The sequence below is a fragment of the Pygocentrus nattereri genome, chromosome 5 (genome assembly GCF_015220715.1).
Source record: "Pygocentrus nattereri isolate fPygNat1 chromosome 5, fPygNat1.pri, whole genome shotgun sequence".
In the NCBI taxonomy this organism is placed as follows: domain Eukaryota; kingdom Metazoa; phylum Chordata; class Actinopteri; order Characiformes; family Serrasalmidae; genus Pygocentrus; species Pygocentrus nattereri.
The window spans coordinates 11,264,223-11,386,118 of NC_051215.1; the positions used below are offsets into that span (position 1 = coordinate 11,264,223).

General features: G+C 38.4%; 6 protein-coding genes and 1 long non-coding RNA gene across 10 annotated transcripts in view; 5 read left to right on the forward strand and 2 right to left on the reverse strand.

Moving 5' to 3' along the window:
* Positions 1–18,963, forward strand: part of tmem176 (transmembrane protein 176) — a 20,350-nt gene extending 1,387 nt beyond the window's left edge. For 2 of the 4 annotated variants that reach the window (XM_017695392.2, XM_017695389.2), the window contains exons 2-7: positions 10,008–10,146; positions 14,631–14,741; positions 14,878–14,934; positions 16,019–16,165; positions 17,312–17,428; positions 18,169–18,963. In XM_017695392.2, coding sequence (XP_017550881.1) covers positions 10,021–10,146; positions 14,631–14,741; positions 14,878–14,934; positions 16,019–16,165; positions 17,312–17,428; positions 18,169–18,180 — 570 coding nt within the window. In that variant the 5' untranslated portion in view covers positions 10,008–10,020 and the 3' untranslated portion in view covers positions 18,181–18,963. Of the gene's footprint in view, positions 1–5,725; positions 6,079–10,007; positions 10,147–14,630; positions 14,742–14,877; positions 14,935–16,018; positions 16,166–17,311; positions 17,429–18,168 lie in introns of those variants that run through there. The other 2 variants (XM_017695391.2, XM_017695390.2) reach the window with 2 other exon arrangements.
* Positions 18,964–22,346: 3,383 nt separating this feature from the next.
* Positions 22,347–25,594, forward strand: LOC119263473. The gene is made up of 2 exons (XR_005130292.1): positions 22,347–24,535; positions 25,246–25,594. It is a non-coding gene; the product is annotated as an uncharacterized LOC119263473 (long non-coding RNA).
* A 4,441-nt stretch (positions 25,595–30,035) lies between these two features.
* Positions 30,036–33,135, forward strand: tmem109 (transmembrane protein 109). The gene is made up of 3 exons (XM_017695361.2): positions 30,036–30,639; positions 30,954–31,056; positions 32,647–33,135. The coding sequence occupies exons 1-3, from the start codon at positions 30,442–30,444 to the stop codon at positions 33,009–33,011; spliced, it is 666 nt and encodes a 221-aa protein (XP_017550850.1). The 5' UTR covers positions 30,036–30,441; the 3' UTR covers positions 33,012–33,135.
* Positions 33,136–46,421: 13,286 nt separating this feature from the next.
* LOC108426118 (GTPase IMAP family member 8-like) lies at positions 46,422–70,983 on the reverse strand. The gene is made up of 8 exons (XM_017695386.2): positions 70,593–70,983; positions 67,831–67,955; positions 67,596–67,702; positions 63,084–63,120; positions 62,118–63,006; positions 52,755–53,017; positions 50,686–50,823; positions 46,422–47,233 (listed from the first exon to the last, which is right to left on the reverse strand). Exons 2-8 carry the CDS (start codon positions 67,853–67,855, stop codon positions 46,437–46,439), a joined length of 2,256 nt encoding a protein of 751 aa, XP_017550875.2. The 5' UTR covers positions 67,856–67,955; positions 70,593–70,983; the 3' UTR covers positions 46,422–46,436.
* A 733-nt stretch (positions 70,984–71,716) lies between these two features.
* Positions 71,717–93,197, reverse strand: LOC108426099 (GTPase IMAP family member 8-like). Its single transcript, XM_017695360.2, has 7 exons — positions 92,708–93,197; positions 92,480–92,610; positions 91,997–92,033; positions 91,309–91,919; positions 88,183–88,197; positions 81,742–82,335; positions 71,717–73,078 (listed from the first exon to the last, which is right to left on the reverse strand). Exons 1-7 carry the CDS (start codon positions 92,730–92,732, stop codon positions 72,251–72,253), a joined length of 2,241 nt encoding a protein of 746 aa, XP_017550849.2. The 5' UTR covers positions 92,733–93,197; the 3' UTR covers positions 71,717–72,250.
* An 11,385-nt stretch (positions 93,198–104,582) lies between these two features.
* On the forward strand, positions 104,583–111,471 carry LOC108426116 (caspase-6-like). The gene is made up of 6 exons (XM_017695384.1): positions 104,583–104,659; positions 105,366–105,501; positions 106,705–106,781; positions 106,877–107,052; positions 109,098–109,239; positions 111,094–111,471. The coding sequence occupies exons 1-6, from the start codon at positions 104,632–104,634 to the stop codon at positions 111,306–111,308; spliced, it is 774 nt and encodes a 257-aa protein (XP_017550873.1). The 5' UTR covers positions 104,583–104,631; the 3' UTR covers positions 111,309–111,471.
* Positions 111,349–120,056, forward strand: LOC108426115 (caspase-6-like). The gene is made up of 7 exons (XM_017695383.1): positions 111,349–111,420; positions 113,863–113,906; positions 114,096–114,231; positions 115,732–115,808; positions 115,919–116,094; positions 116,294–116,441; positions 119,481–120,056. Exons 2-7 carry the CDS (start codon positions 113,882–113,884, stop codon positions 119,756–119,758), a joined length of 840 nt encoding a protein of 279 aa, XP_017550872.1. The 5' UTR covers positions 111,349–111,420; positions 113,863–113,881; the 3' UTR covers positions 119,759–120,056.
* Positions 120,057–121,896: the final 1,840 nt, after the last annotated feature.

Genomic DNA, 121,896 nt, shown 5'->3' on the forward strand with positions numbered 1-121,896 from the left:
TACACGTTGTGTATACACAGTTGTGGCCTCTATATATCAATTTGTGGCCTACAACGTAATTCGAAAATGTTACCAGTGTTAAAAGAATAATGAGGATATCTCATGATAATATTAAGCTGAGCCTGTACTGAATTAAAACGTTATGACGCGAAACTAATGCTCTGCGCATGCTCAGTAGGACCGCTTAAAGGGCTGTTAGAACACCGGTGCTGTCAAGCAGCAGCATCATTAGCCTAAGCTTCACGTTATGGTAGTCCAGTAGTGTAGGCTAATCTGTGGACAAGATTTCTTCATGAAAGTTCTGTCAATTAAAAAACAACAGTCCAGTCTTTTCTCCATAGCTCGTCACTTCTAAAAATTCTCCAACAACATTGCTTATAACGCTGTTTGTTGATAAATTAGGTTACCCACAAAGGTGGCTAATGTTATGTATGCATCAGTGGGAAATAACAGACGTAAATGAGCAATTAAAGGAGCAATATGTAAGATGTGCTAACTTGTTGAATTCCTACTCCACACTCCAAAGAAATACGGGACAACATATCACCAGAAAGTTTTGGTGTCCAACCTTATTGTAGGAAACAAGGGAATGCACTGTCCTTCCTCTAACTTACCAAATGGAAAATTTACACATAACACGTAACTTAAAAAAAAGAAGGTACGCTTATAAGCCATAGCCAATCAGTCTATGTTAGCATTAACAGCTGTTTACTTACCAGTCTAGAAGAAAAGTTAAGCGTCAAACTTCATCCTGCTGTTCTCTGAGAGCTGTCTCCAGTGGTGGAAAGCAATGTTAACTCTGTTTTGTTCAGTGGTGATATAGTTTGCTTGCCAAGAGCTTTGGTGATCATTGTATTAATTGCTCCTTTCATTGGCCTCCTGTCCTTAAATGGTCTATAGTTGGTTACTATAATTGACCAGAGGTTAGAAAACGCCAGGGGTCTTTAATTAAAATTCAATAAGGTCCAGTTAGAGAGTCCTCAAGCAAAGGTCCGGAACATCATAATGTCTAACTTGTATTATGATTCAGTGCCATTTACTGTTTACTGAAGCAGCGTAGTAGGTATATCAACATCTTATGCAATCAACAACTGAATGTCAAATCAAATGAAGTACAATTCAGTCATATTTCAACAACATTTTTTATCAGTTTTCTCTTTTTAGAGCACGTCATGTGAAATAAGTTCCCTCTGACTCACTTTCTTCTCCAACTGCTGTTTCTCGCCTCATCCCTCCCCTGTGTGTGCATCACTCACTCGAGTCTCAGAGCTCATCAGAATGCACAGATGTGATTGGCTGAGGAGCATCACATGTGATATGTACAACACATGCGATTGGTCTGTGAGTGTCTCGGCCACTAAACCGGTACTGTAAAGGTTAGAAAACTTACGCTGATTAAAATAGGACCACCCTGTCAAAATTAAATAATTCTCCCTAGTTTATTGGTTATAGGTCAAGGTCCGCATTGGACAGCATCTGGGCCTGGACTTAGACCACAGTCCGCCTGTTAGTGACCTCTGGATATGCCTTTGGGGCAGTGCTACTTTCTCATCCTCTCAAGTTGGAGTGATGGCTGATCTGATAGTGGTAGCTGGGGCTAGCAGGTCTGCATACTAACTTCAGTAGATATCGTTGCAACACCACATTGATGATTTTGAGATAAAGTCAAAACTGCTTCTTCTTCACATTCTGTTAATAATTTTAGTTAATCATTTTTACTATGTGCATAGTAATACATTTCTGTATATTTTTGTGTTGTACATACTATTAACAGTCATGATTCAGATTTATAGTTTGCAGAGGTGGACAGTAACTAAGTAAATGTAATTCGTTACTGTACTTAAGTAGTTTTTTTCTGTATCTGTACTTTACTTAAGTATTTCCATTTTGCTTTCACTCCACTACATTTCAAAGTCAAATATCTGATTTTTTACTCCACTACATTTTGAGAAATCTGTCGTTCCTTTTGGTTTTTGTGTGTATAAAAATGTAACATGTCAAAACAAAGAAGTGCAAAGCAAGAACACCAATAAATGGAACTAATCTAACCTGTAAATAGACCACAATATGGAATTATGTCCACATATGCAGTCGTGACTGGCATGTTTCTTTTTTTCTGATTTCATACAAACACTTTCATTTTATAGTAAATTAGTTTTGGTTAGTTTATGTTTATGAACAGAGACCAAGATCAGGACAGTAAAGGAAAACTTATTTGTGATCCTGAGTTTAAAGTAAGTTTTTATTCAACTGGTAACTAAGTTACAAAGTAATCTTAAACTGAAACTTTGCTTTGTTTGTAAAAGTGATTTCAGAGCCACTCGGTTCTGCCTGATGGAAACTGTTTACCTTCAGTGTTTTGTGCTTATGATCATTTTAATAGACGTCAGCATCACTAATTAATGACGTTCTATTAAAAGACTGGTTTACCAAGAGAGACACTGGAGGATTTTCCCCTAAACTGAGTTCATGAAGCGAGTCTTGTTATAAAAATGATAACAGGACATCAGAGCCATAATTAATCTTTTAGTACTTTTACTTTTGATTAAGTAAAGTACATTTGAAGCCAACTACTTTTGTACTTTTACTCAAGTTGAGGTCTAGAGTAAGGACTTCTACTTTTACTGGAGTAATATTTGACCTTGGGTATCTCTACTTTAACTCAAGTACATGATTTGTGTACTTCGTCCACCTCTGATAGTTTGTGTTAGCTACCACAGAAAAATTCCGATGGGATAAAACAGTCCATTTGTATGAATCATGACATGAGTAAGCAGTTAAAAATGGGGGGCACGTCAAGCCCCTTTTGTTGCAGTATCATCCCCTGCTCTTCTGGGAAGGCTTCACATTGGGGGCTGATTTCCCAGACATGAATTCTTGGACTTAATTCCAGTGAAAGTGAAATTAATGGTGCAGTGATTAATTAAAATATAAAAAAATGTGCTTAGGCTGGGTCTGGAAAACTATCCCAACATGTTGGAACATGGCTGTTGGAATTTGATTGCATTCAGACACAAGCACATTAATGAGGTCAGGTACCTTTGGATGACTAGTTCTGGATCACAAACTCCAATTCAGCTCATACCAGAAGTATTGAATTGGAGCTTCATCATTCCAGAGAACACAGTTCTGCTGCTCCTTAGCCCAATAATGTGTTCCCTCTAGAAGGTGTATGGCACTGGACATGGTGACCTTAGGCTCACATGCTGAATCTCCAGAGCATTTCATTCTATTGGCAGCACTTATTTTTGGAGATAATACAAGCTTAGTGTACACAATAAAGCAGCTGTATCGGTCACAAAGGTGAGTAGAGTGGCCTATCAGTACCCAAATAAAAGTATTGATTCTTGAGTAAACTGATGGCAGATGTAAAGGTACAAGTACCTTCTCAAACAAACAACTTGGGTAGAAGTACAAAAGTAAAAACTTAGAAATTCTGAGTAACTCACAGAACTGCAGTGGGGCAGCTTAGTACACAAAACATCTGTTGCTGAATTTACTAATTAGAAGGCCTGTCCTGTCTGGATATAGTGTGTTTGTGTTCTGTTTAATTCCTTCTGACTTCCACAGGCAGTATGAGGCACATGAAATACTTCAAGCATATTAAGATGTAATTTCTCTTCATTGTGAAAAGAGATCTCTTCTTACAGTAACATGGGGAAACAGCTTGGATCGCTGTTGTACTGCTGGCATAACTAGTACTGGTTGCTACCATTAGTTACCCCAGACTAGCATCCCTTGACTACAAAATGACTACTAGCTTGGGCTGCTACTACTATCCCTCAGCCTCAGTGAAAGCTACAAAAGCATGGACAGCCTAGCAGAGGTACGATTGGTATCTCACACTATAACTCAGTCAGTACCCACTGTGCTTGATGCCCTATGACAGCCATGACCTCTGCTCTCCATGTAAAATGATCATCTGAAGCCATTTCTGACTGACCAATGCATCAATTAAATTAAAGCATGATATCAGTGTTCCAGAAGTAGGAGTGCTTTAGGCCCAAGCTTGCACACTGCTTGTAATAGTTACCACCTCAGCAGGACAAAACCTTAGCATGGAAGCTAGCACCATGACTCAGCTTTAGCAGGCTGCCACAACTATTTGGGGCAGTCGCGGGCTGGAGGTTAGGGATCTGGCCCTGTGACCAGAAGGTTGCCGGTTCAGTCCCCAGGGCCGACAGTCCATGACTGAGGTGTCCTTGAGCAAGATACCTAACCCCCAACTGCTCCCCAGGTGCTGTGGATAGGGCTGCCCACTGCTCCAGGCAAGTGTGTGCTCACTAGTGTGTATGTGGTGTTTCACTTCACGGATGGGTTAAATGCAGAGGTGGAATTTCCCCATTTGTGGGATCAAAAAAGTATCACTTAATCACTTATCTATACCTCATAGAGCTACAGCTGGTAGCCTAGAAGATAATTGGCATGATTGTGTTTGGCTCTGACTTTGTCTTGCAGGGCTACCGCTAGTTTTCCCTCAGATAAATAGCACTGAAATCACAATGTATAACAAGACGGGGAAACTAGCCATGTTGTTTGGTGCACAGTGGTACCACCATATACTTATAAGGTCAGCCAACATGGCTATAGTTTTGCTTGTCAAATGCATCTGGCCCTTGGGATTGGATGCACTGGGGCAGACCTACTGCTTTATGTCTTCCTGTCTGAATTCCATCATCTTATAACACTAATTCAGCATGGCAACCACTGCATTTTACCCCATAACGGGCTGTCAGACCACCATAAAGAGTCACCAGAACGATATCATGTAACTGTAGTGCCTGGAATGACATATATTAGAAGTTAACCTTGCTACTCTTGGCCTTAAGGTTGCATAAGATTGATTATGACCACAACCACCACACAACCACCACATCTGTGGATGGTGCCATTTAATATGCTTTGAGCACTTCAACATCTGGAGAAGAAAAATTACAAATGCCTGAATGTGGTTTGTTGACCACAACTTTGCTTTCAGTACCATTTTTCTACCCAAGCTAGTGTTAAAGCATAGCTTTGATCTGTGTAACTTCAGATTTATAGCTGGACATTTAAGTTTTTGACTACCAAGCCACAAACAAGAAATAAGTTCAGGAATTGAAAATGAACAATATTTTTCACAGAACATCATCACTTTCAACTTCTAGAGAAGAACTTTTATTTTATTTCACAGTGAACCTGATTAAATACATTTCTGGTTAAACTTCTATTGAACAAATTCAACACTGACAGACTTAGTCTTATTATTATTAGGCCTAATGTATCATCATTGTCCTAACAAATCCACGTATCTCCAAAATGGTAACTTTCTAAACGTTATTGACTTTCAATTTAAGTTAATATAATAAGATTTAATTCTAAGTAATTTGCACAATTCCTATTGGTCCATTCATCATGGTCACAGGCTAAAAAGGGCAGCTACTGCACTTAAATGGCATAGAAAGGTAAAAATATAAAGAGACACGGTTCTGTTATGTCCATTGTTAATTTCCTTGATCTACTAATGAAACTTAACTGGAAAGAAATAATAACATTATGAAGTATTTAAACACATTTTAAAATAGCTTAACTTTTCACTAGGTTTTCACCAGACTTTTTTCTGTTTTTGATTATGTTTTGTGAGTAGTTTTCATTTTCATGCGTGTACTGTTTCTAATCCCTGCAATCCCTTTCTAATCTACTTTAATTCTGAACACTGGGGCTCCACAGTGCTGCAGCCTCAGCTCCTGCTGTGCAAACTCTGCAGGCATGACTGTGTAGCCAAGCACAGAAATAATTGCATCATTAAGTTGGCAGTTGATAGCACTATGATGTGTCTCATAAACAATGATAAGAGTGCCAACAGGAGTGAGATACATGATCTGTCTTGTGTCTCAGGAACTGATTGTTGACTTCATGAAGAACAGAGGTGATCCAAAAAACATGGATGGTTCTCCTATGGAAATCTTCTGCACCTTCAGAAGTCAGGGCATTCTCTTATGGTCCCTCCACACCCTCAAGAGAGACTGCACTTTCTGAGGAGACTCAAGAGCTTTGGGATTAGCCCAGTAATCTTGGTAAACCTTTAACCTTGCATCAGTGAGTGTGTTTACACGCACTTAATAATCCAGTAACTACAGAACAATTTACATTTAGTGTGATGACATGCAATTAGCTCATGCAATGTTTTTAAAAAAGCCACAGCATGAAGTTCGAGTTTTACTTTATGTTTACAGCACTTCTTCTTCTGTGAGTTTATTGGCTGGTTGAAAGGCAGAAATCTGATTGTCTGACTAATTTAGACCTGGAGTTTTCCCATTATCTGATTACCCAAGTGCATGTAAATGTGTTGATTGGTTTAGTCTTTAGTCTGCAGCTGCTTTATGATGTGGTTTGGTAACATGACTGCACATGGTCTCTTCACCTGGTGTGGGAAGAAGATATAGTCCATTATTATGCATACCTCACATCTAGCCTATGCCCATCTCATCCTCATACTCTCTCTTCCACAACATCATATTACACACCTAGTTCCCAACATCTGTTGGTGCATGTTGGAGAAAGTTGGGTGTTATGCAAGCCAGTTTCAGAGCAAACTCTTTACATTATAACTAGCATTCGTTAGTTATTGGTTAGCAAATGAGATACATGAGCTTGGGGGCAGTCGTGGGCTGGAGGTTAGTGGACCAGCCTTGTGGCCGGAAGTTTGCCAGTTCAATCCCCTTGGCTGAAAGTCCATGACTGAAGTACCCTAGAACAAGGCACCTAACCCCCAGTTGCTCCCCGGGCGCTGTGGATAAGGCTGCCCACTGCTCCGGGCAAGTGTGCTCACTGCCCCCTAGTGTGTGTGTTCACTAGCGTGCATGCCTGTGGGTGTTTCACTGCACGGATGGGTTAAATGCAGAGGTCTAATTTCACAGTGTGCAAAAACACAGTGACAAATGGTTGTAAATTATAATTCTAATATATTTCTATTTTTGCAGACACATACCATGCAGGAGAAGAAAAATGACAAATGTCTAAATGTGGTTTGTTGACCACAACTTTGCATTCAATACCATTGTTCTACCCAAGCTAGTGTTAAAGCATAGCTTTGATCTGTGTAACTTCAGATTTATTGCTGGACATTTAAGTTTTTGTCTACCAAACCACAGACAAGAAATAAATTCATGAATTTAAAATAAATAATACTTTTCACAGAAAGTAATGGAAAACAGTAACATCATCAATTTCAACTTCTAGAGCATAACTTTTATTTTGCAGTGAACCTGATTTCTGGTTAAACGTCTATTGAACAAATTCAATACTGACAGACTTAGTCTTATTGTTATTAGGCCTAATATATCATCACTGTTCTAACAAATCCACATATCTCCAAAATGGTAACTGGACACATACCATGCATATCATGTGGTTGTAGTACCACGTTGAATGGCTTTCTTTAAGGATGAGCACAATACTTGACATTCAGCTGAGGCTTGGGGGCATTATGTGGTTTTGAGTGCTGACATTCATCCATCGGATTATTTATTTGTCCCAACAAATTCTTCTGGTTGTACAGCATCATTCTCACACAGTGTACTCAGTGATGCTACTTAGGACTAACTCAGCCTCTCCATAAGTGAGCCTTATTTTCCATGTCTTTGTTGGTTTCACCATCCAACATCACCCCTAGCAGTAAGTAGAAATGAAATAGAATGTTGGTCACCAGTATACAACCCCATTCCCAAAAAAGTATGAAATGTAAATAAAAACAGAATGCAACAATATGCAAATCATGTAGACCAAATTTTTAAAGGAAAATACTACGAAAACAAAATATCAAATGTTGAAACTGAGAAATTTGATTGTTTTTTTAAAAAATATATGCCCATTTTGAATTTTATGCTGACAACCAGTTCCAAAAAAGTTGGGAAAGTGGCATGTTTACCTTTGTGTTTCATCACCTCTTCTTTTAACAATGTTTGGGAACTGAGGAGACCAATTTCTATAATTTTAAAAGTGAAAGATCTTCCCATTCTTGTTTGATATAGGATTTCAGCTCAGGGTCTCCTTTGTGTTTTTTCGTTTCATAATGTGCCAATTGTTATCGGTGGGTGACAGGTCTGGACTGCAGGCAATGTAAAAATGGAGCACTGCTGTTGTAATACATGCAGAATGTGGTATCGTCGTGCTGAAATAAGTAAAGCCATCCCTGAAAAAGACATTAATAAACATTAATGGTGTCTTCACAGATGTGCACGTCACCCATGCCATGTGCACTAATGTACCCCTATACCATCATGAATACTGGCTTTTGAACTGTGCACAGTTCTATGATTTCCAAAAAGAGTTTCAAATGTTGACTTGTTGGACTACAGGGCACTTTTCCACTTTCCCTCAGTCTATTTTAAATGAGCTCAGGCCCAGAGAACGCGGCAGCGTTTCTGGATTCTGTTTATATGTTTTTAGAGTTAGAGTTAGAGTTAGAATTAGAGTTTTAACATGCATTTGTGGATGCAATGACTAACTGTTTTCACAGACACTGGATTTCAGAGGTGTTTCTGAGCCCATGCAGTGATTTCCACTACAGAATTATGTCTGTTTTTAATGCAGTGCTGCCTGAGGGCCAGCAAATACTGGTTTTTGGCTTAGTTGCTTACATACAGAGATTTCTGTGAATCTTTTAATGTTCTTATGTACCAAAGATGATGAAAAGCAAAAGTTGCTATTTTATGCTGAGAAATGTTATTTTTGAATTGTTGCACTATTTGCCTGTGCAATCTTTCACAGAGTGGTGAACCCCTCCTCATCTTAAAGTTAAATTATACTTTTTCAATCCCACAAACTGGGAAATTCCACCTCTGCATTTAACCCATCCATGAAGTGAAACACCACATACACACTAGTGAGTACACACAGCTCTATTCACGGCACCTGGGGAGCAATTGGGGGTTAGGTGTCTTGCTCAAGGACACCTCAGTCCTGGACTGTCGGTCACAGGGCCAGTTCCCTAACCTCCAGCCCACGACTGCCCTGAGCTTTTTTATACCCAATCATGTTACTGACCTGTTGCCACTCAACCGCCAGGTGTTTTCTTTTAGCATTACACAACTTTACCAGCCTTTTGTTGCCCCATCCCAAAGTTTTTGGAACATGTTGTTGCCATCAAATTCTAAATGGGCATATATTTTTCAAAAACAGTAAAATTTCTCTGTTTCAACATTTGATATGTTGTCTTTGAAGCATTTTCAAATAAATTTAGGGTTTACATGATTTGCACATCATTTCATTTTGTTTTTATTTGCATTTTGCATAGCATTCCAACTTTTTTGGAAATGGGGTTGTAAAGGTTTTACATAATTAATATAAATATTAATATTCATAAATGTCTGTTCTGACACAAATCCTTCTTTCGGAATTTAGTTACGGAAATGGAAGTACTGGCAATAAAAGGAGAACACTGGAGATAGATCAGCACAAAACACTTTCACTGAAAGATGACCTAATGCTATAAAACAGTCTCAGCTGCAGCAAACTTTAGGGCAGAGGTGCCAAAAAAGCCACCTCCCTCTTCCTGTCTGTTTATAAGAAAGCGCATCTGCAAATGCACTTTCCCTGGACTGTACGTTGGCAGTGTTCCAATTCAAATAAAATGTGCTTAATCATCTGTCCTGCTTCCTTGCAGGTTCTCATGATGGTAGAAACTAGAATATGTCAACATACATTTGGGGAAGATCAACATTGTAATTAATTCTGAATGGAGTAATTGGAAGTACAAGCATACATTATAGCCTGAGCTCTGTGTTTTAAATGAATGGCAACTATGTATGAACAGACCTTTCAGATAAGTTTTGTTTGGGAGTCTTTCATTCTTAGCCTTAAAAGCTGTTGGGCAGAAAATAAGTTCATCTTTACTACTTTTTAAATATGCCTGCTTTTTCACCCACTCACTGCTATGCTGCACTATAATGCTGCTTTGTTCAATTAGAAACTTGTCTAATGAAGCTGGCTATGATTCTGCTCCTCTCTTTGTTGAATGTCTCTAGGCCCTGAAAGAGAATGGCAGTGACAGTGTCCAGTGACTTGTCTGTTAGTGTAAGTGAAGACCACGTCGTGAAAAAGTTAACGGACAAACAGGAGATCTTGAGAGAGAGCTTACGGAAAGGGGAACCCAAGGCAATGGGGGTAAGTGATTGTACTAAGTGGAGATCAAAAATCATTTGAGCCTTGTCTTGGTTTTTATTCACTTTTTCAAAAAATCCCCTAACAATCACTGGGTCGTTCCAGAGTCACCTAGGGCCTGTCACTTGATCACCTTTTAGATTTTCATAAAAAATTTAAGAGAGACTTTAATTCATAGGAGCATGCAAAATTTCAAAACTGTGCTCCACTTAGTTTTTAACCTATGAATTTAAAGTTCTAAATCAAGTTCTAAATCATAGTCAATGTTGAGTAAAACTGCTTAAACCAAACTGAACCAAAAGATTATATTAACGTCAGATTGTGCCGCATTTCATCCCTGAAAGTTGTCAGTTTTTAAAATAGTCTTTGTAAGAATAATTTTATGTATCAGGTTTTATGCAGTTTTCCTACATTTCTAGCAAATCTTGTAATTCTATATGTAACACATGAAGCTACACCATAAGTTCAAATTGGTTTCACAAGTAAAAATACATTTCCTTCCATTTGTTTCTAAAAAGTGATTTTATGTTAAGATAAAATTTACTCTTTTATTGTTTAAAGTTTTGTACATGATGTATTGTGCACCTCAGTAAAATATATCATGTACAAAACATTAAATAGTAAAGGAGTTATTGTACATCTGTAAATTTTACATTATGATAACATTAATTTTTATTTAGAAAAAAATTGGAAGACATTTTTACTTTTGAAACCATTTTGAACTGATGGTGTCACTTCATATGTTACATTTAGATTAGCTAGAAATGTAGAAACAAAGTATAAAAGCTGATATATTATGCATGGTGACTCTTGCCGAGGCACCCAATATGCATCCTGTTTTACTGGACATCAAAAACTACTTTCCTACTTTCCAGCTGCAGCAAAGTATGAGATCTCCTAGGTCTTAAAAATGTCATTGACACGTAACAGGATATTAGAAATAGCTTTAGGGTGTAAATAACTCGAGGATGTTTATTCTGAGGAAGCAGTATGAGTTTTTTTTCACTGTTTGAGCAATAAGGTACAATAGAGAAAGCAGAATGCAACTGAAACTGTTATTAAACAAAAGAATTTGCAGGGAAAGTGAGCCCAGAACAGGCTTATACAAAGTACTTTCCCTCAGAGAAAGAAAAAAATATATAATTAATCTCAATGAAATAAAAGCACATTAAACCAGTTGCAACAATTGCAGAACGTATTTTACGTTTGGGTTTATAAGAGTAAAAGTAGATTAATTTTAATCTGTTTTTTTAAGCTTATATGACTTTATTAGATGAGGTGGTGTTTTGCAAAAGTGGATGAGACTTTACATAATAATAAGGTGAAGTGACCATTCAACATTAACATTTCTGATAGATATATAGACAATTGATGTTACTTTTGAAAGTGCTGGTCCTGATAACTTTGCAATAAGCGATAAATCTAGGTGTAATACAAGTTAAGAAGTATCTTTTGTGGCCGTATGAATTTGATTCTTCTGACGACACATATTTTTTGCTATTTTGTTTGAAATGAAGAAAAAATACTCTTGCTGGCACAAATTCTCATCAGTGAGTATTGACAAGTTGAGTACAGTGGACCCGAGTTAATGTGTGACTAGACAAACACACTGTTGGAAGACTGTCAATGTTTTTTTTTTGTTTTTAGGGCTGTAAAGTATGTATGAACTTTTTAATGTTGAGGAATAATTTATTAGCTTTAAACCAACGACTGATACTTGATATCAGATGGGAATAGATGAGATTAATTTATAACCATCTTTATCAGATAGAAAAAACATTCTTTGCTTCCAAATAAAGATCATTAACATATATTAAAAACAATAGGGGCCCCAATATTGAGCCTTGAGGAATTCCACATCTATGTGAACAAGAGATCTGACATGAAACACACTGTTTTCTATGTGGTAAATAGCTTTTGAACCATTCTCCAAATTCTCAATGCCTTAATATTGTAACTTCTGTAGCAAGATACAATTACTGTTATTAGTTATTAGACACCTATGGGTTTTTCATTATTATCAAGTGCACTAGAAATTTTCTCAAATAGCTGGACCAGGGCTATGGAGGGGGAATGTTATTCCCATAAACCATACTGGTGGCGATATATTATTTTGTATTTACCAAGATGACAAATGATTTTGTTGTAAACATGTTTTTCATAATATTAGAGAAAGCTGTGGGGTTGTCTGATTTATATAAGGGGATAACTTTTGCTCATTTTGGGAAATACACCACCCATTTAATTGGGCTACATTCTTGCTTTTATTATGGCCCAGCATATGGCAAGGTCCTCGGCCTAGATCTTAATTTAGATCTGATCTAACTGATAGGATGTGGCCCAAATCTGGCTCAAGAACATTGTTGGTCAATAACATTCATGCCAACATTTGTCCACAAAACTGTATGAAGTTATCCAGGATCTGGCCCTAAATTTGGCCCACATGCCTAACATCTGGCCTGTAGTCAAGCAACACTCGTGTAGGAAAGCCAGAATTGGCCCAGAACTGTCTGCTATCTGAGCAGTAGGGATTGGTTGATAAGGTGAAGTAATGGTTTTGATAATGATGGGAGATTTATTTTAATACATTGGCTTGAAATCATTCATTCTAGCAGCATTGTTCTTGAGTTTGTTCATAAAATTATTCAGTTCCATAAAAGTTACAGGCCAAAATTTAAAAGCATTACATGCTGGTGGAAAGTATGGTATTGACATCTGTGTATGAGGGATTTTGTTAGCTAACGGAATGATAAATGGCTCCATTAGGATTTAGGATCCATTCTAGGAACTTAAAAAAATAGATGAGGATGTTTTTTGTGGTTTGTTTGCATTTTCATGGTCAGTAAATTTATATAGGACAGAATATGTATTGGGTTCTAGGTTTGAGTGGTATCCCCTTTTTAATACCTTCCTTTATCTGGTTACCAAATAAGTGAACATATTACATGGTTTTAAAGGCATCATTCAATAAATGTCAAACCATCTGTCTGAGAATTGCTAAATGTTAAGGAGTGCTGCAAACTATGAAAGAGGAGTTGGTTAGCATTAGCTTAGCTATCAGGATAACAGCTCTGCTCACCAAAGAACGTTTTTGATTTTGGCTAATTAATGCACTGACAGGAGGTTAGATGATAATGATCTAGATCTGAGGGAATGACTTTGAGCAACTGGTTTTCAAGGGACAGAAAGGCAAAACTAAACTTGTTCTGTGGTTCTTAGGATTTGTAGCCTGATTAGCTAAGTTAAAGTTATCTTAGCCAAACAGTGCCACACACATCACAGTACAGGTTCAGTAGTGTAGATGATAAAATGTCTAAGAGAACACATCAGGAAGATGAAATTGAACCTGTTATGTGGTGTTTGGGACCTTCACAGTTATCAGCAGTAATGTTCCACACTCATTAGACAGTTATATTATGCCGCAGCAAGCAAAGTGTGAATTGGGATCGTTGAGTTGAGGCAAATAAATGTAATATATAAGAAAGAAATTTACTGCGACAGACCGTGGGACTTATAAAAACAAGAAATGTTCCAACTTTTAACTTGGTGCTTTAACAAGTTTATAGGGCAGTGCAAGAACTAAACATGTATGCTAGCAGGAGTGTTTTTTGCTTGTATTTTCACTCTTTAGAAAGTATGTGTTAGCTAACAAGATGGCTGATCTGCTAATTTGGTCATTTTAAGCTTGCCCTTTAATAGTTTCAGTAAGAAAGACAATTAAATCGTTAATCACAGTCAATTATATGACAATTAATCGTCAGCTGAACTTCATGACCGTGACAGCCTTATTTGGTACTGAAGCATTTGACTAAGCTAGCAGGCCAAACATGCCACCCCACAGCACAGGCTCAGTTCCAGCTAACTGGTACTAAAATGACACCTGTTTAGGGAATATCTGAGAGACTAGTGTCAGAGTGAAATTTACCACACCACCAGTCAGTGAGCCCTTCTATGACATAAATGGCTTTTCAGACAAGAAACAGAAATCTTTTTATAAACATTGACATCATTTTTGTATATTGCAATATACATTATTACTGTTATACAACCCAAACTTATCAGATGTTTCTATTTTAGAAGTGTTTTTATTTCCATAGTGTTATAGTTTGTTTATATTCTTCTTCTTAGACAAATACATAATGTTTAAAGAATACTGAACACTGTTGGATTCATAGTTATAACTGTTTTTAACAGAAAAGTTTGAAGGAAATAATATTATTATCTTGTGAGAAAACACAGGATTAAAAAGGCCTGTAAAGTATAACCAAAAATTAACATTTGAGCCAATTTAGTGTAGCTTTAAATATAATTCATAGTTTATATAAATGTAGGAAAACTACATGCAACCTACAATTTGCAAACATTATTTTGAAAAACTAAAGAAAGATTAACTATGTGGAACACAGATTAAATTTTTGCATGGTTTGATGAATGAATATCATGTTTTTGCTTACTGTTGAAGGTTAAACTGGTGCTCTGTCTCTTAGGTTTCTCAAGTGACGCTGGGATTTCTGGTCATCACTTATTCTATTCCACTGCTCTCCAGCGAGTTCACAGAAGTTGTCAGGTTTGGTGTGCCGTGGTGGAGTGGCATATCAGTAAGACACATTGATTTGAATCTGATCACTTGTGCTATTTAATTGAAAGCTAGTATAGTGGCCCAGAGAAATCTTGATATCAGTTGCAATGAACTTAGTGGTACTTAAAAGCACTATCACTATCCTCTCTTTCCAGTTTGTTATTGCAGGTGCTTTTGCCTTAGTAACGGAAAAACACAACAGCATAAAACTGGTGAGTTAAAATAATCATTATTTCAGTTAAAACAGACGGACACACACACACACACACACACACAAACAGGCATAACATTATGACCACCTCCTTGTTTCTATGCTCACTGTCCATTTTATCAGCTACAGTTACTATATAGGTGCACTGTAGTTTTACAGTTACAGTCTGTAGTCCATCTGTTTCTCTGTATACTTTTTAGCCCCCTTTAATTCTGTTCTTCAGCGGTCAGGACCACCATGGACCCTCACAGAGCAGATACTATTTGGGTAGTGAATCATTCTCGGCACTGCAGTAACACTGACATGGTGGTGGTGTGTTAGTGTGTGTTGCGCTAGTCTGAGTGGATCAGACACAGCAGTCCTGCTTGAGTTTTAAACACCTCAGTGTTGCTGCTGGACTGAGAATAGTCAACCAACCAGAAATATCCAGCCAACAGAGTCCTATGACCACTAATGAAGGACTAGAGGATGATTAGCTCACACTGTACAGCAAGAGATGAGCTCTTGTCTCTGGCTTTACATCTACAGGGTGGACCAACAATGCAGGCACATCTAATAAGAGTGGACAATGAGTGGAAACAGTGTTTAAAAACTCCAGCAGCACTGCTGTGTCTGATCCACTCGTACCAGCACAACACACACTAACACACCACCACCACGTCAGTGTTACTGCAGTGTTGAGAATAATCCACTACCCAAATAGTACCTGCTCTGTCATGTCTTTCTCTCCGAATTACCATTGAACAAAGCCTCAGACATCTCTGAATGACTTTTTTACATCTTAATCATTTAATTATGCAGAAATGGAAAATAAATATGTGACATTTCCCAATGGGTGTCCAACAATTTTTCCAATAGCAGAAAAAAGGGAAAGTAAAAGGTTGCAGAAGGTAAACTGTGTGATTTCTCGTTACTTTCCTGGTCATCATGTTTGCTCTGTTCCTTTGCAGCAGATGTTAAACTTCATCAGTTCATTTCCCCTCACTGTTTTCACAAGAGTCAAATTTTGTCAACATGTTGTCAAGTGAAATGGAGAAAGTAAGTAAACGATTGTAAGCTTTTGTCTGTCTGTTTTCTGTCTCTAGGTCCTTACATGCTTGGCAGTCACAGTGCTGGCTGCTTTCATCTCAGTCATCGCACTTATCTTCTACATTGTTGACATTTTTAAGAACTCGGAAACAGCTTGCCATTCAGACGTCGAACACTTGTGCGATGACCTGTATTATGCTGCTGTATGTTTAAGAATATTACGTAATATTACATTTCAGTTCAGTTACCTTTAGATCTTTAAGCCTGCCTTAAATATAGGGCTGTGCAATATGGCAAAAATATAACATTTTCATGATACACAATATCTAAGATTTGATAAGTTGAAACAATACTGCCACAGTTTAAAATACTATACTAAACCTATGAAGACAATCACCTTTTTGAACATTTTACATACTGTGCTGCAGTCTAAAATCTAATTAAAATCTAATTAAACAGACTTAATCATTTTATAATGATTATAATACAGTTGGTCAGTTTTCTTTGGGGTCTAAGGACATTTTTTGCATATCTTCTTAAATTCACCTTCAAGGTCACTTGCACATAACATGAAACCCATATCGCCACTGTCCAAAGAAAACCATGTATCTGCGTTTTTGTCAATTTTTATTTTTCTACATTATTTCAACACACAAGCTCTTCTTTAGGCTGTATGAAAATTTCATGATAAATGAGCCAATTGAAATGCTCTAAAAACACTTTACATTTCTTTATATTAACTTAGATCAAAAGGTAAGAGTGTTTTGCCTTTTTTCCTGTAAAGTTAGCATTTTGGATATACGTGTTTTTCTTTGGACAACACATTAAAATGCTCCACCACTGTTTTCCAAAACTATAAGCCGCAAATTCTTTGCATGCCATTTCATGTGTCTCCTATGGCTACTGAATGAAGAACGAAGGGTTTCCAATGTGATTTCCTAAGGGTCCATTGGTAGGTGTCCAACAAAATGCCCACAAAATGTAGACAGAATCCACCAATTATACATGGTGAGTGGTAGATGACATGTATCTCAGCCCCTCTTCATAGCCTCATAACTCCAGATGTCTTTCACAAATGATTTTGAGACACGATGGAATGGAAAGGATGACTCTACAGATTTAGGAAATGTTTAAACAAATTTCTGCGCCGTATTATCGCAAAGATAGAGTAACATATATAGAAACATTAAATGTGACGTAACTTCGTGGACCCCTGAGGGTTAAATACTGATACTATCCATGATGTGTGTCATGAAAATGTTTTCTATTGTTGGTACTTTTTTAACAATGTACACTAATCAGCAAGGACACACTGATATTTTGAGAGTTATTCTTTTTATTGTCCTCAGATGTTCAACAGAGAAATGAAGTCAATTCTCACCTGCCTCAACATAGTTCAGACTGTCATCTCCTCTGCTTTCTCATTCATGCTGTACAATGAGAGGAAACGGTTTATAAACTACACGGTAAGAGCAGTACATCAAAATTCACAGCTTCTTTCCACTCTTTTCTGTTATGAATGCACTTCTCCATTGTAGTTAATAAAGGGTTAAAAACAAAGTTCTGCTTGAAACCCAATATTACCGGAACTCTCCGATGTTCAGCTTGTTCAAAGGTTCATGCAGTGCTGATACAGTCTGGTGTTGGTCAATCTGTAACCTAATCTGACTCCAGCAATGGGCAAATTCCAGAATCCAAATGCATTCTCCATTTCCCCAAACATCTGCAATGTTCAGTACTTTTTCGCTTACATTTGAATTCTTAAATGACAGGGCCTTTGTCTTCTGGCTCTTAACAGATGCCTAAAAATGAAAAACCCAGAATGTAGTTAATGGGTTAAATGTTGTCAGTGCTGGGAGTGAAAAACAAACATTTAGTCATGATTGGTTTTGTTTACAAAAGTGCTTAGACTCCATTCGTTCTCTGAGTGTGAGAGTGAGCACGGATGCCTTAATTCTTTACGGCTGTTCTTTATCAAATATTACAACTGCAGAGTGTTGGCTACAGCTGTGCATGCCTAATTTGGAACAGCGGAAGAATAAAGCCCAAAATATTGGGCTTTGTAATGTATTTGAATAAATGAAAATAGATAGAAACGTACTTTATAAAGCATTCCAATATTTAGTCTCCTTTTACATACATATGATGCTGTCTAATCCCTATGCTGAAGGTCAGAACTCATAACCCTTTTCTCTCTCTTTTAAAGTTTGTGAATTGAAGATTTGTTCATCAAAAAAATGGACTTCAATCAACAGATGCCACACATCAAGTTTATTATACTTATTCTTAAATATATTACTTTACATTATGGTATGTTGTGACTTATATTTTTGATTCTTTCAACATTTTATAAAATACATACATTAAACGTTTGAAATTGTAGTACAGTTACATTAAACAGTGTTGTGAAAGAGTCCAATCTAAAGAGAGTGCTGGTTCTGAGAGGCCTGTTGTTTTTCACGTTTCCTTGAATGGACAGTGAGAGCTGTGTTGTGCTGGATCTTGCAGCTGGTGGCCTTTAACCTTCTGAAATTCTTCCAATTGTCCCTAGAGTATTTCTGTTTCATGGCAACATGAGCACTAAGTTTTTCTGCCTTTGTAAGAGAAAACAAGCCGCTAGTTTCTGTTGTATTTCTTTTTCTGTGTGATCCACATTCAGGGGTGATAAGAAGCACTGTGCAGCCTAATGTTAACCACATATTACACAATCTTCGTTTCAACCTACCTAGAAGAATTGCTTCCATGAACATTTTGTGGATGTTTTTAAGACTTGTACTGAATAAACATTTGCATGGGGGAAAAATAACATTATAGGTCATTATTATGTTTCTATATTATGTTTCTAAAATGTTGTATGATTGTTGCAAAACTAGTATTATAGTGCATTTATATATTTACTGAATGTCACTGAATGGACATTTACTGCAGGATGTCTGCAGTTTGTTGCGTAAATGTTTGTATAAAAATACATTTATTTGTTTATAAAGTCATTTAAATCTAAGTTTGTTGGCGTTTTCCATAATAGAATTATGAGCAATATGAATACCCAGAAAAAAGGTATTCTGCATTTTAGAGTTACAACAAAGACCCTTCCCCTGGAAGTAGACCTTGCTTGCCTACTGTTACACAAATTGATTTTATTCCGCAAAATCTTATTGTCTAGACAGGTAATACTAGAGTGTTCCTAGTGAGGAGAATTGCCATACAGTAATGTGTTCTGGGTTTGTCAAACATTAGAGGGGACTAGTGAGCAAGTAAATTTATATATATATATATATATATATATATATATATTAAATATATAAATTCAGCATTTACAAACCATGATTTAGCTCAAATGCTCCATATTAACCTATTAATTTTTCACTTGCTCACTATATATATATATATATATATATATATATATATATATATATAAAATAGCTATAATTTTGAGCACTTCTAAACTTGCTCGTGACATCAGTGAGTGCCAAAAGCTTTGCTCCACCAATGGGCTGCTTTGCTCACCAGCCAGTCAACATTCAGTAGCAGTAGCTAGAATCCAGAGAGTAGAGAGAGAGTAGCGTCAACTCCATTCACTCCAACGGACCATTTTTTTTCCAGCAATAGCAGATCATGGAGCCTCTCAATAGTTCCCGGAAGTTAGCAGCAAATACTAGCAGCACAGCCGTGTTGCAGCAAAATAGACCTGTTGTGATGCACTTTCAAGGGATAAAACAATTAAAGAATCAGCTTGTATATGATAAGCACATCTGAATTAAATTAACATGTACATTAAAATATGTCAGTGGATTATCCCCGATTAAAATAGTAGATTTAAGGAGCATTAACAGATAGATTAGATTAGGCTAAGATACTGAGTTAGCAGCCTATAATGTTAACCATAAACAGCCTAGTAATTGTAAAATCCCTGCTCTTAATTTCATCCACCGTTGTTGAATTTTAGGAAAACGCTTACAAAGGTGATTTTTCACAGGGTGGGTGGGAGTTAAATATTAGTTAAATATAACATTGGGGCACAAGCTTGTAGAGTGGTGGTGGTGAAGGAGGTAAAATGAGAATATCGTTGTCCATTTTGAAATACAAGTTACTGTAAGTTACAGAATAAAAAGAAAGCTATTTTCATGATACGTCACTACTGATATGGATTTATAGCGCATACTGGAGACATTAAAGAGTAAATATAAGACAGATTGAGTGTTTGCAGGCTGTGTGAGTCTGTTGACTATTGTCTGTGCATCATGTTGCAATTTAGTTGGCTTTGGATTGATGGCAAGAACCACGGGGGGATTCAACTCGGCCTAAAGACTCCCTACAATAAGACAACACCCCACCCTGCACCCTGGGTTTTGCAATTCTTTACCTGTTCCTTATATATTATCCAAAACATTAAGCTTCCCAGTGGTGTGGCTTTTGTTTGTGAAACGTATGCAACCTCACACTGTTGTAGTAATCTTTAGTGATGGTATGTAATTTAGTAATTGCTCCTGCTCACTTGAGCCAGGAGTTTTATTCTTCTCTGGGTCAGTGGAGCAGCCAAACATTTTCACTCCTTTCTCCAAGCGATTGAAGCATCTCCATGCAGCAGAGCAAACCATGCTGGGGCTATATGCAAGGACAACATGGAGAAAAGGGCACAGACAAACTGCCAGGCTATTCATGCTTGAGTTTGTTAGCTTTATTTAATGAATCCATTGCAGTACATATGTGCATAGTAAAAAGACAAGATAGATAAAATATGTTTATGTGTGTACAAACAAATATAAACAGATGTGTTTATTTTGTCCTGTCCTGTCTGGATGTGTCTTAAAGTACACTTTTTAATAGCAGATTTTTTTCATATGCAAGCCAAACAAATTTTTTTGGGCTCCTTCTGTCCTTTCTGGAAGTCATAGAGTTTACAATAGTCATTAAGAAGACCCCCCGCCCCCCCGCCCCCGATCTTAACTAACATACAAGTTTAAGATCATAATATCTATAATATTGAAAAGTCAAAGCAATGAAACAACAACACACTTTGAAACCATGTTAACATTAACCCAACATGCCAACCAAGTACCGATAGCTGTTTACAAATTTGACTTTATCCATCCATCCATCCATTATGTAAGCCGCTTCTCCGTCAGGGTTGCGGTTGACTTTATCAATATATCATATTGTTGTAACTACACACACGTGTTGGTTTTCTATACAAATATTGCAAATCAATACATTTATTGACTGCTAAGTATCAAAAGACGCAGTTCTGTCGCTGTGTTTATGGATTTAAATTGTCCACAAAGGAGATTCTGGAACTATCTGAAGTCTACACGAATCACAGGACCGTCTCTCTCTCTCTCTCTCTCTCTCTCTCTCTCTCTCTCTCTCTCTCTCTCTATGGCTCTGCTAGAACCCTACTACCTAAAACCTGTTTGCTATAGAAAAACGGAAAAAAAATATTTTGTTGCTTCTTTGTAAAATTCGTTCTTCTAGTCTCTTATCTTTTCTCTAGGCTCTTATCCAGAGCGATTTGCAATTTGATCATTATACACAAGTAGGTGAAGGTTGTGTTAGGAATCTTGCCCAAGGACTCTTATTGGTATAGTGTAGGGCGCTTACCCAGGTGGGGGATTGAACCCTAGTCTATAGCGTAGAAGGCAGAGGTGTTACCCACTACACTACACCAACCACTAAGGCAACTGAGGCCATTCTTAGAGTTCCTTGTGGAACTGTCTGGATAATGGGCACCTACTTTAGATCACTGCCACATTCATCAAACCATTAGTCTAAAGTCTGGAATATCTGGAACATGCCTTCAGGTGTACAATAGAGAAAAAACTGTTTTATAATAAATGACTGACACATGAGAAATAAACCTCAAATACAGCAAAAAAAGTACATGGTCATGGTTCTTCTGAAAAGCCAGCGAAAGGAAATCCAACTATGGGTGTCAACAAAAACTGAGAGTCCGGATTCACAGAAGGTTTCTAAAAAGGATCCTAAAACAATGCTAAGGGGTTCATAAGAATGTCTTTTCTGAACGTAAGAACGTTCTCAAGTTTGTTTTTAAGAAAATGTAAATGTTTTCTTAACAAAATGTATTTTTCTTTGAATTTTGAATATTTTAATGAAATATTCAGTTATTCAGCTGATATACAGTACTTGTTCAGAAAAGCATATATATATAAATATGATATATATCTGATATACATATATAATACACACATCTGCGTGGGTTTCCTCCAGGTTCTCCGGTTTCCTCCCACAGTCCAAGGACATGCAGTCAGGCCAATTGGATATGCTAAATTGCCCCTGGATGTGAGTGTGTGAGTGACTGTCTGTGTCTGTCTGTCTGCCCTGCGATGGAAACACCCTGGACAGCTTGCCAGTCCATCGCAGGGCATATTTCAGAACACTTTAAAATAAAAAAATTATAATAATAATAATTTTCCACCATGGCTCTTCACTGCTCATTCTTGGAAATGATATTCATGAGAACCACTGCCTGGTCATTTCTGCTCATTTTCTTTTTCCCTGCGCTGCTCAGATGTATATTAATTATAACAACTATAATGGCACCAAGCCCTTACATATAGTCTATATGGTAAGTTTGGTCATATAGACATGGTAAAGTACCTGTTGGCGAATGGAGCCTCCTTTCAGGTGGAGGAACCATTTTTGAAACATCCCATTGCAGCTGGTCATCAAAAACAGGTACAGTTCTGGGATTTGCAAGGAGTCACAGTCAGGTATAAGATATGTGAAGAAAACGTTGGCCTTCTCCTTCTCCTTGCATTTAACATTCAGTTCAGTTATGTTTGGTGGACTGCAGTGTTAAGCATTTTCTTCTGTCTTGGCAAGTAGTGCAGTGCTTTCACTGGTTACTTTCCTTATTCTGTCAAGCGCTCAGCTCATTAGTGAAATCAATTGTTATTGTGCTGTGGTGCAAATACTTGTAGTCACATTGCCTCCTTTGATGGCTTAGTTGAGCACACCAGAGGAGGGGTGAGTGTGCAAGTGTAGAGCAACATGACTGCTCAGTTCTGTGATTTCATTGCTTTAGTATTTTCTGATTCAGGTCATTAAGAGCTTACAAATTAGCCAATGGGTGAAATCATGCATGTTACTCCAGGGGAAAAAGCCAGATTCTGCAGCTTTAAAGTTATTAGACATGTATGAATGAAAAAAAGAAGAACAAAAATCCAGTGCAGTGTAACTATAACTGGATTGGGCTTTTACAACACATTGTCCATCCACACAAAATTCACATAAACGGACCATGGCTATTGCTTGACTTAATATTATTATTATTATTATTATTATTATCGAAAATCTATCAAACCACATTCAGATTGAAGCACATTCATAGTCTCGTTGTTTAGGTAGAGAAGGTTTTCTATGACAGGGAATCTTCCCAGAGGACTTTAGTTCTGCTAGTTTTTCCAAATGCAAGCTGTAACATTATCCATGAGGAAGAAAGACTTCCCCACAGGATCTGCAGGCCTATCTAATCTAACATTCATGACTCCACCATCAGAAAGATGAAGGGGAAAAACAGAATTCTTGGCAGAGTCACCAGACGGAAACCTGGGTCATGCAGCAAGACACTGATATTAGGGAGAAAGAGATACCAATTAAAAGCTATGAAAGGCCATTCCTGCCAAGTTCCTGATAGTAGTCTTGAAAAGTTTGAAATAGCCTCTCGGAATGACGGCATACGATGGTCTAAGTAAAAACGTATTAACTTAATGTGTCAAAACAATGACTTATTTCTTCTCCAGCTATTCACTATTGACATTTAGAGAACAAAAAAGTAATTAGTTCAATGCATTACATTTTTTTTTTATGCACTGTCATGGTTTTGACATAGTAAATCATTGTTTTGAGATACTGTATTGAAATATTGAACTATTGCTAGAAACGAAGTATAGTAAACTATTCCTCCAGTACCCAACGAATCAGAATTGGTCAAGGAGCAAAACATTTACTTGTAAAGGCTGTTCAGTTATTCTGCTTTAGATTAGAGTAGAATGAACGGATTGTTTACACGAACATGAAAAAAACAGAAAATCCGACATGGCACACAGCAGTAAGAGATTTTAAGAGATTAGAAAGTCCACAGTCCAGTAGGATGCTTTAATCCCTTTAAACTGCTTGAATCAGGGAACTGTGTTTTTGTCAAGGAAAATGTTGCAGTCTAAAGTGACCTTTTAAAAAAAATGGAAATATTATCACTTATCAAGTCAGATAACTTATGACTCCCTCTCTGACTGTGTAAAACTTTTGACCGTTACTGTCAAGGGGAACTAAGAGGAACTTTTTTTAACACACCAGCCACTGTGATGGTGTGAAGGTGCGGTGCATGAAAGGCAGCTGTGTGAAAATGCGGTGCGAGTTGCCATGGAGATGATCCAGTAAGCATTTCTTCTCTTCTGTTTAGGACAGTGTCTTTGCTGGGCAGTGAATTTTCCTTCAGACTGTTGTATGTCATTGCTGAATTGGTGTTTTCTTCTCTCCTCTAACCCACAGGGCAGTTGCAAACAAGGATTCTGAAATGCTACATGTCTGGTTCTTGTCAGGGGTGGACATGTACAGTAAGCACTACAATGACCGCACTGCTATGCACTAAGCAGTCACAATGAAAGATAAAGACATGATTTGCAGGCTGCCGCAGTATGAGGCAAAACCTCTGAGGAGACAGACTGTCTTTTACTGATCGAGATTCCAAGAGTTTAACCTAGCAACCTTGAGCTTTTAGTCAGCACAGCCTATATTAATGGCTGCAACTCACAACTAATGTAATCATTGTAACTGTAGGTTTTAAATTTCAGCATATCTGTCTGCCCCTAACAGTAAAGGCACTGGATATCTTTGGAATTTTATGGCCTTAAGTAGATGGTAAATTCTCAGATCTCAGATATTCCCTGGAAGCCTCCTGAAGTACCTTTTATTTTTTCTGCATAAACATATTAAGTGACTCATATTAGTCCCACAATGTGGAAATTTCACCTCTGCATTTAACCCATCCAGTTCAATGAAACACCACATACACACCTAGTCAGCAAACACACTCAGGGAAAGTGAGCACACTTGCCCAGGGTGGTGGGCAGCCCTATCCACAGCGGCTGGGGAGCAGTTAGGAGTTAGGTGCCTTGCTCAAGGACACTTCAGTCACGTACTGTGGGCTCAGGAGATCAAGCCAGTGACCTTCTGGTCACAGGGCTGATTCCCTTACCTCCAGCCCATGACTGCCCCCCCACTTATATATTAATATTTATATACCATTTTTATTTATTTTTTCCAGGAAAAAGATGTGTTTTGGCTGCTGAACCCTCTCTTCAGCTTGTCCATCCACAGAAGAAGAAATAAGGAATCAACTCCCTCTCATACTGTTTCTCTCATCTCTCTAATCTTCCAGTTCTACAGTGTGAATCTGTGCTATTCTTTCTCAGCTCCATGTTCATATTGTTCCCTGTTGACTCTTCATTTGTACATTGATTGATTAGCTCATACTGATTTATTGTGTTGTGGGTTTTATTGTCAGACCAAAGTGGTTTTCAAAGTAAATGTTTAAAAAATACACAAAAATACAACCGTCCAGTTAGTGTAAGCTTGAATGGGATTCATTAATAACACTTCATGAATGAAAAACATTGCTTGGTTTGTAGACACTTTGTCATCCAACGTTTCTTCTGACATCTAACATTACAAGAAATTTTATTAGCTGAAATTCTTTGCGGTAGAAACGTTAGTCTCACTGGTCTGAAAACTGCATTATTATCACAAATCCACAGAATCCTAGGTGTAGTATAAGGGTCAATGGTATATGAATAGGAATATAAAGAGTCTAGAGGTAATTACACATTTCCTCTACAGGGAATAGACTCTAATAATTTGATTACCCACAGATCAATTGGATGGTACGGATATCTTTGACGACACATTCATTTTCTTGCTGATTGATTTTTTTTACTGTTACAGACAAAAAAATCAACTGAATAGACAAAATCAACTGTGTCCAAGAACAGTGACAACATATTGACAATTAGAATTAGATGTATATCCATTTGGAAGAAAAACATAGGTACATACAGTTAAGCCTAGTGAAAGGAGCAGTCAAAGGAGCACTCAATGGAAGTGAAATAGAATATAGAAAATAGAAATCCATCAGAGAGATAGGAGAAATCCATCAGAGAGAAATGTTAGGAGTGGTCAAATCAACAGTTTGGTACATTCTGGGGAGAAAAGAGTGCACTGGTGAGCTCAGGAACTTAAAAAGGCCTGGATGTCTACAGAAGACAACAGTGGTGGATGATAGCAGAATCCTTTCTATAGTGAAGAGAAACTCTTCACAACTTCCACCCAAGCTAAGAAAACTCCCCAGGAAGTAGGTGTAACAGTATCCAAGTCTACTATAAAGAGAAGACTTCATGAGAGCAAATACAGAGGGTTCACCACAAGGTGCAAACCATTAATCAAGCTCAAAAATAGAAAGGCCAGATTAGACATAAAAAAAACATATAAAGAAGCCTGAAACAGCATTCTTTGGACAGATGAAACTAAGATCAATCTGTACCAGAATGATGGGAAGACGATAGTATGGAGAAGGCTTGGAACGGCTCATGATCCAAAGCACGCCACGTCGTCTGTAAAACATGGTGGAGGCAGTGTGATGGCATGGGCATGCATGGCGTCCAATGGCACTGGGTCAGTAGTGTTTACTGATGTGACAGAAGCAGCCAGACAAATCCTGACATGTACAGGGATCAGTTCTGCTCAGATTTAACCAAATGCAGCAAGGTTGATTGGACGTCACTTCACAGTACAGATGGACAATGAGCCAAAACTTACTGTGAAAGCATCCCAGGAGTTTTTAAGGCAAAGAAGTGGAATATTCTGCAATGGCTGAGCCAGTCACCAGATCTCAACCCATTCGACCATGTATTTCACTAGCTTAAGACAAAACACAAGGCAGAAAGACCCACAAATAAGCAACAACTGAAGACAGCTGCAGTAAAGGCCTGGCAAAGCATCACAAAGGAGGAAATCCAGCGTTTGGTGATGTCCATGAGTTCCAGACATCAGGCAGTCATTGTCTGCAAAGAATTCTCAACAAAGTATTAAAAATGAACATTTTATTTATGGTAAAGTTAATTTGCCCAATTACTTTTGAACCCCTGAAATGAGGAGGCTGTGTAGAAAAATGGTTTCAATTCCTAAACATTTCATAGGATAATTTTGTGCAACCCCTTGATCCATCCATCCCATCCATCCATCCATTTTCTAAGCCGCTTCTCCATCAGGGTCACGGGGAGGTGCTCGAGCCTATCCCAGCGGTCATTGGGCGGAAGGCAGGATACACCCTGAACAGGTCACCAGTCCATCGCAGGGCAGACAGACAGACACAGACAGTCACTCACACACAGGGGCAATTTAGCATGTCCAATTGGCCTGACTGCATGTTTTTGGACTGTGGGAGGAAACCGGAGAACCCGGAGGAAACCCACGCAGACACGGGGAGAACATGCTCCACACAGAGAGGTCACCCGGCAGGGGAATCGAACCCAGGCCCTCCTCGCTGTGAGGCGCCACCGTGCTGCCCCTTGAATTAAACCTAAAAGTCTACACTTCAATTGCATCTCAGTTGTTTCATTTCAAATCCAATGTGGTTGCATGCAGAGCCCAAATCATGAAGATTGTGTCACTGTCCAAATATTTCTGGGCCTAGCTGTATATTGTCAGTGTCCCAAATGAGCTTAATTTTGCTTTGAAAGGTGACATAGAAATAGTATAAAATCTTGCATATTTCTTCTAAAATTTAATACGTATTACATTTAATTGCGACAAAGCAAACTCTGGAATTTGAAAAGGATCCATATGCAGATCTATTGACAAAAAACAGAATCCAAAACTCGATGTCTAAAGGCACAGCAAAAAGGGTCGTAACAGAGAAAACAAGCTGGGCAGACAGAGCAAAAGGGGCAAAAGGCAAAAGCAGAATCCAATAAATCAGGCAGAGGTTCAAGATACTAGCAATACAGACAAAACAAACAGCCAGTAGTCAGACACAAAGGGACTGGCAATAAGTCACACTGACTGGCTGAATGGGAGGAGTATTTAAGGTGTGACCAATTAGGAGATTAAGTACAGGTGGTTTGATTTGGGAACAGGGCTAATACTTGGGAGAGTGGTGGCCAAATAGTGAATTGCTGACATTAATAAAATCTTTGTTTTATATAAAAAAAAGTCCCAGATGATCTCAAACTTTTGAAATCCCACTGTTTCTGCTAAATATATTGATTTGTGCTATTTTTAATATTTAGGTATATGTCAATATGACAATATGCACTACTACTAATACTAATACTAATACTAATACTACTAATACTACTACTACTACTACTACTAATAATAATAATAATAATAATAATAATTCCGTTGATAGAGCACTTTTTATACCTGTGGAAGCTCAAAGGGCTTTACAGACAGGTGATAAGGCTTACCAGCAATAGAGGGAATTATGAGTGTTAATATAATAAAACAATGACCCAGATCAAATTAAAAAGAAGAATACAAAAAATCAGCAATAATTTAATTGAATGCTAAATTAAAGAGCTACATTTTCAGATATTTCTTAGTGTGCACTGAGCTTGACCGTCTAATTATAAAGATATTAGATATTTCCCTTCCAATAAAATACTGAATTGAGTTCCACAGTTTAGAAGTGTAATAACAGAAAGAGTCCATTTTTTCTGTATTTTACACAAGACATTTTCAGAAGGTGTGCAGATCTAACATAACATGCTGGAACATAAACAGACTAAGTGCTTTAAAGTCATCCTGAGCTTTAAAAAGTAGTTGCAGAACTTTAAATCTATCCTAAAAGATACTGGCAGCCAGTGCAGTTCTTTCAAACCCGGGGTGATATGAGCTCGCTGATGTTTTTGCTATGTACTGCTCTATGTAGATGAAATACATGTGACAGTTTTCATTTTTAGTATTTACATATGTCAAACTTTACACATACTTAGAAGTGGAACTATGTTTCCTTTGTATATGGGGAAAATAAAACAGCTTGTCGTTTAAAATAAGTCATTTACTGTTAACCAGTTTACACGTGCAGAAAGAACAGACAGAAGCTTTACTGACTGAGTCAATACGGGAAACTCCATTCCCTGTGTGAAACACACAAAACGCCGAAAACAATCTCTGCTGGTCAAATCCTGTAAGTGCACTGACAAAACAACAACAACTGCAACAACAGAAAAACACCTAAAAACTCAGGGCTCTTGGGATTCCATAACTTGATGAACTGAGACTGAAAATGGCTTTTCCTTACCTTTCTTCAACCTGCTGGTATTTCAGTGCAAAGACATTAAAGGGCAAACCCATTGATTTTTCAAAACTTGTGCTTAATTCAGTAGTTTAGATGTACGCACGCACATTTTGGCTGTTAGGCAAAGGAAATAATAGGGCTTATGTAAAGGTAAAAGTGAATGGGACTCTATGGGAGGAACGAGGGAGGAAAAACGACACATAGAGGAGTGAGGGTCAGCATGGAGGTGGAATAGAACCTGGAGACCTGCCCTGAATGAGTACATGCTGTTTAGTGTCTGTCAGTCAAAGGCGGAGGGATTCGTGGAGGGCATTAAAAGGCAAAATAGTCCCCAAAGAAAACTTTTTTTTCCCTTCAGATTTATGACTATTTTACCATCATCATCATCATCATTCCATATGTAAACTTCACTGGTGGTTTTGGATAGTAAATAAAATGTGTGTACCCCTGGTTCCCATCACCACCACTGTATAGAAATCTGTACAATGAACTGTTACACGTCAGGACACTCTGACTCTGTTCACATCTCAAGTACTGAATTACTCAGACATTCTGAAACACTGGTGGAATTCCCTTTAAGCCTAACATGCTGTTAGGGAACGGGGCCCAGCACAGCTCAGACCCAGCTGTATGGGGTTCTGTACGTTTGGAGCGGGTTCACGTTGGGGTGTCGCCCTCTAGCGGTCAAACACCAGAAACTTAAAAAAAAAAACAAAAAAACGACAGCATATGACGTAACAGCGTGTCACGTGACTCGGACACGTTGATACAGTTTTTAACACAGAAGTGTGCGTTTAAGTGCTCGAGCTCGCGTCACCGCCTCTGAACTGAACCCGCGCTTTAGTCTGTTTCTGAACAGGCTGACTGACCGAGCCGGAGAGCGGAGCTAACAGAGCTAAAGACCCACAGCCCTAAAGCCCTGCCCCAAACTCCACACTGACCACACCTCGCCTCGCCCGCTTTTCCATGCTCTCTCCGAGTTCCTGTTTCCTCTCCTGGCGGTAAAACACTGTCTGCAAAATCATTCATCTCCTCAGCCAAACTGGAGCTGTTTTAGATGTCCTAGCTAGGCGAGCAACTACTCTATAACTCAGGCTGTTCGCCTGGAGAGCGGAAAACCTGCCCGTTTGTGTGTCCAGCAGTTGAAGTGGCTGGTGTTTTAAAATGGAGGTGGCTGTAGTCGCGGTAATGCTGCTTCTGTCCGTACCGACATGTGTGACTCACTTCTCTGGGTCTGAAAATCAGCCAACGGCTTCGACAGTGTGGCAAACTTTGAACTCGGCTTTCACAGGTTTGTGTGAGGATGGACACGGTTTTCTGGTCTCTCTGGTCGGACGGCAGCTGGTGGACTCGGGGCTTAAGGTAGGTAGACCTCAGGTTTTGCCATGAAGAGGGCACAAAGTTACGGAGCCCCTGAGGTGACACGGTGGTAGTTTTCAATAAGGAGTGGCCACGAATGAATATATTAAGGCCAAGTTCAACGACAGATTGCTATATTAATGTGAAACGTACCTTGTGGCTTCAATGTAATAATTTGTGGCCTCAGTTTAGTCATTTATGGCTCAAATATTTCAGTTGTTGCCTTATTAAGAATAATGGCAATGTCACCTTAGGGTCTGTACATTTTATTAACAGTGAATGTTTAATGATTATTTTGTGTTTATGTCTTTGAACAGAAAGTAAATGAGGTCACAACATTGACCTCAAAGGCTGTAGCTGATGGGCTGAACATACTGGCTACATATGGAGCAGAAATGCTGGGGGCATCTGGAATGAATGGTGAATTATTATTATTATTATTATTATTATTATTATTATTATTATGTAACGCTTTATGTTCATAGTCCACTTCAGATGCTTAATTTACTTTAAAGTTACATTCAGCTCAATATCTACTAAATTGACCATCATTAAACCTGGCCCTAATCTTAAACCTGACCTTAACCTCAGCCCAAGACCTAATCCCAAGCCTCACCCTGATTCTAACCCTGGTCCAAACCCCACCATTGTTTAGAGTCAGCAGATAGTTGGTTACCCATTTTAACATCGGTAGATAATCTATAGGGCTCTATCCAAATAAAGTGAGACTTGAGTTGTGAGTTCTATATAGAATTATTTCATGCTTAATTGGTTCTTCAGATTGATGGAGAATGTGTTGTATATGGTTCTAAATAGAGCCATTTTGAAAATGGTTCTATATAGCACTAATAAGGGTTCTGCTATTATGACATCAAGCTTGTAACAAGAGAATAACACTTTTTACTGCTATATAGAACCACATACAGCAGTTTCTCCATCAATCAGGAGGTTAACACCTTGCAGAGAACCATTTAAGCATGAAATGATTCTATGTAGAACACTTGGTTCTATTAAAGATGCATTTTCCTTTCTAAATATCCCTCAAAGAATCATCTTTTTAAGTGTATAAAGATACTTTGAACTTCCGCTGGGTTGTTTGTAAGTGTTCTGTTGGGTGAAGTATGTAGTAGATTGATTGATTGTAGTAAATTGATTATTTATTAGTCTAAACGGGTTCTTAATATCAGAGATACTGATCAGTAATGACAAACTGTTCCATTAAAGTCAAATCTCAATTCATTTTGAGTTTCTTCTCAGCTTACTACAGATATTCTGGTATATTTGTTCCAAACTGTAAAGAGAAGATGACCAGAAAGGTTTGGAAAAAACAAAACTTTCACAGACACACAACAGAACACATGACAAAAAAACTGCACTCAGTGAGAAATGCCTTATTTGGAGAAATTTACCTTACATTAAGAGAGGAGTGGTGATATAAAGCCTAGTCTAACATGTGTCAGTGACTGTTTGGAAAGCAAGCTAGGTTAGCTGTGTAGTTTTCTGTGTTGTTATTGTGTCATCTTCACTAAACCAGTGCTACGCAAAACCATAGCACTGTGGAAGTAACCCAACAAAGTCATAGTGATGGGGAGGTGATGTTTGGTAGTGAAGGTCGCGATGACTAAATATCAAATTGTTCAGTCAACTCTTAACAGCACATAACCTAGCACACAACAGTCGTCTCCAGCCAATAACTATTAGAGCTTGAATTTGTCTGACACAAGTTTAAAAGATTAGAAATTTATATCTCTATGATCTGTAGCTGTAAGTTGTCACTCTAACACGGTGAAAAACAGGGCAAACTACATTTAGGATAGTTTAATATTTGCTATATCCCCATTATCATTGTCCTTGGTTGAAATTGTTCAAGCTCAAAACAGCATTTGGCCAAAATAAACATCAGTTTTTTTAGTGCATTTTAATGAATGCTATCTGTTAGTTTGTATAAGGTAAACATTGAAAGCAGGATTTAGAGAACTGTTGCTGATATGAATTTTTCTTTTTGTTAAGCCAATCTTCCTGTGAAGCGCGTCACCCCTGAAGGTGTGATCTTTGTCACTAAGTGGGCCCTGCTAGCAGTGCTTGGATACTGGATTTTGTCCTTGGCAGTGCACTTGTTTGCTGGGCTTGTGCGGCGCACTCTGTGGCTGCTGAAGATCGCCTTTGCCGTTGCCTTGTTTGGCTTGATTCTGAGTGATTCTGGAGCCAGTGCAGAAACCACAGCAATGAGACTAGCTGGGCTGGTGCTTGCCTGTGTCCTGCTGGGCATTGGACCGTCACCTTTCGGGGGAGGTGCCACCACTCACTTGGAGGCAAAAGTCAAAGTGCTGGAGAGACGGCTGAGAGAGGTGGAAAAGAAGCGCAAGGAAGAATGATGGATGCAAAAAAATCGAAGGGGTTCTGCTAAAAACCAGCCATGATCATATTATAAGAGGCACTGACTTTGATTGACTTTGTGGTGTGTGGGTCATGTTCATATAAATGTTTCTCAGTCCCTGACTCTGACTGCAAACCTTAGTGTTTTGGCAGCTCTAACTCAATTAATTCAACACAAACACTAATCTTCAAGATCTTCAGGTGTGAATCAGTTGTGTTGAGTCAGGAAAACACAACTGTGTTAGTCCAGCACTGAGACTGGGAAGCGTTGATACAGGGAGAGGCGTTGTGGTAGTTCCACACAGTTGCCAGTTTCTAGTTACATTCAGAAACTGTGTACTTGAATGGCGTTGAGTTTTTTCTAGTTTTATTTACATCCTCTGTGTCTGTAAGAGCGTGAAAAGTTGCTTTTTATTTTTCAATATTTTTTTGTTTTAGTTTACAAACCTAAAATGTTACAGAAACATTCTCATTTCATGATGTACTTGATGAATACGGCTGTGGAAATTTAATTCCAATTTAATTGGAATTCCACTGATTTTTTTCACATTTCCAGCACCATATTCTACCATACATTTCTGTCCTTTCTGCATAATGCAGTTGATGAAAAGTGAACAAAGTCAGTTAGAGTGGTTTCATGTGAAGTGGTGGATTACAGGTAAACCTATCTCTCAAAAAAGGGTATGAAACTGTCACTGGGGCACTACCCCTCTTGTCACTGGGGTGGTACCCTACATCTCAGTACCTTTAGTCAGGGAACATAATTGTACAACCCCAATTCCAATGAAGTTGGGATGTTGTGTGAAACATAAATAAAAACAGAATACGATGATTTGCAAATCCTTTTCAACCTATATTCAATTGAATACACTACAAAGACAAGATATTTAATGTTCAAATGGATAAACTTTGTTGCTTTTTGCAAATATTCACTCATTTTGAATTTGATGTCCACAACACGTTCCAAAGAAGTTGGGACAGGGGCATGTTTACCACTGTGTTACATCACCTTTCCTTTTAAAAACACTCAATAAGCATTTGGGAACTGAGGACACTAATTGTTGAACCTTTGTAGGTGGAATTCTTTCCCATTCTTGCTTGATGTACAACTTCAGTTGCTCAAAAGTCCGGGGTCTCCGTTGTCGTATTTTGCGCTTCATAATGCGCCACACATTTTCAATGGGAAACAGGTCTGGACTGCAGGCAGGCCGGTCTAGTACCCACACTCTTTTACTACGAAGCCACGCTGTTGTAACACGTGCAGAATGTGGCTTGGCATTGTCTTGCTGAAATAAGCTGGGAAGTCCCTGAAAAAGTTGTTGCTTGGATGGCAGCAAACAGTGGGGAGAACAAGTATTTGATACACTGCTGATTTTTCAGGTTTTCCCACTTGCAAAGCATGTAGAAGACTGTAATTTTTATCATAGGTACTCTTCAACTGTGAGTGATGGAATCTAAAACAAAAATCCAGAAAAATACATTGTATGATTTTTAAATAATTTCCATTTTATTGTGTGAAATAAGTATTTGATCATCTATCAACCAGTAAGAATTTTGGCTCTCACAGACATGTTACTTCTTCTTTAAGAAGCCCTCCTGTTCTCCACTCATTACCTGTATTAACTGCACCTGTTTGAACTCGTTACCTGTATAAAAGACACCTGTCCACACACTCAATCAGTCAGACTCCAGCATCTCCACAATGCCCAAGACCAGAGAGCTGTGTAAGGACATCAGGGATAAAATTGTAGACCTGCACAAGGCTGGGATGGGCTACAGGACAATAGGCAAGCAGCTTGGTGAGAAGGCAACAACTGTTGGTGCAATTATTAGAAAATGGAAGAAATGCAAAATAACATCTCCCTCGGTCTGGGGCGCCATGCAAGATCTCACCTCGTGGAGCATCAATGATCTTGAGGAAGGTGAGGAATGAGCCCAGAACTACACGGCAGGACCTGGTCAATGACCTGAATAGAGCTGGGACCACAGTCTCAAAGAAAACAATCAGTAACACTCTACGCCGTCAAGGATTAAAATCCTGCAGTGCACGCAAGGTGCCCTTCCTCAAGCCAACGCATGTCAAAGCCCGTCTGAAGTTTGCAAATGACCATCTGAATGATCCAGAGGAGGAATGGGAGAAGGTCATGTGGTCTGATGAGACAAAAATAGAACCTTTTGGTTTAAACTCCACTCGTCATGTTTGGAGGAAGAAGAATGATGAGTACAACCCCAAGAACACCATCCCAACCGTGAAGCATGGCGGTGGAAACATCATTCTTTGGGGATGCTTTTCTGCAAAGGGGACAGGACGACTGCACCGTATTGTGGGAAGGATGGATGGGGCCATGTATCGTGAGATTTTGGCCAACAACCTCCTTCCCTCAGTAAGAGCACTGAAGATGGGTCGTGGCTGGGTCTTCCAGCATGATAACGACCCAAAACACACAGCCAGGGCAACTAAAGAGTGGCTCCGTAGGAAACATCTTAAGGTCCTGGAGTGGCCTAGCCAGTCTCCAGACCTGAATCAAATAGAAAATCTTTGGAGGGAGCTTAAAGTCCGTGTGGCCCAGCGACAGCCACGAAACCTGAAGGCTCTGGAGGAGATCTGTATGGAGGAGTGGGCCAAAATCCCTGCTGCAGTGTGTGCAAACCTTGTCAAGAACTACAGGAAACGTCTCATCTCTGTAATTGCAAACAAAGGTTTCTGTACCAAATATTAAGTTTCTTTTTCTGGTGTATCAAATACTTATTTCACACAATAAAATGGAAATTAATTATTTAAAAATCATACAATGTATTTTTCTGGATTTTTGTTTTAGATTCCATCACTCACAGTTGAAGAGTACCTATGATAAAAATTACAGTCTTCTACATGCTTTGCAAGTGGGAAAACCTGAAAAATCAGCAGTGTATCAAATGCTTGTTCTCCCCACTGTATGTTGCTCCAAAACCTGTATGTACATTTCAGCATTAATGGTGCCTTCACAGATTTGCAAGTTACATGAGCACTAACACACCCCCATACCATCAGAGATGCTGGCTTTTGAACTTTGCGCTGATAACAATCCGGACAGTCCTTTTCCTCTTCAGCCCGGAGGACACGACATCCATGATTTCCAAAAACAATTCGTCAGACCACAGGACACTTTTCCACTTTGCGTCAGTCCATCTCAGATGAGCTTAGGCCCAGAGAAGCCGGCGGCGTTTCTGGGTGGTGTTGATATCTGGCTTTCACTTTGCATGGCAGAGTTTTAACTTGTAGATGGAGCGACGAACTGTGTTCACTGACAATGGTTTTCTGAAGTGTTCCTGAACCCATGTGGTAATATCCGTTACAGAATGATGTCGGTTTTTAATGCAGTGCCGCCTGCGAGATCGAAAGTCACGGGCATTCAATGTTGGTTTTCTGCCTTGCTGCTTACTTGCAGAGATTTCTCCAGATTCTCTGAATCTTCAGTCTTCAGTCTTTTGTTGCCCCTGTCCCAACTTCTTTGGAACGTGTTGCAGGCATCAAATTAAAAATAAGTGAATATTTGCAAAAAAACAATAAAGTTTATCCGTTTGAACATTAAATATCTTGTCTTTGTAGTGTATTCAGTTGAAAAGGATTTGCAAATAATCGTGTTCTGTTTTTATTTATGTTTTACACAGTGTCCCAACTTCATTGGAATCGTGGTTGTACCAAAATCCAATGAAATTATATTTTCTAAGTTCTATTGACTCCACACACCCTGTCTCGTCTCCAGGCTTTTTATTTAATTGTTCTGTTTTATAACATTAAGATATGAAAAGGTACAAATTTATACTTTTCCAGTGGGAAAAACCTATATAAGGTACACAGTTGGACCTTAAAACCACGGTTGTACCTTTGAGATTACATTTACATTATTTGTGCCTTATTGAATGAGAAACCAGGGACTGCAATATGTGCACCAAAATATCCAAAATGGGCAGTTATCCTCTATAATGGTAAACAGTGGAAAATAAATAAGTAAATAAATGAATACATATTTGGGGGACTGTTTTGTCTTAGGATGCCCAACATTTACCTGCCATGAATGGATACATTCTTAAAAATATTTTTTAGGCCAAAACCTTTCAAAGCTATCATCTCAGGAAACTTGTTTTTTTATTCATGTAATGCATTTCTGTGAAATAGCTTTAATTTCTTTACAAGTCTGGCTCCCATTACCATCACTGTGAGCAGTCTTGACTCCATGTGTTTCATGATGATGAACCTCAAACCACTCTGAACTTTGCTTACATCTTAACCATTTAACTGTGGATCATTTGTGAAAATAGTAGTAATTCCTCTTTAAGCAGAGGAGATGCACAGTTGCAGCAGAGTGTGACAGCAAGGGTGTGTTTACACAGCACTCATTACTTGTGCTGAGCTGATGTTCTCTAAAGCATCACCACAGCACTAAATAGACTTTTACTTTTTTTGTTACTTTGGCTAGAATCTACATTTCTTTTAGATTACATTTAAAAGAGTAAGGAAAGTGCTGTTCCACAGATTTGAAACAGGAATAGTACAGAGATTCTGTTGTCTTGAAGCTCCAGGTTGCCTGCACGTTGTTATGATTCTTCTAGTTATATATTACATATTGTGTAGAGATTATTAAATATTCTAATCAAAAAATTCTTTGCAGTGATAAATTTGTGGCCTGTTGAGCTGAATTTTGGCCCAACTTTCAGTATGAACCGCAGCTACTCTCCGAATCTTTTTGATGGTGGTGGAGGTTCCTGTCTCACATCTTGGTCCTCTGTACTGGGCACGGTCATCCTGGAGGAGACCCATCCCATCATGATATAAACATTTCATCGTAGGATGAAGTCGATCAATCGGAATAACTCCGTATGGATTTGCAGTGAAACTGTCCTGCACAAGTGAACACATTCACTTTGTGCACCAGCTTCTTCAGTGATTTTTTCCCCCCAAACCGTGCTAATGGGTCTCCATGAGTCAAGAGGAATATGATAGTCTCTGCGTCTCTTTACAAAAACCTCTTCCAGTTTTTACCATCAGAAACATAGAAAGCACCAGAGTGCACCAGTCCCTCAACAGTTCTTCAGAACAGGTCAAAAGTATAACGTTCCTGGGACCACAACTCTCCAGTAATCTGAACTGGGTGCCAAACATCCAGAGACAATGTTAAGATCAATGTTAACATCTGTACTTCTTAAGGTGCCACACAGAGAATGAATTCCACAAAAGAGCACACACAAAGTTCTGAGTGATCACTGAGAGTCTTATTATTCAAAGAATTCACTGGCTGATTTGGTAAAACTCACTTAAAAAGAATTAAAGGTTCTTTAATAAAGACAGTGGTTCTATGTAGAACCATAATCACTCAAAGAGCCCTTTGCATGCTTACATTTTTTGCATGGTGAAATGGTTCCCCAGATTGATGGAAAATGTGTAATATATGGTTTTGTATAGAATCTTTTTGAAAATGGTTCTATAAAGCCCCAAAAGGTTCTTCTGTTGTAACAAACTTGACATTATAACAATGGCAGAACCCTTTTTGGTGCTATATAGAACCATTTTCGAAAATATAAAACACATTCTCCATCTATCTGAAGAGCCATCTCACCATGCAAAGAATTATTTAAGCATGCAGATGGTTCTTTTAGTGTTCACGGTTCTATGTAGAACCTGTGTCTCAAAGAACCCTTAAAGATCTGTCTTTAAGAATGATATCACATAAAAGACAAGCAAGTCCTTCAGAAAATAAGCAAATAGACACAGGATCGTCTGAGTAGATCAATAGAGTCACTGTCTACAGAGCACTGTAGGAGATGAGCCTGTGCCATGCCATTCTCAGCAACCCATCCTGTATGAAGCACAGTCTGTTTAACTGGAATGATGAATTTCCAGTGTCTGTATTTCTTAAGGAATATGCAGATGTATTTGAAGCTATTCCACTCAAATAATTTGGTGGTGAAGGTTGTTTTTGGCCATGGCCATTTCATCATACTGTTGTTTTATTGGATATTTTTGTTAGTAGTGTGAGTTTTTCTACAGTGCCACGATATAATAACATAATAAAAGTCTGAGCCTTATTTCAAAATATTATAATTTCTCATATAATTCCCTCCTGGAATTCCATTAAATTAAACCACAGATTCTATGCAACAAAGGCTTTTCTTTTAGGGGTAAAAGCTTGATTAAAACTGGCTGCATATTTTCTAAAAATGTAACCAAATGCAGCCAAAGATGCTCATCTGTTCTGGCAATGTCTGATCTCTTGGTGATCTCTTTATTAAATACTCTTATTCTGCATTTTATTTTCAATGTCAGGTGGTTCTCACTAGCATTGTTTGTTCTAGATAAGTCTCTTTAAAAATTCTTTTTATCTAATTGCCACTGGTCCTGTGCAAACTATCAGTTTGCTTTCACACTGTAAGTGTAAGAAAAGTGTATTCAGTGAAGAAAGGACAAACAGAAATGTTTTATGTCCTGCATACATTTTTGACAGTGTTGTAAATTATATAATATTATTTGGAACTCTGTTACTTTACAGTTTATACACCATGAGGAACTACACACAGTAAAAGGCTATAAGTTGCACAGAAATTGTTCTCCTTTCTTATTTAGACCTCATTTTCAATGAAGCTGAGACCTAGCAAATAAAAAAAACAAATAAACCAAGTACAGTTAGCATTAAACTATTAAAATAACAATAAAGAAATTAAAAATAATATATAAGAGGCAGTTGGGAATAATAACAAAAGAATGTAATACATTGTGTCTAACCATTAGAAAATGACAACCCACTTTAGCAGTTGCTTAAGAATACTGACTTTAACATGCTTATAGGTCACATCTCCATTGTCCAGCACAGTCATAAAAGTCACTTCCACAATCATCGTTCTACTGTACAATGAGAAACATGATTATTTCTCTGTAGAAGTTTTTTCCTCAGTTTATTTTCCACACAAATGTCTTAATATTCATTTATCATTTTAATAGAGAAACCATTTAGGAAAGTTCAGGTCTTAGTTTTATTAATGTTCAGTAAAAGTCTATGAATATAGAATACAACTTAAATGGCATTAAAAGACTTTTATATATTAACCACAGACTGTACAGTCTGCTGAACAGTGTAAAATAGTGTTATCAACTTACAGAAGAACCTTAATTATTGATATACGTTGAAAAGAATATTGGTCCCAGAATTGAACCCTGAGGAACATTTTGAGTAACTGATTTGAGTAACTTTAGACTAAATGTGGTGTATTATTAAGCTCAAAATACAAAACAAAGGTCCCATATCGTTTTGTTCTGAAGATTAAAAAAACAACACGTTTTCAAAACTAGGATCAGTTTGTGTCTTCAGTCCCCAAATGATTATTAGGTGTTGATAAATGGAAGTGTGATGTAACACAGTAGTAAGCATGCTCCTGTCCCAACTTTTTTTCAAAAGTGTTGCAGGCATCAAATTTTGAATGAGTGTATATTTACAAACAATTTAGTTAATAGGGTAAATAATCACATACTGTGTATTTGTATTGTCTTCAATTGAATACAAGTCAAACAGAATTTACTAATTACTGCTTTCTGCTTTTATTACTAACATTTCACACACTATCCCAATATGTATGCATACGCAAGTTTTGGGGATTTGGAGACCTCTAAGGTGTACATGTATAGTTGCAAACATTGTATGAAAACATCTTGGAAAGTTGCTTGTACTTCAGATATCATTTCCAAGCAGATGGATCTGATGTCAGCAAGCGAATGAATGAGAGAGAATTCAAAGGGAACTTTTCTGAGGATATAAGTGAACAATCTGCTATTGTCATCATACACTCACTGGCCACTTTATTAGGTTTAATTGCTTGTTAACACAAATGGCTCATCAGCCAATCACATGGCTGCAACTAAAACTCAACAGTCCCCATTATAATGTCATTGAATGTGCAGAGCAACAAGTGTGTTTAGTCTGTTTACCATGGTTAATGTCTCAGAAGGCAGGATTTCTTGCTTAACCAGCTAACTTGAAGCTTAATTTGATCTAAGGATGCTCATATGGTGTGTCCTAGTGGGAAAACAGATTTTGGACCAAAAAACTGCTAGTAAATATCCATGTCAATTTCAATGGTAAAAATTGTTATATATGTACATTTGCAACATTTATCTACTCAGGTAATGTATACTTAACTAGTTCTGATACTTTGATAGAAACACACATCATATTGAACTGAGGCATTTCAAATACAGCATAGTTTAATAACTGCAAGATGAATGTTCATAAATAATTCATAGATAGTATGGATAGATAATGTTTTTCCTTAAATGCTTTTCAACAAGATGGGTCTTCAGTCAGCATTTGAAGACAGCAAGGACTTCTGTTCAGACAGCCAGTGGATGTTCTACCACTTGGGTGCCAGGACATAGAGGAGTCTTGTTGCTCATGTTCTTTGGTGGGTCAAAGGCCTTTAGGTATGGATAAATTCAAAATTCCTTATGTTGACCCTGAACAAATTATTATAGTGGTGCCTGGCTAGTTATGAGAGTTTTAGCAATCAGCATAGATCTAAGAGGGGTGAAAATCAATAAATAAACTAATATAGCTGCAAGCAGCAATTAAGGGGTCCAAGCACAGTTTCACAACAATACACAACATAAGATTCTAGCTGAGTAGTGCAATTATTTTGAACGCTAATTACTTTAAAGTGCTACAGTAAAATGATTTAATCTTTGGTACGTGCATAGTATGACAGACCTTGAACTGATAACTGTTGGTTTTTGGACTACATATTATTTCATAATATCATTAAGTTGTATTAAGTTACAATATCTTTTGAACATTTAGAAATATTGTTTTATCACCCCTATTAACATATGTACTCCACACTTGCACACTGCACACTATTTCAACATTTGACAGTGAGGAGGTAAATCAAGTTGGGTGTCAATTGTACAATGTATTCTTGTTGTTTTACTACTGTGCTAAAAAATCATTCATAATTTGTTGGCGTTAAAACAGGAACATAGAGCTGACGGTGAAAAATTAAGCATGAGCTGTAAAGACCCAAGCAATGCTTTATTTGGAAAAACACACAGCTTAATGTACTTGAAGTCACTGAATAACTGAACAGCATTCTGTATACAGAGGAGAATAGCAGAGGAGGCGTTGCGACAACAGCATTACTGTGAAAGATTGGATAGATTTTATGAAAAATTATTCTCAGAAATATGTTATTCAAAAATAAGCTTCATGAAGTTGAGAACTGCCATGTGGCCACATCACATACAGCAAGATAGATAGTTATGAATGGTTTGAGTGACTTTCACTTTTAAACATTTTAAGGAAGCTAGAAAGATATTGGGTTAGTATAATGGCTCAACTGGAGAAAAGTTAATGCTTACAGTAAAAGACGTGTATACACAGTACAAGCAAAGTATGTCCTTATTACTTCTTTTTGAAGTATTTCTCAAGGATATCACACAACATTTGTGTAATTATGCTTATATATTTGTTATTCTTCTCTGCTAGCTCTCTTGCCTCTTTCTCTCGTCTTTCCCACAGCTCCTTCCTAACTTCATGGACTTCCTGCTTCAGTGCCTCCAACTGTCTGCTCACTTCATTTTCCTTCAGGATGTGTCTTTTCTCTTCTTCAATCACTCGCTCTGCCCTCTGGAGCATTTCATTGGTATAATAGCTTCCTCCATTCTCAGACAGCATGTTTTCAATCTTCTCCAGGAGCTGGTCTGTCTGAGCAGAATCCTTCAGTTCATTGTTGAGAACATGGTGTCGTTGGTTACTTTTGTTGAAGAATGTCTCCAGGTCTGGGCTGCGACTAACAAATTCATGAATGCTTCTCTCCCTAAGCTTGTCTCCATGGGTGAAGAGAACCAAAGTGTGTCTGCTGGCCTCTTTCCCAAAGATCTTCAAAAAGATCTCCATGGTCTTGCAATCTTCCTGAGTGAACCTGCCAGGCTGAACCACCATCAGGAAGGCATGGGGACCAGGGGCAGAGAGAGGGATGCAAAGCTTGATCCTATTGACCGTCTCCTCTAAGGTAAAACTTGGGTCAAAAAGACCTGGCGTGTCAATAACAGTAACTTTCCTCCCATTCACATACTTGGTGACCTTGCAGCAAGTGCCTGTCACGGCTAATGGTGATATGTCACATTTAAAGGCTTCTTCTCCCAGGATGGTGTTTCCAGCAGCACTTTTCCCAACTCCAGTCTTTCCCAAAAGAACTATCCTGAGTTCTTCATATGGATTCTGTTTGTCATACACTGTTCAAAGAAAACAGAGACTTTATCAGCACAATTTTAGTGAAGCATATTAAATGTGTTAAAGTTGGGACAAAGTATTCATGTTGTGAACATGATGTCAGCAGATTTACTGGGGTTACAATGGGTCTTTGGTGCCCTACAACAATTAAGAACTTTGCTTTATATAAGCCTTTAAGTGCATTGTTCTTAAAGAGTTAACTTCATCTCAGAAAAAGTATTGTCCTTGAATTGTCCTGGCAAAAATTTCCCAGTATAGCCCTGATTTATCAAATAGTCCTTTGAAAAATGGAAATGACTGTGCTTGATTTATAAACTAGCATGTGAAATGTGAAATGTGAAAAATATTTCAATTAGAAGAAGTATAGTAAAACAACTCTTGAACAATTGTGTTTTTATTTCATGGTAGTCAGTTCAAATGAATTATATTTAGTCATATTTTACACAAAGGAAATGTAAAAAAAATGTTACAGTGGCATAACAAGACTACTCACCAAAAAGTATTTGATTCTATTGCATATGATGACTACATATTCAAACCTTTATACAGACACATTTTTGGGACATATGTCACATATAACAGCCATCTGAATAAAAACAGACAACACAAATTGTTAGTGTCTGTTTTCTCCTCACCACCATTAAGATTTGTGCTAAGTGACCATTTCATCGATTTTTGGTATCACTCAGTGCAGATCTACTACAGGAACTACTTTTTCAGGAACTTCCTCAAAATCCATAAGCCTGCTCCAAATCCCACCACAGCTGTGGTGATCAGCTCTGCCTTGTTGTTCATTATCCTTTGTGGTAGCAAGTCCCAAAGCTTTGCACTTTTTCCCAAATCCCTTTCATCAAGAAAATTATCTAAAGCCTTCTCCGGCTGCTCAAGAACTGACTCCAAAGCCTTCTCAGGCTGCTCAAGAACTGACTCCAAAGCCTTCTCAGGCTGCTCAAGAACTGACTCCAAAGCCTTCTGAGGCTGCTCAAGAACTGATTCCAAAGCCTTCTCAGGCTGCTCAAGAACTGACTCCAAAGCCTTCTCGGGCTGCTCAAGAACTGACTTCAAAGCCTTCTCGGGCTGCTCAACAATCTGATTTAAACCCTTTTCAGTCACCTCATTAGTAATAAAATTCTCCACTGGTTCTGCTGGTTCACTGATAAATTTAATCGTAGCTAAAATTGCCAACAAAATTACAATAGGTGCAGCAATGTAGATGATAGTTTTCCATGTGCTCTGTATTTTTGCAATATTCTTTGCATAAACTGGTTGTTTTCTCTTTGTCATCTGATTGTGGATCTTGTCCAAAAGCTCACCAACCTGTTCTTTATTTTCAATATCAGTATTACTGAACACATGGTACTGCCCCCCGCATTTACTTATTAGTGTCATCAAGTTCTTGTCTTCTTTGACAAACTGATCTATTGTTTTATTCTTAAGCCTGTCTCCATAAGTGAAGAGCACCATAGAGTACAAAGGCACATTTGAGCCCAACATTTCATTCAGTTTGTCCATAACAGCCCTCTCTTGCTCTGTGAAGCGTCCCAACTGGATGACGATGAGAAAGGTGTGGGGTCCAGGAGCACAGAGGCTCAAGGCTCTCTCTAGTTCTTGCTTCACCTCTGCATCTGAGAGCTTGCAGTTGAACAGACCTGGAGTGTCCACCACTTGCACATGCTGCCCACAGACCAGGCCTTCACTGCTTTCACTCCGCAGCGTCAGGCAGGTGGAACTGATATCTGATTGGAACTCCTCTCTCCCCAGGATGGTGTTTCCTGTGGCGCTTTTGCCCACTCCCTGAAGGCCGACCAAGACCAGTCTCAGGTGCTCCTTTGCTCCTGGAAAGAATTGTTCTGAATAGCTCATTTGTTCCAGATAATTCCCTTTGAAACAGTTTTTCATATTTAAGTAGAACCCATTTACAATTAATATGAAATAATTTTAAAAGTTCAAATGAAACAAATGTTATACATGTATTTTTTATTAGATACAAAGAACTGCATGGACCTGGCTTGTCAAGTCAGTCACTCATCACTCACAGAGGCTAGAGATGCTTCACAAGGGGGCTTACAACAGCATTTTGCATCACAGAAATTATGTCCCTGTTTAACAATCATATTCTCCTTCAGTCTGCATGTGAGACTGCACACAATAGTGTATATGTGACTGTTTATTTGTGGTCTCACACATGCATAATGGTTATTATAAAATGCTTCTGTTTCTGTTTATTTGTAATTTACCTGCCATATACCTCCAATCTTATCTGTTATCAACGATTCAGTTCCCAAACAAATTCTCATTTGCTTTAACAAATCAAGTCCTTGACATGAGGACATCTGAGAGGCATCTGAATCAGATGCAACACCAGAACCACAGGTGTGTGAGTGTAATAACTTTTGACTCTGCTCATTTCAAACTACTGGGATGATTCTACACCTCTTTTTGATTCAGCTTATGGTGCTTATGCTGCTTTCAAGTGAAATTTCCGAGTGATGGGAATCTATGGAATTAATTCCAAGAGTAGATTCCATGCAATTTCATGGGAAAGTGTTCCAGCAAAATAAGAAGTACAGTATTAATTAAGTTCTTAAATAATCTACCACTATGATTAAAAGTATGAATGACATTAGATCTTGACATATAGTTAGTTTGGTAATTACTGGCAGTCTTGGTAAAGATGAGTAAAAAATATCGTTGTTGTTAGTTAGCTCTATCACACTCAAAATATGAGAGAAAGCAGACCTTTTACTGAAGTAAATTTATTCTCTTATTATGAACTTTGCATTATAACATTGGGATGCAAATAATGGTGAGGTTATTCTGTCTCTTAAAATTGTTATTATTATTATTATTATTATTATTATTATTATTATACAAATATAGAGAGCATCTAATAAATGTTTTGGCATTCATGAATGAAATGAAATAAACACACATTTACCAGTAGAATTACATGGGACTATTATTATAGCATTGGCATATCTGCTGAATGTGAGTAAAGTTATAAGTAAAATGCTGTGAGGGGAGGGCAGTTCATTCTGTAGTTCTGAGTGGATTCATTTGATCATTTTGTTACATTTTTAATTCCTGCACTCGAGAACAAAACACTTCTACATTCTACATTCATTTCTATCCTCAGTCTACATAGAAATTCAGTAAACCTTGTTTCATGAATCACTGTATTGAGCATTTCTTTTGGATCATGAGAGTGGCGATTGTAGCACTAGCTAAGCCACCTGCCCACAGTGCATTCCTCAGAAATGAATTGTCTCGTTCTGCTGTTTCTCTTGTTGTCCTGTCATCCAACATTGGATTTTTTTGTTGAATTTTTAGCTGCTCCTCTTGAATTGCTCTCTCAGCCATCTGCAGCATTTCATTTGTGTAGTGCTCTCCACTGTTTTTAAGAATTAGATCATCTATCGTCTCAAGCAGAGCTGTAACCTGCATTTGATCCGGGTTTTCATTGTTAAAGACATGGTATAGTCCGCAGGTGGACTGGATAAATTTCAGCAGATCAGGACTTTCATGAACAAATTCCTGGATTGTCTTGTTCTTCAGCTTGTCTCCATTGGTAAAAAGGACCATAGTATATTTTGAGGAATCTTCACCAAAAATCTTCTGGATGATCTCCACTGTTTCTTGCTCTTCCTCAGTGAATCTGCCCAGCTGGAAAATCACCAAGAACACATGAGGTCCTGGTGCAGACAGGGATATGCACAGTTTGATCTTTTTCTCAGTTTCTTCATGTGTACATCTGGTGTCAAATATGCCTGGTGTGTCAATGATGGCGACATCTCTGCCACTGATGCATGCTTTGGCCTTTTCACAGTCTGAGGTCACAGATGAGGAAGATATTTCAGATTTAAATGCTTTTTTTCCCAGGAAAGTGTTTCCTGCAGCACTCTTTCCCACTCCAGTCTTTCCAACTAGCACAATCCTCAGTTCATCATTATTATTCAGTTTCCTCCACACTGTTAAAGAATAAGTAAATAAAAAAATTACGCAAGTATGCCAAAAAACTGTTTATAACACATTTATGGGTCATTTACTGTCCATATGGTGAAGTGAAATGCAAAGCAATGGTCATAGGGGATTCGTACAATATTTACAGAATTGTCACAGTGATATATAGCAGGGTTGTTCACTTCTGGCCCTGGAAGACTGGAGTGCTGCACAGCAATTCTGCTGCTGTTACGTATCTAGCGATTTACCCTTTAAAAGGTCTGTATGTGGGCTCACACTTTAGTCAGTCACTCTCATAACTAAAACAGCTTAATATTAGTTTAATAGTAGATACCATTAGAGTAATTGATAATAATTACTAAATAACAAAACCTCATTAGGCCTTAATTGACTTGTTAGGAAAAGTTAGGCAGGTCAAGTATTTTCAGTAGGAATTGCCAACCGATAAGAATTCTAGAGCTCCAGACATAACAACTGTGGGCTCCTCTGAGCAACTAGCTGATTTAAATTAAGAAATGGTAGTCAAAAATAAGCTGATTAGTGTTGATGACAGTTTTGGATTTTAGTGTAGTCTCATTTTCTGAGTCTGACCAAATTGGCTGTCGGTCAAATGTGATCTTAAAAGTATCCATTTTCTGTTTGTGACAAAGTAACAAGTAAAAATGTTCAAACGGCTTGATTGTCTCCTACAGCTATCAAAGTCATTGCTTAGCAACGGCATCTCAGCAGAGTGAAACGGTGTTTGTGAAAAAACCATGATCTTATGGTGAAGTAACAGCATGGTTAGAACACTTCTCAACCAATCAGCTTGTTTGGCTGGCACTAACTGTTGTATAATTTACTATAACAATCAAATGTGACTTATGTTAGTTAAATATTAAGTTGTCGTATTGCATAGTGTACTGATAACACTCTACAGTGGGATTAAGAGTTCATTAACTAGCGTTTTGATGATAAAGAGTCATGCAAAGTAATTCAGAGATCAAAAGGCACAAGGCACATGTTATGTGTGAATGCCAAATGGCCTTCATGCCTTTAGCTAGGACTAATTAGAAACCATCTTTATTTTATGTTCCCATAGTTGACTAAAAGTGCTTTCACACCTGCTTTGTTTGGTCTGTTTTGACATGTGTTAATGCTCCACCCATATTCAGTCTGCACAAATGAACTAAACTAGTCTGGCAAGTAAATACAGACCTGTTTTAAAAGGAACCCTTGTTTAGTTTGCTGCTGGTGGGACCACATTTTTATGATGGTCCACATCAAATGAGGGAATTCCATGTCAGAGCATGCTGTTACGTCCTGTGTCTGGATGTTTCCTTTTCTCTCTCTCTTTCTGTCCGAGTGTTCTCAGGTGGACGTTGCTGCATGACTGACGTCTTTTTTTTGACGGCTTTTTTCTTATTCGGCCTCACACGGTTCTGCTCCCCTGGCTGCCTGCCAGTCGACAGACCAGTTATTGTGAATGATTTGCTGGCCTACAGGTACAATTTAGTAATTTTTTTTTTTTTTTTAGAAAGGAAAAGTAGGAGTCGCTTGCCCTTTTTGTTTGGTTTGTTGGACTTTGTTTGTTACTTTATTTGTTATTTTGGGCCTTGGGCCTCCCTGAAGTTTTATTTTTCAAGTTTAAGTTTTTGGTTTCCTTGCTTCAGTTGAATGCTGAAAATAATTTAGGTGACTGGGTGAAAGTGCAAAGTATCAAATAAATTGTAAAATCCGTATTTGATGTGTTTATTATCATTAGTGTTTATTAATTGGATTTTTTTGTTCTGATCTGGTATCTGGGCAGTCAGTCTTGCTTTCTCTTTGTGTGTCTTACCCCTAGAAGACGTAACAATGCTTGTGATGCTTGTAACAATGTGAGTAATAAAACACTAAACAATAAGTTTTATTATATTTTTAACGTCCTTTTTAGTAATCAGAACTAAGTAATGAGGCAAAAGAAAAAAGAACGAGAGACAGAGGTACAGAGTTACAATACATAATAAATAAATAGTTCTTTGTATAAACGACTATGTGAAATAAGTCAGCCTAAAGGGGCTGAGTCTTACAAGGTTCCTGGTGAACTACTAACTGATGTTGCGTATTTCAACACTTCAAAAAGTACTAAAATACACTACACAGTGTGCAGTCTCTTAAATATAAAAAATTATATCCTCTGTTATTATTTACAGAAACGGGTATCTTCAGGGGAGGTGAGGGACATCACACCACACTGTACTGACTGGTGTCCCTCATGTGTTTGTTTTGTGCAGCAACCTTAAAAGGATAATGCACATCTTCATATTTGGGGAATGTGATGAACTGAGATTCAGACATGCAAATTTTGACCCAGATTGGCCTTCGGATGAGGCTACAGTGTAGAGTGAGACTTAAAATCATTAAAAATCCATGTACCTTTATTTTCTATTTCCTTCAGATAAATAAGTTGTCTCTTTTGATTCAGTTGATTAACTGAACAACTGCAATTATAACTTATGTCAGAAATTGGACTGGCTATGCAGCATTTTAACATCGTACAAAGTCTGCAGCTAAGTATACCAATGTCAAAAGGTCAAACTGTAAAAACTTTAAAAATATTGTTGAAGGTCTCTGATCAATAATTTCTACATATAAATGAGCTCCCTATTATTTATCTTCTTCTACGAAAAGGCCCACCTTACTCCACATTACTTCTCTCATATTGCAGCCTCTTGCTTCTTTTCTCTTCCATGTTCATTGTTCCTCTGTGTTTGGTTTTCTGTGATTGCCTTTTCCAAAGTTCATGTTTGTGGTTTAGCTTGCTTGTCTATGCGTTCATGTGCTTTCTGGTAAATATTTAAGTGTGTCCCATTTCTCAAATATGCAAAAACACAGTTTACAAGAACACGCTATAAACTTAAGCATGTATATATCCCCAAATTCAATGTAAGATCGGCAGCTGCCTGTCCCACAAAGATATCTGCACACTCATGATCTTGATGAGTGCTTGCATTTTTTTTGATACATTTAGAAACATGGTATGTTAGGATAGTATGTTCTTAAGCAAAACCACAAACTGCAATTGTGGACTTCGGGACACACTGAATGTGTTCCAGGTTCTCACTTTTAGCATGTTTAACATCAATATTTGACTCAGAAAAGGATTTTCTCAGGAAAAGAATTTTGTAGAACAATAATTAATTTGTAGAATTTATATATGTTAATTGATATGATTCCTTTACAGTTGCTTACACTTGTATTTATTAGATTTTTTTACTTACCTGTTTAACAAAGCTAATTTTAAAACAATGTGAAAATCTGTGAAATCTGTGAAACAATTGCATAAATATTCTTTTGATAAAAAAGATGTCTCTTAGTAATCATTTCATGAATGACTTTCATGATCACTCTGTTGCAACGTGCAGTTGTATAAAATGTTTTTTTAAACGTTTTATTGCAGTGTTTTTATCTGAACTTCTAGTTGCAAAAATGCACTTACCATTGTTTGATTCTTCATTGCTCATTTTCAGCGTTGAGCAGGACATTTTCTCTCCACAAAAGTTGGTGCTGTGTGTGATACAGTCACAGAATGTAGTTTTGAAATTTTCTGGCTCCACTCTAGCAGTTCCAGAACTTTCTGTATCCAATCTGGCAAGCTGATAGTTTTGTCTTCACCCAGCTCCTCCTGCATGCATCAGTGATTTACATATGTATCTGTACCTTATTACATTATGACTGATAAAATCAGAATGTGTCTTGAAGATAACCACTCCCTTTAAAGCCAGAGTGTTATTCAAACACTGCCTTGAAATCTGGTTAGCATCTCTGGGTGCTCATATGGTGTGTCCTAGTGGGAAAACAGATTTTGGACCAAAAAACTGCTAGTAAATATCCATGTCAATTTCAATGGTAAAAATTGTTATATATGTACATTTGCAACATTTATCTACTCAGGTAATGTGTACTTAACTAGTTCTGATACTTTGATAGAAACATACAGCATATTGAACTGAGGCATTTCAAATACAGCATAGTTTAATAACTGCAAGATTAATGTTCATAAATAATTCATAGATAGTATGGATAGATAATGTTTTTCCTTAAATGCTTTTCAACAAGATGGGTCTTCAGTCAGCATTTGAAGACAGCAAGGACTACTGTTCAGACAGCCGGTGGATGTTCTACCACTTGAGTGCCAGGACATAGAGGAGTCTTGAGGCGTATGTTCTTTGGTGGGTCAAAGGCCTTTAGGTATGGATAAATTCAAAATTCCTTATGTTGACCCTGAACAAATTATCATAGTGGTGCCTGGCTAGTTATGAGAGTTTCAGCAATCAGCATAGATCTAAGAGGGTTGAAAATCAATAAACAAATATAGCTGCAAGCAGCAATTAAGGGGTCCAAGCACAGTTTCACAACAATACACAACATAAGATTCTAGCTGAGTAGTGCAATTATTTTGAACGCTAATTACTTTAAAGTGCTACAGTAAAATGATTTAATCTTTGGTACGTGCATAGTATGACAGACTTTGAACTGATAACTGTTGGTTTTTGGACTACATATTATTTCATAATATCATTAAGTTGTATTAAGTTACAATATCTTTTGAACATTTAGAAATATTGTTTTATCACCCCTATTAACATATGTACTCCACACTTGCACACTGCACACTATTTCAACATTTGACAGTGAGGAGGTAAATCAAGTTGGGTGTCAATTGTACAATGTATTCTTGTTGTTTTACTACTGTGCTAAAAAATCATTCATAATTTGTTGGCATTAAAACAGGAACATAGAGCTGACGGTGAAAAATGAAGCATGAGCTGTAAAGACCCAAGCAATGCTTTATTTGGAAAAACACACAGCTTAATGTACTTGAAGTCACTGAATAACTGAACAGCATTCTGTATACAGAGGAGAATAGCAGAGGAGGCGCTGCGACAACAGCATTACCGTGAAAGATTGGATAGATTTTATGAAAAATGATTCTCAGAAATATATTATCCAAAAAAAAAGCTTCATGAAGTTGAGTACTGCCATGTGGCCACATCACATACAGCAAGATGGATAGTTATGAATGGTTTGAGTCACTTTCACTTTTAAACCTTTTAAAGAAGCTAGAAAAATATTGGGTTAGTATAATGGCTCAAATGGTGAAAAGTTAATGCTTACAGTAAAAGACGTGTATACACAGTACAAGCAAAGTATGTCCTTATTACTTCTTTTTGAAGTATTTCTCAAGGATATCACACAACATTTGTGTAATTATGCTTATATATTTGTTATTCTTCTCTGCTAGCTCTCTTGCCTCTTTCTCTCGTCTTTCCCACAGCTCCTTCCTAACTTCATGGACTTCCTGCTTCAGTGCCTCCAACTGTCTGCTCACTTAATTTTCCTTCAGGATCCGTCTTTTCTCTTCTTCAATCGCTTGCTTTGCCTTCTGGAGCATTCCGTTGGTACAATAGCTTCTTCCATTCTTAGAAGCCATGTTTTCAATCTTCTCCAGGAGATGGTCTGTCTGAGCCTTCATTTCATTGTTGAGAACATGGTGTCATTGGTTACTTTTGTTAAAGAGAGTCTCCAGGTCTGGGCTGCGACTAACAAATTCATATATGCTCCTCTCCCTAAGCTTGTCTCCATGGGTGAAGAGAACCAAAGTGTGTCTGCTGGCCTCTTCCCCAAAGATCTTCAAGAAGATCTCCATGGTCTTGCAGTCTTCCTGAGTGAACCTGCCAGGCTGAGCCACCATCAGAAAGGTGTGTGGACCAGGGGCAGAAAGAGGGATGCAAAACTTGATCTTATTGACCATCTCCTCTAAGGTAAAACTTAAGACCTGGCGTGTTAATAACAGTAACTTTCCTCCCATTCACATCCTTGGTGACCTTACAGCAAGAGTCTGTCACGGATAATGCTGATATGTCACATTTAAAGGATTCTTCTCCCAGGATGGTGTTTCCAGCAGCACTTTTCCCAACTCCAGTCCAGAACTATCCTGAGTTCTTCATATGGATTCTGTTTGTCATACACTGTTCAAAGAAAACAGACTTTATCATCACAATTTTAGTGATGCACAGTAAATGTGTTAAATTTGGGACAAAGTATTCATGTTGTGAACATTATGTGAGCAGATTTACTGGGTTTACAATGGGTTTTGTTGGTGCCCTACAACAATTAAAAACTTTGCTTTATTTAAGCCTTTAAGTGTATTGTTCTTAAAGAGTTAACTTCATCTCAAAAGTATTGTTCTTGAAGATTGTCCTGGCAAAGATTTCCCAGTATAGCCCTGATTTATCAAATAGTTCAACTACAAGAAGTATAATAAAATGTGAAAAAAAGTTACAGTGGCATAACAGAAGACTAATCACCAAAAAGTATTTGATTGTATTGCATATGATGACTACATATTCAAACCTTTATACAAGAATATTTAAGGGACATATGTCACATATAACTGCGCCATCTGAATAAAAAACAGAAAACAAGAATTGTTAGCGTCTGTTTTCACCTCACCACCATTAAGATTTGTGCTGAATGACCATTTCATAAATTTTTGGTATCACTCAGTGCAGATCTACTACAGGAACTACTTTGTCAAGAACTTCTTCAAAATCCAAAAGCTTGGATGGTGTTCCCTGTGGCACTCTTGCCCAGTCCCTGAAGGCCGACCAACACCAGTCTCAGGTGCTCCTTTGCTCCTGGAAAGAATTGTTCTGAATAGCTCATTTGTTTCAAATTTGTCCCATTGAAACATATGCTATTTATTTCCATTCACAAGGCATATATTCAAGTAAGGAAGAACTTTTTATGTACACCAGTTATGTCTGTAACTCGATGGAGCGATGATGAGGCGATGATACTCTGAGAGAAGTGACATTTATTAGGGGCAAATCCATAATCAGGGTCTAAACAGACCAAGGTCAAAGAGCCAACATGGAGAGATCGAGGGACAGACATGATAAAAGGAAGACAGGCTAAACACAATAACAGAGACTAGAAAATGTAATGGAGGCTAACAGATAAAATACTATACAAAGACCACCACCTAACTAGGGGAAACACAGGGCTTAAATACAAGAACAATGAGGGTGTTAACAAGACACAGTTGAGTAAAATCAAGGGCAAAGTCTGGAAACAAGGGGGCAGAACAGGGAAGAATCAAAACAAGGAAGTACATGGACAAAAACAAAGGTAAACAAAATCACATGGAGGTCTGGGAGGGGCCAATCGTGACTGTCCAAGAATCATATAACATCATGTATTTTGAAAAAGTACTGCTTGTAGGAATATAATTAGCTTTGGGAATTAGGTCAACCTTTATTCAAAAATGGTACATGATTAGGAAAACAAAGTAGGTTTGAAAAGGAAAGCTAATTACATGAGGTACATATAGTATATCTAAACTTAAGGATGAAGATGATGCACTTTTTGACCAATATCTAGTTTCACACATATTCAAACATGCCTATTTTCATGCTGTTTACTTATCACTTTCTTATTCAGCAGGATAGGAACAGCGAGATGTCCACTCAGAATTCCCAGAGTTTTACATCTCCTTCTAGTTCAGTAAACTTTGTCAAATCGTTTTAAGGTGTGGTCTGTATTGCTGCACCTCTTTCTCTCTTTTTTTAGTAAATATTTGATCTATCTGCTTGAGCAGTTGGATCCTATTCTTTGTTGTTGTTGAGAGAGTATCTTATGCTGGTCAATTAGATTACATTTTCAGGTCAGGGCTTACTAAACAAATTCATATGTACTCTTCAGTTTGTTTCTTTGGCCATCTGCCTGCTCGGGTAAAGAGAATAATGGAGTATCATGAGAAATTCTTTAGCAATTGTTTTTCCCCTTTCCCATTGACTCTTCTCAGCTGGAGAAACACTAAGCGATATGCAGAACCTGATCTTTCTTTTTCTCTGGGACTTGAGAAGACCTGATGTGTCAATAACACCAAGTCTCTCTTTGACTATATCAGTCTGAGTTCACACCATTCAGATATAAATGCTTCTTTTCCCACTCCAGTCTATCCAAACAGTTCACTGTTATTCTTTTTATCTTTCTGACAAGTGAAGTACAGGTATGCCATTACTTTTTCATTTACTTAGCAAGTAGCTTGGCCCTTTTGCATTTTACAAGCACCTTGCAGCCATTCCCTGCTGGTATCTTTCCTATGTTTGCAATGTTCTATGCATTTATGTTCATGTAGTCGTAAGTGGCCACAAGTGACTTGACTTATTTTTGCATTAGATTTGATTACAGCGCCCTGGGTATTAATGTTTTCTTTGTGTTCATAAAAAGGGTAATAATTTAGCTTAAAGAAATGCTATGTAAAGATTAGAAACATCACTGTAGACCAGTGGTGTCAATTTTTTTTCTGCAAGAAGCTGGAGTTGCTGCAGGTTTTCATTCCAAACATGTCTTTAGTCAGTTGGTCTCAGTCTTCAAAAAAATTATCATGTCTGCTTCTGTTAAACTGGTATAAAAACCTAGACCCCCTGGCTGCAGACACACTACACCTAAACATTTAATCAAATCTTACAGTTTACAAAAAAGTTTACAAAAATGGCATTTATACCGAACATTTAAAAAATGCATATTGTGCACTTGATAATGAGGCTAATAGTAGGAAAAATCTAAAAGAGCATGAATAGTAATTTACAGACTGACTGCAGAATTATCATGTTCTAAGGTACGGAAAAAAAAAATCGCAATTTCACTGTTGTCAGAAGAAAACCTTCAAACTGGTAACTATACAGTAGAAGGAAAAAAACTACTTTGCTTTTCAATGTAAGTCAGTGGAACCAGATGTTTTCACAAGTCATTTTGGGCCATTTTTTTCGGTCCATACTGCATGAAATGTACACACAATGTAAAGGACAACAGGCATTTTCAAATTATGTCAAAAGCTTAAAAATGACAAAAATAGAGATACTGGTTTTTATTCCGACAGTAAGAAAATACAATTCCAATTCTACTGAAGTTGTGTAAAACAAATAAAAACAGAATACGATGATTTGCAAATGCTTTTCAACCTATATTCAATTAAATACACTACAAAGACAAGATATTCAAATGGATAAACTTTACTGTTTTTTGCAAATATTCACTCATTTTGAATTTGATGCCTGCAACATGTTCCAAAGGAGTTGGGACAGGGGCAACAAAAGACTGGAAAAGTTGAGGAATGCTCAAAAAACACCTGTTTGGAACATTCCACAGGTGAACAGGTTAATTGGAAACAGGTGAGTGTCATGATTGGGTATAAAGGGAGCATCCCTGAAAGGCTCAGTCATTCACAAGCAAGGATGGGGCGAGGTTCATCACTTTGTGAACAACTGCGTGAGCAAATAGTCCAACAGTTAAAGAACAACGTTTCTCAATGTGCACTTGCAAGGAATTTAGGGATTTCATCATCTACAGTCCATAATATCATCAAAAGATTCAGAGAATCTGGAGAAATCTCTGCAAGTAACCAGCAAGGCAGAAAACCAACATTGAATGCCCGTGACCTTTGATCCCTCAGGCGGCACTGCATTAAAAACCCACATCTTGCTGTAACGGATATTACCACATGGGCTCAGGAACACTTCAGAAAACCACTGTCAGTGAACACAGTTTGTCGCTCCATCTACAAGTGCAAGTTAAAATTCTGCCATGCAAAGCGAAAGCAACATATCAACAACACCCAGAAACGCCGCCGGCTTCTCTGGGCCCGAGCTCATCTGAGATGGACTGACGCAAAGTAGAAAAGTGTCCTGTGGTCTGACAAGTCCACATTTCAAATTGGATGTCGTGTCCTCTGGGCCAAAGATGAAAAGGACTGTCCAGATTGTTATCAGCGCAAAGTTCAAAAGCCAGCATCTCTGATGGTGTGGGGTGTGTTAGTGCCCATGGCATGGGTAACTTGCACATCTGTGAAGGCACCATTAATGCTGAAAGGTACATACAGGTTTTGGAGCAACATATGCTGCCATCCAAGCAACGTCTTTTTCAGAGACGTCCCTGCTTATTTCAGCAAGACAATGCCAAGCCACATTCTGCACGTGTTACAACAGTGTGACTTCGTAGTAAAAGAGTGTGGGTACTAGACTGGCCTGCCTGCAGTACTGCAACTGAAGTTGCACATCAAGCAAGAATGGGAAAGAATTCCACCTACAAAGCTTCAACAATTAGTGGCCTCAGTTCCCAAACACTTATTGAGTGTTCTTAAAAGGAAAGGTGATGTAACACAGTGGTAAACATGCCCCTGTCCCTACTTCTTTGGAACGTGTTGTAGACATCAAATTCAAAATGAATTAATATTTGCAAAAAGCAATAAAGTTTATCTTGTCTTCGTAGTGCATTCAAATGAACATAGGTTGAAAAGGATTTGCAAATCATCGTATTCTGTTTTTATTTATGTTTCATACAACGTCCCAACTTCACTGGATTTGGAGTTGTACATACATATGGACCTCTCTACCAAATTGGTTCAAATTGCAGTCCTATTGAAAAAAACATAGTTTTAGTTCATTGTCTGAGGCTTATTTTAGGCACACCCCTGCAATGTAGAGCTGGAAATAAGATTGTATTTCTGTCTCTTATGGTCACACGGTGAGCAGTTCAATCCCAAATTGTAATATTAAGAATTGTTACTACTGAAATGCATATTTTGTGCAATAAATAAATGTTTTTGTGTTTTAATGGAAAATATAAAAATAATATCTTGCTAAGTGCACGCACACAGACACAGACACACACACATTTTTCACAAGGTGATAAAATTTTCATTTGCAATAAATTGCCGTATTTAAATGTTCCTCTGTAAAGGATGTGCTATCTTGTTTCACTTAGAAAACCAGCAAAACATAATTTCACCACAATATTACAGTTACTAAATTTACTAATATTAAAACAACCTTATTGTTACAATAAACACTAATAGAAACTATAAAGTTCTGTAGTTTATATGATCCTACCTTCCTCAGTTTCCATTGTAGCCATTTGCACTGCTGAGTCTCTCTGTGTGGGTTGGTGATGTGTTTGCTACGTTAAACTGTAATGGCCTGTAATGCATTTATGTACTTGGATCATGATACACACCCCATACTTTTGTTTTTAAATGTGACACTGTCTGCTCTGTGGTGTTTAATTTGATTCATGTTCAGGGTGTTTGTGCACTGTCAATTATTGTTTTATGACTGACAGTTTGAACAGGTTTTGACACTGACGCGTCATCTTCACTGAGCCTGAGTTTTGGAATTATGATGTTAGTCCTGTGGTTTCATTCTTGGCACATTTTGAGAGCTTCTTAAAGGGTTTTTTTCACCACCCTAATTCTGTCCTTGTTCAACCTTTGTTCATTTTTGTCTACATACCCATAAAGCTTAATGAATTGTGTTCAGATTACATGTATGTCTTGAGCAATGCTTCTAGCTTAATAGTGCCTACAACAAAAAATCATTCTAGTCCAGAGGTCACTAATAGGTGGACCGCAGTCCGAGTCCCAGATCCAGACACTGTCCTATGCGGACCTGAAAGAGCAACCCATAAACTATGGAGAATTCTTTAATTTCGATGGGGTGGTACTATTTTAATCAGTGCAACTTTTATTGACTTTATGGTAGCTTTAGCAGGCCGGGAAACTCACAATCCAATCACATGCGTTGTAAGTATGACATGTGTTCAACTTTTTTATGAGGCTGAAGTCAGCTTCTTATTTGCCAGCTTCTTGTTCGAATTTTCCCGTTCCACCTTGAATTCTGACTGGGCACCAAATGTAAATGCGGCACCATTTAAAGTGGAACAGGAAAATTCAAAATTCGTCTCTTGTTGCAGATTTCACATACCAGGAAACTAATGTGCTGCTTATGAATGTGAATAAGTCCATTCATCTCCAAATGTTCATCTTAAATCTCTCATTGCCTTTGTTCGCTACTAGCTAAGCGAGACTGTCTTGCTATGTGACCTGCAGTCTGTAGACCAAATCCGAAGTTATAAAATCACTAAAGAAAATAGCATGACAGCTGTAACATGTACTGCATGGACATCCACTGCCACTGGATCTTATTTCACCGTAACAGTGCATTTTATCACAGATGAGTGGAAGCAGCGCCTCATGTGCTCCAAATAAGAGCAGTGAATGAAAGCCTTCCATTTCACTTGTCACATCACTTCCATTAGTTTTATTAATTAAAGATATTGGAAGTAAAGTCATTGTGGATCATTACAAATACTTTGCTTTAAAAGTCCTCGCAAACTGAGAAAAAAGAAAGGAACAGAACAAACATACAGAACCTTGTTCAGATTTTCAGCCTTTTTTCTGCCATCTCACTGTGGGTGGGAGAACATTAAAAGGATCAGGGGGAAAAGCAGGTTTGAATTCTCAGCTTTAATCTGCTCACGTGCAGAGACCGCCCCCTCCCGGCCACCAATCGCAATAACTGAGAACCCGGCTGCTACAAGAACAAAATAAAGAAACAGCTGAATGCATAAGTATTCAAATCCTTGCTTTGATGCACCTTAAAATGTTTTTAAATAAAAAACAAAGCATATCGTGTGACCAGGGGTGGGATGCCCAAACGTGCGGGATGGATTTGAACCTTTATTAGCTCAACTTAGAGCAGTTTTAGCAGCCCTCCTTCAACTGTACATGACTGTAGCCCTAAGTCAGAGCTGCTGTGTGAGGCAGGCAGTGTCCCATGTAAAGGGGAACTCCACTGACTTTGCATTATTTGCATTATAATCATTCATGCATTTAGTAGATATGTTTTTAAATATGTTTTTTTTTCAATAGGACTGCAATTTGAACCAATTTGGTAGAGAGGTCCATATGTATGTACAACCCCAAATCCAGTAGTAGTTTTGTTTGAAGTGTGCCTTTCTTGAGAAACTTACAGAGTTAAAATTGTTTACCATTGTAGTACTATCCAAAAAGACCAGTGCACTTTCTTGTGTTTTATATGTCATGCTGATAATGTTTAAATAGTACTAAATTTGAAAAAACATGATGTTGTTTAGGTGCTTTTTTTTCTTACAAACACCCTGTATGTACCTCTCCGCCCTGAACACGTTTTATGCTGTTTGGGTTTATGGCAAGAGAGAGGATCAGAATTCAGAGTTTTTTCAAAAATCAGAGTTTTGACAGAATACAAAGCGCATGTTATGTTTAAAAACGCTGTCCAGGGTGGTGGTTATGGGTTTAATTTCATCGTCAGTTAAACGTGATGCGTGCCAGGCATCTTAGAATGTCTGCCGGCAGCAGGTGCTTAGTTAACACCAGCCTGCGTTTCACAAGCAGAAATGAATTGAATTTACAGATCCCCTTCTTCCCCAACAGGTTCAGCCCTGGCTTCAGGCGGAGAGTTATAAGGAGAGCTGGGTTGCCCAGTTCAAAACTCAGTGATAGCCAAGAGAACTGCTTTTTTTATTTTATTGCTTCCACTGATTACATAGCCGAGTTTTTCCTGCCTCCTTGCTCACTCTTCTGACTATACATGCATGCAGCAAGCAGGCTGTGCAATCTACATGTGGGCCTATGGATAGCACTGCTCTAAGGTTGTTTGCTTTCCTTTGCCCTAAGATGGACAAATGCAGAACCTGTGGGAAGTGAATGTGCTTACTTTGCTCATACTGTCAACTTCTGACTCCTCATTCTTGCAAAAACAAGTTCCCCTTTAATGAGGGCTGAACTCACAGTCCCATCTCACTGTTGCCCACCAAACTTCTGTGAACCCCACAGAGAGATTGTCACACGTTGTTCCTGTTATGACACTGTATGTGCAAAAATCTGTTTCTAGCAGTTTTCTGCATTTTTCATATATTGAAAAATCAACTTTTACGCCTTATCCAAGTATAAAAACGTTTTGGCAATATTTGGCATGTATTCACATTTCTGGCTTTTCCGCCACAATTTTTTATGTGCATTTTAAAGTTTGAAAAAAGAGGTGGGTGGTAAGCCCACCACTGAGGACAGCTGACTGTTTCCACACTACATGCCATTGTTGTAAGCATTGCATCTCTGAAATAACATTCAAACAGGCAGCTCTATATCTTCGTTATAACATTTTAACAGAACAGGTTTCAACAACATATGACTCATATGTATTGCTAAAATAAATGTAAGTAAATATAACCTAAATTAACAGAAATAAAGTCATCTTTATTAAATGTATAGGGTATTACATTCAACGTTGCTGACAAAAATCATCTGATTAAATGCTTAATTAATCTACAATATAACACTCTAAATAATCTAAAACTCTATAATATACTCTCCCATAACTTTCTTTCTGTGTTACACCTGTAGACATGAAAATTGTGCTGGTTACTTTGGTGACTATGTGACAATAAAGGCTTCATTCATTCATTCCTTCATTCATTCCTGAAGCAACTTAAAATTAACAGATGCTAACAGATGTGTTAAAGATTTACAGGATTCATGGACAGATGAAGGTGGGTTGTCAAATCTAAAATCTTAAAAGTACACAAAAATGTGGTGCAAAAGTCTTAAGTTCATGTGCAACTATGCCACAGGTGTATAGGTCAGCATTCAGAGCACAGATCTATAAAGGAGACATATCATAAATATGAGAAATATGGGAAAAGTCATGTTAAGAAGCATGTAGAGCCAAAGCAACATCCTATACAAATGTCATGGGTGTCAATGGCACCAAACTGAACTGCAAAGTGGACACAGGCTGTGTGTTACCATTATAAATAAAGCTGTTGTGAAAACATCCCAGTGATGTCATTTAAAGACAAGAAAGTCTTGGAAGTCTTGGTCTCAGCTTTAAGCCCCTCTAAAACTGGAGCAGTTTTTGGAAATACTGTACTTACAGCAAAGGAACCTAATGAAAGTTAAATGATAACCGTTTATAAACCATAAACACAACTGGTCCTTATTAAATTCAGTTTATTTTGCATGATGAGCATTCTTTTATTTTCTTGAGCTATATGGTGAGTAAAAGCTTCAGTGAAAAGTTCTCAGAAAATGTTCTGTGTAACCCAAAATATCGCAAAACAAGCTCAATCAAAATGTGAAAGATCTTGTCAACATATGAAAAGCCTCTTTCAGCCTTTTCTCTCGCCTCGTCCTCATATTGTTTCTCTTTCTTCTTTTTCTCTCTCTCAAACCTTTCCTCTTGTAACTGTGCTCTCAAGTCATCTATCTCTTTCTGTCTCTGTGCTTCGTTCTCTTTCAAGATCCTCTGCTTCTCTGCTTCTATCGCTCTCTCAGCCTCTTGTAGCATCCCTGTGGTGTAGTGTTCTCCACCATTTCCAGTGACCATCTTATCAATCTGGTCCAGAAGCTGAAGGACTTGGTCCGGTTCCTGATCTTTGTTATTGAACATGTGATATCGGCCGTTGCACTTCTTGATGAAATCCAAAAGATTTGAGTTGTTTCGTACAAAATGATGAATATTCTGTTTCCCAAGTTGATCTCCATGGGTGAACAGCACCATGGTGTACCTGGAGGACTCCTGGCCGAAAATGGCTTGAAATATCTCAACTGTTTTTTTGTCTTCCTCTGTAAATCTACCTACCTGAATCACGACTAGAAAGACATGTGGACCTGGAGCAGACAGCGGAATGCACAGTTTAATCCGATTAACAACCTCATCCACAGTTAACTCAGTATCAAACAGACCTGGAGAGTCAATAACTGTGACTTTTCTTTCATTCACATTGCCGCTGACTTTTTCACACTGTGAGGTTACAGAGGAAGAGGAGAGCTCAGATTTGAAGGCATTTTTGCGTAGGATGGTGTTTCCTGTTGTACTCTTGCCCACACCCGTCTTTCCAATCATCAGGATCCGAAGCTCACCGGTTAAGTCTTGCGCTGTTGGATCATTGAATTAGTTGTATAACTTGTGTTTTTGTATATTTATAGCATTGTTCTGATTTTAGAGAACATACCTTTGTCACTCTCAGAACTGTTCTGCTGCTTGAAAGTCTGGGGAGGAATTTTGAACTTGGTCAGTTAGTTGTTTTCTGAGCAGCACAAATCACAAGACACAAAAACCTGTTAAGGTAAAACACTCATATCTCAATTCTGTATACATGATGGTGCCGCCAACATTAGGGCCATATTACAGAAAATTCTTTTTGTCTTAATTTACGATCTGACAGGTCAAGATAAGATTTTTCATGAATTCGTATTAGAGAAGCAAGTCTTGTCTTAATTTAATAATCTTATTTTATGGCATCTTGTAAACCAGCCATTAGGGGTGTACTTTGTGTACTTCTGGTGCTGGTCCCAAGCCCAGATAAATGGTGAGGGTTGCGTCAGGAAGGGCATCCGGCGTAAAACTAACATGCGGATCACAAATATGTTTGCCATACCGGATCGGTCGAGGCCCGGGTTAACAACGACCGCCTCCGGTGCTGTTGACCAGCAGGGTGCCGGCAGAAATTGGACTACTGTAGGTTGAAGACCATCAAAAAGGAGAGGAGGAAGGCGGGTTAGAAGGCAGTGAGAGAGAAGGAAAGGCAGGAGTGTGGAGGTTAGAGTAGGGATTCTGAACATAGGGACAATGACTGGTAAAGGCAGAGAGCTTGCCGACATGATGGAGAGAAGGAAGGTAGATATTCTGTGTGTCCAGGAGACCAGATGGAAAGGAAGCAAGGCCAGGAACATTGGAGGTGGATTCAAACTGTTCTATCATGGTGTAGAGAGGAAGAGAAATGGAGTAGGGATAATCCTAAAGGAACAGCTTGGGAAAAGTGTTCTGGATGTAAAGAGAGTGTCAGACAGGATCATGAGCTTGAAGTTGGAGGTTGATGGTATAATTTTGAATGTGGTCAGTTCATATGCACTTCAGTTAGAGGAGAAAGAGGAATTTTGGAGTAAGATGGATGAAGTGATAGATGGTGTCCCTAGAGAGGAGAAATTGGTGATTGGTGCAGAATTCAATGGACATGTTGGTGAAGGGAACAGAGGGGATGAAGAGGTGCTGGGTATGTATGGTGTGAAAGACAGAAATGCGGAAGGTCAGATGGTTGTAGATTTTGCAAAGAGAATGGAAATGGCTGTGGTGAACATGTATTTTCAGAAGAGGGAAGAACACAGGGTGACATACAAGAGTGGAGGGAGGTGCACACAGGTGGATTATATCCTTAGCAGGAGATGCCACCTAAAGGAGATTGGAGGTTGTAAAGTGGTACCAGGGGAAAGTGTAGCAAGGCAGCATAGGGTGGTTGTCTGTAGAATGAGATTAGAAACAAAGAAGAGGAAGAGAGTGAAGACAGAGCCAAAGATTAGATGGTGGAAGCTGAAGGAGGAGGAAGGTTGCAGGCAGTTCAGGGAAAAATTGCAACAGGCCCTTGGGGGCAGTGAGGAGCTACCTGAGGACTGGGAAACTACAGCTAAGGTGGTGAGAGAAACTGGCAAGAATGTGTTGGGTGTTTCGTCTAGTCAGAGGAAAGAAGACAAGGAAAGTTGGTGGTGGAATGAGAAAGTCCAGGAGAGTATTCAGAAGAAGAAGGCAGCTAAGAAAAAGTGGGATAACCAGAGAGATGAATGAAGTAGGCAGGAGTACTGTGAGGCTAGTCGCATAGCAAAAAGAATGGTGGCAAAGGCAAAGGCTCAGGCCTATGATGAGCTGTATAAGAGGCTGGACAGTAAAGAAGGAGTAAAGGACTTGTATCGCTTGGCTAAACAGAGAGATAGAGCTGGAAAGGATGTACAGCAGGTTAGGCTGATAAAGGATAGAGAGGAAAATGTACTAGTGAGTGAACAGAGAGTGTTGAGTAGATGGAAGGAGTACTTTGAAGAACTAATGAATGAGGAAAACGAGAGAGAGAGGAGGATAACGGGGGGAGAGATAGTGGATCAGGAAGTGCAGAGAATTAGTAAGGTGGAAGTGAGGGCAACTTTAAAAAGGATGAAGAATGGAAAGGCAGTTGGTCCAGATGACATACCTGTGGAGGTATGGAGATGTTTAGGAGAGAAGGCAGTGGACATTTTAAGTGTTGGTAGAGAAGTACAGAGAAGGTCAGAAGGAGCTGCATTGTGTCTTTGTGGATCTAGAGAAGGCATATGATAGGGTGCCAAGAGAGGAACTGTGGTACTGTATGACGAAGTCAGGTGTAGCTGAATAGTATTTTAGGGTGGTGCAGGACATGTATGAGGATAGTGAGACAGTGGTGAGGTGTGCGGTTGGAGTGACAAATGGTTTCAAGGTGAAGGAGGGTTACATCAGGGATCAGCTTTGAGCCCCTTCTTGTTTGCAATGGTGATGGAAAGGTTGACAGGCGAGGTCAGGCAGGAGGCTCCTTGGACCATGATGTTTGCAGATGACATTGTAATCTGTGGTGAGAGTAGAGAGCAGGTGGAAGAGAATCTGGAGAGGCGGAGGTTTGCACTGGAGAGGAGAGGAATGAAGGTCAGTAGAGACCAGACAGAATACATGTGTGTGAATGAGAGGGAGGCAGGTGGAAAGGTGAAGATGCAAAGAGTAGAGGTCGTAAAGGTGGATGACTTCAAATATCTTGGGTCAACCACCCAGAGCAATGGACAGTGTAGAAAAGAGGTGAAGAAGAGGGTGCAGGCAGGATGGAATGGGTGGATACGGATGTCAGGGCTGATGTGTGACAGAAGGATAGCAGCAAGAGTGAAAGGGAAGGTTTACAAGACAGTAGTGCGTCCTGCTATGATGTATGGTTTGGAGACTGTGGCTCTGTCTAAAAGACAGGAGGCTGAGCTGGAGGTGGTGGAGATGAAGATGCTGAGATTTTGGTTGGGAGTGACAAGGATAGACAAGATTAGAAATGAGCAGATCAGAGGGACAGTGAAGGTGGAGCAGTTTGGAGATAAAGCCAGAGAGGCCAGGCTGAAATGGTTTGGACATGTTTTGAAGAGGAATAGTGGATATATTGGTCAAAGACTGTTGGAGATGGAGTAGAAGGAGAAAAGGTAGACCTCAGAGAAGGTTTATGGATGTAGTGAAAGTGGACATGGAGATGGTTGGTGTGAAAGTAGAGGAGGCAGTGGAGAGGGCAAGATGGAGGCAGATGATCCGCTGTGGCGACACCTAAAGGGAGCAGCCGAAAGAAGAAGAAGAAGAAGAAGAAGAAGATTTTATGGCATCTTGTCTTATCTCAGGTTAGGAAATCTTTACTTACTCGATTGAAGCTGACAATCAACTGTCGTGTCTGTTACCTAGCAACTGACCTTGCGTGCACAGCTGGCACGTAGACACAATCAAGTTGGTTAGTCAGACAGCCAGCGTTAGCTGTCGTTACTGGTGTAAAGAAAGTCAAATAAAACTAGAGCGCAATAAACAGAGAGCGGAGAATATTGTGTCAGTGCTTTGTGTTGTTTATCAGTGTCCTAAAAACCTAAGCTGATGTTATTGTTGATGTTAATGTTATTCCTCCTAATAAGCAGACACATGTTCAGTCTCCTCATTATTCACCACCATCACTGTCATATTTTATCATCAACAATAACACGCAAAGGAAATCTGAGAGGATGGTGGAGTCTGGGGCTCTGAAACGCTGTCCAGTGTAGAAAAATGTAGTGTCATTATACATATAGTGTACTCTGCTGCCTATCACTGCATGAAACAACAGAGATAGATGATTAAAACAGGTTAAAACACTCTGGGGTTGACTTAAAGTTTAAAAAATATTTAGGATATTTTGGTAACTTAAGATGTTTCTGTAATACTGTTTTCTTAACTGGAAATAAGATTATAGACTTAAGAACTGTTGTTCTGTAATGGCTTCTGTCTTAACTTCAGTCTTAACTTCAGTCTTAACGTGGACTCCAACTGCAAGAATCCTCTGGGGGAGCATGTGACGCTCACCCTACCTGCATTGGCCAATCAGCGATCACTCTCCAGATCCAGGTCACCTGAAATCTAAACAGCCGCACTGGATTGCCATTAACTTCACCCTAAACAACTGGCCCATCCTGTTCATTCATTGTGATGTACTGCCCCTGTTTGTACAAGTGAACACCGAGCGTTCTTCTCTTCACTGCTACTCAGTGTCCTGCTTGTTTTTTGTCTACTTATTCTCATGTTTTGCCTCTCGGTTTGTTTCCTGACCATCTCTTTAATGTCTCTAATGATTAATGATAGTCTCTATCTGGTTTTGACCCCTGGATGTTTTTCTACGTTTTGTGTTTAATGGGTCCTTGTAATGTTAATTTAAACTTTTGCTTTTCCTGCGAGCAGCTGGTCTGTTCAGCCTATTTACTCTACTTTTTTAACTTAATATGTTTAAAAACAACTACAACTACAACTAACAACTAACATTATATATTTATATATATATAATGTTAGAGTTAATCTAGACAGTATATGTTTTGTCTGAGGCTGAATCATGGGTTTAGAAATTTGAGAGAAATGACACGATATCTTCTATGTTCCAGGTACAGAAATACAACCAAACACATAAATAGCTGCATTTCATGACACTTACCTGTAATCCAACCGCTATTGTTACAACAATGAATAACAGCAGTTTAGTAGAAGTCAGCCAGGTCCTGGACGGTGCTGACTGTCCTTTCCCAACTTGCTTTTCAGAAGCTGCAGTTCAGTTAAATACAAAAATTATTTAAAATAAATCAAGTTTACAGCGAAGTCTGGACACTATTAGAGTGCTTTAAGTATTTAGACACATTAAATCATCTGAAGAGGTTGGATTTTATCTTTACCTGCCATTGCAGCTGACAATCTCATTCACTCTCAGTGACAGAGTTCTCGTTTTGTTTTTCCATGGAAATGAAACCAAGAAAAGGAAAGCAGGCTCAAGAGCCGACAGTCAAAGGCGGAGCTTGGCCTGAACAACAGAGCATAAAAGGCAGAAATTAATTCACTGGAAGAGTGCGCCTGGAACTCAGTAAAATGTTTCAAATGAACATACACTACTACAAATACATCCTGCACAACTCAGTTGCCTTGCTCACTATGTTTAACAGCTAGGAGGCTTAATAATTTACAATCACTCACATTTTCAACATCAAATAAATGGCTAATATCAAACTTTAGCCTGATAGTTTTGCATCTACTTACAGACAATGTTTGGATAAATGATTGCATGCAGGATGGAAGGAGATGTTTATCAGAACAGTAAGCTGTGCAATGCTGTGCTCACAAAGTGCTCTGCTACCATAGAAGAAGTACTAAGTAACTGTGACGCCTAGTGGCAAGAGGTTATAGCAGCACAATAAAAACACAATATCAATAAAGGCCAAAACACTGCAATTTCTAAAAACTCACTGGCAACAGGAAACTGAAAAACCTGAGATTTTATTACAAGGATTCCCAAGTGCACAATTATTATTATTATAACAATGGTTATTTTCTATTTTTTATTTATATTATTGAGGACATTTATAGTGAGTAGGATGAATCAATCATAAATTAAGCTTTTTTTTTGAGGTTTTAAAACTACTTTCCTCAAACCTGTGATCAGATGCGAGTTTGATTGCACAGATACAACAAATTTATTTATAACACTGTTGTAAATTTTTTCTAAACTCATTTTATAATGGGATTTGAAATGTCGCAGTCATGCACCATTAACTTTGGTGACTCTGTTTCACAAACACTGCTTTCTAGATAGATTGTTGTCTTATTTACAGCTAATCAATAAAGGAGAACTAAAGCTTAACTGGCAGAACATGATGAAGTGATGAGACTTAAAGTATGCTTATATATATTAAACTGCATTAAAAACCACATGGGCTCAGGAACACTTCAGAAAACCACTGTCAGTGAACACAGTTCGTCGCTCCATCTACAAGTGCAAGTTAAAACTCTGCCATGCAAAGTGAAAGCCAGATATCAACAACACCCAGAAACACCGCCGGCTTCTCTGGGCCCGAGCTCATCTGAGATGGACTGACGCAAAGTGGAAAAGTGTCCTGTGGTCTGACGAGTCCACATTTCAAATTGGTTTTGGAAATCATGGACGTCGTGTCCTCCGGGCCAAAGAGCAAAAAGACTGTCTGGATTGTTATCAGCGCAAAGTTCAAAAGCCAGCATCTCTGATGGTCTGGGGGTGTGTTAGTGCCCATGGCATGGCATGAAGGCACCATTAATGCTGAAAGGTACATACAGGTTTTGGAGCAACATATGCTGCCATCCAAGCAACGTCTTCTTCAGAGACGTCCCTGCTTATTTCAGCAAGACAATGCCAAGCCACATTCTGCACGTGTTACAACAGCGTGGCTTCATAGTAAAAGAGTGCGGGTACTAGACTGGCCTGCCTGCAGTCCAGACCTGTCTCCCATTAAAAATGTGTGGCGCATTATGAAACACAAAATACGACAACGGAGACCCCGGACTGTTGAGCAACTGAAGTTGTACATCAAGCAAGAATGGGAAAGAATTCCACCTACAAAGCTTCAACAATTAGTGTCCTCAGTTCCCAAACGCTTACTGAGTGTTGCTTAAAGGAAAGCTGATGTAACCCAGTGGTAAACATGCCCCTGTCCCAACTTCTTTGGAACGAGTTGCAGGCATCAAGTTCAAAATGAGTGAATATTTGCAAAAAACAATAAAGTTTATCTGTTTGAACATTAAATATCTTGTCTTTGTAGTGTATTCAATTCAATATAGGTTGAAAAGGATTTGCAAATCATCACATTCTGTTTTTTTTATGTTTTACACAATGTCCCAACTTCATTGGAATTGGGGTTGTACACATATCTATGTGTGTGTGTGTGTGTGTGTGTATGTATACATACTGATCGGGCATAAAAGTATGACCATAACATGCTCCACTTACTATATAGGTGCACTTTGTAGTTCTACAGTTACAGACTCTAGTTGATCTGTTTCTCTGATACTTTGTTAGTCCCTTTTTACCCTGTTCTTCAGTGGTCAGGACCCCCATAGACTCACAGAGCAGGTGCCATTTGGGTGGTTGATCATTCTCAGCACTGCAGTAACACTGATGTGGTGGTGTTGTGCTGGTACAATTGGATCAGTGCTACTGTAACTATAACAGAGCCCTTTTGTTGCTGTTTAGAACCATTTTCAATGGGAAATGGTTGGTTTAATGAAGTCAGAGAGCATTTAAATTGTTCATTTAAATTGTTCCTGGGATTGGTTAAAAAATATTTTGTGAATATGCACTATAGTGGACACCAAGAGGATCTTCATGTCTTTTACTGTAACTAAAGTTTTAACACATTGTTTTAAGAGACAAAAGAGAAGCAAAGAAGATTTAGTACAGATAATTGAAGTTTCAGACTTAGATTTATCAGATGAGGACAAAGCTGAGGAGTTTAAACCTGGTGAAGTGGCAAGTATGACAATGTCAGTGGGAAGTTTTCATGCAGCCCAATGTTTTTTATAATGAAAAATATCACAAAAGTCAATCAAAGTCTTAATTCTTAGCACTTGAAATGCCCCTTTCAGGCTTTTCTTACTTACTTTGGTTGTTATGAAAGTATTTTAGCATATTTACCCATAAGTCACATTGTAACGTGCGGACAGAATCGCAGACGCTCGCAGGTAAAAGGTAGTGAGGTTTAATACCAGAGGTAATCAGGAAAATCCACAGAGGGAGAAAACACAAATCGAAGTCCAAGTTCAGTCCGAAATCATAACACAAAGCCGTCCAGGCAGGCAGAAGTGCACGAGGGCAAACCAGTATTCGAAACCGGGTCAGATTAGGCGAAAGGTCAAAACACAGGGAGCACAACGTAGAGAAACCGCTCAGTAATTGCATCAAAACAAAGCCTCGCAAAGAGTCAAACTGAAGTCCCAGCTTATGTGGGTTGAGGCGCAAGTGATCAGTATTTAGGCGACAGAGATCGCTGACAGTTGCTGGGGAAGATCACGTGATTCCCCCGAGCACTCTGGGAAGTCCGATTCCACCGTTGACTGCGTGACACACATTCAGCCTTAGTATTGGATTATCAATTCACTTATTGAGCCTTTTTAGTTTTTGAGTTTTTTTAGCACATTTTGAGACATTTAGGTCTGGGTAACAATTTTGTGTTTTATTCTTAGATTTTAGCTCATCTTTATGACAATTTTTAATATGGTGAATATCACCAAACTCCTTCAAACGTTAATGGATTTAAACATTAACTTGGCTTTATGCTGTTGATTTCTGACCCTTTTAAGTGGAAGGAAACAGTTAGAATAAAAAAAATGAACAATACAGTGTTTGTCACTTAGTACAGGCGGCCTCAGAGCTGTGTACTGTCTCCATGGCTTTTTATTCTCTATACCAATTACCTGGTGTCTCTCAGTCTCAGTCTTCTGAAATATGCAGAAATATAATAAGCCTTATTACAGAAAGTAATAATACCAGTTTCCGCTGGAGGTGAGCAGGTCAGTAACATGGTGTACTAAAAATGACCTTCAGCTTAATCCATCAAAAACAGTGAAGGTCATTGTGGATTATAGTAAGAAACAGAATGTAAAACCTCCAGTTCAGGTTTTGTGACAGTCGCTATCTGCTGTAAAATCTTTCACATTTTTAGATCTTACATGAGTTATTATTTGAAATGGAACATTAATTTACATCATATAATCACAAAATCTCTACAAAAGTTCTTTTTGAGAGAAAAAAACGTGAAATAAGAAGATTACTGTAAAATTTTATTCATCCAGGATGAACAGTGTTCTTACATCGTCTGTTACAGTTTGTACAGAAGTACAAATATTCAAACTCATAATAATTTGCAAGGTATTGCGGGTGAAGCTTCAAAGACAACCGGAATACCTCTTCCTTCATTTCACTCTTTATTAACCTTCACAAGGTTAATAAACTCTCATGGAGAGTATATAAGGTTAAAAAACTTCTGTGAACATCAATATATTCTGTTCATTACATGTCCAGCCTTTGTACCAATGCACAGATACAATTACTGCGTGATTTTTCATGATTCCTCTGTACTATATGATGTCAAATTTTTCAAATATGTCCAACACAATATTTTGTACATTTCATATTGTACACTGTTTCTTTCATGTGTGTTACATTGTATTTTTATGTAATACTGCACCAGAGTTGAACTGCATCTTGATGCACTAGACAGAATTACCACAAACATGTTATTGGCAGTAAAAAGTCTCAAACTTTTCCTTCAGATCTTTCTCTTAAAATCATATTTAAAAGAACATACGGACAATCTTATATACAAATTGACCAAAGCGGGTAAACACAGAGCTGCTTCTTTCAGCTTCATACCTTGCCATTCTTGCCTGTTTCTCCATTATAATTTCTATCGCCCTTTCCAACCTTTCCCCTTCTAACTGTGCTCTCAGTTTTTCTATCTCTTCCTGTCTCTGTGCTTCATTCTCTTTCAAGATCCTCTGTTTCTCTGCTTCTATCGCTCTCTCAGCCTCCTCTAGCATCCCTGTGGTGTAGTGTTCTCCACCATTTCCAGTGACCATCTTATCAATCTGGTCCAGAAGCTGAAGGACTTGGTCCGGATCCTGATCTTTGTTATTGAACATGTGATATCGGCCGTTGCACTTCTTGATGAAGTCCAAAAGATTTGAGTTGTTTCGTACAAAATGATGAATATTCTGCTTCCCAAGTTGATCTCCATGGGTGAACAGCACCATGGTGTACCTGGAGGACTCCTGGCCGAAAATGGCTTGAAATATCTCAACAGTTTTTCTCTCTTCCTCTGTAAATCTACCTACCTGAATCACGACTAGAAAGACATGTGGACCTGGAGCAGACAGCGGAATGCACAGTTTAATCCGATTAACAACCTCATCCACAGTTAACTCAGTATCAAACAGACCTGGAGAGTCAATAACAGTGACTTTTCTTTCGTTCACATTGCCGCTGACTTTTTCACACTGTGAGGTTACAGAGGAAGAGGAGAGCTCAGATTTGAAGGCATTTTCACGCAGGATGGTGTTTCCTGTCGCACTCTTGCCCACACCCGTCTTTCCAATCATCAGGATCCGAAGCTCACCGGTTAAGTCTTGCACTGTTGGATCATTGAATTAGTTGTATAACTTGTGTTTTTGTATATTTATAGCATTGTTCTGATTTTAGAGAACATACCTTTGTCACTCTCAGAGCTGTTCTGTTGCTTGAAAGTCTGGGGAGGAATTTTGAACTTGGTCAGTTAGTTGTTTTCAGAGCAGCACAACTCACAACTCACAACTCATAAGACACAAAAACCTGTTAAAGTAAAACACTCATATCTCGATTATGTATACCTGATGGTGCTGCCAACATTGGGGCCATATTACAGAAAATTCATTTTGTTTTAATTTAAGATCTGACAGGTCAAGATAAGATTTTTCACGAATTCGTATTACAGAAGCAAGCCTTGTCTTAATTTAATAATCTTATTTTATGGCATCTTGTCTTATCTCAGGTTAGGAAATCTTTACTTACTCGATTGAAGCTGACAATCAACTGTCATGTCTGTTACCTAGCAACCGACCTTGCGTGCACAGCTGGCACGTAGACACAATCAAGTTGGTTAGTCAGACAGCCAGCGTTAGCTGTCGTTACTGGTGTAAAGAAAGTCAAATAAAACTAGAGCGCGATAAACAGAGAGCGGAGAATATTGTGTCAGTGCTTTGTGTTGTTTATCAGTGTCCTAAACGTTTAAGCTGATGTTATTGTTGATGTTAATGTTATTCCTCCTAATAAACAGACACATGTTCAGTCTCCTCGTTATTCACCACCATCACTGTCATATTTTATCATCAACAATAACACGCAAAGGAAATCTGAGAGGATGGTGGAGTCTGGGGCTCTGAAACGCTGTCCAGTGTAGAAAAATGTAGTGTCATTATACATATAGTGTACTCTGCTGCCTATCACTGCATGAAACAACAGAGACAGATCTTCTCTTCACTGCTACTCAGTGTCCTGCTTGTTTTTTGTCTACTTATTCTCATGTTTTGCCTCTCGGTTTGTTTCCTGACCATCTCTTTAATGTCTCTAATGATTAATGATAGTCTCTATCTGGTTTTGACCCCTGGATGTTTTTCTACGTTTTGTGTTTAATGGGTCCTTGTATTGTTAATTTAAACTTTTGCTTTTCCTGCGAGCAGCTGGTCTGTTCAGCCTATTTACTCTACTTTTTTAACTTAATATGTTTAAAAACAACTACAACTACAAGTAACAACTAACATTATATATTTATATATATATAATGTTAGAGTTAATCTAGACAGTATATGTTTTGTCTGAGGCTGAATCATGGGTTTAGAAATTTGAGAGAAATGACACGATATCTTCTATGTTCCAGGTACAGAAATACAACCAAACACATAAATAGCTGCATTTCATGACACTTACCTGTAATCCAACCGCTATTGTTACAACAATGAATAACAGCAGTTTAGTAGAAGTCAGCCAGGTCCTGGACGGTGCTGACTGTCCTTTCCCAACTTGCTTTTCAGAAGCTGCAGTTCAGTTAAATACAAAAATTATTTAAAATAAATCAAGTTTACAGCGAAGTCTGGACACTATTAGAGTGCTTTAAGTATTTAGACACATTAAATCATCTGAAGAGGTTGGATTTTATCTTTACCTGCCATTGCAGCTGACAAACTCTCAGTGACAGAGTTCTCGTTTTGTTTTTCCATGGAAATGAAACCAAGAAAAGGAAAGCAGGCTCAAGAGCCGACAGTCAAAGGCGGAGCTTGGCCTGAACAACAGAGCATAAAAGGCAGAAATTAATTCACTGGAAGAGTGCGCCTGGAACTCAGTAAAATGTTTCAAATGAACATACACTACTACAAATACATCCTGCACAACTCAGTTGCCTTGCTCACTATGTTTAACAGCTAGGAGGCTTAATAATTTACAATCACTCACATTTTCAACATCAAATAAATGGCTAATATCAAACTTTAGCCTGATAGTTTTGCATCTACTTACAGACAATGTTTGGATAAATGATTGCATGCAGGATGGAAGGAGATGTTTATCAGAACAGTAAGCTGTGCAATGCTGTGCTCACAAAGTGCTCTGCTACCATGGAAGAAACAGGAAATTGCATCACCTAGTAGCAAGAAGTACTAAGTAACTGTGTCGCCTAGTGGCAAGAGGTTATAGCAGCACAATAAAAACACAATATCAATAAAGGCCAAAACACTGCAATTTCTAAAAACTCACTGGCAACAGGAAACTGAAAAACCTGAGATTTTATTACAAGGATTCCCAAGTGCACAATTATTATTATTATAACAATGGTTATTTTCTATTTTTTATTTATATTATTGAGGACATTTATATTGAGTAGGATGAATCAATCATAAATTAAGCTTTTTTTTTTGAGGTTTTAAAACTATTTTGCTATAACAAATTTATAACACTGTCGTAAATTTTTTGTAAACTCATTTTGTGATGGGATTTGAAACTTCGCAGTCATGTTTAACTTTGGTGACTGTGTTTCACAAACTTTCTAGGTAGATTGTTGTCTTATTTACAGCTAATCAATAAAGGAGAACTAAAGCTTAACTGGCAGAACATGATGAAGTGATGAGACTTAAAGTATGCTTATATATATATATATATATATATATATATATATATATATGTATGTGTGTGTGTGTGTGTGTGTGTACATACTGTTCAATATTATTTTACTTTATTTTATTCTATTTGCTTTATTAACTGTAACTTCTGTTCCCTTCTGTTTTCCCTTGCCATTTGGATTATCTATATCTCAGTTGAGTCAAAGAAATAACTGGTGGGTGTGCTTTTACTGGAGGGAAAATAAGTTTGATGACTGCGAAGGCTATTTGAGACTGATTTGGTGGGAAGACGCGCACTCATTAAACTTCTTTTTCCTCAAGTCTCCATTCCTGTTTTTCTTCAAGAAACAAACGCTTGCTAGCAGAAGTCAACAGATTTTATGGCGACTCTGGTGGGACCTGAGATCCACAAAGTTTTCTGGCTTTTTTAGACATCCGATGCTGCAAACATCTGCTGCCATTGAATGGAAAACAAGAATCCGGTGACCGTCTGCTGGTGGCTGATTCTGTGCTGTAAAGATGCTGAACCTTCACCTCACACACTAATGGTGAGTGAAAGAAACACAAAACACAACACACACAGCCAGAGCAGGAGTGTTGTCTGTCTTATATGTAGATTCCACCATATGATGTGTATGGAGAGGTTGCAGGACTTATTCCTGTTTGTTGGCTGTACATCCGGTAGAAAGGTGTTTCTTACCGAGGGACAGTTTTAGTTCTCGAATTCTGTTCTTGCAGATTTTCTCCTCCTTTATCTAGGAAATCTAGAAGATTGAGCAATTAACAGAAGAATGTGCTCATCACAAACGTGCTGCTGTTAGTGCTCAGGAAACTTGTGAAAGCACACAGCGCTCACTCGCTCTCCTTGAAGCAAAGTTTGAGGTCTTTGAAAAAGAGAAGGAAACTAGAGCAAAACAACAGTTATATCCTTCTTAGGTAACTTTAAAACCAAGAGAGGGCAATCCATGTCTTCCAGTGACAGTGAGACACTTTTGATCTTTCTGTACTGGAAGCTGCTCCTGCATTGATAAAACAAGTAAAGGTAAAAGATGGACATGATAACATTTCTGTGAAGAACACACCTTTTCACCCTGAACAACCTGATCACACGGCAATAGAAATCAGCCATCCTAGTGATTTTTTGATGCTAACGACACACGAGACAAAGGTGTGCTCCCAAATAGCTGATGGTGATATTGCAGAAGCTGAGGTGGCCCAGCTGCACACAGCTACTGTGGTAAAGGATGTGTCCCATAGTTCAGGGTGTAAGCAAAGCGGGGGAACAGATGCATGCCACTACTGTGGTAAAAAGGGTCCTTGCACATGCAAAAAAAAGTTTAAGGACAAGAGTAAAATGAGTTTAGGGAAAACTCAGTCCAACTCTGTGGGTGGGGCAGTCATCCCCAAGGTGGCACATAAACTTGTAATGCTAATCCAAAAAGCACCTTCGTTTTCTGTCATTCCCACGGGGAAGGATCAATTAAAATAACAATGGCTTCTGAGGGAGCGTATTTATAGCCAATTATACATGAGCAGGACTATAGACGGTAGATAAAACCTACTGTGAATCATAAACCAGCTAGTTAATAACTTTAACCATAGTAAAAAGTTCAGTCCTTCACTGTTTTAAGGCTGCTGTATTGGGTTCAGTGTAACCTGCAGGTACCTTCATTGGTTTTATGGGTTTATGACTGCATGTTTTCGCATGCAGGACCATGGTGGCTATTGGTTCAGCTCATGTAGATGTAATACTGCCAAAGAAGTGGCAATTGGCTTTGCTCTCACAGTTTTCTAAAAGTTTCTGCAGTAGATGCAATTTGGTCAGGACTGTCATGATAAGAATCACACAGCTATTTCATCTAGACTAAAGCGAGACTAAAACGAAAAGGCTGTTCTAAGTTCTCTTGGCTAAGGTTGAAGCAGTTCTCTGTCAATGTTGAAAAGCATGGACACATGTTTCACATTATAAAATTGTACCACCACCTTACTTAGGGACACATGGGTGGCCTAACTGGAAGGGCTTTGGGGCAGAACTGTTGGTTTGTAGGCTGCAGTGGTGATCCCCAAAGTAAAGATTTCCCGTACCCCTAAATGATGACTAGCGTCTCCACACTTCCAGTTAGGACCTTAGGACCCGAAAGGTGAGGTAGGGTCAGACTGGTGGCACAGAATGCAATGTTAGAACAAACATCCACAAGTATGTTCCATGTTGGCCATACTGTGACAACAAGATACTGCTGATGGTATTTTTGTTTTACAGATACCAGAAGTGGGTAAACCCAAGAACCACACAACCTGAACCAGCCAAGAATACTTCCAGTTCCACTGACAGATGACCATCTGAGTGTTCAACAGGAGACAGTATCATCAGTGATCAATTTCAAAGGCAGAAATCGCACCAACCAAAATGATCAACATAAATCCGAACTTTGTTTTCAGGACTTTCATTCTGTTTGACATACATGCCATTCCTGGGTAGTCCTGTCTCTAATGTAGACAGTGACAACACTTTTCAATCTTTATTCAATCTAATAATTATTTCCAGGACAAAATGTTTGTATCCCGCACCCGGTAAGTGTATCCGCAGGACTGGCATGGTCTGGACATCCTATTTCTGACTGTGATACATGTGCTGTGTTACATACTAATGTTCCAAATTTCAATGTCAGTTCATGCCACAATGTAATCCAGCCAAAGACCACTCAGCATTGTACACCTGGCATGCTAACTTGTGACAAAACATATGCTCCATCCTATAATATTACAGACAACTCCTTTTAAATTATCCTGGTGTGTTGAAAAACATTCAGTTGCATCACCATTTCTAGGGGAAATTCCCAAAGCATTATGTGGTAGCACTGCTTTCAGTGAATTACCTGCTGGATTTAATGGTCAATGTTCATTAACTTATTTATTACCAGCAATGAGACCACAGAATTTCACACATTTTTTTCTCAAATCATAGTGCTAATAAAGGAAATCATGTCATTTTAACGTATCGTCCTGAAAATACATCTGAGGTGGATATGTCTGAAATATCTCTAGACATTCCTAGTACTTGTGGGCCAGTAAATTGCAATGACCAAATATGTACGGGGTTCAAAGACACTGAAACATTTGCCAGTACTAAATATTTGGTACCAGATAACGTCCAGCTACATAAGAATAGTACCCTAGATCTTTTGCGTCTTCATAAAGGATTTCAGCTTATGCTGCAAAAATTTCAGAGACACAACACAACATTAACTCTTCTTTATTAGACATCGATGCAACATTTGCTCTTGTCAAATCCATGCTTCGAACAGTTTACTTGCACTCAATCTTTCTGGTCTTGTTTTTTAGGTGCACTCATTCCAAATTATGGAGTTATGATGGCTTTAGATCAAATAAGGGAATCATCTCATGCAATTGAGAGGTTAGCAAATGACACCGCTCACTCTTTAAGTATTATTTCTAACACCCTTCAGTCTCATAGTATCATGATTTTACAAAATAAATTTGCATTGGATTATGTTTTGGCTCAACAAGGAGGTGTTTGTGCGATAGTTGGCCCTGAATGCTGCTCTGATGTTATTGATCCCACTGCAGATGTATATTAATGATCTAAAGGATCTACATAATCATGTTACCCAAATGGATCAAAACAGAGGAGATTGGCTGAGTGTTTGGTTGGGTTTGTGGTGGCTCGTGAAATTTTACCAATCTTTGTCACATTTTGTGTTATTGTACTGATAATTTATTCCATGATACAATGTTGTATCAGCTATACAGCTAGGAATATGCAACATGTACATATAGCACAAACAGATGTAGAAATTACCATAATAAGAGATATTTCTGTGGTGACAAATGATTACATTTAAGTTAAAATGCCTATACCTGATGTCCAGATGGGTATATGAATAATTAACCTATGTTGACCACAGTTCTGTATGGTCAAGAGGGGGGAGTGTTCAATATTATTTTACTTTATTTTATTCTATTTGCTTTATAAACTTTGTAACTTCTGGGGTCATTGAGTCAAAGAAATACCTGTTGGGTGTGCTTTTACTGGGGTGACTATAAGAGTGATGAATGCCTAAGCTAGGCACACTCGCTTGGTGGGAAGACGCACATTCATTGAACTTCTTTTTCCTCGAGTCTCCACTCCTGTTTTTCTTCAAGAAACAAACGCTTACCAGCAGAAGTCAACAATACCAATCAGGAGCATTATGACCATAACATTATGCTCCACTTACTATATAGGTGCACTTTGTGGTTCTACAGTTACAGACTCTAGTTGATCTGTTTCTCTGATCCTTTGTTAGTCCCTTTTTACCCTGTTCTTCAGTGGTCAGGACCCCCATGGACTCTCACAGAACAGGTGCCATTTGGGTGGTAGATCATTCTCAACACTGCAGTAACATCGATGTGGTGGTGTTGTGCTGGTACAATTGGAACAGAACCCTTTTGGTGCTGTTTAGAACCATTTTCAATGGGAAATGGTTGGTTTAATGAAGTCAGAGAGCATTTAAATTGTTCCTGAGATTGATTAACAAATATTTTGTGAATATGCACTATAGTGGACACCAAGATGATCTTCATGTCTTTTACTGTAACTAAAGTCTTAACACATTGTTTTAAGAGACAAAAGAGAAGCAAAGAAGATTTAGTACAGATAATTGAAGTTTCAGACTTAGATTTATCAGATGAGGACAAAGCTGAGGACGAGTTTAAACCTGGTGAAGAGGCAAGTATGACAATGTCAGTGGGACAGCCCAATGTTTTTTATAATCAAAAATATCACAAAAGTCAATCAAAGTCTTAATTTTTAGCACTTGAAATGCCCCTTTCAGGCTTTTCTTACTTACTTTGGTGTGCTATGAAGGTATTTTAGCATATTTACCCATAAGTCACATTCAGCCTTAGTATTGGATTATCAGTTCACTTATTATTGAGCCAATCAGTCAGAGGACAGTGTCATTAATCTAGTTTTTTATCACATTTTGAGACATTTAGGTCTGGCTAACAATTTTGTATGTGTTTTATTCTTAGATTTTAGCTCATCTTTATGACATAATTTTTAATTTGGTGAATATCGCCAAACTCCTTCAAAAGTTAATGGATTTAAACATTAATTTTGCTTTATTTCGCATTAACTTAGATCTTACATTAGTTATTATTATATATTATTATTATTATATATATTATAATGGAACATTAATTTACATCATATAATCACAAAACCTCTACAAAGGTTCTTTTTGAGAGAAAAAACGTGAAATAAGAAGATTACTGTTAAATTTTATTCATCCAGGATCAACAGTGTTCTTACGTCATCTGTTACAGTTTGTACAGAAGTACAGATATTCAAACTCATAATAATTTGCAAGGTATTGCGGGTGAAGCTTCAAAGACAACCAGAATACCTCTTCCTTCATTTCAGTTTATACTCAGTAAACCCCTAAACCAGCCAAGAAAATAATTACACATTTCTCTCATTCAGCATCTTTTTCAGGCACTTTCTTCTGAGAGGTGCTCCAGATCTTTAAAAACTAAGACAACTTATTTCAAGAACAGCTTTTTCCCACTATGTTAATGTTAATAAACAGTTCTGAGCTCTATACAAGGTTAATAAACTCTTCTGGAGAGTATATAAGGTTAAAAAACTTCTGTGAACATCAATATATTCTGTTCATTAGATTTCCAGCCTTTGTATCAATGCACAGATACAATTACTGCGTGATTTTTCATGATTCCTCTGTACTATATGATGTCAAATTTTTCAAATATGTCCAACACAATATTCTGTACATTTCATATTGTACACTGTATGTTTCATGTGTTACATTGATGCACTAGATAGAATTACCACAAACATGTTATTGGCAGTAAAAAGTATCAAACTTTTCCTTCAGATTTTTCTCTTAAAATCATATTTAAAAGAACATACGGAAAACCTTATATACAAATTGACCAAAGCGGGTAAACACAGAGCTGCTTCTTTCAGCTTGATACCTTGCCATTCTTTCCTGTTTCTCCATTTCAATTTCTATCGCCCTTTCCAACCTTTCCCCTTCTAACTGTGCCCTCAGTTTCTCTATCTCTTCCTGTCTCTGTGCTTCATTCTCTTTCAAGATCCTCTGTTTCTCTGCTTCTATCGCTCTCTCAGCCTCTTGTAGCATCCCTGTGGTGTAGTGTTCTCCACCATTTCCAGTGACCATCTTATCAATCTGGTCCAGAAGCTGAAGGACTTGGTCCGGATCCTGATCTTTGTTATTGAACATGTGATATCGGCCGTTGCACTTCTTGATGAAATCCAAAAGATTTGAGTTGTTTCGTACAAAATGATGAATATTCTGCTTCCCAAGTTGATCTACATGGGTGAACAGCACCATGGTGTACCTGGAGGACTCCTGGCCGAAAATGGCTTGAAATATCTCAACAGTTTTTCTCTCTTCCTCTGTAAATCTACCTACCTGAATCACGACTAGAAAGACATGTGGACCTGGAGCAGACAGCGGAATGCACAGTTTAATCCGATTAACAACCTCATCCACAGTTAACTCAGTATCAAACAGACCTGGAGAGTCAATAACAGTGACTTTTCTTTCGTTCACATTGCCGCTGACTTTTTCACACTGTGAGGTTACAGAGGAAGAGGAGAGCTCAGATTTGAAGGCATTTTCACGCAGGATGGTGTTTCCTGTCGCACTTTTGCCCACACCCGTCTTTCCAATCATCAGGATCCGAAGCTCACCGGTTAAGTCTTGCGCTGTTGGATCATTAAATTAGTTGTATAACTTGAGTTTTTGTATATTTATAGCATTGTTCTGATTTTAGAGAACATACCTTTGTCACTCTCAGAGCTGTTCTGTTGCTTGAAAGTCTGGGGAGGAATTTTGAACTTGGACAGTTAGTTGTTTTCTGAGCAGAACATTATTATGGCACACAAAAGTCTGTTAGAGTGAAACATGTAATATCAATCATATAGTAATTCATTTGTGTATACATGATGGTTTTGCCAACACAGTTGGTAAACTCTCCGGACATTGATAATCTCCTGGACTCTGGGACATCGAGAGAGCATGTGACGCTCACCCTACCTGCATCAGCCAATCAGCAACCAGTCTCCAGATCCCAGTCACCTTAATTAGGCTGCACCTAACTGTCATTAACTTCAACTGGTCTGTCCTGTTCAGTCATTGTCATTTACTGCCTCTGTTCAAACAAATGAATACCGAGCATTGTTCTCTATTCTGCTACTCAGCTCTGGTCCTGCTTGTTTTTAGACCTTGTTTATTTGTCTTTGTCTTATTCTACTTATTCTCGTGTTTTGTCCCTTGATTTTGACCTCAGCTTGTTTCTCGACAATCTCTTTAATGTCTCTTATGATTGTTGGTAGCCTCTGAGGTTTTGACTGTCATCTGTTTTACAATGCCATGTTTAATTGATCCTTGTTACATTAAAGCCTCCAACTTTTGCTTTTACCGTGAGTGTCTGGTCTGTTCTGCCACATTACAATAGTAATTAGCAGTTACTCTACTTTTTTACTTTACAAAGCACTTTATGTATCGCTGAAAGGTCTCTTTCTGAATGAAAAAAACAACAACAACAACAAAAAAAAAAAAAACAAGCACATAACACCGTTGTTACCGACAGTTTATCTTTTTTCTGTGGGGCTGCATCAGGTTTAAAAATTTCCCAGGTAGAGAAATACAAACCAAGCACATGAATATCTGCGTTCCGTAACACTTACCTGTAACCCAATTGCTGCTATTAGAACAAAGACTACTGGCAGTATAGAATAAGTCAGCCGGGTCCTGTACCGTGCTGACTGTCCTGTACCAAGCTGATTTTCAGAAGCTGCAGGAGAGACAGAAAAGTAAATAAATAATAATTTCAGAAAAGTAAATAAATAAGTAAAGCAATTAAATTTACTGCAAACATTGGACACTATTAGAGTACATTAAGTATTTAGACACACTAAAGCATCTGAAGAGGTTTTGCAGAGGTTTGGTTTTACCTTCCATTGCAGATGAGAATCTCATCCACTCTCAGTGATGCAGTTTCATGTTCCTGGAATCACACATTTGTCTTTCGTTTCTTCATGGAAATGAAATGGCAACTAAGAAAAGGGAAGCGGGCTGAGGAGCCAATGGTTGTGCTCAAAGGAGGAGTTTGGCCTGAAGCAACAGAGCATAAACACATCTCATCTGGGACTTGTTTTGCACCCTCATGTGGGAGAGACGTAGACAGAACTAGAGCAAGAGCTATCATTGGTCTGCTCACCTCATCACCTAGACTCATTTTACCTCTAGCTCATTTCACAATGTCTGTCTGTTTCTCTGCAGTCTCAACCAGCCCTGCTCCCCCCTCCCCCTCACCTTGTCTGTGATTATCTCCTTTTACAGAGTTATTGCACTTGCCTTGCTTTTCAGTTTGAGTTTTTTGCTCTAAAAATCTTCATTAAATATTGTTGATTTCACCATTGTTTTTGCCCAGTGATTGTGCTCTGTACAGATGCCTTACATATAGGACAGTAGTTAATTATTTTATCATCAATATAAAAAAGAAATGTGTGATATGTCTTAAAAGGAAAAAGGAATACTCTTCACATTATTCATCAGTATGTACAAAGCCTGAATAAACATAAATGTGTGCTGCAGTCACAAAACCATTATCCATAAAACAGTCTGTCCAGTCAGGCTACAATTTGCTCTTTCATGGCTACAAAATCTGACAAATTTACAAACATTTGTATGATATGATCTGCAACTTTGCAAGATAGATAGATAGATAGATGGATGGATGGATGGATGGATGGATGGATGGATGGATGGATGGATGCACCCCAGAGCCGCCTGGTCAACCCAGCACTGACAGCCCCATTAGCAGTGTCGGCTTTTTCTGTATTTTCTCCATCAAAGTCCTCATCATGAGACCCACAAGGCCCATAACACTTACTTTGGTTGCTTTGACAGTATTACATACAACCTCAGTAGTGAATTCTAATCAATTAGCATATTGAGCCAGTTGACAGTGATATTTATCAAGCATTTCACCACATTTTGAGGCATTTCTAACAATTTTGTATGTTTTAATCTTAGATTTTAGCTCAGCTTTATCATTTTTAATATGGTGAATATCGCCAAGCTTTTTCACAAGTTAATGGATTTAAAAGTTAACTTAGCTTTATGCTGTTGATTTCTGACCCTTTTAACTGGAAGGAAACAGTTAAAGTAAAACAAATAATATAGTGTTTGCCACTTAGTACAGGGGGCCTCAGACGTGTACTACGTCAATCTGTTAAAATTCTGAAATATGCAGAAATATAATAGGCCTTGTTACAGAAATAATACCAGTTTCCACACGAGGTGAGCAGATCAGTATCATGGTGTACTAATAACACGTTCAGTTTAATCCACCAAAAGCAGTGGAGATCATTGTGGATTATAGCAAGATACAGAATGTAAAACCTACAGTGCAGGTTTTGGATAGTCGCTATCTGCTGTAAAATCTTTAGAATTTTTGGGATCTTACATTAGTCATTATTTGACTTGAAGCATTAATTTACATCATATAATCACAAAATCTCTACAAAAGGTTCTTTTTGAGACAAAAAAATATATAATAAGAAGATCTACTGTTAAATTTTATTCATCCAGGATCAAGTGTTCTTACATCATCTGTTACAGTTTGTACAGAAGTATAAATATTCAAACAACTTGTTTCAAGATTTTTTTCTTATTGCAATAAGATTAATCAGCTGTATATCAAATACTGTATATCACTATAGTCTGTTCATAAGATTTCCAGGATTTGTAATAATGCACAGACAAAATTATTCTCTCCTCCACAATATATTCCATCCATCCATTTTCTAAGCCGCTTCTCCGTCAGGGTCGCGGGGGGGAGCTGGAGCCTATCCCAGCAGTCTTCAGGCGGAAGGCAGGATACACCCTGGACAGGTCGCCAGTCCATCGCAGGGCAGACACACAGACACAGACAGTCACTCACACCTAGGGACAATTTAGCACAACCAATTGGCCTGACTGCATGTCTTTGGACTGTGGGAGGAAACCGGAGAACCCAGAGGAAACCCACGCAGACACGGGGAGAACATGCAAACTCCACACAGAGAGGACCCCGGTCACCCGGCCGGGGAATCGAACCCAGGCCCTCCTTGCTGTGAGGCGACAGCGCTACCCACCATGCCACCGTGCCGCCCTCCACAATATATTGTATATTGCAAATTCTGTGTTATATTGTTTATTGTATACACAGATCAGGCATAACATTATGAACACCTTTGTGTTTCTACTGCAGTGCTGACACTTTCCGGTCATTCGCCTGAATACATCACTTCACTGATGAATACAAATAACAGTAATTATCAGATTCGCTCTAGTAATTGGATCAGCTGCCAGGTGCCAAGAGTTTTTACTGAACTGGGAAAATCTGCTTTTAGTTCCGTGCACCAATGAGCTGGAATTCACTACAGGAAACACTAAAACTCGGCTCACTGGTGTCACTCTTCACTGTGTCACTGGTGTCATTTTAAACTTTTAATATCAAACCACCTTCAGACAGCCTGTACCTGTTTTACTTAATCTTATTTATTCTTAACTTTTATTTTTGGTTTTAGTTCTCCTTAGTTCTTTATTTCTTTTTTATTTATCTTTTTTATATTTATTTCTTTTCTCTCATTTTATTTTTAATATCATTACTTTTTAATTTGTGTTATTGTATTATTACCTTATTAATATCTTATCTTTTGATCTTAATTTCTTATCATTCAAATCTCAAGTTCTATTTTTATCTGTTTTTATCTTTTATTAGTTATTTTAAATTTTTTTTTAATTTAAATGATTAAATGTAGTTATTATTTTCTTGTCATGTCATGTCAGTCCCTGTTTTTGTCAATGCTTGGCTACATTGAAAATGAGGGTTGCCATCAATGTACTTCCGAGTCAAAATAAAGGTTGATTGATTGATTGAAAGTATGCAGGGAAACAGATGGACTACAATCTGTAGTTGTAGAACTACAAAGTGCACCTATATAGTAAGTAGAGCTGATAAAATGGACAGTGAGCATAGAAACAAGGAGGTGATTATGGACTTTGATCGAGTAGTTTAATAATTCCTAATGAGATTAGATGCTGTAAGATTCGCTTCTCTTATATGAATTTTGAAAAATCTTATCTTGACCTGTCAGATCTTAAGACAAAAGATAGGAAGCCCTGTACCAACCTGCTTTTCAGAAGCAGCAGGAGAGTTATAATTGCTTTCTGAAAATAAATAAGTTAATAAAAAATTAAGTAGATTCATTAATTTTACATCAGCATCTGAACACTATTAGAGGGCTTTAAATATTTAGGCACATAAAGTCATCTGAAGAGGTTGGATTTTATGTGCCATTGCAGTTGAGAATCTCATTCACTGTCGGTGATGGAGTTTTGTGATCCTTGAATAACACGTTTCTCTTTTATTTCTTCACGGATTATTGTTCACACGTATGCATAAACCAGCTGTCCTATTACTCCATTACAAATGTGCTCACCATCTGTTAACCAAGAAAAGGAAAGCAGGCACGAGAGCCAATGATCCTCAAAGACGGAGTTTGGCAGGAAGCAACAGAACATAAATGGAAGAACCAAAAAGGATCAAATGTAAAAGTTGTCATTTTTATTGTTTCATTTCTATTTTAAATAATAAAATAATGTGACAGTGTAGTATAATTATGTTTCTAGAACACTACATGCCAGCTTCTTTCTCCTTTTTTTCCAGGTAGTAGTTGTCAAACTCCATACCCCATTCAGAGAGAGCGATTATACCAGGATTGTAATTGTGCACTCTTATGCTGGAGAGATTGCTAGTGTAGGAGCCAACACTGGTCCACTCACTTCATCACCTGGACTCATTTTACCTGTGGCTCATTTCAGAGGCTGTAAGTTCGCTTGCTGCTATACAGTCTAAATAGGCATAAATATGTGTTGCAGTCCAGCACAAAACCACAATCCACAGAACAGTCTCCCCAGTCATGGAATAGGCTACAGTTTGCTCTTTCATGGCAAATAAAGGCAATTATTGAGAATCTTATCAAGCATTTGTCTATTTACACTTCCTACTGACTAAAGGCCAGGTTTATGTCCAAAACATTGGCAAGCCGCGGCACAGTGGCGTGGTGGGTAGCGCTATCGCCTCACAACGAGGAGGGCCTGGGTTTGATTCCCAGGCCGGGTGACCGGGGTCCTCTCTGTGTGGAGTTTGCATGTTCTCCCCGTGTCTGTGTGGGTTTCCTCTGGGTTCTCAGGTTTCCTCCCACAGTCCAAAGACATGCAGTCAGGCCAATTGGACATACTAAGGACATGCCCCTAGGTGTGAGTGACTGTCTGTGTCTGTCTGCCCTGTGATGGACTGGCGACCTGTCCAGGGTGTATCCTGCCTTCCACCCGAAGACTGCTGGGATAGGCTCCAGCATCCCCCCGTGACCCTGACGGAGAAGCGGCTTAGAAAATGGATGGATGTTGGCAAGCGCAAACTAAATCACCTGAATCACACATACCAAGGATTCTCATGTACACAATTATTACCATAACCATTTTTTTTTTAATCTTTATTTTCTCAGGTTGTTAAACTATTCTGCTCAAACCTGCAACCAGATGTGAGTTTGATTCTACAGATACACCAAATTTATTAATGTATAATTTTGTATGCTCATTTTTATGATTTGCAATTTTGCAACCATACTCAACTTTGAAACCACTGAAAATACAACATACTGAAATGAGAGTCAAGTAATGAGAGTCAAGGCCAGTTTATATATCTATTTGTAAATATTTTGTAAATGTAAAAGAACAGAAAATGTCCCTCTGTCCCTCTTCCAATTATGTATTTTGGTGGAATTCAAGATTCAAGATTCAAGAGTTTTATTCAAGATTCAAGAGTTTTATTGTCATGTGCACAGCAGAACAGGCAGTTGCACTGTATAATGAAATTCTTACTTTGCTGTTCCTCCTTTCACCATATATACTCTTTAGAGAATAAAAAAAAGAAAATATAAGAATAACTCTAAAAATCCGTAGTAAAAGGTAAAAGCAAAAAGTGTACAGTATGTGCAAAGTTGAAATAAAATTAAAGTTACACGTGCGTATGTGCAAATAAGTGTAGCAGCTGTTCATAAAGTGCATCAAGTGACAGATGAAAACAGATGTAAACAGATGTAAACAGATGTAAACAGTAAACAATATTACTCTGTGCAGTAATAGATGTAAACAGTATTGTTCTAACAGCAGCAGTACAGTGCAGGTAAGGTGCAGTTGTTGAGTGCAAGGTTAAATCAGTTCAGATTGGGAGGGGGGAAGTAGTTAGTGAGGTGTTCACCAGCCTGATGGCCTGTGAATAGAAACTGTTGGTCAGTCTAGTTGTCCTGGACTTCACACTCCTGTAACGTCTGCCTGAAGGTAGGAGCATGAAGAGTCTGTGCTGGGGGTGTGCACTGTCCCTGATGATGTTTTGTGCCCTTCTGATGACCCTGGTGTGATAAATGTCCTGTAGTGTAGGGAAGGCTGCTCCTGAGATGGACTGGGCAGTTTTGATTACACGCTGGAGAGCCTTCCTGTCCTGAGCATTGCAGTTTCCATACCAGACCGTGATGGAGCTGGTAAGAACACTCTTGATCGTACTCCTATAGAAGGTGCTGAGAATTTTGGCTGGCATGCCAAATTTCCTCAGCCTTCTCAGAAACTACAGTCGCTGCTGGGACTTCCTGATGATAAGGTGTGTATTGTGAGACCAGGTGAGATCCTCACTGATGTGGATGCCAAGGAATTTGAAGGTTTTCACCCTCTCCACCTCTGTCTCACCAACATGCTCCCGCTTTCTCCTTGGATCAACAATCATTTCCTTGGTCTTGTCTGCATTCAAGGAGAGATTGTTGTTATGACACCAGGCCACCAGCTCAGCCACCTCTTTCCTGTATGCTGTCTCGTCCCCACCAGTCATCAGTCCAACGACTGTAGTATCATGTGTGGCTGCCGACTCTGACTGACTGGGGTCTATCTGATTGCAGAGAGCAGGTGTCAGTCCGAGGGTGAGGAGCTTTTCTGAGTTTGTGTGGGATGACCGTGTTAAATGCTGAGCTGTAGTCAATGAAGAGCATCCTGACATAGGTGTCCTTGCCCTGCAGGTGTGTGAGGGCTGTGTGAAGGGCTGTGTTCACTGCGTCGTCTGTGGACCTGTTCCGTCAGTATGCAAACTGAAGAGGGTCTATAGTGTTTGGAATGGTCTCTTGGATGTGAGTCATGACTATTCTCTCGAAGCACTTCATCACGATTGGGGTGAGTGCAACAGGGCGATAGTCATTTAGGCTGGTCACAATGCTTTTCTTTGGGAGGGGTACAATGGTGGTTGACTTGAAGCAGGATGGCACAAAAGCTTGCGCAAGGGACAGATTGAATATGTCCACAAACACATTGGCCAGTTCTGATGAGCAAACCCTGAGTGCACGCCTGGGGATGTTGTCTGGGCCGGCTGCTCTCCGTGGGTTTATTCTCCTCAAGGTCCTGCACACATCCACTGATGTCACAGTGAGTGATGTGTTTCGTGTGGCCATAGTGTCTCTTGGTCTGCCAGGGTTGAGGACCTCGAAGCGAGCATAAAACTCATGGAATGGCAGTAGTTTAGAATATAAACATGAAATACTAGAATATTCTGATCTCTCAGCTTTACATCCCCATTTTGTGATACAAGCTCACCCTCCCTTCAGACTGCACACACAAGTGGTAGCTGAGTAAATATGATATGAGCTGATATGAGTTGATATGAGCAGGAGTGTTCTTTGCACTACACTTTAAAAAAAAAATATGCTTCTTCAAGAGTTCTTTCTTAAAGATAATTGCTCTATTTAGAACCCTAAGTTCTATATAGACCCATTTCGTGCTTAAATGTTTCTTTGCATGGTGAAATGGTTCTTCAGATTCATGGAGCTTGATCATAACAATAGCAGAACCCTTTTTGGTGCTATATAGAATCATTTTTCAGTGGAAAACTGTTTCTTTAATGAGTTCAGAGAGCAGCTGAATTATTTCTGGGACCGAAAAACAACTATTTTGTAAATATCCACTGTAGTGGACACCAAGATGATCTTGATCTTTACTATCACTAAAGTCATAACACATTGTTTTAGGAGACAAAACAAAATCAGAGAAGATTTAGTACAAAATCATTGAGGAAGATTCAAATTTAAAGTCATCAGATGGGAAAAAAAGCTAAGGATGAGTATAAACTTTAGACCTGGCTAACAATTTTATATGCGTTTTATTCTTACACTGTAGCTCAGCTTAACAACAGGATTTTTAATACAGTGAATATCGCCAAGCTCTTTCAAGTTAAAGGACTTAAACATTAATTTAGCTTTATGTTGTTGATTTTTGGCTTTTTTTGAGTTGAAGGACACAGATAAAATAAAAACTTTAACATCATAGTGTTTATCACAGGAGTCTGTATGTACAGGAGGCTTCAGGGCTGTGCACTTTAAAAAGTTCATACTCAACAAAGTTCATTAAACTTTCTCCTTTTACTCAATAATAATGATCTGGTATCTCACAGTGAATCTAAACATTTTCCAACATTTCCTTCTCTAACTGTGCTCTCAGTTTCTCTATCTCTTTCTGTCTCTGTGCTTCATTCTCTTTCAAGATCCTCTGTTTCTCTGCTTCTGTCACTCTCTCAGCCTCCTCTAGCATCCCTGTGGTGTAGTGTTCTCCACCATTTCCAGTGACCATCTTATCAATCTGGTCCAGAAGCTGAAGGACTTGGTCCGGTTCCTGATCTTTGTTATTGAACATGTGATATCGGCCGTTGCACTTCTTGATGAAATCCAAAAGATTTGAGTTGTTTCGTACAAAATGATGAATATTCTGCTTCCCAAGTTGATCTCCATGGGTGAACAGCACCATGGTGTACCTGGAGGACTCCTGGCCGAAAATGGCTTGAAATATCTCAACAGTTTTTCTCTCTTCCTCTGTAAATCTACCTACCTGAATCACGACTAGAAAGACATGTGGACCTGGAGCAGACAGCGGAATGCACAGTTTAATCCGATTAACAACCTCATCCACAGTTAACTCAGTATCAAACAGACCTGGAGAGTCAATAACAGTGACTTTTCTTTTGTTCACATTGCCGCTGACTTTTTCACACTGTGAGGTTACAGAGGAAGAGGAGAGCTCAGATTTGAAGGCATTTTCACGCAGGATGGTGTTTCCTGTCGCACTCTTGCCCACACCCGTCTTTCCAATCATCAGGATCCGAAGCTCACCGGTTAAGTCTTGCGCTGTTGGATCATGAAATTAGTTGTATAACTTGTGTTTTTGTATATTTATAGCATTGTTCTGATTTTAGAGAACATACCTTTGTCACTCACAGAGCTGTTCTGTTGCTTGAAAGTCTGGGGAGGAATTTTGAACTTTGTCAGTTAGTTGTTTTCAGAGCAGCACAAAACAACACACAAATGTCTGTTAGAGTAAAACATGAAACATCAATCATATAGTAACTCGCTTGTGTATACATGATGAGGTTGCCAACATAATTGCCAACATGGCTTGACAGAGGTCTAGATTTGTGAAATGCCTTAATATTTTATATATTTGAGGAAGAATCACTTTCTGGGGAGTACAAGAATGTAGACACTGTTGCATTAATCATAATTGCATTATGATTCACAGTAATTAGCAATTAGTCTACTTTTAATTAACTTAAAAATAGTTTATATGTAAGGCTAAATCATGAGTTTAAGAATTAGAGAGAATATTTACATGTCTAGAGAATTTATACGATGTCAATATACAGAAATACAAACCAAACACATGAACAACTACATTTCTTGCCACTTACCTGTAACCCAATCGCTGCCATTAGAACAAAGCATGGTAGCAGTGTAGAATAAGTCAGCCAGGTCCTGTACGGTGCTGACTGTCCTGTACCAACCTGATTTTCAGAAGCTGATGGGGAGTTGGAAGTGTTTTCTAAGAAAAAAAAAGTAAATAAACAAAGCTTACAGCGAAGTCTGGACACTATTAGAATGCTTTAAGTATTTAAACACATTGAAACATCTGATTTTACCTCCCATTGCAGTTGAGAATCTCATCGCCTGTCAGTGATGGAGTTTCATGTTCCTTCAAGGATACGCTTCTCTTTTTGGTTCTTTGTGGAAACGAAACAGAAACTGAAAAAGAAAAACAGGCTCAAGAGTGGAAGGTTGTCCTGAAAGGAGGAGTTTGACCTGAAGCAATAGAGTGAAAATAGTTGAGATTACAGCCACCTGGCTCGCTGCGGTGCACGCCGGTTTTTTTTTCACAATGACGTTATAATCTCGCGAGCCAGAGGCGGCAGCAGCTCCAGAGCCAGTCGCTGCAGTTGCTTACAGCCCTCTCTTTAGCGGCTCCAGTTCCGTGTAGCTCATTGGGCTTTCCGGTAACACTCTCCGTGTCCTTAGACAATGTTCTTAAAAGTGTCACCGAGGTGGTCTAACTGTCCGTCCACCACATTTTGGGACACCTTTGAAACCCGAACTATCATAAGTTACCGCTTGGTTGAACTCGCTTAGCTCACTGTCTCTCTCTTCCGCTCTCCACGCAGCTCCTAGTCCCGCCCACAAATCAGACTTTTTATTGACAGATGACAGAACCAATCACCTAGCACAACCACAAAAACATATATATATATATATATATATATATATATATATATATATATATATATATATATATATATATATCTCAAGGGAAATCAAGTGAATTAAGGTGTGTGAGCGCATACCAACTACTGCACAAATTAAAATGAGGTTTTCTAGAATTTCCTATGGAACAAAATAAATAAATAAATTCAATAATTGGGAAATTCGACTGGGTTACATATGTATACATATATATATATATATATATATATATATATATATATATACACTACCGTTCAAAAGTTTGGGGTCACATTGAAATGTCCTTATTTTTGAGGGAAAAGCACTGTACTTTTCAATGAAGATAACTTTAAACTAGTCCTAACTTTAAACAAATACACTTTATACATTGCTAATGTGGTAAATGACTATTCTAGTTGCAAATGTCTGGTTTTTGGTGCAATATCTACATAGGTATATAGAGGCCCATTTCCAGCAACTATCACTCCAGTGTTCTAATGGTACAATGTGTTTGCTCATTGGCTCAGAAGGCTAATTGATGATTAGAAAACCCTTGTGCAATCATGTTCACACATCTGAAAACAGTCTAGCTCATTACAGAAGCTACAAAACTGACCTTCCTTTGAGCAGATTGAGTTTCTGGAGCATCACATTTGTGGGGTCAATTAAACGCTCAAAATGGCCAGAAAAAGAGAACTTTCATCTGAAACTCGACAGTCTATTCTTGTTCTTAGAAATGAAGGCTATTCCATGCGAGAAATTGCTAAGAAATTGAAGATTTCCTACAATGGTGTGTACTACTCCCTTCAGAGGACAGCACAAACAGGCTCTAACCAGATTCTGAATAAGGAAGGCTATCACTCCATTTTGCAACGCCATGCCATACCCAGTGGACAGCGCTTGATTGGAGCCAATTTCATCCTACAACAGGACAATGACCCTAAACACACCTCCAAATTGTGCAAGAACTATTTACAGCAGAAGCAGGCAGCTGGTATTCTATCGGTAATGGAGTGGCCAGCGCAGTCACCAGATCTGAACCCCATTGAGCTGTTGTGGGAGCAGCTTGACCGTATGGTACGCCAGAAGTGCCCATCCAACCAATCCAACTTGTGGGAGCTGCTTCTAGAAGCGTGGGGTGCAATTTCTCCAGCTTACCTCAACAAATTAACAGCTAGAATGCCAAAGGTGTGCAATGCTGTAATTGCTGCAAATGGAGGATTCTTTGACGAAAGCAAAGTTTGATGTAAAAACAATGTTATTTCAAATACAAATCATTATTTCTAACCTTGTCAATGTCTTGACTCTATTTTCTATTCATTTCACAACGTATGGTGGTGAATAAGTATGACTTTTCATGGAAAACACAAAATTGTTTGGGTGACCCCAAACTTTTGAACGGTAGTGTATATATATATATATATATATATATATATATATACACATATTCATTATTAATGAATGTTGTATAAATTTTGTTTATTCAAATATTAACACTTCTCAGCAAATAAACACAAATAAATAGATTTTGAAAATGTGTCTTTGGTGCCTAAGACTTTTGCACAGTACTGTAGGTGATCACTAAGTGTCAAACTAAGTTTCTGTAACATCTCTGAGCACAAATGGTTTTATTCAACATTCATCATTCTTCATTTGTCTTGTAGAGAAGGTGGGAAAGTATTAAGAGCCTGTTATCCATGTTACTGAATAGCCTTAACATTTGCCAATAACAATTGAAATTCATAAACCTAAACTGTGGTCTGTTTTTCAAGACTGTCTATTTAATCATTTCATTAACATTTACATTTACAGCATTTAGCAGATGCTCTTATCCAAAGCAACTTACAAGAAGTGCTTTGTTTATCTAGAGAAAGTATCTTTGCTAGATACCAATAGGTTAGAGAGAAAGACAGTCCTGAGCTCAGGTACTGCGTACTCAGGTACGCAGTGGTTTGATGTGGAACATTTCAGAAAAATCATAGTTTATAAATGCTTTCAAATTTTTAGTGTAAAATAGTAAGACCATTTCCTGACCACCGAAAAGCAGAAAACATTTTAACACTGTTTAAAGCTATTTAAGATATTTAAAGCTATTTAAGAGCTTTTAAACTCCATGTTATAAGACTTTAAAACGGCGTCCAGGACATCATAAGCGTGAACAGCCAATGAGCTGCTCCGTTGGCCAATCAATCATCACTCAGTAGCAGTAATGCCCGCCTTCTGTTGCCCAAAATCCTTTTGCTGTATAAAAAAGGGAAATATAAAAGTAAGTTTTCATTGCTTTTAGGGTGTAATACAGCTGTCACCATTGGCCCCTCCCAGTCTGGTCCATGTGATTTTTGTTTACCTTTCGATCTTCCATGTGCATTTGTTTTGGTCTAGTCCATGTGCTTTTTGTTCTGATCCCAGTCCGGCCCCTTGTTTGGTTACTCTGTCCCTGATTGTTCCCACCTGTGTTTCCACCTGTGTCTTGTGACCCCTAGTTAGTGTTTGGAGTGTGATGTGTTATGTTGTTTGTTTGACCTGTTAACTTACAATATGTCCGAATGTCATTCTCTCCGCGTTGGCTCTCTGACCATGGACCGTTATGACCCTGATTTTGGATTTGCCCACAATAAAAGTTGCTTATCTCAGCACATGGCCTCCTTGTTCCCCGGTGTTGCAACAGCCTTCTATCTTTTCATTAAAAAAAAACGTTCTGGGGAAGTGATTAAATACTATTTGAACATTTCATTTACATCCCTTTGTTTGGAGCTCTGGCCTGCTCATTTAGAGGTTTTCCAGCATTGATTAATGTAATACTCAGCCAATCATATCAGACGTGGGGGAGGGGCCTCTGGTTCTGCACTGCAAAGTCATGGTAGCTGATCTGAAGACAGGATTTTGGTTAAAAGCTCACTAAAATAAACATTAGGTCTTATTCAGTATCTGTAATGTACAGAGTGAAACAATGTTAACATTGATCTGTGGCAATTTATGTTCAGTATAGCTGGATATCTGTATTTGCTTGATTGTTTAACATGGACATGGAAATCATGGACGTCGTGTCCCAAAGAGGAAAAGGACTGTCCAGATTGATATCAGCACAAAGTTCAAAAGCCAGCATCTCTGATGGTATGAGGGTGTGTTAGTGCCTATGGCATGGGTAACTTGCATATCTGAGAAGGCACCATTAATGCTGGAAGGTACATACAGGTTTTGGAGCAACATATGCTGCCATCCAAGCAACGTCTTTTTCAGGGACATCTCTGCTTATTTCAGCAAGACAATGCCAAGCCACATTCTGAATGTGTTACAACAGCGTGGCATTATAGTAAAAGACTGCGGGTACTAGACTGGCCTGTCTGCAGTCCAGACCTGTCTGCCATTAAAAATGTGTGGCGCATCATGAAGCGCAAAATACGACAATGGAGACCCCGGACTGTTGAGCACCTGAAGTTGTACATCAAGCAAGAATGGGAAAGAATTCCACCTACAAAGCTTCAACAATTAGTGTCCTCAGTTCCCAAACGCTTACTGAGTGTTGTTAAAGGAAAGGTGATGTAACACAGTGGTAAACATGTCCCTGTCCCAACTTCTTTGGAACGTGTTGCAGGCATCAAATTCAAAATGAGTGAATATTTACAAAACACAATAAAGTTTATCCGTTCGAACATTAAATATCTTGTCTTTGTAGTGTATTCAATTGAATATAGGTTGAAAAGGTTTTGCAAATCATCGTATTCTGTTTTTATTTATGTTTTACACATCGTCCCAACTTCATTGGAATTAGGGTTGTAGTTTAAACTATTTTAAAATTAAATCTACATTTAAAATTACATTTTGTCATTTACATTTTATGTCCTGGCTTTTTTGGAGGGGTCGTACATAACATCATCATTTAAAGGGCGTTTACTTTGGAGGTGGCTGTCTTAAACCCTTACCTCTAAAAATTCAACTTGTGAAAATAATACCAACTTATTTAGTATTTTTTGTTGTTTTTTTTAAATAGAATTTTATTTTTTTAAAGTGAAGTTGAAAGACTTAAGTTTAAATTTAAAACAAAAAAAAACAGATGGGGCCTAATTTTACTCAGAATCCCTGGATTTTAGAGAAGGATGTGAGACTGCATCCCTGTCCCTCATGGCCACATGGTGAACAGTTTGATCTCATTGTTTTCAATTAAATGTTTCCCAAAGTCTGAAAATCAGTGTGGAACGTTATAAATTGTCACCACCAAAACACATAGTTCTGCAGTTGAGTAAACATCTTTGTGTTGTAATAAAAATGTGATGATTGTATGTGTGTATGACTGTTTAAAGCTGTTTTCTAGTCAGATAATGGATAATGTTTTTAAGTTGTTTAAAATGGCTCCTACTGAAATATTTGGGGAAAATTGATTGTTAGTGGGAAAATGGAAAGATCAATGTTTTGTTTTAATAAAATAAACATAATTAAGGTATAGAGTCACTCAAAAGGATTTTAATTTGAAATCCGAGTCAGTTTCAATTGATTATAACATGATTCTTGAAATACTGAATATTTTTCTATTTACTGTAAAAACTAATTCAATGAATACATTTTAAAAACAAGCTATTTTTTATTTCTTGGTGTGAATGAAATTGATTTCTACCCATTTTTATTTTTAACTTCTTCAAATCTCAGGTTTAATAAATCCTATCGTTTGTTATTCATTAATTACATGGACTATATGGAACTTGGCTGGGTTAATGTCTCTCTCTCTCTCTCTCTCTCTCTCTCCAATTCCATAGCAACCATAGAACCATTCTCTTGCCCATTATGACTTCATTCCATTCTATTATGGCATAATTCCTAAGAACTAAATCTAACAACAACTTCCCTCATTCAGTGTCTTATTTGACTGACTGTGAAATTTGACTCTACGTGTTGAAGTGCTTTGTAAGGACCACGTTTGTGTGTTTTCTGCATTCCAGGATAGCGATGAGTGAGTTTTGACTGAAGAGTTTTTATCTCACACAGTAATTACTCAAAAATTCTCAGTAATGAACTTTTTGCCATGATAATAAAAAAACACTACAGAAAAGTAAGCACAGTGAATATTATGTAGGTGGATAATTAATTTCAGAAATGAAAAGTTCTTAAACAGTTGCTTTATTTTCAGTTGTTTGAATTGTGTAATTAAGAGGCTAATTTAAGAAATGAGTCATGAAACAGATTTTACTTTGTTACCATACAGGGGCCTAAACATGTGCTCATGTTTTACAGCTATAAGACAATTTAAACAAATTAAACATTGTAAGACTTTCCAAATGCAGGTTTGAGTTCTATAGCTGAGACATAATTTCACCATAGCTAGAGTCCATGAACTGCTAGGGCTGAAACTCAAATGGCCCTCTGTACTCTATAGTGCACTATTTTGACTTTTACAATCAAACAATAATCCCCAAAAGTTTTCTTGGGCATTTAATACACAGTTTGGATGTAGACGCCATAATGTGTGAAGGTAGATTTTCAGATCTTTTTGCTCTGCAGGTGCAAATTTAGACAACACAGCGCCCCAAGGGGACCAAAGATCTGACAGTAGTGTTGATGACCACACCTGCCTCTCCCAAAAAGGAAAGAGGAAGAAGAGCAGCAGTGGGTCATGCTTAAGAAAGAGACAGAGAGTGGAGGTGGATAAGACAGAGAAAGAAAAGCAGCAGGATCTAACAACCACTGCGGATGGAGAGGAAGGGCAGCAGAAGCCTCGTGAGTCATGGTGGTTTTGTCCATTGTCCAGTGATGATGACTCGTCTGAAGGACAGACCCAGACACATAGTGAACCTAAGGAGTCACAGAGTGACTCCAGAAGGCAGCAGACTCACAGAGGGCAGCAGAAGCCTCATGAGTCATGGTGGTGTTGTCCAGTGTCCAGTGGTGATGACTCGTCTGAAGGACAGACCCAGACACTCAAGGAGTCACAGAGTGACCACGGGGACAGTAGGAATAAACAACTTAATGAGAGATTATTGAGAGGTGTGTAACATAACAACAGAACCCACACACACACACACACACACACGGCATTGCATTAATCACTTAACTGTCTACTCCCCCTGCAGGGGAGCTGGATCGCAAGTATGTACAGCAGAACCATCTGGGTGAAGGAGGATTTGGCTCGGTGTATGCTGGTTACCGCAGAGATGATCTGCTACCTGTAAGTAAAACACACAAGCTTCTACAACTTCTGCAGCTCTTGTGTAGAGTGGCTGCTTGTGAGACAGACTAACCCTGTTTAACAGTGCTAAGATAAAAAAACACCTATTCACTGCTGTGACAGTAAAAAGTACTCTTCAGTCACTGATTCGAAAGCATTCACCACATCACAGTAATGTGTTTAATTCAACTTTTCTTTATCTTGCAGGTGGCAATTAAACACATCCCCAACAACAAAGTGAAACGCACCACTGTGGTGAGAATACACACACACCCCACACACACACCCACACAAACACACACACACACACACACACACCCATATCCCTCTTTCAACTCATCAGCACATTACCAACCCTGTAGGACGTGAGCCTAATAAGTAGCTGTCTGGACAAATCTTCACATATGTAGACAAAATGGCAGCTGATCATCAGTGTGTATCGGCTGTGATGATCATAGATAGACAGATTGTTAATCTTTCTAAAAAGAAACTTCAGTAAATGTACATAAAATAAACTTATTGTGACATTATGCTGTCAGTAAAAATAGACACTCAAATACAAATCAGGGAACGGTCACTGTGTAGCTGCTTCACCTACAATCGCTGAGCTTCTGTCTTTGGTATTCTTAACTAACTAGAGATGCAGCATTGGTTTGCCTCCCGGTGGCACTGCAGCATAATGGTTTACCCAGTTGGTCCCAGCCTAGAAACTGTAACTATGGCCAGTATACCTCTAAAAAACTTCACAATATGCTCTTGCATATTTGTAAATCTGAAAACTTGCCCAATTTTCCAATGGACTGGCAGAAAGAGTTAATGATTACTCATTTCTTGAACTGAAGACAAGAAAGTGAGATCTGTGTAAGATGTATATGTATATATAATATTACATATTTAATTATTATTTGAATATTTTTATTTCTTTCCAAAGGCTATGTGAAACATTTGTGTAATGCATGTTGGGTTCTGTAGTGATATGGCATCAATAGATAAAAATATGAAAGATATAAAATTGTGAATTCTGTTAAACTGATGAGGGATTCAATGCTGAATTGCATTGCAATATTACATAACATGATAACAAATTCCACATTAAACTGTAAAAGTCTCAAACTGAACACTTGCAAGGTGGATCTACAAGACAGATGTTTGAGGTCTGGAGGAGGAATTTGTGTAATAATGTGCTCTGTTATAGATCTTAGATGGAGAAGAGAAAGACTACCCACTGGAAGTGGTGCTGTTGTCGATGGTGGGGGAAGGTGAGGCTGTTACCAGACAGACAAGAGGCACTTCTGTAGCGCTGCTGGACTGGTGTGAGCTGCAGGATGAGCTGGTGATCGTGATGGAGCGGCCAGTACCCTGCAAAGACCTGTTGGACTATGTTCACGACATTCGAGGTTTCCTACTGGAAGAGGAAGCTAAGGTGAGAGACAATATTGCTGAGAGACACTCCCTACTGAGCCTGGCTTTGATTTAAGCTACACAATTTTCCCCTTTAACCCCAAACAGAGTCATAGCTCTGCACTGCAGCTATGAGGCTAATGTAGCTAACAAGTTAATGCAAGATTCAAGATTAGTTATTATTATTCATCAGTACACAAATGTACAGAAGAAGGAGATGATATTTACTCTGGATCAGTGGTCAGGATGGCTCCTACTAGTATTTTTAGTGAAGAAATCTGCTTTGTCCATTTTTATGGATAGCGGTAATTTATACAGTCTCAGAAAACATGTAAGCAAGTCTGGCATACAAATTAAACTAAACCAAACTATGAATTTTTTGATACCCTTCCAATAAGAATGTCCTCCATTTATTGTATTAACTCCATCCTTTTTCATACTGTAGGTAATCATGAGGCAGCTAGTTGAGTGTATGATCGACATCCACTCTAAAGAGGTCCTGCACCGAGACATTAAGCCAGACAACATTCTGATACAGACAGACCCTGAGGGTCTGCACATACGCATTCTGGACTTTGGCTGTGGCGACTTCTTGCAGGAATACCCCTACACCAGCTATTGTGGTATGGATTTACATTGAACACTGACAAAACTTTATTTTAGGAATATTCTTGAACACTCAGCTTGATGTTCATCAAACTGCCTTCTTTGGTTTGAAGAGCAGGTTTTGTCTACAATTTTTGAGTAGTAGTGTTTATAGTAAAGTCCATACGTTTCCACTCACTGTCACTACTGTCTTTTAAAGGAACGACCGAATACACTCCCCCTGAGTGGTACCTCAACAGGTCCTATCAGGCTGAGCCATGCACTGTATGGCAGATTGGAGTTGTGTTGTTCTACATGCTGGCTGGTGCGCTCCCCTTCAAGAGCCCCATAGAAATCATCAGTGAGGAGCCCGAAGTTCCATACGTCCTGACGCAAGGTGAGTGTGGACACACAGTAGTCTGCAGAGAGTCTATTCTGTGGAGGAGGGTCGGATTGCAGCACCATATGAGGGCGTTTCTGTGATGCTGACACGCCTCCCAGGAATGCCCCTCATGTGATGGCAGGGGCAGGTGGGCTTTGGAGTAATAGCAGTAACGTTGCTGAGTAAACAGAACTATGATAGCATTTTAAATAGCAGACTTTGAGAATAAATTTGGAATATATAGAGATTAAAGACCTAAGATTATGAGAGGAAAAATCTAAATACTTTGAGGATTAAGTACTAACTGTAGGGGGGCTGCCATGGGGTCTCGGTTGCTGTACGGGCGACGGTGAAGACGTGCCAGATTTCCTCAGTCTCCTGTCTCCTTCTGGAGAGATAAATCTGATTATCATTCTGACTGTCTGTGAAACTTAATGCGCTCTTTGAATGGCACAGAGATTTGGCCCCCATAGCCGTGTAGACGACCCTGCCTGAGATTCTCCTTTCCTCCAAGTCTGCCTGGTTCTTTATTGTAAATAATATGAATGTATGAACATCAATATGAAAGAATAACTTTATCATGAGGAGGTGCTGCCTTTCCTTGCAAAGTCTTTGGCCACAATACTGCATACCTTTTCTGGTAATATCCCATTTTCATGACGTAATTATTATTATAATATTTTATCATCAAAATTTTGTGACTTTCTTCTGAAAATCTACTATATTTATTTTTATTAGAGGCCCTAAAACACAGTGTGAGCGCTTTCATTATAGATTATGATGTCAGTAAGTTTTACTGTTACATTAACATTTTACTACGACCTTAAAACTTGTGGAAAATAAGCACAATGTTGCTTGATAGTCAGCAATACTCAACCTTGCCAAAGTTATATTGTGCAAGGTGGCAGCACCACGGTAACCCCTGCTGTACAAAAACCATTAGGATTTTAAAAAGTGTCTCCTAATGGTTACCATCAGAGACCACAAGTTTCCGAGTATATTTAGAAATGTATCTGGAATCAGGCACTAGGTCACCTGCTAAATCATTCCTTTACATCATCAACCCATCAAGAAAAGCCAAAGTGCATTACAAACCACAAAGAACCAACAGAAACTCTTAATGGTTTCTACGTTCTCATTAGGGACATTAACCTCATAATTCATAAAACACTGCTGATTGCTACCGTTATGATTCATTCAGCATTCAGACTTATATAATGTTTTTTAAAAATTCTGCCAGCAAGAAATTTTTGAAAGGATAACGTAAATAAAAGCACCTTCACCCACAAACAATCGATTAACTTTGTGTCCAGAAATTTTCTCTCTCTCTCTCTCTCTCTCTCTCTCTCTCTCTCTCACAAACACACAGTTCAGAGTAATGGTGTCTCTGTGTGCAGAGTTTCACGATCTGTTGAGGAGCTGTCTGGACAAGCAGTCTCAAAACAGACCATCTCTCCACGATGTGCTGCACCATCCTTGGCTACAGTGACTCCCACCAACCTGCTGATTTATTTATTTTTTTTTTAGGAGAAGCTTCTTCTTTAATTCTCTTCATGTATTATTTTATTCCTCTTTAATTAAGTACCTTTACTTAGTTGTGCTTAATTTAGTACCCTTCTTTTAGTTCCCATAATTTAATATCCTTATTTTCATACTCTTAATTTAGTACCTTTTTATGACCATTATTTTATTATTTTATTTTAAAAACTTTTAATGCAATACCCTTAAATGTAGTGCACTCAATCTAGTAACTTTTTTTTTTCCCACTTTCCCTCTACTACTTGTTCACCAATAAAAAATGTACATATGATTTTACATCATGACTCAGTTTGTCTTTGTAATGAGCAGTGGTGTAATTACTGGCAGTGCAGGTGGGACAGTTGCACTGAGGCCTGTAGCTCCTGTCTGCATTGAAAAGCTTATATTGCTGCTTACACATTTTACACTCATGAGTGAAGGTTTACTATGATAACTTAGTAGATAACTAAATTAATCACTACAATGCATTAGTGCCAACTTGATTGAAATGTCATGCATTTTAACTCTAGCAATGCCTTGGCCACATCGAAACATTGTGAATGGATGCGACCCAGAACTTTTTTTAACGCCACCAAAGTTCAGTCTTAGAAGTTGGTTGCATTTCCTGCAGAAAGTCCAGCAACAGTTTGCTGAAGACAAGCATCCAAGAACATGGATTACTGGAACCATGTCCTGTGGTCTGATGAGACCAAGAGAAACTCATTTGGCTCAGATGGTGTCCAGCATGTGTGGTGGCGCCCTGGTGAGGAGTACCAAAACAACTGTCTCTTGTCTGCATTGTATTGCATGTATTGCGAATATGAATATATATATATATATATATATATGGACTATAGTCTGTAATTGTAGAACTACAAAGAGCACCTATATAGTAAGTGGAGCTGATAAAATGGACAGCGAGTGTAGAAATCATGCATGTTTGTATTATAATCTAAAATTAAGCTGAACCCACTCCTCTGTTGTAAGGGTCCAGGAGCTCAGTGTAAGACCGTATATTTGTACAGCGACAGCTTAAATCGAGTACAATCAGCTTTCCATCAACTGCAATCCATGCTTTGATTTTCTTACTGGGAATTCACATTAAAGCAGTCTGTAGGTAGAAAGAAAATGTATCTATTTCACAGAAGGTGGCGCTATATGTCTGGAGTAGATGCCTACATGGCTTCTCTGTAGCCTGGTATGAGGTGTGGTAAGTGTTGAGTTTTGCATATTGAAACTCCTTCCTGTAGTCAGTCTGTACAGTTCTTCTTCTCTGTCACTGGAGTTCAGATACACATTCAGCCACCATGGCTGCAAGCAAAGAGAAAGGCTTAGGTAATTTAAAATTCTGTTTTCTGCTCTCATGTAGCGATTATCTTGCTTGTATTCTCTATATTCATATTTAGTTTAAGAGGTAGGTGGTTTTTAAAAGGTAACAGGGAAGTTAACTTAGCATTGTGCTTTCCCCCTTAACACAAGAGTGTTAGCTACTGGGTGAATGAAGGGATTTAGAACTTGAAAGGACTGCTTCTTACTTATGTGAGCACACAGGCTATACACTGAAAATGAAATTATTAGCTGTGGTTTTAGCCAGTGATGGGGGCTGCCATAATTAGGCTATTGAAAAAACAGGATGGTGTTTTTGTCTTCAATACATTGATGTGGCCTTTTATTAGAGTACAATCAGTTACAGGACTAAACAAGGAAAGGTCAGTTACAGTTATAAAGATTCCAGCTGTGAATCATGTACAGCGTATTTACAGACAGAGACAGGGTCCACTTCTCCCGTACATTACACAACAGAATGTAGTTGGCAGTTGTTACAAACTTCAGAAACACCTTTTCTAAATATGGAACATGAATTCTCTAAATGAGCTTGTGTAATATAATCCTGAAGAAGTCTAATCATTTGATATAGAAACACAGTTCATAGATGTTTTAGCTCTCTGCAATAAGTGTAGTACAGTTTAAAAGTAAATTCGGTATGAACGCATTCTTGTGTAACACCTTTACGTTTGATATATTTGCGTGGTCAATACAGATTTGTTTCCGGAGTACAAGATGGACTACAAGCGACGAGGCACGGTCCTCATCTTCAATCAGGAACGCTTCTTCTTGACGTTAAACCTGAGGGAACGCAGTGGCACAGCTACAGACAAAGAAAACCTCACTGAAAGGTGCTCCTACAAATTCTGTGAAAAATTCATTGAGCTGTATGTTTTGCTGGGTTTCTAAGTGAAGATAAGTTACCACATTCTCTACAGAGAAAAGGATTAAATTTGACATAAAGTACACAGAAGAATGTGCCATAACTTTTACACACATTTCACATTTTTCCTATGTGTTAAATTCAGTAAATAAATAGAAATTGTACATAAGCGTGATATTTATAGAGAATGTATGACTTATTTTCACTTTAAATCAATAAAATATCATTTATTTATAGTAAAATGTAATTTGACCAAACATTTCTGTATGACTAGATATGTAACTTGATTGTTTTTATTTTTAAATCATAAAAGTTACTGTGTTAATCTTTCAAGTTCACCAAAAGAAATCAAAATGATCTTTAAAAAAAAGCACTGAAAAATATGTGCAGTATTTACGGAACAGTAGAGCGCGGATTCTAGAAGAAGATGGATGTGCCAACAAAACTGACTTGTGTTTAAACATGTTCAGATATGCCATGCGCTACAGGCGTGAAGACAGTCAAGTGCATTCAGAGATGACGTTCTGCACACCACTGTTGAAGGAAATTTGCCTTCCCCCAACCCAAAAATAAAAATTTACAGCCCTGGACGACAGCCATTTGGGAGATGCTTGAACATGTCTAGTCAGTGAAGTCGCTCGTTTTGCCCTTTTCAATGCTCAATTAAACAATAACTGATGAAATAAAGGTGAAGATATATTTTTTGCTTATCAAGGTACAAACCGTGTATATGCATACTCAAAATTACAACAGTGCTTTTAAGGTCCAATTGTGTACTTTAAAGAAGTTTTTTTCCCAGGTGAAAAGCATGTATTTGTACCTTTTCATGACCTACTCTTTTAAAGACAAGACAGGTTGTGTGGAGTCAGTACAACATAGAAATATCATTACAATGGATTATGGTACAGTTATGTTCCCTGATTAGAGATACTGAGATGTATCCTTGAGGGTACCACCCCAGTGACAAGAGGGGTACTGCCCCTGTGACAGTTCAATACCTTTTATTTATTTATTTATTTATTTATTTATTTATTTATTTATTTATGAGAGTGTAGATCAGCCTGTGAGTTTCTCACTTATACTCATGAGATTCCTGATTATGATTGTAAAGACCACTTTGCAGAACAGAGAAGGACAGTGTCTCCTTTCTAACACACAACTTTTATTTCAGATTTCAACAGCTTGGGTTTAATGTGGAAACCCACGATGACTTAAACAAGAATGACATGATGGACAAATTACGAAAAGGTACAGCCTTTCAACAAATTGTATTAATTTCTGTTTTCGCTTCTGAGAAATGATTTCTGTTTACTGTAAATTCTCTGAAACGTGTCTCCTCACAGCCGCTAAAGCTGACCACAGAGATGCTGACTGCTTTGTGTGTGTTTTCCTGAGTCATGGGGAAGATGGTCATGTCTATGCCCATGATGATAAGGTTGACATTAAGGAAATAACAGCACTCTTCAGAGGAGAGCAGTGCAAAAGCCTTGTTGGAAAGCCCAAGATCTTCATCTTCCAGGTGACTCTCACATCATGTAACAATAAAAGATATAAAAGTATGTTAACACATTTAAACACATTAAACGTTTCTACTAAGTTAGTCAACTTTCAGGCATGGAAATGGCTGGGTTTTGTTTGTTTGTTTTTTGCAAATGCCTTCTGTTACTAAACTACTATGTATTCTAATCCATTGTTATCTGAACCCGTGGTCACCACACCTGCTCCAGCGAATTAACTTCTTCAGAAGTCCTTGATTGGCTGGATCAGATCCCTTAGTGTTACCAGTGGGGCAGGACAGTTTATTAGATGCAGGTTAGAACCAAACTCTGCAGGAAAGTACATCTCCAGGAGGAAGGTGGCGTAACAATTAACCCACACTGTCAGAAACATCCAATGTCCAGTTATGTTTACATTAGATTCCTAGTCCACAAAGAATGGCTGACACTTGCTGGGTATCAGTGATTACACTACCTTATAGAACAAATCAGTATTACATGACAACACCAAAGAGCTTATTTCTCGGTGGATAACACACGTAGCACTGTACTGGCACAACAGTATTGCACTAATCTTGAGAGTTTCATAAGAGTTATTTGAAAACAGAGAGCTTTTAAACACGGATCTACCCAGGTTGATAACTTCACAGCTGTGTTTTGCTTAGGTTTTGTCATATAAGCCTCACATTTCATTGCAGAGTTTATCAAAGAAGCATTCGATTGGTTTTCTAACTGCATTTTGTCATCGCAAAAAGTACGCAGCTTGTACTCAACTTAGAAATTAAAGCAAAGATGGCCTGGGCAGCGACTAGCCAACTCACATAACTCACACCTTTTATACTTTCTTTGGGGCAAGGGGGCTTGCACCTGGCACCCCCTTGTCCCTCCCAAATATGTCATCTCTTCTCTGATTTGTCATCATCTTCGAGAAGATTCCCAAATCCACTATCAGTCCTTGATGTTACAACTTAGTCTCTCTATGTGTGTGTGTTCTCTCCCTTAGGGATGGCTTAATATTGATAAGGAATAAGTAGATATCAGAACAGCTTATAAGGGATAAGCAGGTGTCATTCCAAGCCTGTGCCTCCAGTGGGAAAATCTTACTTGGCACATATTACTTATCACCAGCTACATTCTCATGGGCACACACTGGCACACTCTCACCTGGAGAAAAATTGCATACACACAAAGAGAGAGAGTGAGAGAGAGGCACGGTATAAAGACATACAGTACAGCATTAGTATAATATCATTAATTATAATTAAAATAATCTATTGATTAAACTCATTTTTATATTATAAAGGAGTTAATAATTTATTTAATTCTGATTAAGATCATTCATTATTATGAGAAGCCTTGCATAGTATTAGAATTCTCTTTGACCCACAGTTATAGTTCATGTCCTACCCACTCAAGAGACAGCTGGAGCTGTATAATAATCACACTTAATGACGTGATAGTGTTTTTGGTCATTTTATGTCACTTTAAAGCTCTTAATTTGGCTAATTAATTATGTTGCATGCCAGTTAACCCCCTACATGGCCAGGGCCCACCAGTGGGCCTAAAGTTTGATTAAACATTCATATAACCTAAGAATAGCTCAGCCAGTTTGAAGTCCCTGTAGGTAGTGAACAATAAGCCTTAGTATTTAATAAGCCTGAAATTATATTTGATATGAAGCAATATACTGCGCCATTCTGAACACTTTTACCTCCGAAATGGCTCATTTCCACCCCTGACCATAACAGGCTGTGTCGTTCAAAGTCGTGTTTGTGACAGCCATTTAAAATTAAGTTTACTGTGATTTACTATTTTTTAATAAACGACTAAAAAGAATTATCAGGTTTTCCCTCAGCTGAGGGAGCTGTCAGGTACAGATGTGAGTGCGTTTTACAGACTTACAGAGAATAAGTTAATGCGTAATGAGATCATGTTTCCCATCAAGTAGCTCCATTACAGTTTGTGAAAAGTCTATTATTTATAATAGATTACAACACTAAGTATGATTGAACACTAACAGCACTGTTGAAATCATAAAACCAAGCTTATTGCTCTTTTGTAAACGTAGGCATGCCGTGGTGACACCACTGACATGTCTGTGACTGGGATGGCCCGAGTTGAAAATTCCAGTTACGCGGAGGAGGACGCTGCCAGTATCTACACACTCCCAGCAGGGGCAGATTTCCTCATGTGCTACTGTGTAGCTGAAGGTGAGTGAAAAATAGTGTGCAGCTGGATGACAATTTAAAAGCTGAATAAATGAGGTCATAATAAATAATATGAGCACTTATGGTATTTTACAATACAAAGATGAAGGATGAAGACACGTTTGAGGGTTCAGTGGTTATGAAATAGTTGTGAGAGAGCATTTATGCAAGTTGGGAATGAGCCATCGAGACGTTGTGTCCGTTAAAACACAAGAGGGTCATTAAACACACAGAGATATAGACAGTGTTGATGCCAGTGAATAAACAGATTATGTTACAGATATCAGATGATGGTTGTTATCTACAATCTAGAATACACAAGAAATAAGAAAAAACACAGTTCACCAACAAGGATACAAACTTAGTGGAGGAAAAAGAAGGAGGACATATCCAATACTAGCATAAAGAACTAACAGAAACAAGACACACAAACATGACAACAACCTACAGAACAGAATAAGAATGTAAAGTCAATTAGTTACAATAAAGGACTAACTAAACAAACACACACAGACTTCAAACTCAGGTTTGCGTTGGATTTAAATCATTCGAAGTGCAGTGTTTCAGTACACTGACGTGGAGTTGGTATCAAAATGAAAGTCATGTGACCTGCTTGATTCAGGGTTCATTACGTCACACAGTTTTGAAACGTTTCAAATGTTTTCGTGCATTTTGCTCAAAGCACAAGCAACAGCACAAGCTGTTGATCTGGGACCAGGATGAGAGTTACCAGGATGTCTGATCCCAGATCTGTGAGTTGTTGCCAACATAATATTTCTCGATTTTTCAAATCCTCACAAACCTTAAAAGTGATGCAAAAATGCAGAAAATGACATTTTGTTCTTATTAAGCTAATATTTTGTCACTATTTTATAAATTGCCCTGCGATGGACTGGCGACCTGCACAGGGTGTATCCTGCCTTTCGCCCAAAGATTGCTGGGATAGGCTCCAGCACCCCCCCGCGAAACTGAAGTGGCTTAAAAAATGGATGGATATTTTATTAATCATTAACATAGTGGTTGTAGTGGGTAACACCTCTGCCTTCTATGCTGGAGACTGGGGTTCAATCCTCTGCCTGGACAGGCACCCTACACTATACCAATAAGAGTCCATGGGCAAGACTCCTGACACTACCTACCTATGTAAAAATTATGAAATTGTTAGTCGCTCTGGATAAGAGCGTCTGCCAAATGCAACACACTAACAAATGCATGCATGGTGTTAATATATATTTGTATTATACTTATATATGCTGTGGTATTTTGTTAGCATGGGTTGGGTTCACTAGTCCCCTTAAAGCAGAGGTGGCAAACTCTGGTCCTGGAGAGCTGGTGCCCATCAGAGTTTGGTTATTTTCCTGCTCTAAACAGGTGCTGAGATGAATAAGGTGTGTTTGGCTAGGAAACTCATCAAACTGCTAGACTCTGACCCTCCATGACTGGAGCTAGCCACTAAATTTACTTTCAGCACTTAAGTGTGTACATGCATGTGTTGCCTCTATAATTTACTGTAGCACCTGATACACTTATAGCAGCTACTGCTGTGTTGAAAATGGTCCACCATCCACATACCTGGTCAGCTGTGGACTTTTATGTTTGGTTGCAAATGCAGCTGATAAACTGTGCAACACATGCAATTGCATGCCTAAAAAAGTGCAGGTATATGATCAATATACCTCATAAAATGGTCACTGAGTGTAGATCAAAGTTGATTGTAGCTAATAATCTGGCAACCCAGTGTAACTAGCTTTGTCTAATGCATTTTGTCCTTTGACTCTAGACTGAAACATGTTCTGAAACGATGCATCTTTAACTGGTCCTATTCGAAAACATTTTCTTCGTTTCTTCAATTAACAGGATTCGTTGCCTTTCGCCACATAACACTTGGCTCATTCTACATTCAAGACTTATGTGAAACCCTGCAACAGCAAAGCTCAACTCTAGAGTTCACCGAGCTCTTGACCCTTGTGAACTTGAAGGTGTCCAGACGCACTCATGGAAACAAGAAACAGATGCCCTGCTTCACCTCCATGCTCACCAAGAAACTCTACTTCAGGCCCAAAAAGGAGTGAACGGTCTGACTATCTGAATCTTCATTGACACAGAGCTGGAGAAAAGTGATAGTACTCAGTCTTCTTTACTCCGACTCTCGCAAAAGCAGTAAAAAATCAGCAACACTACGAGGTTTCTATTACATATTTGAGTCAATAAATTTTCACATTTGGTACTATTATATGTCAATGCCTATGTGTGTTTGTTTTCTAACCCTCTTGTTTTGTTTTGTTGCTTTTTTTTGCCTGTCGTTTTCCTTCATAGGCTGTTTGGAGTTTAGCTGTCTTAGCATATGTAGAATATCATTGCACCTTTGTTAGCCTCACAACCTTGCTTTGTTATGACCTTTATCACTACCAAAACAGACAAATCACTACTGAAACTTTACTAAATGTGTACTAAACTTGGTTTTGTGCACATGACTAGAAAACACAGCGTTAAACAGTTGTACAGACATCTTTTTCACTAAAATACAAAGTTTACTTAATTGCAGAAAATATGTGCTTCGGTAGTGACAGTTCTTAGTGTTACACATTGATGTTCATATTTAGGGACACATTTACTTCAAAACAGTGGTCTTTAACTGCTCACCATGTGGCCATGAGGGACAGGGATGCAGTCTCACTTCCTGTTCTAAAATGCAGGGGTGTGGCTAAAATAAGGCTCCACCTACATACTAAAACTTTGTGTTTCAGTAGTGACATTGAAATGTTGGACAGCATTTTTCTATTAAAAATTAAACTCATGATAATTGATTTTAATTTTCTAATTCTCTTTAAAGCAAATCAAAACTATCTTAACCAAAAAAATATATGTATTAGTTTCACCAGTAGAATTTAGGGGTATGTGTTTGATCAATTAATGCCTTGTGTTTAAATAGATCTCTCTCTCTCTCTCTCTCTCTCTCTCTCTATATATATATATATATATATATATATATATATATATATATATATATATATATATATATATATATTTATTTATTTATTTATTTATTTATTTTTATTTTTTTTTCTGAGTCTGGGTCTGCAGTTTGAACTAATTCAGCAGACTGCTCTAAATACATGATGTATGTTATGAAGCTAACACACACTAAAACTTGTATTCTAAATTGTAGTCATTTGGGAAAGCAGTAGGAAAGAAGACATAACTGTTTAAATAAAGAATAGATCTCATAAAAAGTTAGATAAAATATCAGTAATGAATGGAATGCACTTAAACAAAAGCAGTGTTTCTTATTTATGCCCCTGGTGACCTACAGCACAGCACAGTTTCAACACTCCTGATCCAGTACATGTACTGATTGTGGAGCCATTTGTGAGCTGAAGCAGGTGTACTGGGCTGAGTATTTGAAACCGTGCAGTGCTGTGAGTGATCAGGGACAATATTAAGGAACATTGGGTCTGAAGGACTGTTAAAGAGCTGCTTAGCATAGTGAGGTTTGTCAAGGTTGTTGTTAAAAAACACTCATTGCAAAATTTGCCCTTTGCACACACAGAGAGCACTTTCATTTTCACTGGAACAGAAAGTGGAATTTCTACCACTGACGGTCACGTCACCCACAAAATAAATGAAAAACATAGCGATATATATTGAAGAATCCAAACCCTTACTTAATCAGGGGACCAGCCATAAGTTTATTACTTTTGCGTGCAGGTACCAGCCACCTAGCCAGCCCATAAGACACTGGGCTGATGTAGTTTTATAGCAGGATTGATGCCAAGATTAGGCTCAGCCTATACATGATGAGTGACAGGGGAATAATGACATGTAACACAACACTAAACAAATTACAGAGCAGTGCATTTCTACTGTAATTTGTTTAGTGTATATAAACTGTATAATGCCATTGTCAGAAGAAAGCCTCATATCTTCAAATGGATGAATGAAAAAACTTACTTTACTTTCATTGTAATGCAATGGAATCACAATTTTTTCCAAGTGATTTGGGGCCAGTTATTTTGGTCCATTCATCATGAAATTTAGATACAACATAAAGGGTTACAAGCATTTTCAAATTATGTCAAAAACTGAAAAACAACAAATACAGAAAAATATATATTGCTGCTGTCGAAACAAAACCTTGTACCTCCATTTTTGATGTTTTTCAGTTTTTGATATAATCTGAAAGTACCTGGTATCATTTACATTGTATGTAAATTTCACGATGAATGGACAAACAGCAATGGGTAAAAATGACTTGCAAAACAATCTGGTTCCATTGACTTACATTACAAGAAAATAGTTTTTTTTATTCTCCTGTAACGTTACCATTTTGGAGATATGAGGTTTTTTTCTGACAGCAGTGATATGTTGCAGTTGTATGTAAAAGTTTGAACAACCACCAAACCATTTGAAACACTTATGTTATGAAGTAGTTCAACTCCCTTCCCTGGTGAACAGAACTTTCATTTCTGAATGTGTCTGTCTTTTACCAGCAACGTTCTTCCTGTAAATTGTGCCGTGTGTCCGGAATAGATAACTAAGTGGCTTCTCTGCTTGCGCTTGAGTCAGGTGTGCCATGAAAACTCCTCCCACTGTGGTGTTTATTCATTCCTTCTTCTTTGTCTCCAGAGTTCCCAGTCTGACTACAATGGCGAGTGAAGAGAAAGCCTCAGGTATTTTGCTGTTTTTCTGCTTTTTCTTGTTTCTGCTGTGTCTTCTTTTTCTCCCCTCTTATTTTCTCTTACTGTCTTGCCTTTATATTGTATGTTTTAACTTGACTGCTATAAAATCTAAGTAAGTGCAGTTTGACTGTATTCTCAGATAACATGTTTGTAATTGCTGTATTTGTGTGGTCATTGCAGATTTGCCTCTGGAGTACCAGATGGACAACAAGCAGCGAGGGCTGGCCCTCATCTTCAACCAGGAACATTTTGACTTGAAGTTGAAATTGAACCAACGTCGTGGAACGGCTAAAGACAAAGCTAGCCTCACTGAAAGGTGTACACTCAAACAATAGTTTCAGGGAGAGGTGTTTTATTCTGTCCTCAGGAAAAAACATCTCTGCCTTTTTTATTTATCTGCTTTTTTTACACAAAAATAAGTGAGTAACATGATCTTTCAGAGGAGGGAATATTGGGTTACATGAGTGTAGGACATGAGTGAGGACAGTCTCATTAAGGTCTCACTACATCAATTGTGTTTTTTTAATGTAACCAACTATGCTAGCTTAACTTCTAGTTAAAAAAGACGGATAGATGGATGGATAAACAGATACGGCCAAGAAAGAAGTGTCATAATGTTTTTACTCTTTGGCTGAGGTCAAGCAGTGTTAAAAAAATCAAGACAGCTTGTTTTTTAAATGATTGGAAGTGTATATTTTATATACACACACACACACACACACACACACACACACACACAAAAATATATATATATATATATATATATATATATATATATATATGTGTGTGTGTGTCGCTGGGCTAGCACTAGTAAGGTCTATTAATGTAATAGTAATTAAATATTAAACAAATCTTCCAGGACTATGCGCTCAAATTTTATGTTTCACTACATCCAGACACGTTTTACTTCTTAATGCTTTGCCATTTCTGAATGTGGAAGTTCATTTGGCAGGTCATGATGATCAGGAGGTGGGGAGCTCAATCCCCGATGGTGCATATGTTAGCTGACGTAGCAGAACTGGCAGTTAGCAACTTGAGCTGTCCAATGATATTGCACTAATGGTGGTTCGAAAAGATGTGGTGGCGTTTCACATGACCCAGAGTAAGCATGTGCTAGCCTTCACCCTCCCAGAGCTGGCAGTACCATGTGATGAGAGGAGACTGAGCTAGTGAGTGGGACTAGGCATGACAAAATTGGGGAGAAAATAAAAAAAGAAAAACTGAAGACAAACATGTATTGAAAACATTAAATTACATATGGATTTGATTTCATGTTCATATATGGTGTCATCTTTCACTTTTTTTGGTGGGGGGGGCAGTCATGGGCTGGAGGTTAGTGAACTGGTCCTGTGACTGGAAGGTTGACAGTTCAATCCCCAGTGCCGACAGTCCATGACTGAGGTGTCCTTGAGCAAGACACCTAACCCCCAATTGCTCCCCGGGTGCCATGGATAGGGCTGCCCACTGCTCCGGGCAAGTGTGTTCACTGCCCCCTAGTGTGTGTGTGTGTGTGTGTGTGTGTGTGTGTGTGTGTGTGGGGTGTTTCACTTCACGGATGGGTTAAATGCAGAGGTGGAATTTCCCTGTTTGTGGGATTAAATAAGTATCACTTAACTTCAACCTCAAAACATCCACCAGGCTGATGGGAACAGGGTTGATAAAAGCAAGCATATATTATAGTTCAAATAATGTCTATATGTGTGTGTGTGTGTGTGTGTGTGTGTGTGTGTATTTAAAAACTAGACAGTAGAACACAAATATTCAAAACATCCAAGTTTTTTTCAATGTTTGCTTTTCAAATGATGTGTTTTTTCAGATTTCAGGAGCTAGGGTTTAAAGTCAAAGCTTATGATGATATAAAAAAGAAAAAAATGCTGTGCATTTTAAGAAAAGGTACACACTTCCATCTCCACGTCATCATCTCATTTAAAAATATAAATTTTTTTTTCTGAGAAATGCTTTTTTTTTACTGTGAACTGACTGAAATGTCACGTTAATCACAGCTGCTGAGGCCAACCATACAGATGCCGACTGCTTTGTGTGTGTTTTCATGAGTCATGGGGATGATGGTCATGTCTTTGCCCGTGACAATACAGTTGACATTAAGGAAATAACAGCACTCTTCAAAGGAAACCGATGCAGAAGCCTTGTAGGAAAGCCCAAGATCTTCATCTTCCAGGTGACTCTCACATCATGAAAAATATTTCCTCAAACACCATTAACACAGTACTAAAGTAGCTTTTTATTCTTTGTTTTTATTCTAAGCAGCTCCAGATAGGAATGATTACAATTTATTTACGCTATTTTGTATGAAACAACACAACACTATTCAAAATGAAATAAAAAAAGGAAATCTTATACTGGGTTTGTAAATGTAGGCATGCCGTGGTAAAGTTCATGAAAATGCAGTGACGCCCTTGGCTAGAGGGGACAGTGAGATGTCCAGTGAGGTGGTGGAGGAAGCTGCCATCCTATGTACGCCCCCAGCAGGGGAAGATTTCCTCATGTGCTACTGTGTATCTGAGGGTGAGTGAGATCTGTGACAGGTGGGGTACATTGTCTCAGCATACAAACTCCAGCTACACTACTAGTCAGAAGGCTAGACACATTGGATTGTGTGATGTTCTGATTTGTAAATAATGTATTTTGATATTTGTATTTTTACATTTTAAGTTACATTTATATAGCGGCTTTCACAATCCCAAGGTTGCTTTACATAACATTAAAAAAACTCCTAAACTAAGCAGTAAAATGGGAATCTTGCATGAAATTGATCAAGAGGAGTTTCACCTGCCTAAAAAAATCTGTTATTTTCTTATTCATTGATTCGGTAAAATCAGTGGTTTGAAATTGTATCATTTGACCTGACCTCATGATGCGTTATCGCTGCATTTGATTGGCTATTTGGGTGGTGGATCATTGTCAGCGCTGCAGTAACACTGACATGGTGGTGGGATGTTAGTGTGTGTTGTGCTGGTTTGAGTGGATCAGACACAGCAGTGCTGCTGGAGTTTTTAAACACCTCAGCATCACTGCTGGACTGAGAATAGTCCACCAACCAAAAATATCCAGTCAACAGCATCCTGTGACCACTGATGAAGGACTAGATGATGACCAACACAAACTGTGCAGCAGCAGATGAGCTACTGTCACAAGGTGGACTGACAAGGGAGGTGCATCTAATAGAGTGGACAGTGAATGGACAAAGTGTTTAAAAACTCTTGCAGCTCTGCTGTGTCTGATCCACTCAAACCAGCACAACACACACTAACATCCCACCACCATGTCAGTGTTACTGCAGTGCTGAGAATGATCCACCACCTACATAGTATCTGCTCTGTGAGGGTCCATGGGGGTCCTGATCACTGAAGAATAGGGTGAAAGGGGGCTAAAAAGTTAGACAGAGAAACAGATGGACTACAGTCTGTAACTGTGCACCTACAGTGGGGCAAAAAAGTATTTAGTCAGCCTCTGATTGTGCAAGTTCTCCTACTTAGAAAGATGAGAGGTCTGTAGTTTTCATCATAGGGACACTTCAACTATGAGAGACAATGAGAAAAAAAAATCCAGGAAATCACATTGTCTGATTTTCAAAGAATTTATTTGTAAATTATGGTGGAAAATAAGTATTTGGTCAATAACAAAAGTTCAACTCAATTCTATGACATAACCTTTGTTGGCAATGCCAGAGGTCAAACGTTTCCTGCAAGTCTTCACCAGGTTTGGACACACTGTTGCTCGTATTTTGGCTCATTCCTCCTGCAGATCTCCTCTAGAGCAGTGATGTTTTGGGGCTGTCGCTGGGCAACATGGACTTTCAATTCGCTCCACAAATTTTCTACGGGGTTGAGGTCTGGAGACTGGCTAGGCCACTCCAGGACCTTGAAATGCTTGTTACGGAGCCACTCCTTCGTTGCCCGAACGGTGTGTTTGGGATCATTGTCATGCTGGAAGACCCAGCCACTTTCCATCTTCAATGCTCTCGCTGATGGAAGGAGGTTTTGGCTTAGAATCTCACGATACATGGCCCCGCTCATTCTTCCCTTAACACGGATCAGTCGTCCTGTCCCCTTTGCAGAAAAACAGCTCCAAAGCATGATGTTTCCTCCCCCATTCTTCACAGCAGGTATGGATGCAACTCAGCATTCTTCTTCCTCCAAACACGACGAGTTGAGTTTTTACCAAAAAGTTCTATTTTGGTTTCATCTGACCACATGATATTCTCCCAATCCTCTTCTGGATCATTCATATGCTCTCTGGCAAACCTCAGATGGGCCTGGACATGTACTGACTTAAGCAGGGGGACACGCCTGGCACTGCAGGATTTGAGTCCCTCTTGGCGTAGTGTGTTACTGAGGGTAGCCTTTGTTACTTTGGTCCCAGCTCTCTGCAGGTCATTCATCAGGTCCCTCTGTGTAGTTCTGGGATTTTTGTTCACCGTTCTCATGAACATTTTGACCCCATGGGATGAGATCTTGCGTGGACCCAGATCGAGGGAGATTATCAATGGTCTTATATGGCTTCCATTTTCTTATAATTGCTCCCACAGTTGATTTATTCACACCAACCTGCTTGCCTATTGTAGATTCACTGTTCCCAGCCTGGTGCAGGTCTACAATTTTCTTCCTGGTGTCCTTCGACAGCTCTTTGGTCTTGGCCGTGGTTGAGTTTGGAGTTTGAATGTTTGAGGCTGTGGACAGGTGTCTTTTATACAGATAACGAGGTCAAAGAGGTGCCATTAATACAGGTAACGAGTGGAGGACAGAAGAGCTTCTTAAAGAAGAAGTTACAGGTCTGTGAGAGCCAGAGATCTTGCTTGTTTGTGGGTGACCAAATAATTATTTTCCACCATAATTTACAAATAAATTGTTTAAAAATCCTACAATGTGATTTCCTGGATTTTTTTTCTCATTTTGTCTCTCATAGTTGAAGTGTACCTATGATGAAAATGACAGACCTCTCTCATCTTTCTAAGTAGGAGAACTTGCACAATCAGTAGCTGACTAAATACTTTTTTACCCCACTGTATATAGTAAGTGGAGCTGATAAAATGGACAATGACGATGAGGAGTATTGGCGTATTTTCAAATTGATTCCCATGTATGAATTTATTTCCAAAATCAAGGTAATTCTAAACATTTTTCAAAATTTTGCTGTCATATAGGACTTTAGTGAAAATAAATATTAAAATAAATGCAAATAAAATATAAATAAAGTACATAATAATAAAAAAGACAACTTGTTCTATGAGTAGTTTTATTTGCAATTCATGTGGTAACATCACTATTTGATAAGAGAGAATGCAAATTAGCCCAGTGCCTATGGTAGTTGCAGTCAACTGTTTTATGTCTGAACTGTCCTTTCTACTTCCTCCTGTTCAAATTGTTCTTTAAATGTACATAAATTTTCTACCACATAGATTTTGTTTCTAAACTAAAAAAAGACAAAGTGTAAAACATTCTCTTAAATCATGCCCTGTTTTTTCTTCATATAGAGTGAAATGCATTTTTATATTATCTGATCACATTCAAAAATGATTTTTAATGTTGTCTCTTTAACGAACAGGATTTGTTTCCTTTCGCAACACAAGCAATGGCTCATTCTACATTCAGGACCTGTGTGAAACACTGCAAGAGCAAGCCTCAACTCTGGAGTTCACTGAGCTCCTGACCCTCGTCAACCTAAAAGTGTCCAGACGCTGTGCTGCAAATAATAAACAAATGCCCTGCTTCACCTCCATGCTCACCAAGAAACTCTACTTCAAACCCAAGAAGGAACGAAGTATGACTTGGAGCAACATATATTCATTTTGTTTGTTACCCAAAAGGTGTCAGAATCAATAGACAATCAGTGAAATTAAGTTGACATCTTTTTAATGTGTTGTATATTTCTGCATATATATGCTTTGATAAATATTCTTTTCACTCTCAAAGAGGTTTTATGTTTGAAGTGTCACTGTTGCAGTATAAGTTGGTTTGTGTAAGCTGGTATTGTATATAAGACTTATTATATAAGAATATTATATCTCTGAAAACCAAACACCAAACTAGATGGTCAAAAGAATGTGGACTCCTAACCAACACATCTGTGTGAGCTTTTTGGACATGCCATTCCAAATACATGTGCATTACTATGAAGTTATCCAGACTTTGCGGTTTTCCACAAGATTGTGCCCATTTAGTTGAGAGCATTTTTGCGGTCAGCCTGATGTATGAAAATTCCTGGTTCACAAGTGATATTCCAATTCATCCCCAAGGTGAGGTCAGGTCTCTGTGCAGGCCACATCAAACACCAAACCATGTCTTTAAGGACCTCTCTTTGTGGCATGTTGGAACAGGAAAGGGTCTTCCCAGAGGTTGGAAACATTTAATTGTCTAAAATGTCTTTGCATATGGAATCATTAATATTACCTTTTAAGTGGAATTAAGGGAGCGAGCCCACCTGCAAAACCACTGTAACGGTTAGGAGCAAGGAGGCAGACACATATACTGAGATAAGTGAGATTTATCAACGGCAAATCCAGGGTCATCATCTAAACGGTCCAGGCTCACATAGCCAACATGTATTGATCAGGGGACAGACATGACAAAGCAGAATAGTGCAAACACCAATACAAGCAACACTGCAGATAACAATTTAGACAGAGCTTCAAACAAAGACCAGTAACCAGACAGGGGAAAACACAGGCTTTAAATACATAAGGGTAAATGAGAGACAGGTGGAAACACAGGTGGAGACAATCAGGGGTCGAGTCATGAAAAGAGCTGGCTGGACCAAAACAAACGCACATGGGCTAAACCATAACAACACGAACACATGGACAGGACTGGGAGGGGTCAATTGTGACAACCACAAAGAGAACACGTTTGTACTGCTCCAGAGTCTGGTGGCAGCATGGTTTACACCACTCTAGCCGACGCTTGGCATTGCATGTTATGACCGCAGGCTTGTATGCAGCTGCTTGATCACAGAAACCCATTTCATGAAGCTCCTGACAGTTATGGGGTGGAGCATAGGATGCTTTTAAGTAGCATTCTATGACAGAGCCATGTTGAAAATCACTGAGCTCCTCAGTGCGACCCATTCTACTGTCAGTGTTTGATTATGGAAACTGTATGTGTTTGATTTTATAGACCTGTTAGCAGTGAGTGTGGGTAAAACACCTGAACTCAATTAATTAACAGGGGTGTCCACATATCAGATAGTGTACATAAAGTAAGGATGTAATTACTTGAGTTTACAGTTCTCTACATTTCAATTCAGGTATCATCAGTGTAATATTCCATATTCAGGAATAGTACTTGAAATGATTCCTGAGGCCTAAAACATAGACACATTCCTCCATTACATTCAGCCACTATGCATAGTGTCAATACAAAATTGTTGTTTCTTCCAGCTACATATTGTCTTACTGTAATAAATGATTTTCAAATGTGCTTGACTTGAAACCAATATTCATTGTCACCAGGTCAGGATTGTGCAATACATGCTGCATTTGTATTTTACCTTTGTACGTCTGTGGGGTTACTTTCATTTTGACTGACATACTGAAAGCAATGAATGCTCAGTAGTTGGGAGGCAGGCGTGTCATGAATAACTCTTAGAGACGGAAGAAACTGAAAGGCGAGGCAGAGACTTGCACTTTGCATTTTGGCAAAATGATATCAGAGGCTCATTAGGTGCCTTAACAAACAGCAGATACTGTTGACCAAGCTGCAAGCTGTCGTATTTAACTTCATCATAACCTCCCACTAAAATCCTTCAGAATTCATAATCCCACCATCTTATCGTTCTGCTGTTAGAACAAAATGACAGTTCACATATGAGTCACACAAGTCATATGATTCATAATGTAAAATGTCTTTTGGCTTCAAACCATGACTGAGTTTTACAGGTTTGGCATGTAACACGGCATGCATCTACAGTCCATAATATCATCAAAAGATTCAGAGAATCTGGAGAAATCTCTGCAAGTAAGCAG

Excerpts from the sequence above, each read along its gene's own strand:
- LOC108426099 (XM_017695360.2), bottom strand. The coding sequence starts at position 92,732 with ATGAGATTCTCAACTGCAATGGGAG. Across the intron at positions 92,611-92,707 it reads ATTCTCAACTGCAATGGGAG|AAAACACTTCCAACTCCCCA; the intron begins GTAAAATCAGAT and ends TTTTTTTCTTAG. Across the intron at positions 91,920-91,996 it reads CAGCTCTGTGAGTGACAAAG|CGCAAGACTTAACCGGTGAG; the intron begins GTATGTTCTCTA and ends ATGATCCAACAG.
- tmem109 (XM_017695361.2), top strand. The coding sequence starts at position 30,442 with ATGGAGGTGGCTGTAGTCGCGGTAATGCTGCTTCTGTCCGTACCGACA. Across the intron at positions 30,640-30,953 it reads TGGTGGACTCGGGGCTTAAG|AAAGTAAATGAGGTCACAAC; the intron begins GTAGGTAGACCT and ends GTCTTTGAACAG. Across the intron at positions 31,057-32,646 it reads GGGGGCATCTGGAATGAATG|CCAATCTTCCTGTGAAGCGC; the intron begins GTGAATTATTAT and ends CTTTTTGTTAAG.
- LOC108426115 (XM_017695383.1), top strand. The coding sequence starts at position 113,882 with ATGGCGAGTGAAGAGAAAGCCTCAG. Across the intron at positions 114,232-115,731 it reads AAAGCTAGCCTCACTGAAAG|ATTTCAGGAGCTAGGGTTTA; the intron begins GTGTACACTCAA and ends GTGTTTTTTCAG. Across the intron at positions 116,095-116,293 it reads CCAAGATCTTCATCTTCCAG|GCATGCCGTGGTAAAGTTCA; the intron begins GTGACTCTCACA and ends TTGTAAATGTAG.
- LOC108426116 (XM_017695384.1), top strand. The coding sequence starts at position 104,632 with ATGGCTGCAAGCAAAGAGAAAGGCTTAG. Across the intron at positions 107,053-109,097 it reads CCAAGATCTTCATCTTCCAG|GCATGCCGTGGTGACACCAC; the intron begins GTGACTCTCACA and ends TTGTAAACGTAG. Across the intron at positions 109,240-111,093 it reads GTGCTACTGTGTAGCTGAAG|GATTCGTTGCCTTTCGCCAC; the intron begins GTGAGTGAAAAA and ends TTCAATTAACAG.
- LOC108426118 (XM_017695386.2), bottom strand. The coding sequence starts at position 67,855 with ATGAGATTGTCAGCTGCAATGGCAG. Across the intron at positions 63,121-67,595 it reads CAATAGCGGTTGGATTACAG|ACTTTCAAGCAGCAGAACAG; the intron begins GTAAGTGTCATG and ends ATTCCTCCCCAG. Across the intron at positions 53,018-62,117 it reads AAGCTTTTACTCACCATATA|TTTTACCTTAGAGGAGATGG; the intron begins GCTCAAGAAAAT and ends CCAGGTCTTAAG.